At 32.7% G+C, this 121,896-nt stretch overlaps 3 protein-coding genes and 1 long non-coding RNA gene across 12 annotated transcripts in view; 1 reads left to right on the top strand and 3 right to left on the bottom strand.

Annotated features, from left to right (window-relative positions):
* Window positions 1-758: 758 nt before the first annotated feature.
* On the bottom strand, window positions 759-49,466 carry na (sodium leak channel non-selective protein na). The gene is made up of 57 exons (XM_080146983.1): window positions 49,355-49,466; window positions 48,800-48,898; window positions 45,984-46,047; window positions 45,488-45,534; window positions 44,758-44,817; window positions 44,118-44,189; window positions 43,622-43,687; window positions 42,757-42,824; window positions 41,995-42,047; window positions 41,090-41,181; window positions 40,353-40,461; window positions 40,010-40,158; window positions 39,289-39,381; window positions 38,853-38,932; window positions 36,495-36,562; window positions 35,988-36,072; window positions 35,358-35,393; window positions 35,146-35,217; window positions 34,217-34,321; window positions 33,543-33,613; window positions 32,724-32,810; window positions 31,978-32,040; window positions 31,510-31,596; window positions 30,308-30,397; window positions 29,577-29,629; window positions 29,043-29,138; window positions 28,666-28,759; window positions 27,769-27,814; window positions 26,764-26,814; window positions 26,182-26,225; window positions 25,642-25,687; window positions 25,211-25,340; window positions 24,458-24,619; window positions 23,878-23,998; window positions 14,176-14,297; window positions 13,617-13,676; window positions 13,004-13,132; window positions 12,541-12,703; window positions 12,043-12,186; window positions 11,366-11,532; window positions 10,119-10,228; window positions 9,664-9,797; window positions 9,050-9,148; window positions 8,367-8,441; window positions 7,945-8,053; window positions 7,546-7,650; window positions 6,754-6,892; window positions 5,899-5,979; window positions 5,507-5,548; window positions 5,175-5,282; window positions 4,649-4,732; window positions 4,157-4,222; window positions 3,499-3,540; window positions 2,885-2,960; window positions 2,337-2,437; window positions 1,700-1,814; window positions 759-916 (listed from the first exon to the last, which is right to left on the bottom strand). Exons 1-57 carry the CDS (start codon window positions 49,462-49,464, stop codon window positions 854-856), a joined length of 5,103 nt encoding a protein of 1,700 aa, XP_080003109.1. The 5' UTR covers window positions 49,465-49,466; the 3' UTR covers window positions 759-853.
* Window positions 49,467-54,422: 4,956 nt separating this feature from the next.
* On the bottom strand, window positions 54,423-61,834 carry LOC145306668 (uncharacterized). Of its 4 annotated transcripts, none has more exons than XM_080148966.1 (9): window positions 61,755-61,834; window positions 57,373-57,433; window positions 57,015-57,056; window positions 56,742-56,850; window positions 56,554-56,597; window positions 56,241-56,327; window positions 55,831-55,932; window positions 55,146-55,328; window positions 54,423-54,891 (listed from the first exon to the last, which is right to left on the bottom strand). In XM_080148966.1, the coding sequence occupies exons 2-9, from the start codon at window positions 57,413-57,415 to the stop codon at window positions 54,668-54,670; spliced, it is 834 nt and encodes a 277-aa protein (XP_080005092.1). In that variant the 5' UTR covers window positions 57,416-57,433; window positions 61,755-61,834; the 3' UTR covers window positions 54,423-54,667. The 4 variants fall into 4 exon arrangements, with proteins under 4 accessions (XP_080005092.1, XP_080005091.1, XP_080005094.1 ...); XM_080148965.1 differs by having other exon boundaries at window positions 55,831-55,935; window positions 56,244-56,327; XM_080148968.1 differs by lacking the exon at window positions 61,755-61,834 and adding an exon at window positions 58,239-58,357 and having other exon boundaries at window positions 55,831-55,935; window positions 56,244-56,327.
* Window positions 61,835-67,747: 5,913 nt separating this feature from the next.
* On the top strand, window positions 67,748-77,252 carry LOC145306123 (uncharacterized). The gene is made up of 3 exons (XR_013874896.1): window positions 67,748-67,801; window positions 74,252-74,366; window positions 76,618-77,252. It is a non-coding gene; the product is annotated as an uncharacterized LOC145306123 (long non-coding RNA).
* Window positions 77,253-94,525: 17,273 nt separating this feature from the next.
* Window positions 94,526-121,896, bottom strand: part of LOC145306254 (calcium/calmodulin-dependent protein kinase kinase 1) — a 93,244-nt gene continuing 65,873 nt past the window's right edge. For 2 of the 6 annotated variants that reach the window (XM_080148320.1, XM_080148323.1), the window contains 20 exons: window positions 120,879-121,123; window positions 120,391-120,485; window positions 119,600-119,689; window positions 119,012-119,130; window positions 118,328-118,419; window positions 112,159-112,246; window positions 111,706-111,791; window positions 111,200-111,305; window positions 109,926-110,025; window positions 106,875-106,985; window positions 106,389-106,456; window positions 105,416-105,553; window positions 102,228-102,344; window positions 101,690-101,788; window positions 101,381-101,452; window positions 99,958-100,026; window positions 97,110-97,222; window positions 96,797-96,878; window positions 95,513-95,571; window positions 94,526-94,883 (listed from right to left, as the gene is read on the bottom strand). In XM_080148320.1, the coding sequence (XP_080004446.1) occupies window positions 94,871-94,883; window positions 95,513-95,571; window positions 96,797-96,878; window positions 97,110-97,222; window positions 99,958-100,026; window positions 101,381-101,452; window positions 101,690-101,788; window positions 102,228-102,344; window positions 105,416-105,553; window positions 106,389-106,456; window positions 106,875-106,985; window positions 109,926-110,025; window positions 111,200-111,305; window positions 111,706-111,791; window positions 112,159-112,246; window positions 118,328-118,419; window positions 119,012-119,130; window positions 119,600-119,689; window positions 120,391-120,485; window positions 120,879-121,123 (1,962 nt within the window). In that variant the 3' untranslated portion in view covers window positions 94,526-94,870. The remainder of the gene's footprint in view (window positions 94,884-95,512; window positions 95,572-96,796; window positions 96,879-97,109; window positions 97,223-99,957; window positions 100,027-101,380; window positions 101,453-101,689; window positions 101,789-102,227; window positions 102,345-105,415; window positions 105,554-106,388; window positions 106,457-106,874; window positions 106,986-109,925; window positions 110,026-111,199; window positions 111,306-111,705; window positions 111,792-112,158; window positions 112,247-118,327; window positions 118,420-119,011; window positions 119,131-119,599; window positions 119,690-120,390; window positions 120,486-120,878; window positions 121,124-121,896) is intronic. The other 4 variants (XM_080148324.1, XM_080148325.1, XM_080148321.1 and 1 more) reach the window with 3 other exon arrangements.

The following is a 121,896-nucleotide window of genomic DNA, read 5'->3' as shown; positions in this document are numbered from 1 at the left end:
TAAATAAGTGTTAATATATGTTTAAATAAAAAACATAAAACCTAGCTTCAAGGCTGGCCTAAGAAATTGTTTAGGATTTAGCCTCACGATATTTTAATACTGATAAACTAATTATAATACTGATACACTAATTAATCAATATTTCATAAATAAAACATTAAGTAAAGTTTTGCAAATTTTAGTAGGTAATAAATATTTTTAAAATTCTTTAATTAAAACACTTAAATATATGAATAATAATAATTTTATCACAATCTAAAATAAATTTAACTTTAGTTTTTTAAAACTTCCAAAATTTAGATTAGTTTAGTTATTCATGGGATCATATTATAGACAGCTTTTAACAGATATTGAAAAGAAAAATTATATGATTCAAACCAGTTTTGTTACCTCTGAGGGGACGAAGGTCCGGGCTCAAAAAAACTTATTTTGACCTAATATTTCAATTTTAATATTCGCGGAAAGCTGTTTAAGATAGGATCCTATTAAAAAACTATTCTAGAAATAATTGTTCTTTTTTGGCCTTTTGGAGGGATCTTGAGGGATAAGACAATAGACGATACATTGATATAAATCCCCAATGATGATTAACAAAATTACCACTTCTGTAGATTAAATTATGGATATGAAAGTTTGGAGACTATTTGTTTGAAATTGACCAATCAAAATCCAATAAAATTACTCAAATTTTTTGAGCCAAGGAATGAGATAATGTGGTAATATATAAAACTTTTGATGCCAGTGTAATTTATTGTCCAATGTCCCCTCCCTCCCTTGCTTTTTGGCAACATTTGAATAAATTCTAGTTAAATAACAAGATTAATGTAAGTTTAATTTTAAAAATTCAACAAAATTAATCTTCGTCCAATTCATCATCTGAGCTCTTGGCCAATTGTTTCAACCACCAGTCATGAACCTAGATAAAATATGTTTTAAAAAATCTTTGGGTTCCTTCCTATTTATTCATCTATCTATCCATCCATTTAACTTTCTATATTTATACATACACCTATCTATCCATCCATCCATCCATGATTGTATCTATCCATCCATGCATTTATCTATCTATCTATCTAACTATACCTCCTGTCTAGTGTCATGTGACCGCCAAGCTTGTAGTCCTGTCTATCTATCTATCTATATGTATACCTCCTGTCTAGTGCCATGTGACCGCCAAGCTGGTAGTCCTGTCTATCTATCTTTCTATAATCTATATGTATACCTCCTGTCTAGTGCCATGTGACCGCCAAGCTGGTAGTCCTGTCTATCTATCTATCTATCTATAATCTATGTATATGTATACCTCCTGTCTAGAACCATGTGACCGCCAAGCTGGTAGTCCTGTCTATCAATCTAACTATATGTATACCTCCTGTCTAGTGCCATGTGACCGCCAAGCTGGTAGTCCTGTCTATCAATCTAACTATATGTATACCTCCTGTCTAGTGCCATGTGACCGCCAAGCTGGTAGTCCTGTCTATCAATCTAACTATATGTATACCTCCTGTCTAGAACCATGTGACCGCCAAGCTGGTAGTCCTGTCTATCAATCTAACTATATGTATACCTCCTGTCTAGTGCCATGTGACCGCCAAGCTGGTAGTCCTGTCTATCAATCTAACTATATGTATACCTCCTGTCTAGAACCATGTGACCGCCAAGCTGGTAGTTCTGTCTATCAATCTAACTATATGTATACCTCCTGTCTAGTGCCATGTGACCGCCAAGCAGGTAGTCCTGTCGCCCCCTCGCACACACTGCTCCTTGCGGTGCCCCCCAAATTCATGGACTCTTCTCCCCGACTTTTTCGTTGCCTAGAACAAAAAAATATTTTTTAGTGATCAGGATGTAAATGATTCCTAAAAACCAACCTTTTTATTTATATAATCACGCAAACTTGCAAAGGACTAAGGCACTAGCAAATAACAGGAGGTGAGGTACCCTGCAGGGTTAGGAACACAAAGTATAAAGAATACCTGGAACCGACCCTACCCCAATCCTCAGATGAGGTACCCTGCGGGGTTAGGAACACAAAGTATAAAGAATACCTGGAACCGACCCTACCCCAATCCTTAGATAAGGTACCCTGCGGGGTTAGGAACACAAAGTATAAAGAATACCTGGGACCGACCCTACCCCAATCCTCTGAGGAGGTACCCTGCGGGGTTAGGAACACAAAGTATAAAGAATACCTGGGACCGACCCTACCCCAATCCTCTGAGGAGGTACCCTGCGGGGTTAGGAACACAAAGTATAAAGAATACCTGGGACCGACCCTACCCCAATCCTCTGAGGAGGTACCCTGCGGGGTTAGGAACACAAAGTATAAAGAATACCTGGGACCGACCCTACCCCAATCCTCTGAGGAGGTACCCTGCGGGGTTAGGAACCTTCTGGTTGTGCTGTTCATGCTGTCTGTACGGGTTACTGGCGGATCCTAAAAAATAATTTAAATTCCTAATTCATTAACAAAATTTAAATATATTTAAGATCAGAAAGGTCTTTGTGCTCGCTAACACTTTGAGAAATCTTGTATAATAGTTATTTCTAGTATTCATTCGAAACCGATTAATATCCGCTGGATTAGAACTGGTTCATACGAAAAGATTATGACTAGCATCGTATTATATCCACTTTTCTACGAATATAGAAATGTATTGTACAATCATATAATTGTACATTTTATTTCTGCAGAAAGTTGTTAGCCCCGAGGGGCCGAAGACCTGGGCTTACAAAACTTAATTTTATAATTTTTATTTTTGTGGAAAATTGTCTGTATTACGATGCTATGTATGTTTTTTTCAGTGGGGCTATGAACCGGTTCTAATCCAACGGAAATTAATCCGTTTCGAAGCAATACTGGACAAAGTATCTAATGAATTACCTGGTCATGTCTGTCAATTGACTGCTCCGACTGAAGTTGTGCTGACTCAACAATTATATCATCTTCCTTTACCTCACTAAAATTTATATTGTTTCAATTTATTCCCCTTTTTTAAAGAATAATTTCAGAGATTGACGATAAACTGCTAGTTTGTACCAACCAATCCAGATTTAATCCTTTTCTGTTCAAACATCCAACAATATAACAAGCAATACCCAGCAGACAACCAGCTCTTTTATAGCACGACCTTTGTCTGGAAGTCACAAATGTTCATGGTAATAAGTTGCGCCTGCTTTTCGCCAAGGCATTCCCTTTACTCAAACTAGTAATGTCGCGCATCTGAAAAAGCATAGGAACTATTTTTAACATCTCCCCGTTGACAAGCGGATGCGCTGTGTGTTAAGCCACATTCCCAGGTAATTTATTGAAAAGAAGCAGCTTATAGTACCTAATAAAATTGACGTCATACAATAATATGACCAATAATAGGCCATATACATTTTAACATTGGTCAATTACAATGTATACTGGCCTATCATTGGTCATTTGTATCGTATGGCGTCATTCTTTATTAGCCACTAAAAGCTGCTTCAGTTGAAAAAGTAGTCAATTACCTGACAGGTTTCAAACTAGCCATCATCGGTTCATTCATAGCCCTAGAAAAACAATTTTTTATTATACCATAAAAAATACATATACAAAGTAAATAATCACGAAACCTTTTGGTATAAAATACATTTTGGTCTTTTGTAGCATGACTGACGGACCAAGTAAATTATATACTGGATGCTCATTAGTATAGGAAATCTTCACAGAAATTCAGCCGTCTATCTTCTATAGCAGCAGAGAAATTCACGTTTCACCATTACTATTTACAAATAGATAGACTGACTGACAGACATATCAAATTACAGAGTAGCCTGGCAACAAAAAATCACAAATATTTATAAAAAATACTTATTCCAGTATTGCTTCGATACCGATTGATATCAGCTGGATTAGAACTGGTTCTGAGCCATACTTAAAAATCATGTATCGAATCATATTATAGACAGCTATCAACGAATAGTAAAATAAAAAAATAAAATTAATTCAAGTTTTGTTGGCTCCAACTAAAATGTTATTTTATTATTCGTAGAAAATTGTCTACATTACGATTTGATACATGATACATCAAATGGCAGTATAAATCTTTTAAAAATGTGAATGAATTTTTGTTTAACTTTCTGAACTAAGAAACCTTTTTTTAAAAATTCATTTATATAAGCTTACTTTAGGCTGTTAATTAATGTTTGTTCTTTTTCTCTCATTCTTTTTAAGCAACCATCAAGCCATCTCCTAAAAAAACAAATATTTAAAAATAATCTTTTCTACAATTGCCTAGTTTCGGGGCGGGATTCATCTTCGATCAACAGTGATCATCTAGATAAGCTAGAGCATCATCCGCTTGCTATAGGATGCGATGCTCTAAGACCCACGTATATTAGGTTAAGTAACATCCGACGGACAATCAACTCTTTGATTGCATGATATTTGTCTGGAAGTCCTATTTGTGATTTATTGAATATTCCTATTATAAATTATAAACAAAATTGCCCCTTCTATAGATTGAAATTATTCGTAAAACAGAAATGTTTCGGTCAACTAATCAAAATTCAATAATAAAAGTATCCAATGTTTTTAAACCAATGAATAAAACTTTGGGTACCAGAGAATTTTTCAGTCAAATGTCCCCTCCCTTCGTGATAAAACATTAAGATTAACCTTATAGTTAGTTTAGCCACTTCTTCCTCTATTATATATTCAAGCTCTTCTCTAGCTAATAATTCCTCTAGCTGTAGTGCTTTTCTAGATAGATAGAAAGATAATAGAAAGGTAGATAAAAAGAAAGATAGAAAGATAGGTAAGTAGTTTTTTTACTATGTTATCAAGCTCTTCTCTAGCTAATAATTCCTCTAACTGTAGTGCTTTTCTAGATAGATAGAAAGTAGATATATAATAAGATATCAATAGATCTGTATGTAAGACTACATGCTAAGAACATCATTATATCCATTATGAAGATAGATAGACAGATAGATAATAAGATATAAAGATACCTAATATCAATAGATTTGTAAGACAGCATGCTGAGAACATCAGGAAATGTGACATTTATACATTAAGAAGATAGGCATGTAGAGAGATAATAAGATATAAAGATACCAAATATTAATAGATCTGTAAGACAGCATACTGAGAATGTGACATCTTATCCATTATAAAGATAGATAATAAGATATAAAGATACCTAATATCAATAGATCTGTAAGATAGCATACTGAGAACATCATGGAATGTAACATCTTCCCCATTATGAAGTCTTTCCAATTCATAGCACATATGCTTGAACAACAATCTAAACATAAATTTAATATTGTTTTTTTTTATGAAAACTTTAACTTGACAAATGAATAAGATGACTATCCTTTAAAGAATAACTCTTAAGAATATGTAAAAATTATCTTCTGATAACGGAAAAACTACCCCATATCCCCTATTTTCAATATATTTCAAAGGGGGGGGGGGGGTAACCTTGCTCGCTAGGCACTCTGAGGGACAGAGTCAAAATTTTAGACTAACCTGTCTTTTTGGGTGTCAACCTCTAGTCTGCCCTTTAACAACCTAGAAACAAAAAAAAATTTTAATATAGTAAGACAATATAAATAACGCGAAAGCATTTTGAAAATTATTTCTAATAATAAATCAAATAATTGTTTATTTATTGTTTGTTTGTATAATATTATTAATCATCAGTGTAATAATAAGACAATAGCCGATAATTTGATTACATCTCTAATGATCTCTTCTATGGATCAAAATAAATGAAAACTCAATTTAATAAACCAAACAATCAAAATTCAGTATAAGCCAACGAATGAGAACACGTTAATGTAAAACATTGGGGTCTAGTGTGTAATACAGAGCCCATTATCCCCCCTCTCTCTGAATAATTAGTGATTTAGTAACTATACCTTAGTATAAACTTGACTCTTCTGACAGGTATTGTACCTCGTTGGTTAACATCCACCAGGTTCCAGGTTGTCTGGAAGTTTCTAGAATTATAACACATGTAATGTGATTTATTAATATAAATGATAAGACTATGGAAGAAAATTTTTGTATATCCCAATCTCCAAATTTTCCTTATGTATATTAAATTATTGGTTGAAAAGTCTGAACACTTATAGTGTTTGGAACCAACCAATCAAAATTAATGTAGGTATTTAAAGTTTTTGAGCCAAAAATCCTTATAATAAAGTAACAGGATGTTTGTCTGCCTCTTTGTCCGTACCGAACATTTTTTACTGAATGTTTTCTATTAAAGCAAAAAATTTTGGCGATGTTATAAATCAGCCTTTTAAAAGTAGTAAGACTTTTTTTGTTTATAGCAAAGGATCTCGCAAACTGTTGAACCAATAAGGTTGTCCTTTACAGTGAAGCTTCTTATAAGTCCAGGGAAGTTTTCAACTATTTTGGGGGTTGGTTATCTCCATCCTCCCAATAAATATTTACTCTCCCCCTTAGCAAAATATTTTGTACTCTTTTTATTAAAAAAACTTAAGAGCCCCAGGTGGCTTCAAGTAGCCGCTAGTAAAATTATATTCGGATTATGTTATGAAAACGAAGTAGCGGGTTTTGTAGTATTTTCTCAGTAGCCTTTCTCCTATTTCTACTCTTGCCGGCCCAATTTCCTAAACCTGCGGGGCAATCATTAACATTTACCTAACCTAATATATACCTAAAATAATTTAATAAAATCAAAAGCTACTGTGAAAATACGACGAAACCCGCTACTTCGTTTTCTTTCCATGATCCTAATGTTTTACCTAATATCTGCATATGACAGCAAAGCATCTTCTTCATTCGAATAGAACAGGCTAAAATTTTCCATAATAATGGCCACCAGTAAATTCAAAACAATATATGTTATGATCACGTAGAAGGAACAGAAAAAGAACAGTGCACCTATGAAAAAAAAATATTATTTCATTAAATGTCCGCTAGGTGGTAGCAGACAAGTTATTTCAGTACAATATTTGATATAATTAGGTAGAAGGAACAAAAAGAAATAAGCATATACAAATATATAGTTCATTAAATGTCCGCTGGATGGTAGCAGATAAGCAAATCCATAACAATATATGTAATGTTCACGTAGAAAGAACAGAAAAAGAACAAAGCACCTGAAAAAATATTAGTTTATAAAACTTCTGCTAGAGTTATAACTTAATTGATGATTCTAACAAGCCCAAATGGACGTTAAATTACGAATGGTCTGACCCTAACCTAACATGAACGTTTTCTTAAAATCTGAAAAAATACTTCTTTATGTTAGTTTAAAAAGCAGTTTATAGATTGGGTTAATTTAGGGATAAAAAGAGTTAATACATTGGAGATAAATTGATTATTATAAAATATTTCTTCAGTAGATTTAAAGTATTGGTTGAAAACTTTGGACACTGCAATATCAACCAACCAACCAAGTGTTGAAGAGGTAACAAAAGTTATTGAACCAACTAATGAGAGAGCTTGTTTTATCATACAATTTTTGGTACTTGTGTAATTTCTAGTCCGTTGTTACTTTCTGCTTTGATTTATTAAAATATATAGTTGTTAACCTGTAAAGTTTCCACAGTTAGTCTGCCAGAAATTATGCTTGTCAGAGTAGGTACAGGCTGGGGGTTTCTGCATACAGTCATGAAGAATACGGTTCCAGTCCTCGCCTAGATAGGTATACATTATCTATATATCTATGTACAGGCCGGAGGTTTCTGCATACAGTCATGAAGGATACGGTTCAAGTCCTCGCCTAGATGGGTATACATTATCTATGTTTATCTACCTTTTTGTCTGTACTTTTATCTGTAAGTATTGTATATTTTTGTCTGTTATATAACCAACAATTTGATTCACTTTCCATTTATTTATCAATTAATCTATTTGTCTGTTTGTCACCCTTTCTGTTTGTCTTTTGTATTTCTGTTCATCTAACAATCAATCTAACTATCTATCTATACCTGTAACTATTCTGAAGAGCATGATAATTCCTTTACTGGCAGTACCAAAATTTGCCTGTCTGTTTATAGCCTCGCCATACTTTAGATTTCCAAACATAATTACTCCTGTGCAATTAAATAGTTACTTAACTAAAGGTTGAAATTTTTATGAAAATGAGAATGGTGGCATGGGCAATAACCCCCTCAGAATTAAAAAAAAACTTACCTTCCCACTGTTTTTCTCCTTAAATAAAAAAAATAAAGATTCGATGTTTAAAATATCTAAAGTAAAATATGAAATGTCTGTATGTAAGTCCGCTTAGTTTGAAAATGGAAGGTTTTAGGCCATAGAGTTAGTGGGTGCAACACTCATCCTATAGCTTAAATAAAAAATAAAAAAGCTAGGTACAAAGCCACTATATCAAAACTATTTAATTTCCTGTTAGAGCATAGCAAGTAATCAAGGTGAACATTCCCATGATAATGAAGAAACTCTTATACACTGATACACCAACAGTCTAAATTCAAATAAACCATTAGGATAAAAAACAACAAATTTTAATACAGTAAAAGTATAGAAGATATTGAGTTAATGAGAAGGCAAAGGTGAATCATTTTAACTATGATAATTTCAACCATATCATTTTATAATTTTTTATCTAAATTTATTTTTTCTTTTACTACAAATCCCTAAGAAACCAGGGGGATCTAAAGGGATAATACAAAGGCCGATAATTGATGTCCATCCCCAATCATGAAATAATTAAATTACCCCTTCTGTAGATTAGAAATGGTGGTTGAAACGTTTGGACATTCGACATAATAAACCAATCAATCAAAATTCAACAAAAGTTTCTAAGGTTGTTAAGCCAACGAAGAAGAAAACGTTATTATAAAGTTATGGGGAATTGTGTAATAAACAGTCCAATATTCCCTTCCTCCCTTCTAAGAAACAACTTCTAAAGTCATATTTTTTTCAATTTTGAAATGAGGTATTTTGATTCAATTTTCTACTTAAATAACAAAAAAAAACATGACTTAATCTAATATAATTTGATTAAATTAGGACTAAAATGTTGTACATACTTGAATTTGAATTAAAGTAAAGCTTTTCCACTAAAATTACCTTAATCAGCATGGAGAGTGTAGCATGTTTAGTTGTGATAGTAGCAAATCTCAAGATGATTGAAGAATATCCAAAGATAATAATTGTTTCACTACTGGCCTGAAAGTAAAACAAAACAATTATACAAATATTGGAGAACATATTTTTAAAAAACCCTGATAAAACCAGACCTTATGTACATAATGTAGAGCATTTGATAGTGTTTCACTTAAAACTACAGTGTTTAATTATTTAATAAATCAACTCTTCTGATATTACTAGAGCATTTGATGGTAATCTATAATACAAAGTTACCTTTAAAGTAGGAATTAGTACACTCTATATGACACCCAACAGAGTTCAAGTATTTCTTTTAAATTTTGATTTTATGATACAACAAGAGCATTTGATAGTGTTACCCTTCAATGTATAATATAAAACAATTCAAATGACTATCAACAGATTAAAGTTGAATTAACTTTTTAAAATTTTGATTTTATGATATGACTCGAACATTTGATAGTGTTTACTCTCAAAGTATGACACGGACAAGGCTTACAATTGACATACAATTTTTTAAATTTTATCTTAAATTATGATTTAATGATATGACTAGAGCATTTGACACTGTTTACCTTTAAAGTATGATGCAAAACAATCCAAATGACGCCCAACAGAGTAACTGTCAGGTCCAACTTGTTCCTAGAAGAAAGTAGATAACCACTGGGACTGAAGGCAATCATCTTCATGATGACCTCAACTACGAAAATACTGAAGAAAGGATTGTATCATTTGACAGATTGTTTATCATTAGAATTTTTATTGTTGAAAATGTTAAACTTTTGAGTGAATCTAGGTAGGCATGAGGGAGAAATTAGATTAATTGTGTTGACATACAATTTCAATAGATTGTCAACTTAATGGTGTTTGCTAAAAGTGGACATGGCTGACATATTGTTGACATCAAAATATCAAAATAACATTAAGACCCCAGTTTTTCAATATGCTAAATTTTAGATTAAAATTGGAGGTGAAAGAATTGTACAATTACATTTAAACAAAAGTTTAGATCAATTTTGAAATGAAATATCCCTGTTGAGAGCAGAAGCCACTGTTGTAATGTAGCTGTTCCATTTTATTTCCTCTTGCCAGTTCACGCACAGTAGTAAGGAATTCACTACTACTACTATTACTATGAACCTAAAAAATAATATATATAATATAAAAGCAGTCATAAATAGTAAATCTAAAATTCTCTTTGTCTGTTCGTCAGTCCATCTGCCTATCATGCATTAAGGAAAATTTAATTTTCTCAGCTACTATTTAAGATAGATTCTGAAAATTTTAGGGGATGATTCCGAGAATTAATAAGAATCCATTATATAATTTTGCTTGGTCCGTTTCTCTGCCGGACATCATGCTTCAAAAGACAAAGAAACTTTGTTCTATAAAGGTTTCATTATTTGTTATCTGATTCTATGATTGATTGTATATTATCTGAACATCTGATCTACAACTCAAATATTGTTTTTCTACTTGTGTTAGTAGTATTCCTCAGGGAGTAAGGGAGGGGAAAATGGGCAATTAATTCAATATAAGAGTTATCAAAGAAAGGGCATGAAATCCAGTTTAATCCAATAAATTTGTAGGAAATTATAAAGGGATTGTTAATTGAATAATAGATTTCCATAGCGTCATGTAAAGTGAAATCACAACTTGTTTTTGATGAAATATATTGAGGTTTTTTGGTGTGATTTTTATATTAAAAGATTATTGGACCCGGCCAGCTGCTAGCAAGAATATGACTGCCCCTTTTATTCTGTTTATTTCCCTTGCCCGTTGCCCCCACCTCCCTTCTCCTTTCTCCCAGTCTGCTACATTCCAAACTAACACAACGAGTGTTTATTTCCCTTCCCCCCACTTCCCTTATCCCTTCTCCCCGTCTGCAATATTCAAAACATACATAACGAGTAGCAGCATTCTATGCGCAAGTCCCCAAACTCAGTCAGAAATTGCTAAATTCTTGCACATTCCCTTTAAGCCAGTCCCCAAAGTCTGAGACTCCTAAAAATTGAATATTCGATCCATTGTCCCCTCCCTTACTCCCTGAGTATTCCTAGTTAAATAAGATACGTTTCTCCATGGTGGAAACATACAGACGAAAAGATCAAATATTAAGATTTTACCTTTTGAATAAAGTAGTATATAAAATTATGTGTAATATCAAAGATGAAAACTTGAAAAATGTTATTTTTTTGGATTGAGGAGGAAAAATTTGAAATATTGAAACAAATATAAAGTAAAATGCATCGTTGCTAACAACTAAAAAAAACTTGCCTTTTGAAGAGAGTAGTCTGTGTAACATCATAGATACAAGCTTGAAAAATGTTATTTTCAGGTTTTGGTGGAACATGTAGGGGTTGGGCAATTTTCAACCTTTTCTTCAAATCAGACCAACGCATCTGGTCCACTGTAAGAAGAGCTGTACCTTTGTTTTCTCTGTAGATTAGTTTTGAATCATTTTTAGAACACAAAGTATATGTTTTTTTTATGAACGGATAGAGAATATATGGATAAGTGTTTCTCCCAGCTGGCTAATATAACTATTGAGAGCAGGATTAGGGGATCCCATTTCTTATATGGTGCCTTACACCAACAATAAAACTGTCCTTACTATGTGCTATGACGGTACAATCAGTAATATCTTTAGCATTGCTACTCACAAGAGCTGTGATTATGAAAACTAATTCCATTTGAAATTGGTAAAAATTAGGATATTTATGTGGCGTAATGTTGGCGAAAATGTTTTTAGAATCCTAGTCCCTGGCAACCAATAAAATAAGTTCCCATTCCTATAATTAGCTATAATATCATAAATTAACCCCAATGACAGCCGCTCGATATTTTGTAATTGTTGAAAATTACATTTTTTGTGTAATAAAAGTGGTCGCTATTATAGGTTTAAAAATTAAAAGTTATCGCAAATATAGGTATTAAATGATTCCATTCCTGTAATTAGCAATGACAACGCCTACAAACAGAGTGAGACCAATCATAGATCCCAGAAATACGTACAGATGTATGTAAATAGCGTAGCCAGCTCCCATCTTAGCCACTATCACGTCACGTAGGTCTACCCACCCTTTGTAGGATAATACCTAAACAGAATTAGGTATAAAGAAATTAATACATAAGGTACATCCATCTTTAGATTAACAAATAGATTAACACATCCATATATAAAGCAACACAATGTTTGTCAGTATGTAACAAAGGATCTCGCTTATCGCTGAACCGATATGGTTCTTTTTTTTTAGTGAAGCTTCTTTTATGTCCAGGGAAGGTTTACAATTATTATGGAGGAGGATACTAACATCCTCTCAAGAGAATTTGCCCCAAGGAATCACCCTCTAAAAAAACTAGAGGCATCTGATTATTAAACAGAGAGTAATATATAAATTGATTTAAATGTATAATTTCTTTTCAGAGAAGCTTAATCTAAGTCTACTCACCTCAAAAAGGGCCAACATGGCTGCTCCGATATTATCAAAATTAAATCTTCTGGGGTTCCTCCACACCCTGGGGGCTAGGAGGGAGGGGTGTGACTCCCCCTCCCTCAGTGGCAGGTGCATCTTTGTCACAAATAGTTTGGCGTGATACACCCCGTGACATTCTATGTAAGACATACTTTTTTTTAAAGGAAAGCATTTCTGCAATTAGGGTCGATCCGTACGTCAATCTGTACATTACGGATAGCTTTTATAGTTAATTTGTGCATGTTAGACTTGTCCTATCGTTTTCAAACTTGGCATGATGATTTCTGTAACAGTTAAGTATAATTTAGAGACCGAAGCAACTCTGTAAATGGTAAAAAAAGAATAAATATTTATGTATCCCTTTTCACGATAAGCCTAACCAATTTTCAGCGTGTTAAAAAAGTATACAAAAGGTTTGTTAATAAAGTACATTGTTCCTGATCTATTCTTGATTGTAACATCGTTACAGGAAGCAAACTCCTTTCCAAATAGATGGACTCCATAGTTGGCGAATATAAACATCAGAACTATAAGAAGCACTGACACAAGAAATATTTCTTTAAATCCTGTTTAATATAAAATATATTCTAGTTTTTTTCTGTAATTTTGGTAGGTCCGTTCGTTCGTTAATGATAGCTCTTATTGTAAATTTAGGCATGTTATGAGAATGTCCGACGTCCATTTAAACATTTTTAATAGCATTTTTTAATGTAAAATGATTATTTTATACTATTCATCTGTTTCTTTGGAACAATGATTCCTAAGACAACAAAGAACAATGTTATTATCGAAGCATCTCTATAATTAAGTTATAATCTCCTTAAACATTTTCATTTTTGCAACAAATTAACTTACAATTTTGTTTAGATAATGTTCCATACAACGTTTTAAAAAATTATACCATTCCTCAGATTAAAATTATCAGTGAAAAAGTTTGGGCACTGAATGTTTGTACCAACCAATCAAGATTTATTAGAAGTGCCAAAAAATGAAAATACATTTTTATAAAACTTTGGGTACCAGCAGCAATTTTTCTAGAATATAATTTTCCTTTGCAAAGTTCAGAAACAACTTTTCTCATATGGGGCACAAGAATGAAGATTCGCAATGGTCTGAAATAGAAGTTTTATAAGTTTAAAAAAAAAATATTGGGAAAGTATTATAAAAATTGTGTACTAGTTAACGATACGCAATTAATAAACATGGTAGATAGATAATAAAAAAATATATTTTGGTTTAAAAACAGAATCATACATAATTTTAGTATTGCTTCAACAATACTGAGTAAAAAATTACGTTTTACCCAAATACCGACGAACCAAATAGCGAAAAAATAAATCAGCACTTAAGGAGTCGAATGCCAGGGCCTACAAAACTGGTATTGATTTTATTATTTTTATTTCTTTATTGATAGAAAAATACAATGCGATACATGATTTTTCACTTTGGCTATTGATTTGTTCCAGAACAATACTAGACTAGTTATTTATCGCATCGTATTATGGACAGCTGAAATTGTGGGAAATTATTTGTAATGCGATACTATGTATGATTTTTTCTTTATAAAGGACATACAAACAGACGGACAGACAAAGTGAGTAGAAAATATACCTGAAACATCTGAGGATCATGAACATCTGTGCCAGAGAAGCAGGTTTAACCTCATCTGGCATCCACAGCAACCACACAAAGTTTACAATGAATATAAACAGATCCATAATCCCACTTAGATCCTGAAAGAAAAAGAAAAGCGGCTCAAAAGTGGTCAAAAAGCGGTCAGGCTGTCAATATTGATAAATGATTAAACATGCTCAATAGTTAAGAGAATCTTCACTAAAAATTTCAGAACTATATCTTTTATATCCGTCGAGAAATAGCAACCAAACAAAGTTTTCATTGAATATAAACAGATCCATTATCCCACTTAGATCCTAAAAAAAAGAAAAACGGCTGGAAAATGGTCAAAAAAGGGTCAAGCTCCCAATGTTGATAAATGCTTAAACATGCTCAATATTTAAGAGAATCTTCACTAAAAATTTCAGAACTATATCTTCTATAGTTTCCAAGAAAAAGCAACTAAACAAAGTTTACATTGAATATAAACAGACCCATTATCCCACTTAGATCCTTAAAAAAAAGAAAAACGGCTGGAAAGTAGTCGAAAAGCGGTCAGGCTGCCAATGTTGATAAATGCTTAAACATGCTTAATAGTTAAGAGAATCTTCACTAAAAATTTCAGAACTATGTATTATATAGCCGTCGGGAAATAACAACCAAAGTTTACAATGAATATAAACAGATCCTAAAAGAAAAAGAAAAGCGGCTCAAAAGTGGTCAAAAAGTGGTCAGGCTCTCAATGTTAAATGCTTAGACATACCCCAGAGTTAAGAGAATCCTCACTAAAAATTTCAGAACTATTTATTTTATAGCCGTCGAGAAATAGCAACCAAACAAATTTTACAATGAATATAAACATATACATTATCCCACTTAGATCCTAAAAAAAGAAAAACGGCTGGAAAGTGGTCAAAAAGCAGTCAGACTGCCAATGTTGATAAATGCTTATGTGGTATCCGCCTAGGGTAAATGGCAGACACCAGAGTTCGAATAAAGACTACGGCAGTGTGAACAGACGTGGACACCTTACTATAGAGAAGCTACGCTTCTCTAGCATTCACTAGACAAGAATCAACATCTATTTCAGTTGTCACTTTATTGAAGGTTTAAAGGATACTAAAGCTATATACAACAAACAATAACTACATGGATAGGAATAAATGATCATAACATAAAAGCATTATAATGCATATACAATAGTCAGTTTGGGCAATCATGATTCCCCATCCCTGGAAAGGGTGGGGGGAATTAAGAATACAGTTAACCATAATATAAATACATATGGATTAGGAATAAAGATAGTTAAAGATAAATCATACAGTAAAACATAGATAATTGCAATGGTTAGGTAGATGGCTATCCCTGTCTGGGGCAGGCAGGATAGCCCATGGAGCAGCACAATAGGTAGATAAGCATAGAGGGGTTGAGTGGTAGGTCTGGGTACTAAAGAGGGAAGGTTTGATGATTACTTGTGACAACAACAGTCTGTGTGGGGGTGATTCTATCAGGTGAGGGCAGGTTTAGATCCTTTATCCTCAGGGTTGAGGTGGTGCTGATAACTTGGTGGTTGAAGGGGAAGGTTCCGTTGCTTAAGATGGGAGAGGGAGGGGTAACACCCCTCCCTCCATTTGCAGGACAACTGAGAGATGAAATCAGTACCGTTATCTGACATATTTTCAGGTGGCTTTATAATTGTAGAATAACAGGATTTAGCTAGGTGCGTAGCATCACTATAATGTCTTGGTTTCTGCATGGTCCAGAGCTGCCGCATACCACAACTCTCCCCTCGGAAGGCTGGAGGGGTTGTCTGCACCGCCAGACTTCCGACAGTGGTTGCGGCCTTCAGTTTGTTGTCCTTGTGGAATGGGTCCGCCAGGATACCAGTTGCTGGACGGTGGTGGACTCCAGCCCTCCCCAGGTCTAACGGAATCGGCTATATCTGCTGGAGTAGCTGGTAATGTTGGATATTCTGGCCGTTGGATGTGTACCTCTGAGGCCACCCTGGCAACCTCCAGGGGTGGCACAGCACATGAGGGGGCTTGGACCAACAGCCGCCTGGTATACACCTCTTCAGGCTTCTCCACTGGGCTGGTGGTCTCCATCGTGTTGGTCACCTTGCTGCTGGCAGGCTGGCTACTGGATGCAGGCGCAGTTTCTTCGCCCTCGGGGCTGGTCAGGTTCATTCGGCTTCCAGGGTCTCTGTCAACGCGGGCAGGTGGTGGTTGCCATACTGTAGGAGCGTTGCCTCCTTCAGGCTCATTCTGGACATTGGCAGGGTGGTGCATGGCAGTCCGACCTGCGGGGTAGGGAAAGGTAACAGTCCATCCTTTATGCCGGAGGCTGTCTTGGATCTGCAAGGGTGGCTCCGCTCTAGTTGGCTGGGAGACAGGCCCATCCATGGACACTGCTGCTGGTGGACTGGAGGCACAAGGCTCCGGATTTCCTCCCCTAGCCTGAAGGGGTCCAGGCACATTGTCTCCATCTTGGGTAGATATAATTGTTGGGGATCCTCTACTTCTATGGTTAGGCTCGGCACTTGGCGCATCTAGTTGTGTTACTCCCCAGGCAGCGGTCAAAGCTTCTTCAGTTTGGCTGGTAATGGCTGATACCCTGGCTCCTGGGGCAGATGCATGGGGCGCAGGCAAGTTTGGCCCAGCCCAAACTTCCTGGTACACCAGTGCAATACAATTACCCTGGCTTGGTTGAGGGAGGTAGACAGCTGGATGCAGTTGAGGGTGAGGGACAGCTGGACTCTCCCTGCTGGCTGGGGGCTCTGGCTGGCTGGGGGTGACGGGTGTCACCCCTTCCTCTGGGGCTGCGGGCTCATTCCGGGGTCCAGGTATCTCGGTGGCGGCGACGGTTGTCGCCCCAGGCACCAGTGTGGGGGCGCTGGATAGCACCCCCCAGTCTTCACAGGGGTCCAGGTCTCTCGGTGGCGGCGACGGTTGTCGCCCCAGGCACCAGCGTGGGGCGCTGGATAGCTACCCCCAGTCTTCACAGGTGGCGGCGACGGTTGTCGCCCCAGACATCAGCTTGGTGGTGCAGGGAAGCACCTCTCGTTCCTTCCAGGTGGCGACGCCAATTGGCGTCCCATACATCGACACAGACTCCTGGGTAGCCGCGGCCCCAGCGGCGGCAGCTAGTTGGGGTGACGGCTGGGCATCTCCCTCCAGGTGGACCTGGGTGGCAGACTGGTTGCATGCAGGTTGTTGGGCGGCCTGGTGTTTCTTCATTGCCCGGTCCCAACCGGTTCTACACTTGGCGGCTGTGTGGCCGTTGAAGCGGCAGCGCCCCTTCGTCCAGCTGGGTCCCATCAGGCCGGCTTCCCCAGGGTGTATCAACCTGCCAGGTCTCTCCTCCTCCAGTTGGGGCACCAGCTGACAAACAGGGTCTCCCCTACTAGGGGTCAGGCGGTGCTGGGCTGCTTGTGGTGGCTCCTTGGTTACATTCAGCCTCCTCTCCATACAAACAGGTTCCTTCCATCCAACAGCGGCTCTCCTCCCCTGGGTGGCGAGGCCAGCCTCGGCCTTAGCTTCTGCAGGTGCTTCTCCACATGAGGGATCCTGCCTCTGGGTATGCCAGGTGGTTGGTAGCAAAGGCCGTTGATGGTGCCAGTCGGAAAGGGGGCTATGATCTCTGGGGGGTACCTGTGGCCAGTGTGTGGATAGGTACCCACAGGTGGACCAGCAAGGCCCAGAAGATGCCATACTGATGGTAGCCTGAACTGTATTCCGGACTGTCAGCAGACTGTTGGTAGCCACCTGAGTTGGGCCAGAGTTGCCAGCTGGTATTGCGTCCCTGCCAGGCTCCGTCAGCTGCTGGTGGGGAGCCCCTGCGGTGGTTCTGGTTTTGGCAAGGGGTGGCCTTCTTATTGACTTCCCTAGTTGGAGCTCTGCATCCTGGTGGGCCTCCATCTTCAGCAGCATGGGGGAACTTGGCTGGGACATGTGCAGTGGTTCAACAGAGTAGCGGCATCTGGTCTTGGAGTGTGGGGTAACAGCCTCACTGCTGCTGGTCAACCCTGCTCCCTCCGTGCTGGGTAAAGTCTTCCACTGCAGCAGGTCACCAGTCCCCATCCTTAGGCCGGTCCCCAGTCGTTCCATGCCTGGGGGCTCCCAGGGAGGCTTGGGTGGCGGCTCCCCCACCCCCAGGTACGCGTCGGGCATCTGGGTGAAGAGCCTATTCCCCTGGGACAGCTCCCCATCCTCCAGATTGGTGAGGCCAGTGCCAGGGAGGACCTTTCCACCCCAGAAACAGGTGGTACTGGCCCTAGGGCTGGGCCCCTTTGAAGTCTCAGTTCTGGTAGTAGTGTCCATCTTGGGGCTGGCCACTAAGTCTCTGAAGCTTGTCACCTTCTCATTAGGCTCAGTTGCATCGTTCAACACCCCCAGGAGGACACCTACAGGTTCAGCAATCCCCAGTCCAGTATTGCTATTTCTCGTGCGTTGAGCACCAACTGAACAGGAGCGGTGCAGCGGACATTCAGTCACCCTTCCAGACAAGGGCATCTCAGGGACCAGGGGTCTGTGACCTGGCATGTGTTTGATGTTCACTGTACTCAACACAGTAGGCCAGAGTAATAACAGAAGCAGTATCGTGTATGGAGAAGCAGAGAGTGGTGGGGTACAGATGTTGGTGGTTCTGGTCCAAATGAAGACTTCTGTCCACCACAGTGTCAGCAGCAGGCCTAGGCACACAGTTAATGCCCAATCATGAATGTCTTCTATTTCCGCACGTCGGGCTAGGGGCTGCCAAGTTCTTATCTTGTAGATGTAGGAGCAGAGTAGAGTAGCCGCGCCGCAAGGAGGTTCGAGCCGGCTCACCCCTAATATAAATACTATAGCTGTGTAATTAGGGTGGTAATCCACGTAGCCGTAGGCTCGGTCCTCCTGGCTCCAGAGTTTCTGTGGCTGGCGCGTCCCCATGATAAGTAGCAGGGGGTTGGTCTGTTGGTGCCAGCGTCTTGTTTAACTGTTGAGCTTGAGTTGTTCTCCTTTCCAGTATAGCTCTTGATTTCTGTGATAACCAGCGGATCTTAGCTTAAAGGTAAAAGGAATATGTTAGGTATCCACAGATGTCTCTAGGAGCGTATCCGCTGGTAGATATATGGATAGGTAGGCTAACTATATATATATATATATATGGCTACACTCCCATATATATATATACGTGTATAAGAATATCCCCAGAGCTAGCTAGCTTTCCTCCTTGCTCCAAAAAAAATCACGCTTCCTCTGTATAAAGTTCACAACTATGAGGTCGATGGTCCAGGTACACACCACCACTGCCCAGTGTGGGGCATCAAGTCAGGCTATGTCCACAGGGTGGGCGTACTTTCGTTCAGTTACCATATCAGTTTCCAGTGTTGTATGGTGGGGTTAGTATTCACTTACTTGCACCCATGATACAAAAAAAAACAACACTATTTGTCACTTGGGTATTTATATATATGCATATATTTGTTTCACTAACCACTCAGTTTTGAAGTAGAGTTGGCAGGGCTAGGAAGATGTTGAGGGTCTGAGCGGGTTTAAGGAACTGGTTTAATTTTCCTTATCACACTGTAGATAGGGAGGGAGGAACTTGCAAGTTTTTCTCCTAAAAAAAATATCTCTGTTGTATGCTATAGAGTGGCCCCTCTCCTGTGTGTGTGTGTGTGTGTGTGTGCGTGAAATCTCCTTTCCGTGCAGCGCGCTTACGCACTGTCAATCCGCGCACGCAGGTAAAACGCGCACTTATCCCTCAACTTGCTCTCTCGTTGGTCCGCTCTGTCTGTTGAATTTTATGATATTCCGCACTCCGTTGCGCTACCCGTAAATAGCGCTCTGTGATCCCGGTCACTAGCTCCACACCATGGGCGGACTTAGTCAAGTGTGGGTAGGAGGGGGGAAGCGCGTGAGGGGACGGGGTAAATCCGTCCGTTCCCCCTGTGAGGAAGGGGGGAATGCCGTGGGTTTGAGGCAACTGTGTAATGAGGTAATGTTGCCCTCTCTCCTTAATCCTAGGTTTATTTTTATATCACCTTGATTGTATTCTCTTCAATGGAGAGTGAGCCCCTCCCTTTCCTCTGAAATAAGGGGTGTATTGTTGTTGTGCTGTAAGCTTGAGGTAATTAGATTGGGTGTCAGGGCATTTGGTTATATTACATCTAGCTTCTATTTTTGTCCTTATCACAATTACATAACAGATTTGTTTACCAACCCTGTTCTATTTTTAGTTGTTATCACAATACACAGTAAATCCAAGCCTGTTCTATTTTTAGTTTTATCACAACACAACAAATTGTTTGCCAATCTTTGCTCATAAATCTATTGTTTAACCATCACACCAGGGTGGTAATCCCTGCAAATGTGATATAATATCTGTTTTTCTAGATGGGTGGCTGCGTTGTAGCCTCTCAGGATACTTGGAGTTGACGTAGTTTTCTCTGCTTTGGTGCACTACACTCGTATGTTGGCTCGCAGCTCGCAGCTATGTGGCGTGTTTCAGCCTATCGGCGGCAGGGAATGTCCCGTCCTGCTAGCGCCGCTTGCAGCTATGTGGCGTGTTTCAGCCTATCGGCGGCAGGGAATGTCCCGTCCTGCTAGCGCCGCTTATCCAAATCCAGCTGATGGCGGCAGGGAATGTCCCGTCCTGCTACCGCCACTGGTTCGGATCCTGCTATCTCTTGCAGTAAAATTGGCCTATTTTCAGCCGTTTACACTTATCTGGCTTGTTTCAGCCGGTCCGCAGGCCTGTTTCAGCCTTTTGAGCGCTCAATTCTCCGTTAGATGTCGGCGCTTCTCGCGGTTCTTCGTCAAGTTTCACTTCCACAACTGCCGGATGCAGAGTTAGACTTGCTGTCCAGGGTGGGTAATTCAGGTTGCTTGTGTCAGTTTTGCCAGTTTCACTGCTGGGAGTACCTTAGCCTCAGCTGCGCGTCTGCTCTACACTTGTGGTTCGCCGTAATCTCACACAGCTGTCACCAAAAGTTGTGGTATCCGCCTAGGGTAAATGGCAGACACCAGAGTTCGAATAAAGACTACGGCAGTGTGAACAGACGTGGACACCTTACTATAGAGAAGCTACGCTTCTCTAGCATTCACTAGACAAGAATCAACATCTATTTCAGTTGTCACTTTATTGAAGGTTTAAAGGATACTAAAGCTATATACAACAAACAATAACTACATGGATAGGAATAAATGATCATAACATAAAAGCATTATAATGCATATACAATAGTCAGTTTGGGCAATCATGATTCCCCATCCCTGGAAAGGGTGGGGGGAATTAAGAATACAGTTAACCATAATATAAATACATATGGATTAGGAATAAAGATAGTTAAAGATAAATCATACAGTAAAACATAGATAATTGCAATGGTTAGGTAGATGGCTATCCCTGTCTGGGGCAGGCAGGATAGCCCATGGAGCAGCACAATAGGTAGATAAGCATAGAGGGGTTGAGTGGTAGGTCTGGGTACTAAAGAGGGAAGGTTTGATGATTACTTGTGACAACAACAGTCTGTGTGGGGGTGATTCTATCAGGTGAGGGCAGGTTTAGATCCTTTATCCTCAGGGTTGAGGTGGTGCTGATAACTTGGTGGTTGAAGGGGAAGGTTCCGTTGCTTAAGATGGGAGAGGGAGGGGTAACACCCCTCCCTCCATTTGCAGGACAACTGAGAGATGAAATCAGTACCGTTATCTGACATATTTTCAGGTGGCTTTATAATTGTAGAATAACAGGATTTAGCTAGGTGCGTAGCATCACTATAATGTCTTGGTTTCTGCATGGTCCAGAGCTGCCGCATACCACACTTAAACATGATCAATAGCTAAGAGAATCTTCACTAAAAATTTCAGAACGATATCTTTTAAATCCGTCGAGAAATAGCAACCAAACAAAGTTTACAATGAATATAAACAGATCCATTACCCCACTTAGATCCTAAAAGAAAAAGAAAAGCGGCTCAAAAGTGGTCAAAAAGCGGTCAGGCTCCTAGTGTTGATAAATGTTTAAACATGCTCAATATTTAAGAGAATCTTTACTAAAAATTTCAGAACTATATCTTTTATAGCCGTCAAGAAATAGCAACCAAACAAAGTTTACAATAAATATAAACAGATCCATTATCCCACTTAGATCCTAAAAAAAGAAAAACGGCTGGAAAGTAGTCAAAAAGCAGTCAGGTTCCCAATATTGATAAATGCTTAAACATGCTTAATATTTAAGAGAATCTCCACTAAAAATTTCAGAACTATTTATTTTATAGCCGTTGAGAAATAGCAACCAAACAAAGTTTACAATGAATATAAATAGATCCATTATCCCACTTAGATCCTAAAATAAAAAGAAAAGCGGTTGGAAAGTGGTCAAAAAGCGGTCAGGCTCTCAATGTTGATAATGTTTAAACATGCTCAATAGTTCAGAGAATCTTCACTAAAAATTTCAGAACTATATTTTCTATGGTTGCCAAGAAAAAGCAACCAAACAAAGTTCAGCGTTAATATAAACAGATCCATAATCCCACTCAGATCCTAAAAGAAATAGAAAAGCGACTCAAAAGTGGTCAAAAATCGGCCAGGCTGTCAATATTGATAAATGCTTAAACGTGCTCAATAGTTCAGAGAATCTTCACTAAAAATTTTAGAACTAAATCATTTATAGCCGTCGAGAAATAGCAACCAAACAAAGTTTACATTGAATATAAACAGATCCATTATCCCACTTAGATCCTAAAAAAAAAGAAAAACGGCTGAAAAATGGTCAAAAAAGGGTCAAGCTCCCAATGTTGATAAATGCTTAAACATGCTCAATATTTAAGAGAATCTTCACTAAAAATTTCAGAACTATATCTTTTATAGCCGTCAAGAAATAGCAACCAAACAAAGTTTACAATAAATATAAACAGATCCATTACTCCACTTATATCCTAAAAGAAAAAGAAAAGCGACTGGAGAGTAGTCAAAAAGCGGTCAGGCTGGCAATGTTGATAAGTTTTTAAACATGCACAATACTTAAGAGAATCTTCACTAAAAATTTCAGAACATTATCTGTTATAGCTGTCCTGAAATAGCAACCAGACAAAGTTTAGATTGGATATAAATAGATCCATTATCCCCCACTTAGATACTAAATGAAACAAGGATTAAAACATCCATCCATAGGTATATAGCAATTGTTCAGTTGTCATAATAAAAGAAATAAGGATTAACGAAAAAAAATCCTGAATTATGTCTAATGTATATTTCTTTTATAGCATGACCGACAAAGCGACTGAAAAGTGGCCAAAAGTAGAGAAGAGAGAGAGAGAGAGAACCATTTCATAATTACAATGTAAAGTAAGTCAATTATATATATTACTAGCAGCTTCGTCCCTAGCCTCTAAGGGCTTCGCCTTATGAGGTAAGGGGAAGCCAACCCTCATACACTGCTACAGGCTACCCTCCTCCTGCACTGCTACAGGCTACATACTGCTACAGCCTACCTTAAAAAAATGGGCTTGGTGATTTTTTAGGGGGGTTGGGAGGGGCCCCCTCCAAGAAAATAGCCTAAAACCACCACAGGACCATTTGGTATATTCCATGAAGATTAGAATCCGATCGGTTCAGTGGTTACCATAATCTTAAGGGACGTACGGACAGACAGACATCATTTTACTTTGTAATGAGATATGCAATATCCGCGAATTCTATATCCATTTTTATATACCTTTAGCATCGCATTTGGTGTAAAAATAAGCCCCTCTGCAAATATCTTGACGGTCAACTCGACGGCCATTGACGTCACAAACACATAATCTGCTATTTGCAGCTCACTATTGTTCATCACCCTAAACATATCTTTTTTGAAATTTAAACTAAAGTTAGTTGTAAAGTTATTGACTTAATTCAGAATACATTTATACAATAAAGTGGAAAAAATATCTGTCTGTCTGTTTTTCGGCCTTATTTTTGTCTGTCTCTTTGTCATTCTGTCTTGTCAATCTACCTAACAATCAGTCTGTCAATCTGTCTTTTCATCTGTCTGTTAATCTGTATTTAATCTGTCTTTTTATCTGTTTGTTTGTCTTTTTGTTTGTTTGTCTGTCTGTCTTTCTGTCTGTCTGTCTTACTGTTTGTCTTTCTGTCTAATTTTTTTGTCCATTTGTTTGTCCATCTATTTTTCTATAATCTTGCTTTCTTTCTCATCATTAAAGAGAAGTCTTAAGTCCTAACAGGAAATAAGGCCTAACAGTATCTAGCTATCAATCTATATATCTACCTATCTATCTATTTATCTATAAACCTACCTGTAATGGGGAGTTTCAAATAGTTGAGAAACAGTAGTCAGCGTCGTAACAATGATCATAATCCAGTCCAAATAAGAGACCAGGCCCAATAGTTTGTGAATTGTCTTGAATCTCACTTTGCGCTCTTTGCCGGTGTGCGCGTTACGCAGCTGCGCGTCATACCTTAAAACAAAGACACCTATTTATATCTATGAATTTGGCAGAGACGTGCATAGAAATATCATATATCCAATAAAACTTACACCCACTCTTGATTTTTGTTCAAGGGGGGCGTTAAAATCGTTTTAGTCGTAAATTAATCACTATGAAAATAACATATTGATATAGAAAATGTACACTGGAGCGAAAATAAAGATAAATAATACATTTTTGTTGGCCAAGACCATCAGCGCTCAAACTTTTCCACCAATCTACAAAAGGGGTAATTTTTTTCACATAAATGTTGGTATTTATAAATCTAAGGGCTATTGTATATCCTGAAGGCCTCTAATAAATCCAAACACAAAATACATTTCCAGTATGGCTTCGAACCCGATTAATATTTGCTGGATTAGAACAAGTTTTTAGCCAATATGAAAAATCATGTATGGCATCATTATACAGCATTTTAAAGTTAGTGTGTTTTTCAACCTAATACCAAATACAGAAAACTTTTCATGAGTCTTACAAAACTGACTTGAATCTTATATTTGTTCATTTTAATATTGGCGGAAAGCTGTCTATTGTAGGATGTGATAAAAAACTAAAACAAACCTGGCATTCATGATACTTCTGCACATGCGTCTGAACTTGCTCTCACGTGGCACTACGAACAGAGGCCGGTCAAAGAATGGATGGTTCTCCCGAAGGTCGTCCTCCTTGCGGTTTCGCCTCATTTCCGCCTACTCGTAATTTAGTATTTTTTCATGATCCAAAAGGTCATAAAAGACCTAATAAGCATATAGAGAGGGGATACTGGACTGTGAATTACTCTGGTACTCAAAGTTTTATAAACCATTTATATTAATCGTATGATAAAAAAAACTAATTCAAACTAGAAGTGTCCAAACTTTTCTACTTTGAAAAGTTTGAAAACAACAAAACAAAATTCGCAAAAAGTATCGAAACTATTTGATTCAACAAATAAGATAACGTCGGTATAAAACTGGGTATTTATGTCCTGATACTTAAAATATACTTTTCCTGTTGGTGTTTTGCTTGGATCAACTTTATATCAAGATTCTGAGTTCTGTTTTATTTTTTATAGTTATACAATAGATATAATATATCTAGATAAGCCATCTGACACCATTTTTCGTCCTAAATAACCTAAAGACATACTGTCTAAATCTGCCAATAGGAAAATACTAAAGGTACATTCAAGACATCACATTGCATTGGTTGAAACATTTTACAGATCTTGGTAAGTAAGGACAACACAATAGCCCTTAACCACCCCAAAGCTTATATAAAAAGCTTTAAACCATATTAAGAGCTTTGTAAAACTTCCCTAAATAGAAAACTTAATGAATGTAGTAGTTTCAGAAATCTTAGGCTTCGGATAGAGTAATTATAAGTAAAATCTTCTTCAAAATCAAATTTACGGTCTTCTTTCCCCCTTTATTCACCATCTGATGTATCTCTGTGCACGTTTCATGTTTTTAAATGGACACACGTTTTAGTAACGATTATAGAGATGCTATTAATGACGCCCAAGCTTTTAAGTTTTTTTGTATAACTTTCCTTGTTTGACTCTGTATAGCAGACGCAGTGCTTGTGTTATTATTTCCTACAAACAAAATCATTTATTAATGATTATCAGTTATGGAGTGAACATTGAACTGTAATTTTCACTGGTGCCCAAAGTTTTATAAGTACTTTATCTTTTTAGTTGGTTTAAAGACTTTAGACACTTTTAAATTTTAATGTATTTAAAATTTTTGGGTCCTAACTAGGAATGTCCAAACTTTTCAACAAATAATTTTGATATACTGAATATTTATTAATGATTATCAGTTATGGAGGGAACATTGAAATGTAAATTTCACTGGTACCCAAAGTTTTATCAAGAACTGTGAATTTTTATTGTATTTAAAAATTTTTGGTCCAAACTAGGAATGACCAAACATTTCAACCAATAATTTTGATATACTGAAGATATCATTTTGTCTATCATCAGGATCTTTACAGGATCTGTGTCTGTCTAGAAAAAAAAATTAAAAAGTGGAGGTCGACTACCCCCCCCCCCTCCCCCCAATCCTACAAGTTCCCTAGAGGTCTCTTGAAGAATGATAAAGCAGGATAGATAAAAAGATAGTTTTTTTTACCTGTAACAATGTGGCCATTTTCTTTGACATTTTCATTTACACGGAAGGTTCCTAAAAGGATAATCTATAATATAAAGCAGAACGATGTTTGTTTGTTTGTTTTTCAGTTTGTATGTAGCAAAAGATCTCGCTAACCGCTGAACCGATCTGAACCTAACCCCCCAAAAAAGGAAAAATACCCCCCCCCAAAAAAAAAATTTGAAAAAAATTTCTGTAAAATCTAAAACACGAAAAATTTAATTCACCAACATATTACAAAAAAATCATTGGATATTACAATCATTATATTCTAAGATGCACGGAATTTTAGGATAGTCACAAAAAAATAGCATGTACCCATCGTATGACTTTTATTAGTAAATAAAAAATGCCCAAAACCATCCTGGGACCTGTGTGCAGCTTTCCTGAAATTGAGGCATGCATCGTTTGAATAGTTCGTGAGATCTTAACAGACAAACATTATTGTTTACTACTTGAATATGATGCTAGAGGTTACGCCCCCAAAAGCCTACATCCCATCTTATTGTGGGATGGGGAAGTCGAAACGGCTCCCGTCCCATATTAAATTTTGGTTTTAATTAAAAAATTTGGAGGGAGTATTTATTTCCAAGAGCGATATATCTTGGGAGGGTGGAGATAACATCCTTTAAAATAGTTATAAACCTTCCCTGGACCTAAAAGAAGATGTACTGTCGTTGGTTCGCGAGATTCTTCGCTACAGACACAAAAGCTTACTACTTTACATAATGTGATATAGCTAGATCATAAGAGATACTGAAATACTGAGACAGCGTTAAGTGGAACCAAAAAAATGACGTCATACAATAAAGTTGACCAATGAGAGGCCAATGTTAAAATTTATACTGGCCTATTATTTCCTGATTATTTCATATTTTATCTATGACTTCATTTTCTGGTGCACTTTGCTCTCTCTCTGAAATACTAGAAAGAGTGAATACTATAGGTATTCAGTTTTCAAGCAGATGCGTAAAAACAAGGACATACCTAATCTTTTGTTGAACAGCTGCGAGCCACCGCGACAAGATCTCTGTATCGAATAAAAACAATAATTTAAATAATTGAATATTTAGATTTTTAGCCATATGTGGTTAGTTGAAAGAAAAAGAAAAATACGGACAGACAGACAACAGACAGACAAACATACATACAACAAAAAGACAACAGACAGAAAATAACAAGACGACAGAAAGACAAACAGAAAGACAAACGGAAGGACAAAAAGAGAGATAAACAGACAGACAAACAGACAGACAAACAAACAGACAAACAGACAGACAAACAGACAGACAAACAGACAGACAAACAGACACACAAACAGACACACAAACAGACACACAAACAGACAGAGAAACAGTCATACAAACAAACAGACAAAGAGACAAACAGAAAAACAGACAGACAAACAGACAAACAAACAGCTAGACAAACAGACAGACAGACAAACAAACAGACAAACATACAGACAAAAATAGAAAGACAAACAGACAGATAAGCATACAGACAAGCAGACATACAAACAGACATACAAACAGAAAGACAAACAGACAAAAAACAGACAAAAAACAGACAGACAAACAGACAAAAAACAGACAGAAAAACAGACAAAAAACAGACAGACAAACAGGCAGACAAAAAACAGACAGACAAACAGACAGACAAATAGAAAGACACACAGACAGACAAACAGACAGATAAACAGACAGAGAAACAGACATACAAACAAACAGACAAAGAGACAAACAGAAAAACAGACAGACAAATAGAAAGACAAACAGACAGACAAATAGATAGACAAAAAGACAGACAAAGTTACTTAAACACAGACATATAAACAAACAGACAAACAGAAGATTTTTTTCATTAAAAATATTTTTTTTCCTGAACAGATTGGATGATATATTCAACAGTCTTCTGTTTGACCAACATTGTATTTTTCAACATCGGGTCCACGGGGTTTATTAGGTTCATTGGGCAACTAAGATTAGGTTAGGTTATGATGTTGATCTTAATATTAAAGTAAAAGAATAGAGGGGGCATTAGCTATATGTAACTCTTCCCTCAATGAAAGGACCCTGTCCAGATTTTTTATTGGGTCTTTGAAATCAGCATATAGCATCGGAAATATAAACACAGCCGAGTTCCTACAGAAGAATTAAAAACAATTTGCTAGCATCGAAACATAGTCTCTGGGCAGGTAGTTGTCTGGATTATCAAATATGTTTCTCATATTTTCCATAAAGATCAACAGAACAGCCTGCCTTTTAGTTTGTCTGATAAACTGATCGGCCTCAGAGGGTTGAATAACAATGGGTCCCTCCTCCTTCTCTCCCCTCTCATCTGTCTGTGAGATGAATCTGCCGCCATTTTGTTTTTTTATTCACAATCAATCAATCAAACATTTGTAAGAACAATATTTCGCGCGTTTTCAATGAAAAATAATCATTTTAGGCGCATAGTACCAAAAATGACTTAAAACAATTATGTGAATAAAAATAAAACATCCCTTGAGAGAAAACTTTCTCTGATTTTTGGAACAACATAATCAGTTGGGGTTCTTAAATTTATATTAAAGCATATTTAAGTTTAATAAGAATACCTAGACAATGTCCGTTAGTTTGTTTGTAAGAAGCGAAATGGAGGTACGTGAATTTCTCGGCTGCTATTCAAGGTAATCTAATTAAGATTTTTTTTTATGGCGATTCTGCAAATATTTTGCCCGTGATTTTATTCAAACAGTTTTAAATTACGTCAATTATATCATTTTAGAATAATTTGAAATGCTTTAATTCCTGTTTAGTTTTGCCATCAAGGGTCTCTGTGGAAATTTCTCAAAAATTCTCAACCTTTCCAAATTCATTTTATAATTTTGTCTTTTTAGGGGTTAAAGACATTGGTAAAAAAGATAAAAATAGCTAAATTTTATAGTAAAAATATTGTTTGTTGACAGTTTTAAAAGAATAAAATGTAAAAAGAAATAAAAAATGTCTTACTCACCATGGATAAGACAATGGGCGATGAATTAATGATACAAACCCAATGATAATAAACAAAATTACCCCTCCTGTAGATATAAATGATAGATTGAAAGACACTGCTAACAAATCAAGATTCAATAAAAGTACCCAATGTTCTTAAGTGAACAAATGAGAGATCTTGTGTTTAAACCTTTAGGGTATAGTCCCTTTCGTGGCAACGCACCTTAAGGGGCGATTATTCGTATTTTTAACAGTATCTTTTCTTCTATTTCTAGCGCCTGCGGGTAGCTCAACCCCGGCAGGGTAAATTGCCTAACCCTGTGGGGCAATCACCTAACCCAATATAACCTAACCTAACCCTATAAAAAGCCATTTTAAAAATACGACGAATCGCCCCTTAAGAGCGTTGCCAAGAAAGGGACTATTCCCAAACTTTGTGTGCAACAAGTATAATTAACAGTTCAAAGTCACCTCTCTCCCTGCATATTTACTCATTTATCTGCCATTGTCCTATCCCTTGACAAACAAAATTATAAAAAAATATTCCTATGAGGTAAATCTTCTTTGATATCCGAGGAATCTTCACGAAGTTTTAGCTGCTTGATTTTCTTAGCATCCTCATCCAATTCCAAATTATCCTATAAGATAAATTAGTATGGCTATTTTTTGTCTGAAGCTAAAGATCTCGGAAATTAATTGTCCAAAGGGTCTGAGATGGGTTCTTAAAAGATAATGCCGCGTTTTTTTTTTTGACATTTTTTACGCTATGAATAACAAGCGCGGCATTCGCGAAATCTAAACAGAGTATACAACTATTTATTTAATTATTTCGCTTTTTTTTGGTACAGCCTCTATAAAAGAAAAAACAAATTATCTTAAATCCATTTTTGCTGCATATTAATTAATATATCTTTTTAGAGCTATATTAGACATTATACAAATGGCTAAAATAATAATTTTAAAATTTTGAATTCTTAAGTTGTATACTCTGTTTAGATTTCGCGAATGCCGCGCTTGTTATTCATAGCGTAAAAATGTCGAAAAAACGCGGCATTATCTTTTAAGAACCCATCTCTGAGCTTTTTATGGAAGCTTTATAAATGTGTATTTTAGTTAACATTACTAACTCACACTCCCCTATAGACTAGGGGCGATGCAACTTGTCATATTATAAAAGAATACATTACAAAATCATTATTAAGAAAATTTTTATTGCATTTTAAGTTTGGTTTTGAATTCGTTGTCTTCAAGTGAGTAAAAAATAATGTGAAACGCAAAATTTTGGATAACTTCAATTCAACTTAAATTGGACCACGGACTGGCTTTATGAAAATGTAACTCTACATTGAACGGATAGACGAACATTCCATGATTTTAAAGTAGTTTTGCTGCTAATAATATACCATGGGTGATAACATCCATTTGTAGCGGAGTAAAATAAATCGTAAATTAATAACGGACAATCATAAAATAACTATTTAGTGGTCAAAGAGAGGAAGAAGAAATAGAATTATAAAAAATCATGAAACATTTATAAAAAGGGTTATTTTGACTTTTGTTGTCTGACGATGAACTGACAGACGAAGTAAGTTATACACTTGATGCTCTTTGGAAAATCAGCAACCTATCTCAAATAACAGCCAAAAATGTCATTACCCATATACAGTTATGGACTGAAGGACGAACGGACAGGAAAAAAGTAAATTATAGTATGGCTGTGCTACTAAAAATATCTTAAAAATATTCTTACCAAAATAACAGCAACAAAAAAGCTCATAACAATGAGTGTCACAAATAGATGATACAGGATGAAGTATACGGCTACAAATGGAGTAACCTAGATAGATAAATAGATAGATGAATAGATAATTAGATGGATAGATTAATGTACACATAGATAGATAAATTAACAAATAGATAATACAGGATAAAGTACACTGCTACGAACGGCGTGACTTGGTTAGATAAATAGATGATAAGATGAATAGTTAGATTGATAGGCTTAAAGATGGATTGATTAATTCAAAAAGATATGGTAAAGAATGAAGTAGATATATAGAAGATTAATAGATCTATATAGATGGATTGATTAATTTATAAAAAAGATGTTAGTGGATGAAATACACCGTGTACTAGCTGAGATGAATAGCAGCTGAGAAAATAGCGCTACGGACTAACAGACAGACGAACGGACAGACAGCGATAGATCTATACTAACCTGATGATGAGTTAATCTCATAGTTTTCTGCATTACTTCGGGCCATGCTTCCTGGGTTAAAACCTGCAAATAAAAAATTATGAGTCTATTTTTCTATTTGTCTGTCTCTTTGTTTGTCTGTCTGTTTGTGTTTCTGTTTGTCTTTTTGTTTGTCTGTACGTTTTTCTGTCTGTCTGTCTGTCTATTTGTATGTCTGTTTGTCTGTCTCTTTGTCTGTGTGTATGTCTGTTTGTTTGTCTGTGTGTATGTCTGTCTGTCTGTTTGTCTGTTTGTTTGTCTGTCAGTTTGTCTGTCTGTTTGTCTGTCTGTTTGTCTGTCTGTTTGTCTGTCTGTCTGTTCGTCTATTTGTATGTCTGTTTGTCTGTCTGTTTGTCTTTCTGTTTGTCTGTCTATTTGTCTGTGTGTGTGTGCCTGTTTGTTTGTATGTCTGTTTGCCAATCTGTTTGTCTGTCTCTTTGTTTGTGTGTATGTCTGTTTGTTTGTCTGTCTGTTTGTCAATCTGTTTGTCTGTCTGTCTATCTGTTTGTCTGTCTGTTTGTTCGTCTATTTGTAAATATGTCTGTTTGTCTGTCTCTTAGTCTGTGTGTATGTCTGTCTCTTTGTCTTTTTGTTTGTCTGTCTCTTTGTCAATCTGTTTGTCTGTCTGTTTGTCTATTTGTATGTCTGTTTGTCTGTCTGTTTGTCTGTCTGTTTATCTGTCTGTTTATCTCTCTGTTTGAATGTAACTCTGTCTGTTTATACAATACCTGGAACATTGACATCAAAGCAAAGGGGAAGGTTGAGAAGTTTTCCAAGTAAGTTACCCCATCATCTTCTTTCAAATTACAGAATAACTAAACATATAGATAGATTATTAGATGGATGGATAGTCATATGTGTACATAGAGAGGTAACTAGGTGACCACAATCAAGTAGATAGACAAATAATTATAATTAGATATAGCTAGATACACAGACAGACATGTGGATAAATGGATAGTCATAAAGACAGATAGATAGATGGATATACATACAGACAAATGAATAGAAATAAAGACAGATGGATAGATACAAACAGATAAATAGATGGATAGAGATATAGACAGATGTATAGACATACAGACAGATGGATAGATACAAACAAATGAATAGATGGATAGAGATATAGACAGATGGATAGACATACAGACAGATGGATAGATACAAACAGATGAATAGATGGATAGAGATATAGACAGATGGATAGACATACAGACAGATGAATAGAAATAAAGACAGATGGATAGATGGATAGACAGACAGACAGATTGATAGATAGATAACTTACCTGCATTGAAATACTAGAAGTTATAAGAAGTAAATACAGAGTAAACACAATGAAGTAGATAGATAAACATGAAAATACATGGATGGATAGATTAATAGACAGACAGACAGATTGATAGATAGATAACTTACCTGCATTGAAATACTAGAGGTTAATTAAAGTTAATACAGAAACACAATCAAGTAGATAGATAAACATGAAAATACATGGATGGATAGATTAATAGACAGACAGACAGATTGATAGATAGATAACTTACCTGCATTGAAATACTAGAAGTTATAAGAAGTAAATAGAGTGTAAACACAATCAAGCTTCCCAATTTCTTTCCTAAATACAGTTTAAATATTTTTTAGAGATTATACAAACTGTTAAGACTTAAGTCCGTCCGTGAAAAATATGTATATTCTTTATTTGTAAAAAAAATATTTAAAATTATTATCATTTTATGGAATACTAGTGGCTTCGCCCCAAGATACCAGTAGATAAGTTTTATTTTCGAAACTTGCCTAGAGAAAAACAGACACTTTACTACAGGGTCATTCAAGAGAAACGATAAAAAAAATAATTATGCATATAAAATAAATGATTATGAAAATGCTTTATATATTTGGAAAACCTATTGTGGGGCCTTTATGTTTCAAATATTTAAACATGATTATTTCAACAAATTATGCCCTAAAAACCGGTCATTTTCAAAAGCCTTTTTTAAAAAGATTTTTTTAAATTTTAATTGCGCGGCTTGTGTCAATAGTAGAAAAATGCTAAGCATACCGTTAGAATCAGCATAAGCTCTAGTTTTTGAAAATATAATACTGGTTTTGTGCTATTTGTGGTTTAGGAGCTACGTTGAAAAATATGAGAAAAAGATTGAAAAGTTTTAAGTAATTGGACAAACTAACATCCTACAAATTAGTCCCATAGATTAAATACCTGGACCAAAAATCTTGTATACAAAATCCTCTAACATTGGTGAGGCCTTTACTAGTCGCAGGATTCTCAATACTTGGAAGATAGAGAGGGGGGTCAGGAAACATCCTAGAATAGATAGATAGCAAATTAAATAGAAAGATATATAGGTAGATAGATAAAATCATAGAAAAAGATAAAAAGAAATAAAAAGATATAGATAAGTATTCAGAATATTAGGATGTCTGGTTTGTTTTTACACTAGTTTACTCCCCACAGATGCTAGAGATAGATGGACATTTTTTCTACATATAGATAATTAGATGGACTGATAGAAGTATAGATAGATACCTGGCATAACATGTATAGTTGTCATAACTGCCAACATTAACTCAAATATGACAATTTACAAATATAGATAAATAGACAGACATACAGATAGATAGACATGTAGAATTAGATACATACGGATGTATAGATGGACAGATAGATTAGATAGATACCTGGCATAATATGTATAGTAGTCATAACTTCCAATATTAACTCAAATATGACAATTTACAAGTATAGATAAATAGACAGACATACAGATAGATAGACATGTAGAATTAGATACATACGGATGTATAGATAGACAGATAGATAGATACCTGGCATAACATGTATAGTTGTCATAACTGCCAACATAAACTCAAATATGACAATTTACAAATATAGATAAATAGACAGACATACAGATAGATAGACATGTAGAATTAGATACATACGGATGTATAGATGGACAGATAGATTAGATAGATACCTGGCATAACATGTATAGTAGTCATAACTGCCAACATTAACCCAAATATGACAATTTACAAGTATAGATAAATAGACAGACATACAGATAGATAGACATGTAGAATTAGATACATACGGATATATAGATGGACAGATAGATAGATAGATACCTGGCATAACATGTATAGTAGTCATAACTGCCAACATTAACTCAAACTTATGCATTGTTCTTGAGATATATCCTAAAACAATTGAGATATTTGATTTTTTTTTTAAATTGGCCAATAAACAAAGTTTCTGCAAATTCTATTGTCAATTTAGGTTTAATTATTATAGGTTAATATTTCGATAGATTTATTAATGAAAATAATAAATTTTTTACCTTCAAAGCTTAAGCAGAATATCTTGAAAAGCACCTGCAGATTTTATTCATTTATTTATCATGTTGCTAGTGTTAATCAACTAGTAATAAAACTAAAATTATGTATGAGAGAGAAAGAAAAAAGATTTGAGTTGTTGAATCAATGAGAAAATTTTCTCGATTTTTTTTGTGGCGAAGATACTCTATACTTGGAAATGTTTCTCTGATTGTCTACGGCTAAGTTTAAGGAAACGTCATATTCTCTGCTTCTAAATATTCAATATTGACATCAGATTATCTAGTGAAGATTCCCTATATAAATAAGCATTTATTATCTAATTTACTTGGTCCGTCAGTCTATAGGTCATGCTACATGTGACATGTATTTGCATTTAACATAAAGTTTACATTACTCATCATATTATCTCTTTTTATGATCACTGATATTTGGCTATATAACTCACTTTGTACGCTTATCTTTCTATGATTTCTTTGTGCTTTGCTACTTATGGATTGTGTAATCCTTGAGTAACACCCAAAACTACATGCTTTTTTGACTCAAACAAATTAAAGTAAAATTATTTTTCTTCAAGGAAAAAATGCCTGTTTTTTGAAGAAAGTTGTCAAGGTTATGTATAAATGAATATTCCTCAAGGTTGTAGAAAATAACAAATCCAATTTCAAGTTTGTAGTGAAGCTGGATAAAGTCCTCGCGAGGCCGGTCATCTCGTGTATGCTATAATACAGATAAGACAGATAAATGGATAGATAGATAAGACAGATAAATGGATAGATAGATAGACAGATAAATGGATAGATAAATAAGACAGATAAATGGATAGATAGATAATACAGATAAATGGATAGATAGATAAGACAGACAAATGGATACATAGATAAGACAGATAAATGGATAGATAGATAGATTGATGGATAGACCAGATTTTCACGTTCTCTAATAAAGTGAAACTTACAGAGGGCAAATATAACGTTTTTTCCCTTCTACCATCTTTACCCCATCCTCTCCCCTCCTACTGGATAAACGAACTGACCAATACTCGAGTTCAATGTTTGCAAGCTTAATTGACAATAATTTTTTCCTGTCATAATATCCATGTGTAATTTACATCCATTTATGCAAATAAGAAGATCTTTTACCTTGAAGCTTATTGTAGCTGTAACGATGGCGTTGAGAACAGTTATGGTCATAACAAGCACATGATACACTAAAAATAGAATAGTTATTTATCGCATCGTATTATAAACGGCTCCGCGGATATAGAAAGTACAATTATGAGATTAAAACTAGTTTTTTTAGCCCCGAGGTGCCGAAGGCACCGGCTAAAAAACTGGTTTTAATCTTATGATTGTACATTTCTATATTCGTAGAAAGCTGGATATAATACGATGCTAGACATAGATTTTTCGTATGAATGAGAACCGGATCCTATCCACCGGATTTGAATTAATACGAGAATAGTTATTTCTCGCATCGTATTATAAACGGCTTTCCGTGGATATAGAAAGTACAATTATGAGATTAAAACTAGTTTTTTTAGCCCCGAGGTGCCGCAGGCACCGGCTAAAAAACTGGTTTTAATCTTATGATTGTACATTTCTATATTCGTAGAAAGCTGGATATAATACAATGCTAGACATAGATTTTTCGTATGAATGAGAACCGGTTCCTATCCACCGGATTCGAATGAATACGAGAAAAGTTATTCTAGAGGTGTTTTTGTCGGTCTGTCTGTCTGTCGGTAATGTTCCCCAATAAAAAGCACAGGATGCACTAAAAATAAAAAAAAAGTTACTCAAGAGGTGTTTTTGTTGGTCTGTCTGTCTATCGGTAATGTTCTCTAATAACAAGCACATGATGCACTCAAAATATAAATAAGTTACTCTATAGGTGTTTGTGTCGGTCTGTCTGTTTGTCGGTAATGTTCACCAATAACAAGCACATGATACACTAAAAATAGACAAGTTATTCTAGGGGTGTTTTTGTCTGTATGCCTGTACTTCAGTCTGTCTGTCTGTGGGTAATGTTCTCTAATAGCAAGAACATGATATACTAAAAATATAAAGAAATTATTCTATGATGTGTTTTTGTCTGTCTGTCCTCCAGTCTGTCTGTCTGTCGGTAAGGTTCAATAATAACAAACACATGATACACTTTAAATAGAAATGTTACTCTAGAGGTGTTTGTGTCTGTCTGTCTATCCTTCTTTTTTTCTGTAGCTTTATCCTAAGAAATTAAACTATTTCTAGCTGACTTATATAGAAGAATGAAAATAAACCTGCCCTTTAGTACCAAATTATGTAGACGTGAACACAGTAAAAGTGTCGGACTGATTATGACGTAAAAAAAAATTTTACCATTGGTCAACAATGGCCTCTCATTAGCTAATTTTTTTTACGTCATAATCAGTCCGACACTTTTACTGTGTTCGTAGACGTTCTAACCAATAAAATGGCAGGATTTCTCCTATACTGTGTTCCCATTGGTCCAATTAACAGAGTAGGGATCTATATCTATCATATTCTTAACAAAGTTTGTAGGTAAAATGGATATAGAATATGTGGATATTATGACAGGGAAATTTTTATCCTCAATATCTTCCTTCATGGTCAGGGGTGGGGAAGGAAAAAGAGGAGGGGTGGGGACTGGATCGTTTTTTAGCCAGCTGGGAGAATCATTGAAGAATCTTTCACAATATCCACTTATTCTATATCCATTGGAGGTATTTTTTACCTGGAGATCTTAGGATGGTATGACAAAAATATATACCTGGAGATCTTAGGATGGCATGACAAAAATATATACCTGTAGATCTTAGGATGATATGACCAAAAATATATACCTGGAGATCTTAGGATGGTGTGACAAAATATATACCTGGAGATCTTAGGATGGCATGACAAAAATATATACCTGGAGATCTTAGGATGGTATGACAAAATATACCTGGAGATCTTAGGATGGTATGACAAAATATTCCTGGAGATCTTAGGATGGTATGACAAAATATATACCTGGAGATCTTAGGATGGCATGACAAAAATATATACCTGGAGATCTTAGGATGGTATGACAAAAATATATACCTGGAGATCTTAGGATGGTGTGACAAAATATATACCTGGAGATCTTAGGATGGTATGACAAAAATATATACCTGGAGATCTTAGGATGGTATGACAAAATATACCTGGAGATCTTAGGATGGTATGACAAATATATACCTGGAGATCTTAGGATCGTATGACAAAAATATATACCTGGAGATCTTAGGATGGTATGACAAATATATACCTGGAGATCTTAGGATGGTATGACAAATATATACCTGGAGATCTTAGGATGGTATGACAAAATATACCTGGAGATCTTAGGATGGTATGACAAAATATACCTAAAGATCTTAGGATGGTATGACAAATATATACCTGGAGATCTTAGGATCGTATGACAAAAATATATACCTGGAGATCTTAGGATAGTATGACAAAATATACCTGGAGATCTTAGGATGGTATGACAAAAAGACGGAGCAATTCCTTTTAATGTGTACTTATCAACTGTCACTAGAAACCATCTAAAAATAGAAAATTTAATATATAAATAGAATTAAGATAGATAAATGGATAGATCTTTATATAAAAGTGATGTCTGTCTGTGTATCTGTAACTTAAGTTCTCGCTGTATTGAAATGGTTATCTTTTACATAGTAGCTTCTTATAGGCTCATGGAATATGTATAATTGATTTAGGGGGAGGGTAACTCGAAACTCCCTAGATAAAAATATCCCTCACCCCAATTATTCTTTTTTCTTTAAAACTAAAACATGAAGTTATTAGACGACCATTATCCCCACCCCCTTAAATTTAAAAGTGCATCTACAGGCGTCTAGGGGGCCAAGCCGCTAGTTATAACTAAACTGTGATAACTTACCTGTGTTTATTTTTAATATCTTCTTGTAGAACTTGCTGCGCTCCGCTACCACCAATATGTTCTCGTTCTCCCCACATTTGTTGAAACTGTACTCTGATAGATAGATAGTTAGATATATAGACAGATAGATAGACATACATATAATAGATAGATATATTATATGCTTATAGCTCCGCTACCACCAATATGTTCTCGTTCTCCCCACATTTGTTGAAACTGTACTCTGATAGATAGATAGTTAGATATATAGACAGATAGATAGACATACATATAATAGATAGATATATTATATGCTTATAGCTCCGCTACCACCAATATGTTCTCGTTCTCCCCACATTTGTTGAAACTGTACTCTGATAGATAGATAGTTAGATATATAGACAGATAGATAGACATACATATAATAGATAGATATATTATATGCTTATAGCTCCGCTACCACCAATATGTTCTCGTTCTCCCCACATTTGTTGAAACTGTACTCTGATAGATAGATAATTAGATAGATAGATATATAGACATACATATGATAGATAGATATATTTTTTTTTTTAGCTTAGTTGCCCTCTCTGTAATAGGAATCATTACACAAAAATAAAGACGTCTATCTAATAGCATCCAAGAAATCCACATTTTCCTTTCAGCGTAACAGACGGATATATAGTTCAATTCATAGATTCATAGTTCTCCAAATAAAATAGGATAGACAAAGATTTCGTACCTGATCTCATTGAACATCTCAGTGATGACGGCAATGAAGACATTCTTCACCATCCACGCCAGGAAGAAGATCATCGTGATGAAGTACACGGAGGACTTGAGCGGGTCGATGGAGTCTGTGGCGCGGTACATGATGTACACCCACCCTTCCTATATATGTACATGTTGTGTTGACATGAGAGTAAAGCACTAAAGGGATAAAGGGGTGTATATTGTATAGGGATTGTCTGTTTGATTGGATACAACTATCTGGGAGGTGAATTAATTGTTTTGGTAAAAGCTCTACATAGGTATTGTTATTAATATAAATAGAAAGATAGATAATTAGATAGATAATAACCAACCTGGGAAGCAGCCTGGTACACAGTGAATACACTTAGGGGCAGATGTCCAAATCCAGTGAATCCAATATCATACATACTTCTGTTCGATAGGTTCATACACTTGAATCCCCTAAAAGAGAAAGGTATATTTTATTACAAAAAAGTAAAACAGTGTAAAACACATTCTTTCTCCCAAAGTTTATGAATTGAAGTAAAAGCTTAGAGGGGACACGAGCTATAAGTAACTCAACCCACAAGACGAGGACGATATCCCGATTAAGATTTTGTATTTTATCTATAAAATCAGCTAATAGCGTTTGAAATATAATCACAGCCGAGTCCCTAGAAAAGAGCAAAAGAGCAATTTGCTTACATGTGGTTGTCTTGATTATACATCTATGCTTATAACTTTAGTTTTAGATCTTGATTGAATAAAAAAATAGCGAATACATTTGATGTACCAAAAGAGGTATTTTGAGGTTATATACTTTTACAGATGTGAAGACAGACCTACTCTAATAATAGAGTAGCTACGCTCCTATAGAATATTACCTAGGATGCTGTCTAAAATGGTGCAAAAAATGGGTACAAATTTCAAATTGATTTGACGGGGCTGTTTATTTACGTCACAAGTGAGGGGAAAGAAAAGGGAAGGAGGAAAGAAACCCCCTAGAAAAGAGATGAGGGTATGACGTCACACGCCAAAACAATTTGAAATTTGTCCCCATTTTTTGCACCATTTTAGACAGCATCATTACCTAGGACACTCATATCCATATTTGTCATCTTTGTCCTCCTTACAGTAAGTGTCAGGTATGGTTAGGTCATTGATAGTTACATCTTCTGCATTCTAAAATAATGAACAGCTTATAGTTTCAAATAAAAAATTACGTCCCCTGGTACTATAAAACTGGAGCTACCTCAGAGTAATAAAGGGCATTAGTCAAAGCAAATTCTTATGTACAGATGTTTCTATCCTTTGGGAAAGATTGAGAAAATAGTAATAGTGTAAGCAATTTGGTTGTATCAAAAATTATGTTCCACTTTGGACATACATTTAAGTGTCAGGTATAGTTAGGTCATTGATGGTAGCATTGATGCTCGCAGCTGGTAAAAATATTGATCAGGGTATCTTTACGCCAACCCCTCCCATCCTACTGGATAAACAAACTGATAATAAATAAGGTCTATATTAGCATGCTAAATTGATGACAAATTTTCCCCTTTCAATATATTCACAAATATTCTATATCCATATCTAAAATATAGATAATTGTCTCAAATATGGAGGGAGGGCCTAGATGAATAATCCATTAATAGGACCAATAGTAGCATAGGGAAGGAAATTTAAAACGCTTTTAGTTAGAATGTGCACAAATTTGAATTAATTTCATCCATATTAAGATATTAAATATTTTTTCGGTATTATTTTTTAAAAATCTTTTTCTTGGGAGGGTAGCGTCACCCTCTCGCAAAATATTCATAAACCTTCCCGGGATCTATGAGAAGCTACATTGTAAAGGAGAATCATATCGGTCAAGCAGTTAGCAAGATCCTTTGGTACACACAGACAAATAGACATACTCTTCTTTTTATATAAGGATTGTTAATAATGAAAATAACAGAATTATTGTCTCATCTATATGCATATTTTAAATTATACCTGTACACATTCTCTAACACAGTGGCTGTGTAAATCACCGAAAAGCTGCACTCCTTAAATAGAAAGTAAATAAATCAGTCAGCTTTAAGATTATCATTTAACCTAAATTTTAAACTTATTAATATTTCAGTCTGTTTTTTTACCACCCCTCTGCCAAATATAGGGTAAAAAACGGCAATTTTACCCATAGGCGTCCAAAGGGGGGGGGGTAATGGGGCGATTACCCCCCCCCCCATTTAAAATTTACCCCCAACCATTTAGGAGGGGGTATTTACCCCCCCCAAACAATTTTGGGGGGGTAAATACCCCCCCCCAAAATAGAAAATCTCTAACAAAAACATTTTTGCGCGCATATTTAATACTAAATTTTTGATAAAATTTCAATTACCCCCCCCCAAAAATTTTTACCCCTGCCAACAGATTTCAGGGGGGGTAATTACCCCCCCCAAGCAAATTTTACCCCCGGGGTAAAAATTTTGGGGGGGGTAAAAAAAAATTGCGGCGCGCTTCGCGCGCCATTTTACCCCCCCCAAAACCGAATTACCCCCCCTTAAACAAATTTTACCCCCCCCAAAATAAAAAGCTTGGACGCCCCTGATTTTACCCACTCCCAAAAGTTAAAATTACCCCACAATATTGAAATTTGTGAATTTCCTCCTCCCCCCCCCCCAAAAAAAATAAAAAGCTTAAGAGATTTAAAATATTTTCAAAAATTTGTGTAAATGAATTGTGGTAAAATAAGACAATATGTATAAAAATTACCTAAAAATCCGTAAAAAGACATGAAGAAGAGGAAGAAAAGAGTTACATTATAGACTTGTTGACCAGACCTAAAAATAAAAAAAATGATTTGGAATTAATAAAATTCAAGTGTAGGGAGATATCAGCTGAAGAAAATTATTAAACTATACTTTTCCACAGCTAGAAAATGTTTTTGGTTGTTGTTACCGACAAATAAAAAAAAATGATTATGCGATTGTTCGTTTTTTTTAACTGGTTGAACAAAATATATTTTCTTATGGTGTAATTTTCCTTATAATAGATGAATTTCTCAAAATTTATAGAATTTTAAAAGACTTAAAGGGAATTTTTTTTTTTTTTTATCTATAATACAAAGTAGAACGATGTCTGTCTGTTTGTTTGTTTTTACCAAAGGATCTCGCTAACCGCTAAACCGATCGGGTTCCTCTTTACAGGGTAGCTTCTCATAGATCCCGGGAAGGTTTACAACTGGTTTCTTGGGGGGTGAGAAACCCCAAACCCACTAAAAAAATTAAAAATACCCCCCCCCTCACAAAAAATTTATTTTTGAACTAAAATTAGAATAGTGGGTTCGACTAACCCCCACCCCTCCCCCCAAAAAAATCAAACCTCTTGGGGCAAAGCCCCTAGAGGCTAGGGGCGAAGCCGCTAGTATTATTTAATTTATGAACAACCATGATTTTTCACCAACCCACATCCTTTATTTCTTCACTTCTTATCCACTTTCCTATAGTTTTATCTCAAAATAATTTTTACAACAAATTTACTCCCTTTAGAATATTAAAGTTTTTTGGTAATTTAAGATAAGATTTTGTGTCAGTGTGACTTTAAAACAGCATTTGATAGAATCATTCTCAATCTTTACCTTTTGAAGATTTGATTTAATCTTGCTGTTGGCATTTTGAATTGACTGAAGCTTGCTCGAACAAATCTTAAAATAATAATACATATGATTAAGTTTCATATTGCTGCTATATGTTTGTAGATTAAGACCGCTAGAACGTCTATCTGTTTGTCTTTATATATATTATAACTGTGTCTGTGTGTATTTCTGTTTAAATATTTATTTCAGTAAGTATATTACTATCTTATTATCCAAAGTTTTCAACAAATAATCAAAATCTGTAAAAGGGTAATTTTGTTTATCATCTTTGAGATTATAAATAAAATTATCAACCATTGTCTAATCCCTTTGTCTATCTGTTTGTTTTTCTGTTTTAAAGTTCTGTAAGTAGGTATATGTCTATCTAACTATCAAAAGTTTTCAACCAATGAATAAAATTTGTAAATAGTTATTTATGTTTGAGGATTTATATCTAATTATCATCCATTGTCTTATCCCTTAAGATCCGTGATAATACCTTATCATAATGAGAGGACGTGGAGCTCTAAGCATTGAAAATGATGGATGGTGATAGCCTCCAAACTGCAAACTAAAATTAGAATATTTTTTTAAAGGGAAATTATGCTAACACTACTGAAAAAATATATTTTTTAAAGGATTGAATCTATAATATGCAAATTAATCTCAAAAAATGGGTACTTCCGCATCTACTGTTTTATTTTGCCAGGGTTGGACGTAGTAACGACGAAAATATACATAATTGTTTACAATTAAAATTTAACCAAACCCTGTGCAAGGACGTTCAAGCTTTTTTTGAGTGAGGTAAAATGAGGAGTTTCAAAGGTTTGAGAAGGGTAATCTAATATATTTTCAAAAGTTGAAAGGGGTAAAATAAGGGGTTTAAAAGATTTGAGGGGAGGGTAATCTAGGGTATTTTCAAAATTTTTAGGTGGGGAAGGGTAAATGAGGTGTTTCAAAGATTTAATGGAAGGGTAATCTGATGTAATTTTTAAAGTTTTGATAGGGGTAACGGGAGGGGAGGTTAATCTAATGTATTTTTATATTTTTGATAGGAGTAAAATAAGGGGTTTCAACGTTTGAGGGGGTTCCTCCCATCCCCCCTCCAAGGACGCCCTTTATCCCTGATATAGCTGTACCTGTGATAGAAAAGAGAGATGGCTATGAAGATCAGCATCACAATATCAAACTGACACCATCTGCAAAATAAAAATGCAATTTGTCAAGATTCTATATTTCGTCAAGAAAGGATTTAATATCTATTTTATAAATGTCGTCTTTTCCAACTTTTTTTCGCAGAGGCTCCACATTGTTTTATATTAAAGTAACATGATGTGTGTTTGCTTCTTGTGGAGTAACTCTAGATCCAAAGAAGGTTTATAACTATTTTAGGAGAAAGACCCTTCACCCAAAAAAGAGAAAAAAAATTCACATACTTTTTCCATAAAAACTAACATCTAAAGTAACGGATCGACATTCCGTCCCTTCACTCAAGTCCCTTTAAATGATTTAGGGGCGTATCCGCTAGTATTGATATGGCAAGAAAAAAAATTGTCATAGTTTTATCAGAATAAAAAGCACGTTGTATAATTGTTTTTCTTCGAAAGTTTCAAAAATGTATTTTTTTTTTATATACACTAGCGGAAGGAATATGAAAAGACAGAAATATATCTTAAAACAAAACCCAGAATAAGTAATAAAAAATAAAATATCCTAAAACCATCTTAGTACATAAAAAAGCTTTACTTTTGGTTCAGCGGCATGTGAGAGCATTCTCTATAGACAACAAAGCTTTAAATAATAACTTTATATAATAGCATAATACATTTTAACCCAGTGCAGTGGTGCTCTTTTATATAAAGTAGTTACCTATCTCTGCAAACACCTCCTTCCACTAAGACACCTCTTCTTGATATCTTAAAATTTAAATTGTTATCAATTATAAAATTATAATTGTTATGAACTTTGAAAAGAGTTATTTTTTATCTCTTTCTTTATCTATCTATCTATCAGGCTGTCTGTCTGTCAATCTGTCTGTCTGTCTCTCTCTGTCTCACTTAAGCTCGCGCGTTTTTTTTTATCTCATTCTCTTTCTTTTCATTTAAGGAATTGAACATGTTCACCTTCTACACATCTTCACATAGTTTCATTAAGATTTGTTTATTAATTGTGGTGCTAGATCGATTCCTAGATTTTCAAGTTTTCGTTATTTTACAGGTTTCGTGATTATCAAGTTTAAGTTTTATGAAACTGCTCTATAGATATTGTTTTTTTATCCATTCATATTTTTTGAGCTTCGCTACTTATGGATGTTGTTTCTTGTTAGCTATTTAATAACTAGGATGTATGTCAGTGCTTTGCTTACCTTTACAATAAGCTCCAGTGAAAATACAATCAGACAAATCCAATCCATTATGTAGGTTAACATTCTATAGAAAAATAATAAATGTTAATGTTGAGAAAAAATATAATTTATGTAATTTTTTAGGTTCAATCCAGGAATAAGGTATTACCAACAAGCGAAATAAATCTATTGCTGGAGCTTGGGGGGCAGATGTAGGGCCAGGTCTTCAATTTTACTATGTGTTGCCCCCCAACGACAGCTGAAAACACGCACAGGTTTCGTAATTTTTTTCCTAATCAATTTCGATGTTAGTATAAGCTGAGATCAATCAAAAGGAACATTTGAAAAAAATTACAAATTGAAAAAATACAAGCATTCAAAAAGCTAGCAGCACCAGTATTATCTAATTAGAATATTATACTTACTTTAAACTTGGTTAGTATTCCAAATACCTAACAGTATTAATAAAACAGATATTAGAGATATGTTAATAGAAGATAAAACTTCGCAAAATAAAGTTAAAACTATCCAATATTAACATACTTATTACATGATGCAGATATCAGAGATTGGTTAATAATAGAAGATAACTACACAATTTAAAATTACTTAATATTAAACAGTATTAATGATACAGATATTAGAGATACGTTAATAGAAGATAAAACTTCGCAAAATACTTAAAACTATCCAATATTAACATACTTATTACATGATGCAGATATTAGAAATTGGTTACTAAGAGAAAAATACAAAATATTAACTTGGATAGTATTCAAACGACTTAACAGTATTGCATGATACAGATATCAAAGATAGGTTAATAGCAGAAAAATACACAATTTTAACTTACTTTAAGCTTGGATGGTATTCAAAATACTAAACAGTATTACAAGAAACAGATTTTAGAGATAAGTTAATGGAAGAATAATCTTCAAAAATACTTAAAACTATCCAATATTAACATACTTATTACATGATACAGATATTAGAGATGGGTTACTAAGAGAAAAGTACACAATATTAACTTGAATAGTATTCAAAATACTGAACAGTATTAAATGATGCAGATATTAGAGATAGGTTAATGGAAGAAAAATTAAAGTACATTATATAAACTTACTTAAACTTGAATAGTATTCAAAAGACTGAACAGTATTACATGATGTAGATATTAATCTTTTAAAAATACTTAAAACTGCACAATATAAAATTACTTTAAGCTTGAATATTATTAAAACTATTAAACAGTATTAATGATACAGATATTAGAGATATGTTAATAGAAGATAAGACTTCGTAAAATAAAGTTAAAACTATCCAATATTAACATACTTATTACATGACACATGACACATATATTAGAGAAGAACACTACACAATTTTAACTTACTTTAAGCTTGGATAGTATTCAAAATACTGAACAGTATTACAAGATACAGATATCAAGATAGGTTAATAGCAGAAAAATACACAGTTTTAACTTACTCTAAGCTCGGATAGTATTCAAAAGATTGAGCAGTATTACATAATACAGATATTAGAGATAGGTTAATAAAAGATTAATCTTCTAAAAATACTTAAAACTACACAATGTCAACTTACTTTAAGCTTGAATAGTATTCAAAAGATTGAACAGTATTGCATGATACAGATATTAGAGATAGGTAAATAGAAGAAAACTACACAATTTTAACTTACTTTAAGCTCGGATAGTATTCAAAAGTCTGAACAGTATTACAAGATATAGATATTGGAGATAGGTTAATTGAAGATTAATCTTTTTAAAATACTTAAAACTGCACAATACAAAATTACTTTAAGCTTAAATAGTATTAAAACTATTAAACAGTATTAATGATACAGATATTAGAGATAGGTTACTAGAAGAACACTACACAATTTTAACTTACTTTAAGCTTAAATAGTATTCAAAAGATTGAGCAGTATTACATGATGTAGATATTGGAGATAAGTTAATAAAAGATTTTTCTTTTAAAAATAGTTAAAACTGCACAATATAAAATTACTTTAAGCTTGAATAGTATTTAAAATACCTAACAGTATTACAATATTTAGATATCAGAGATAGGTTGATGGAAGAAAACTACACAATTTTAACTTACTTTAAGCTTGGATAGTATTCAAATGATTGAACAGTATTGCATGATACAGATATTAGAGATAGGTTAATAGAAGAAAACTACACAAAATAAACTTACTTTAAGCTCGGATAGTATTCAAAAGACTGAACAGTATTACATGATACAGATATTAGAGATAGGTTAATAGAAAAAACTACACAATTTTAACTTACTTAAGCTTGAATAGTATTCAAAAGACTGAGCAGTATTACATGATGTAGATATTGGAGATAAGTTAATAAAAGATTTTTCTTTTTAAAATAGTTTAAACTGCACAATATAAAATTACTTTAAGCTTGAATAGTATTCAAAATACTGAACTGTATTACATGATACAGATATTAGAGATAGGTAAATAGAAGAAAACTACACAAAATAAACTTACTTTAAGCTCGGATAGTATTCAAAAGACTGAACAGTATTACATGATACAGATATTAGAGATAGGTTAATAGAAAAAACTACACAATTTTAACTTACTTAAGCTTGAATAGTATTCAAAAGACTGAGCAGTATTACATGATGTAGATATTGGAGATAAGTTAATAAAAGATTTTTCTTTTTAAAATAGTTTAAACTGCACAATATAAAATTACTTTAAGCTTGAATAGTATTCAAAATACTGAACAGTATTACATGATACAGATATTAGAGAGAAGGTTACTAGAAGAAAACTACACAATTTTAACTTACTTTAAGCTTGGATAGTATTCAAAAGATTGAACAGTATTGCATGATACAGATACCAATGATAACAGAGTGATAATATGTAAAAATCTCTTCCCCCATTTCCTAAAAATAAAAATAACCATTAATACCATTAATAATCTAAATGAAAAAATGTCATATTTAATGATTTTTGACAATGCATGTCAAAGATTAGTTTAGAAGGTGTCAGGTTCGAGTTTGGAAAATAACTAGATACAGTAGGAATTGTACCCACTGCTGATATGGGTGAACCAAAATCAATAGGTAAAGTAGGTGGAATGCCTTTGCCAATACACAGACGCAACTCAGTCAAGTGTTAGATTAACTGATAAAAAAAGGGTTAGGGCGGTATATTTTCAAAAGGTTGGTGCCCTATGACCCAAGAAAATAGTTTAAAACCACCATATCACAGGACCAATATAATATATATGTTTCCTAAAAAGTAGAGCTAAATCAACGGTATAGCGGTAACCGAGACCTTGAGCTTTAGATAGACGAACAGACAGACAAGCATCGCTCTACTTTGCATAATAGACATACTTGTTAATCCAATCCGTCTCGCTGCTGCGCTCCTTGACCATGTCGTCGTTGAAGTCGGCGGCGAGGAGGCTGTGGTCCCCGCCAACCAGACTCATCTTACGACCTAACATTTTCACCTGAACAACGACGTTTATTATGATGGAATTTTAGAGACACAGCAAAGCAGTCACTTGTCATGTAGCGCAGCTACAGCGGTTTTCATGAAAGCGCCCAGTCGGGCACAAAAAATCCTCCCCTTATTTTGAATTAAATCAAAATAGTTTCGTGATGTTTGGCAGTTTTTGTATTTTACTTTAGGTTAGGTTATGTAATTTAGGGTACTATATCTATATCTAACTAGCTATATCTGAACATCTTCTCTTTATCAAATAGTATTTTATTTGAATTTGAATATATAAAACTATCTCTCCTATTATAAAGTAGTAAGTTTTGTTTGTTTGTCTCATAAGACTCACTTCACTACCCCGAAGAAATTACGTTTTTCACTTATGTTTCGAGATGGTTTTATGCTATTTTACTGCCTCTTTTTCCTATTTTCTCGGGGCGAAATTAAATTGCAGAGAAAAACAGTTGGTTCTGTCTCAATCAGGATAATTTTTGTTCAAATTAATGTTCAAAGATGTGAGGCAAAATAGTTTTTCTCTAAATAGATAAAACAAAATACAAACATTACTGTATCAAAATTATAAAAAGTTCACTGTTTGAAATGTGTTTTTTTATTATTATAAACAGTATATTTTTTAATTTTCACTTTAAGATATATAAACTTAATATTGGTCTAAATTCTATAAAATTCTATATCTATATCTATATCTATATATATCTCCAAACGACTTAGGTATCCTTAATTCCAAGGCTACCTTAGAAACTTTTAAGGAATTTCGCCTATAAATAATATTATTTATTATTACAGTATAACAAACTGTTGCTATCAAAGCGACCTCTTTTCTGTATGTGTACACAAACAATCATATGTATACTTTTTCTCTCTCTTCTTTATCTAATTTACGCTCACGGATTTTTTCTCACAATAATGTAAACAAAAGCTAGCTTTTATATCATACTTTTATTTTATTATTATTTGCGTTATTTTTATTACTTATTCAATTTTAGAGGTTTAAATATTTGTTTATTCCTTAAAAGCTAGCTTTAACCAAAAAATTTTATGACTGTAAAAAAGTGATAAAATCCCTGTTTTTGGCCGAGGACGTTATTAGGACGAGGCTCTCTCTCTCTCTATCAAGTCCTCTCGGAGAGATGTGATCACGCTTCGCGGATTTTCCACATGGGTCAAAATTATTCAAATAAATAATGGTTTTTACTATTTTAAAATTGTACGTACGTCAAAAGCCAATAAATTACTATAGGTTTTGAAATTTAATACATATAAAAAAAACGTAAAGTTGTGCTGCGAGGTGTGGATAATGGCATAGAAGTGTAATAATATATTCATAATTATCCTGCAAAATCAAACCAAGTATTGGTTGCAGTGTAGCTTCTCTGTAATTTTGAGATACAGGCCGATAAGTCTGTCTGTCTAAAAACGTATGTTAAAGAATTACATAGTTTATAATAATATATTTTTAGAATATTATATTCTACTTAAATCTTTAAAGGCAGACGGACTAACTGAGTTATATTGTAGATTTTGATAAATTCAAATAATCTCTAATACAAAGTAGAATGATGTCTGTCCGTCCGTATATCTGTCTGTCCTTCTGTCTGTCTGTCAAGATCTCGGTAACCACTGAACCGATTGGATTCAGGGAATATACTTACTGGTCCTGTGGTGGTTTTAGGATATTTTCTTGGGGGTTGGGGGTGTCCCAAAAAACAAAAAATCCCCCAACCTATTTTTTTAGGTAGGCTGTAGCAGTAGGTAGCCTATAGCAACTATTATTTTTTAACAAATACTATATTGGAGGGTTGACTTCCCCTTACCTCATAGGGCGTTGTCGCTAGTAACTTAACAAAAACTTTTATTAAAAAATTTTGTAATAAATTGTCAATTTTATCTATTGCCAAAAATATTTTTTTCGTATAAACCTTAATGCACAGTTATAAAGGGTGTGCAAAAAAAATGCGGACCTTTTTTAAAATTTAGATTGCGCGGCTTGTGTTATTAGTAGAAAAACGTTATGTATACCATTAGAACCGTTATGAAGTCTATTGTTTGGAAATCTAAAAACGATTCATGTGCTATGTATAGTTTAGGAGCTATGTGGTAAAATGTCCCAACTGGCTTAAAACTTGACTTGCGAGTAAATCATTAAAGATTAAATTAAAGGGTATGCAAATAAAAATACGTACATTTTTAAAATTCTAATTGCTCAGCTTGTGTTAATAGTAGAAAAACGTTATGCATACCATTAGAACCGCTATGAAGTCTATTTTATGGAAATATAAAAACAATTCCTGTGCTACCCATAATTTATGAGCTATGTGGTAGAATGCCCCAACTGACTTAAAACTTAACTTGCGAGTAAATCATTAAAGATTAAATACTTATATTTCCCAAAAATAGAGCTTATGACGGTTCTAACGTTATACATAACATTTTTCTACTATTCACACAAGTCGAGCAGTTTGAATTTTAAAAAGGTCCGCATTTTTGAACACACTTTTTTTATCCTTGATGATTTACTCTCAAGTCAAGTTTTAAGTCAGTTGGGACATTCTTCTACGTAGCTCCTAAACTATAAGTAGCACAGTAATGGTTCTTATATTTGCATAAAATAGAGTTCATAGCGGTTCTAACGGTATTCATAACGTTGTTCTACTATTAACACAAGCCGCGCAATTAAGATTTTAAAAAGGTACATATTTTTTATATACTTTAATCTTTAATGATTTACTCGCAAGTCAAGTTTTAAGGCAGTTGGGACATTTTACCACATCGTTTCTAAACTTTACATAGCACAGGAATCGTTTTTATATTTCCAAAAAATAGACTTCATAGCGGTTCTAATGGTATGCATAACATTTTTCTACTATTAACACAAGCCGCGCAATTTCAATTTCAAAAAGGTACGCATTTTTTTTTGCTCACCCTTTATATACAGAGTAAAGACGACCTCTTTATCTGCTCCCCAAACATTAATTTACTACCATTATTTGCTACCAAAAGCAGAATATCTTGAGAAGTCTTTGAGAGGAGAGAGTGAAAATTTATTGTCATGAAGAATCTTTTTTTATTAGCGCAAGCTACACTTCAACAAGGGTCGAGTCGGTCTGTCTATTGGTCTGATTAGATTCCCTTAATAAAGGGTATGTTTAACGTAAGCTGTCAGACCAATCTTTGTTTAGTTGACCGCAATATACAGCATGACCCTCAAAAAAGTATTTTTAAGCATCTGCAGCCCTTATTTCTCAATGAATTATAAAAAAAATGCATATGTCCTTGTTCTCCATAGTATTCCACATAAGTAGATATAAAAATATTTTTTTTACCTCCATTAACACCGGAGATTTTTAGAGCTAAAGTTTTGAAAAAGTGACTGAGAAAAAGAATTTTTTTTGTTTATCTTATTTTTTGGATGGTTATATTATGTTTTTCTGGCAACTGAATAATGATACACAAAGAAAAACAAGTTATTTATTAACCCTTATTTGAGAAAAGGATTAATTATGACAGTTGCTCCGCCTACTTTTCTGACATCTCAATAATTTAATAGGGGGTTAATTAAGCTATTTAGACAAAAAAAATCATTATGTTTTAATTTTATTTTCTTTATAACTTTTTTGTTATTAAAGTTAGGATTGTGAAACAAAAACAATTTTCCTGCTATATTCATAAAGATTTATTTGGTTTTTTAATCTTAAACAATTTTGCCTAATAAGTAAGTTTTTCAAAATATCATTAAACTAAAAAGACTCAAAAAATATGTGTAAAAAAATGCTTTTTACTCAAAAACTAAATTTTTTATTTCATTTTTGTATAAAGTTTCTGCTAGTAACAAAAATAAAAGGATTTCTACCTTAATTTTGCTATAAAAGTCGTTTCATGTTAAAAGTTACTTTTTTCTCAGTCACTTTTTCAAAACTTTAGCTCTAAAAATCTCCGGTGTTAATGGAGGTAAAAAAAATATTTTTATATCTACTTATATGGAATACTATGGAGAACAAGGACATATGCATTTTTTTTATAATTCATTGAGAAATAAGGGCTGCAGATGCTTAAAAATACTTTTTTGAGGGTCATGTATATTTTTTACTACAAAAAAACTGCAGAGGTGGATTCTTAAAAAAACTTTTGCCCACTAAAATCAGTTTCCCCCACTAAAATCATTGGGGGAAACTAAAATTTTAGAGGGGATAATTTTGCCTCACTAAAATTTCAGTGGGGCAAATTGATTTTAGTGGGGCAAAAGACTTTTTAAGAAGTCACCTCAGTTGTTTGAAGATATAATTCTTTTTTTGGACACAACTGAAAAATGAAAAATTTTGTATTTTGAAAAGAAAGGCCCTAAATCCAGACAGAACGACGGAAAGATAACTTACTCATGGAGCATAGACCAACGGTGAGTTGCGCTTTCTCTCGCAGGTCATTTTGTTCAGTTATGGCTAAACTTCTGTCGAGACAAGAATGTGTATTTCAATTTATAATTATTAATAAATGCTGCATAATCATTCTCTTTCTTTTGTAGTGAAGCTACACTATAATTCACTTTGTCACGCTGTGAGGGAAAAATTATTTTCTTGACTGCTATTGAGGAATGTGAATGTTTAAATGACATATGCGCATGAAGTCTATACAATATTTTGTCTGTTTGTTTGTCAGTCATACTTTGAAAGGTTTTGTGATATTTTTTGAGTTTTTGCATTTTCTCTTTTTTTTCTCTGTTATTCCAACCAAACATCTGTTTTATAACTTACTTTGTCTGTTTGTACATTCTATATTTTTCCTCTTTGCTACTTATCAATGATGTCATTTTTGTTTTAACTCTCAATGTTTGAACATATTTTTTTTTACGTATGATTACAAACAGCTTAGCTACACTTACACTACATAGGTTATCATCCTTGATAAATCAATTGAACAATCTTCATTTAAAAATACAAAAACAGATTTAAATGCATGATAATATATTTCAAAAATAGCTATTTTTGGGACAAAGATAAAATAATCATTAAAAGCATAGTATATTATAATCAATGGCATTACACAGTATGTTTAAATAGGCCTATATAAAACATACTATGTAAGCATGGTAACATTTCAGTTAGTAATCAAAACTAGTATTTAATCCACTATTCAAATAAAAAGCATTAACTTTGAATTGAATCAATAAGATGTTGGCAACTCTATCAAATCTAAACTGCGCAGTATCTGATTGAACAGTAGGGAACATCAGGTAGCTGGTACACGTAGAAGCTTCCACAGTTGGTCACTTTTCCAGGTTTGTTTCGCTGACAGTTGCCATAGCACACATTTAGATCCTGAGAGACTCCAATAGTTGTAGGAAGATCAAATGGAGAGAATGCGCCAATATTGGTTCCACATCTACCAGTGCTAGGGACACTCTTAGCCAGTTTTCCTGAAATCATATTTAAATTATTAGATAAACAAAATAATATTTAAAGTTAATGAATGCTTTGTTTATAGAAGCATTTAATTGTAAATCAGAATTGCTTTGTTCAAAGATATTGAATAAAAATTTAAAAAAAAGATGATTGATGAAAGTAATATATATGACGTAAGAATAGCAAGAAATTGCATTATGTAAAAAAATAATATTTTTGGGAAATAAGAGGAATTATGAACATTGGTGGAGATGTCTTGTGAGCATACCTGATTCTCTGCCAAATCTGTACCACTTCAAATCTCCTTTCCAGTCAGTACTCCTAGATGCCCAACTAGGTACTGTGTCTTGGTCACAATAGTATGGCCCACCAGTCTTTGATGTCAATCTTTTAGGAGCATCAAGAACAGCATAACCATTGGTACCATCACCTTCTAGACATTCAGCAGCACCTATATTTGTTGAAATTAGATCATGACAAATTTACAATGTTATTGTTTGACAATGCAGTCAACTCTCTAATTTCACAAATAAATAGAATCTTAATTAAATGGTCTAAAAGAAATCATAATTTATTAATTACCAAAAATACATATATGTCCACAAAAATCTGAGTATTTGAGAAATTGAGTTTTTCTCATTCTTTATAAACCTTTTAATTCCATTTCTACTAATGTGCGTACCGAAACTGTGCTAAAAGCCAATAGGAGCTATCTGCATTTAAATATATGTTGTTGAAGTAATGACCTTGTATTTTGAAGTTAATTAAATGATATTTAAAAAATAAAGTAATTAGGAAAACCAGGTTTTTAAGGCATAATTTGTCTTTAGAACCATTAAATAATTCATTATGATATTAAACTCCCCACGTCAGTGTGTTAAACTAGCCAATAGTTTTAAATTGATGAAAAAAACAAATTGTACATTTAATTAATGCAATAACTTCTAACTTACCACATACAACAACATTACTAGGTCCAACAGGGTCGCATGTGCCTGGAGCTGTCAATAAATTTGGAGCAGCAACATCACTACATTGATACAAAGAAGTTTCAGCTCCTATAAAAATAGTTTGAAAAAAGTAATTTAAAACTTTATCTCTTAAAATTTCATAAGAATTCAAGAATTAATAATCTAGGTATAGGCCATTTGAATGGATAAGATTTGAAAATTGTAATGCATAAGGATTGCCATGAAAACCGAAAAAAAACAGACTTTGCAGCACTTTTCAGTTCTCTCCATTAGACTTGTTATTTCATTGATGTGAAACAAACTAGCTGTAAACAGTTGTCAAAATTCTCTTCCTGTGAGATCAATTTCATCTAAACAAGGTTTACTAGATACTATCTAACTTCTATATGAACTACCTGTACAGCCATATTTCTGAAATAGAGGAAAGTATGTTTCTGCTACAGTCACTGGAGCATCAGCAGAATCTTTTTTAAGTTGACCTTAAAAAAATACATTAAATCATCACCTTTCCAAATGTTTCATAGAAATAAAGACAGACTTACAGATGGACTTAGCAGTAATAAAAACTAATATAGTATTTATGTAAATCTAAAAAGAGACTGGAGCATTTCTACTGCTTCAAAGTTGGTGTTAAACTGTGTACCAATGAAGTTAAACGTACAATATATAGCTTTTTAAAAATCATTAGGGTTTAATTTAACTTACCACCAGAGTATCCAAGCATTTTGCATGCTACTTTAGCATCATCACTACAAATAAAATATGATAAGCCATATATTTTTTTCTGCATTAAAGTAGAATTTGCTTTTTTTAAACATTACATCAGGCAGGCGGCTCTTTATAGCCTTTTCAGATAAATATGTTTCAGAAATTACTATGTAAAATCTTATTACTCTGTCATTGTGCAGACTCCTTTTAATTGAAAATCAGGATCGGTTGACTTTGTATCTCTCAACACAACTAAGCCTTCATTATCTGCAGTTCCACCATAAAGTGACACAGCTAAAATATAAATGATACATCATGTTATAAAAATTGTATGTACTATTTATGTATTTGAATAGATAGATTTATTGTATTATATTACAAACTTTTTCAACTGGAAAGTAATTAAATCCCATTTGGAGCCATACTTTGAATTTTAATTATAATATTAAAATTGTAACCTTGAAATTTGTCAATTGTCACATGATCAACAGCATAAGCTCCTAAATAAAAATTTTAATTTCAAAATTTGGCAAAAAGAAAATCGAGAACAATGTCTTTCTCTTAAGATTTTGTTAATACAAGAATTGGGGGGGCAGAGTGTTTTCAGAGAATGTTCTTATTGGTTCTGGACTTGGTGCTAATAAATCCTCTTGTTGAAATTTTGCATCCACTGAAGCCTAAACCACTAGTGTTAAAGATTTGGGTATAAGCTAATAATTACTAATAATGGTAATCTATGTTCTTTGTTGATTCCAAAATAAATCATGAAAAAACTAAGCTGTTATTTACATAGATTAATGAACATAATAAAATTACCTAAAAGTGTCGCAATGAAGAAGAACAACTCCTTTGATCCCATTCTAGATTTTATTTATACCTGTAAAGATATCAATACTATAGACCCAATTCCTATGAAATTTTTAAAGTTCTCTTGGAATTAGGAATCTTTAAGTCTTACATTTTCCTCTGTAATGTTCAGTTGAGAAAACCTGAATTCCTTGGCTAGCTTAAAAATTATATAGGATTTGGCCAATTGTTAAATTAGGATAAATATATTATTGAAAAAACATCCCTTGTATGTTCTAAAATAATATTTATATAGGTAGACAAAATTTTCAGTCAAGTCAAAGTTTTAAATTTTAAAATGTGTAAATATTCCTAGTTCCACCACTGACAAAAGTAGTATGGCAAATAATCAGAATTTTTTTCTCTATTTATGGAGAGAATTGCACATATGGGTTAAAAAGACAGTCCTTACTTTGAAAAAAAAATAATTTCTATTCATTATGTAAAATATTTCAAATATGATTTTAAGAATATTTTATTACTTTTTAACTAAAATTAAATTAGAAATTTTATGTTTAATAAAAGAACTTTGATTTTGCATTAAATGGATTGATGCTGGTCAGAATGTAATATTTCTGCAGTATCCTTATATCAAATTTAATTGATATTGCATTAATCTTTATAAATGAAATATTATGGAAAATCCTTTATCCTACAATTTAAAAACTTACACTGCACTGTCCTTCTTATGTAAAAAAATACCTACACAGTGTAAAAGTCTAGTCAAATAATTCAGTGACAATAAAATGAAACATTTTTTTTGCATAAATAGTAAAATGTAGGACTAACATAATAGTATTTCCAAGCTTAAAGTTATTAAAACTGTTTTTTTCCACCTTTGGTGTTTTTACTCATGAAAATGTGTTCTTTGATGAGCCTTTTCCTTGTATTAATACATATGTCTAAATATCTAGAGTTTAAAAATTAAGTATTATGCCTGCCTTCCTTAAGCACTTAAACCTGAAAAATGGACAAAAAATATGAACAGAATGTTATGACTTTAATATCTTTGTGGAAGACATGATTCTTGGCCTTAAAGGTTTTGTTTAAACCTAAATAATTATCTTTTGGAGGCAGGTTCTTTAGAGATATATCATATAACAGTCATTTCAAAAGGTAGAAGTAAGACTTAGTTTTCATTAGAGTCTGTCATAATTTTCAATTTGAAATATGTAAGTAAATTCCTATCTAATATGATATTTTACTTTTTGTAACCTTTTATTAATCTGACACAAAACTTTTAAGGTCACTAGTCAAGATCTGCTAGGTTTTACATTTGAAAATGTGCATTTAATTGTTCCGATTTAGGATTAAAATTATTAATATAAAATCATTAATTTCATGGAAAAATTTAGATGAAAAAAAAAAAAATAGAGAAAATTTATTATCAAGGATAAATCTTGTCATTTTTGAAGTTGGCTATTAATATTCTGTCACAATATGATATCTAAAAACAAATAAATTGAAAATTTTTGCAACAGGTGAAACTTTGACAAATCTAAATTAATAATATCAAAATCATAAATTAAACCACACATTTAAATGAAAAAAACATTGAAAATATTTTATTTTTTTTCTTGCAATCCTACATTTTAATAATTTTTCACAAGGTTTTGATTCAATTATTTCATATTTATTATCAGTTAATTTTATAGATTTATTCTCTTCCAGGTTTAGGGAAAACAACCAGGGAGTAAGGGAGGGGACAATGGCCAATTAATTCAATTTAAGAGGGTTCGCTGAACAGCAACGAAAACCAGATTTTTCAAGAAAATTTTACCAAAATTGTAAGGGGATCATGGTAACCTAATTTAGAACAAAATTAGTTCTAAGAAAAAAATCATTTACTTAAAAATTAAATTATCAACACATCACAATGTAGTAAACATTCTGTAATTAATCACTAGAAAAATCTTGTTTAAACCACCCTCAACCCTTCTAATATATTTATAACTGACCCCAAAATTCAAGCAGTTCTTAAATTATTTAATACATAAATATCACAGTAGAGTTTCTATACATGAAAAGACATTTTCTTGGGAAAAAATATGTGTTAACACCAGCGATAAATAACAAACTTTTCTGTCTGCATATTCAAAACTAGCTCAGATAGTTAGCGGGGCATTGATGCGCAAGTCCCCAAAATCAGTAAGAATCTGCTGTATTCGTGCACATTCCCTTTAAGCCAGTCCCCAAAGTCTGAGACTACTTAAAAATTGAATATTCGATCCATTGTCCCCTCCCTTACTCCCTGGAAAACAACAGAAAAAAATTCCTGGAAAATTGCCCATAACTAACAAAATGGCATAAAACCTATTTCTGCTATGGTACAAAAATTGAGGTTGTCAATTATTGAGAGCTTAGAGAATTTTGTGAATAGATGGTCCTCTTTGAAAATTTTATACTAATTCTGTTTAAAATAATTTTCGAAATCAATGAAAGCTATAATATTTCAAACAATAATTAAATGGCTTTAAAATTGCTTATGAACTTTTAAAGATAATCTAAAATATTTTTTCTTTAAATACCGTTACAAACGTAATCTCTTAATCTTTTAAAGTTTAAGGTTATAAAAACTAGAAGATGAACAGAAATTATAAAATCACGAAACATTTTATAATAAAACAACAAAAAGAAACATTCCCATAGATTACTGCACACATTATTAAAGCCTCTAGTCAGTCTGTTAGACGGACATGCTGAAGGATGGACGAACGAATCCTAGCTTTAAAGTAGCTTGCGCCACTGACAATAGTACATTTCATAACGCATTAAAACAATACAATTAAAATGTCTCTTCATTTAAAATGATTGATTTTCATTGAAATTTAGTATTCAATCAATGAAATAATAAATGAAATGAAGATAATCTATATAGTTAATTAGTTGTCCTTCTGTACATGTGTAACGGATAGCTGTAAGATTTGTCCTATCGTTTTAAAACACTTGGGATGATATTTCTTTAACAGTTAAGTACATTATTTTCAGGGATAAGGGATGGGAAACGTAAGAAAATATTATTCCAGGCCTATTTTCCAACTAGGCCTAAAAAACTAGTTTCGGGATGACGCAGTAGTTAGATTTGAAAACTATGAACAATGATGAAATAGCTATTATATGAATGCAAAGAAAAAAAGTATAGAATAGAATTCAGGTAGTTGATTTCACCAATCATAAAATATAATAAAAACTTTCCAAAGAACCAATATGTTAGTGGCTTTAAGTAGAATCCCGTTATTACTTCGCCAAACCCCCCCCCCCCATTTAAAAAAAAAAGTTTTTTTTGAGATGGTTAAATCTGATTTATTTTCAAACATTTTAAGGGGGGATCTACTTCACCCCAAAATTTGTATTTAGAAATAAACACCGCTTTAGCCCCCCAGCTTTAATAAATAAATTAAGTAGATTTAAATAAGTACATGGGTAACATTCTATCAACTAATTGTTCCATAGCATACATATAAATTAAGAATTTTTAAAAAAATTTATTTTTCTTTAAATATTAACAGAAAAGTTCAATTAAGTGTGCAATAATTTTTACCAAAATTAATGAAATTTTTTTTTTAACAAAACACAGTACACTTTTATTTACATATTGAACTAGTTTTGTATTTGTAATCATTTAGGTGGGTTATCAATTCCACATGAAATGTAACTTTTAAATTGTCTAAAGACAATGAGTTTTTCACATTGTTCTAAAGTATAAAATGTTGAATCCTACTCAGTCTTCAAAAAACGATCTCTCAATTTATGTTTTGCTATATGGACATTTATTAATGTGTAGATTTAATAATAAGTTGATGTGATTGAACGTCATATATATTGTTGTCCTTCTGATAGCAGAAACTTTCCATTGTTGTCTTTCTAATAGCAGAAATTTATGTTTGCTTGAATTAATTTAGCCAATAATGAACTGGGGGACGCGTTTGTTATTAATAATTGGTTAATGCTAAAAGCAAGTTTCAGGCTATTGGATATTAGCCTACAGCCAATAATGAACTGGCGAAAATGAGTTGATTTTATAGGCAAAAAAGAAAAGTTGCCCCATCACTTTAAAAAGGAGGCTGAGACCTAATTTTCGGTCAGGTTTCCCATCCCTTATCCCTGATTATTTTTGAAGTCTAAAAAAACAAAATTTTACATTTGTTGCAAATTTTCGTAAATACAGAATACATTAAAAGGATTTGCTTATAGAAATGCCTCACTTATAATATTATACCGTGTTATCGCAAGAATCATTATTAAAAATCAGATGGATGTGTGGATTTTCTTGAAAGACTGTCTAAATTGACGGACAGGCGAACGAAATACCTTTTTTTATAGAAAAGCTTCATTTAAAAAAAAATTAATACCTGTGTGTATGGTGTATAATGAGTATTACTGAATGAAGTAAATTTGCAATGTGAACTACCTATGCGCAATTCTGCATATTTATACCCGTTCATAGCCATGTCACTGCATAATTTTTGCATGTCCTACATAATTGTGCTGCTACTCTTTAATTTTAGGGTCTTTTTGTCAGTTCAACTGTCTTTTGAAAATAATCACTGCCCAACAAATGTTATTTTCTTGGCTGCCATTTACGATAGTGGTCTGATTTTTGTATAGATTAAGCTTGTATGAAATTGACACTCTTTGTTGCTTATAGACACTTTTATCATTCGTTGTTTTATGATTTTTTTTGTATAGAATATCTAAGAATATGAAATTATACTGGTATTTTATTTATCGACCATTGTCTTATCCCTTAGAATCTATTTCAGAAAAAAAGAGGATGATATAAACTATACTTAAAATATATGTTAAAAAAAAAATAAATATTCGAAGGATAAAAAGTAAGGGAAGTTAATTAAATTTATTTCAAAAGCGTGTACAGATATAACAAGGATGACAACATCCATAAAAACGAAGCTCGGAAAAAGTAAGACAAACGAACATTACACTTGTAGAATGTCAGAACTGATTGAGCAGAATTAAATGTATAAGCAACATATTTTTAATGGACATTCGGGTAGTAATTACAAAGTTGATTAGTTTTATAAATCGGATGTGATTATAACAGGAATCACCATACCGACTTTGAAATCGTTAGGACAAAAGCACAAAAATAAATAAAAGCAAAAATATAATTTTTAAGCGGATATGATTTTTATACATAACGATGCGATAACGACATTTATGACTACATACTTATATAAATACAATAAAGTCTCTAAATTTTGTCAGGATTATAACAGCATCCTGATTATTGAGGCTATACTTTATAGAAGAACTAGTTGCTTCGACCCTAGCATCTAGAGGAGGGCGAAAGAGGTCAAGAAAAAAGCATAAAATCATCAACAACATAGACGTTTATAATGCTACCCTGACAAGCAGTTTCCGAGAACTTTAGAGTCAGACCAAAAAAACTCACTACTTTATAGGATAACCAGCGGCTACGCCCCGAGAGGCCTCTAGTGGCATTTAAATTTTTCTTATTCTTTTTATTTTAAATATTTAATTTGAGAAATAATTTGTCTTTGTTACGATTAGCTGTTAAATTCATGTCTCTACACAGCGCCACCACGCTAGCGACACTATGCGGCGGGGATTTTTCATTTTTTTCGATTTTATTGTGATTTCTCTTGGGAGGTTGGTGGTACCCTCCCCCAAAAACCTTCCCGAGACCTATGAGAAGCTACCCTTAAAGGAGAACCCGATCAGTTCAGTGGTTAGCGAGATCCTTTGGTACAAACACACAGACACACAAACAGACATCATTTTACTTTAGTATAAGGATTGAGAATTATTTGGTGATAGCTGGGCGACTTTGCACTTAAACCTTTGTTCTTGGTTTGTTATTTTTGAAAAAAAATAATTTTGATTGTATTTAAATTGAAGTGTTTAAACGTTAAAACATAATATTTGTTCAGAAATTGTTTTTTAAATGCTTTTTCTTCATGTAGAGTATGTCCTTATAAAAAGCGGTGGTAGAAAATGGAACATGTAAAATTATTCTTAAGCCTAATATTTTTTTAATAACTGCTGAAATGCCTGAGTTATACTCTTTAGGAAAGTTTTAAATAGTTTTTTTGATGGTTTTGTGCTATTCTTTTTTTAACATTAAAGCCTTGGGGTGGTTTTATGCTAGTGGTTATTTCTTACAGCCTTCTTACCTTTTTGAATAAAAAGCCTCCTAGATGCTAGGGGCGAAGCTGACAATTATATATACGACGACTAAACCTTATAATCTTGAACGGAAGGGAAGGAATATTGGAGCTCAAAATCTTTGATTACTATTATCAATTAATTGGTTAGGTTCGGAGTTATACTGGTACCCAAAGTTTAATAACACTATGTTTCATTTGATTTAAAAATTTAGTTAATATTGTAGCATGAACCGTCCTTGGATCTACATGAAGATTCCATAGAATGGATATCTCAATCAGTTAAGTAGTTATTAACATATTAAGTTTTTTATAAAAAAAATTATTACTTTATCAAATACTAGCGGCTTCGCCCCTAGCCTCTAGAGGCTTTGCCCCGAGAGGTGATAAAACAAAAATTAAGGCGAAATTCGTAAAAGGACCAAGGAAATCTTCTACAAAAAAAGGACCAAAGTAATTTTCTACAAAAAAAGGACCAAGGAAATCTTCTACAAAAAAAGGACCAAGGAAATCTTCAGCAAAAAAAAATGGGGGGGAGAATTTTTTTGGGGGGGTTGGAGGTGTCCCACCTCCCAAGAAAATAGCCTAAAACCACCATAGGACCAGTAGGTATATTCCATGAAGAATAGAATCTGATAGGTTTAGTGGTTACCGAGATTTTAAGGGAGAGACGGACAGACGAAGGACGGACGGACATACATTATCCTACTTTGTATTATAGATATTTTGTTTTATCCCAAAAGATCCATGGGTTGTATTACAATAGCAGTGTCCAAACTTTTCAACTAATTTTATAATCTACAGAAGTGTTAATTTTGTTTATGATCATTGGGGATGTTCATCAATTTATCGCGCATTATCCCCGGTATTTATCTTTGAAAAATACAAACGACGCTTACTCTAGGACCGTTTGTAACCATTTGCAGCAGCCCTTAACTGAAAAATTGCTTTTGGTTGTTTTGAAAATTATTTACTTTTTGTATTATTTGAACAGGGTCACATCTGCTTTAAAATACAGCCTTGATAATTATTTTTAAAACAAGGATGATAACATTCATAAAAGAGAAGCTCTAAAATCAGAAGGAAGGACAAAAGATGCTGTGAGTATTGGTGCAAAAAATATGACGTAACAAAAAAAATTAGCCAATGAGAGGCTACTATAAATTTTACCATTGGTCAATAACGGCCTCTTATTGGCTAATTTTTTTTGTTACGTCATATTTTTTGCTCCAATGCTCACAGCATCAGGACAAAAGAGCAATTAATCTTGTAGAGTGTAAGAACTTAATATGCAGAACATTAATTTTAAGAACTTAATATGCAGAGCATTAATTTCTAAATAAAGTTTTACATATTGTTTCAAAATTGTAGAAATATAGAATACAAAGGACATACGTTTTTATAATTTATTTATAGAGTTTCCTTGCTTATACTACTTTACCTTGATGCCCTAAAAATTATTATTCCAAAAATCAGATAAATGGGATAATCATATCATATGAAAAAATGTTGTCAAAATGTAAAAAAATCCGCTTATTTAAATGGACGTACAGACTTCCTGGTAACAATTATAGAGTTGCTAAATTGTACCTAACTGTTATAGAAATCATCATGCAAGGTTTGAAATCGATAGGATTGTTCTAACATGCCTAAATTAACGAAAAAAGCAAACTGTTACGGACAAACAGACCGACCCCAATTATAGAAAAGCCCTGCTTTTAATAAAACAATGAGCAAAAAGGCCAATAATGGTATAACGACAAATGGACTATGGGGACAAACATACTTTTTGAACAAACGTAATTAAGGATGGAAGGAGACCTGTGCTGTAAATTATACTGGTACCTAAAGTTCTATGAACAAGTTCACTCATAGGTTAAATTAACTATATTTCAAGCAGCTTAGCTATTATTGGTGGTTATCATTCTTGTAGAATCAATGAACATGACCCTAACACTTTTAAATCATCTACATAGAATAATAAAGTCAGTTTTATATATGCATTACAATTTATTTCAAAAATAGCTATTTTTGAGGCAAAAGTTTAAGTATAAGTAGAAGTATGATATATCATTAATTAATAAAATCATTCAGTATGTTGAAATAGGCCTATTATAAAACATACTGTACAAATATGGTAACATTTCAATCCTTTTCAGTCAGAGGTCAAATTTTTTTTTTCATTTTAATGACAGAATCAAATATTGAATAGTAATTAATTCATTAATTAAATGAAAAAAAAAATTTCAAAAGCATCATTCAAGTGGTGGCAACTCTTTCAAATCTTAACTGCACAGTATCTGAGTGAACAGTAGGGAACATCAGGTAGCTGGTACACAAAGAAACTGCCACAGTTTGTCACCTTACCAGATCTGTTTGGGAGGCAGCTGTTGTCCTTGCCATAGCAAAGAGTGATACGCCTAGAGTATCCATAATTTACAGGAAGAGCAGATGGAGAAAATGCGCCAATATTGGTTCCACATCTACCAGTTTCAGGGACACTTGTTGCCAGTTTTTCTTAAATAACATTGAATATAATCAATAGATGATCAATACAACACAATATTTAAACTTAAAGATGATTTTCTATTAATTTAGTTATTTAACATTCAATCTGTTACTATAACTAGCAAAATCTTTTGATGGTATAATATCAAAAAAGCTAGCTTTATCCTAAGAAATGCATCAATCTATTGACACTTCTTAAAGGAAGCCTGCAAGAAATTCAGCGCTCTAACTGCTAAAAGACTGCCACAAGTAGACCCCATACACAAAATTTGAAGCCTCAAGCTTCAATAACAAAAAAGTTATGGACCTTCGAAAACGGCATTTTGTGTTACATGAAATTTTTGAAAGAAATTCAATGCTTCTATGAAAATTTTCTAAAATTAACTACGTGGCCGAGAAGCAAAATTAAAATCCCATCTTTGTCATATTTTTAGGTTGCCAGTAACCATACATATTTTGTTTAGCATTTTAATTAAAATTTTCACTGATAACTGAGAAAAAATTAACTATTTTTTACATCATTTTAATAGAGCCCACCACTTGGTAATTAAAATCCCTACATCCCCGATAGGTGGTGATGTGTAGCTGAAGCTGTAGTTTTTTTGACCAATAAAAATATGTCGACGAATAAAAACAAAAATAAAATTATTTTTTAAAAACTGCAGTGGTTAGTTGTTAATAAAAAGACTTATTTTATATTTAATTTCGTCGGCTTTAATATTATACAAAGAGTATTCTAAAAAAAACACGACAATATTTACAGAACAGCAGACAGGTTTCATATCAATATGGCGTCGTAAACATTACAGATATTTTCAACTTTTTAAAAATTGTGATAAAGTAGTTTTTTTTGAAGTAAAAGATAAATAAGCTAAAAGTAATATTTCTAATCGAGGAGTATACTGTGAAGTTTTTTTGGGTAGGGAAAGATAATGAACTGTAAAAAACGGATAGTTTTATAAACTCATGCATTTATTGATACTTCTGAAATACTTTTAATTTAATGTAAACATAATCAGTGAATAATTATCGTCTATTGTCTTATCCCTTAAGATCCCTGGTTGAATGTTGGCTAAATTATTTTTACTTTTTAATCTCTCGTGTTCGGGAGGACTATCAATCTATCTCATGTGACGTACATACATAATTTATGCCTACATGGGCCGTCCCTATAAAAATATTAGGTCATTCCCTAATACAATTAAAAATAATATAGAGATATTATTGGTTCTTTTATATTACTGTTTTATTGTGATTAATTGGCCATACATTGGAATTTTAATTTGTTTCATTTAAAAATCGGCCAATATGTTGTTCAAAATTCTTAACATTATTAATATCTTTCTCTAATTTTTAGAAAAGTTTTTTGAAATTTTTAAATTCATTTAGTAGAAATAGAGTATTCCTCTAATTTTGTTTCATATGATTATTAACTTAAAAGAGAAAAAAAGAAGAGGGGGGTGGGGGAGTGATACTGTTCAGTTATTTACCATTTGTGTACATAAAGTTACTCTAATAAAAAGGAACTGGTTGTATTCATTACGATAAAAGCTTAATAAAGAAAATTTGTTACTTTAAAGAAGGAAAATTTATATAGTTTTGGAGAATCGTTAAGAGACATTTAATCATTATACATGTTTTAAATTAACATGATATATTTTAATGCTTCACTACTAATATTAAAATATTTCAGATTACAGAATGAAAACAATGAATGCTTTTTTCTTCAGCGAATGTATTTAGAGGTAACAAAGCTACTTTGTAGTTTATGTTTCTCAATTCGTCTGTGTGTGAAAGTGAAAAATGTGAATATCAGCTCCTTTTTAAGATAGACGTGAACATGTGTGAATATATGTGTGAGTTTTCAGTTCATAATTAAGGGGGGGGGAAGTTTGTACAGTTATAGGAAATGAAATTCAGTATAAAATTTTGGGAGGGACGTATGGGCTTGTTTTTATAGTTATCAACCTAATTCTTTTTGCAAAATCTCTTTTATGACTAGATGTACACGGAAAACTTTGAAAATTTCATTTTGGGACTTTCCTTCTAGGGGCTTGTGGAGCAAAAGACCCCCCCAAAACACTAAAAATATGAGTTCTGACCTTATTTTTAAAGTTATCGACCTGATTTTTTCTTTATAATACTTTTTTAACATATCCGAATCAACGAACCATTACAGATTTCATTTTGGGACTTTCCTTCTAGGGGCTTGTGGAGCAAGAGACCCCCCAAAACTAAAAATACGTGTTCTGAACTTATTTTTAAAGATATTAACCTGATTTTTTTTAAAGAAAACTTTTTTTTTAAATAACCGAACTAAGCAACCATTACACATTTCATTTTGGGACTTTCCTTCTAGGGGCTTGTGGAGCAAAAGCACCCCCTAAAACACAGAAAATAGGAGCTCTGAGCTTATTTTTGAAGTTATCAACCTGATTTTTTGAATGAAAACTTTTAGTTTTAAAAAATAACTGAACTAAATAACTATTACAGATTTCATTTTGGGACTTTCCTTCTAGAGGCTTTTGGAGCAAAGGACCCCAAAAACACTAAAAATATGAGTTCTGAGCTTATTTTTAAAGATATCAACCTGATTTTTTATATAAAAATACTATTTTAACATAACCGAATCTACGAACCATTACAGATTTCATTTTGGGACTTTCCTTCCAGGGGCTTGTGGAGCAAGAGACCCCCAAAAACACAAAAATATGAGTTCTGGGCTTATTTTTACAGATGTCAACCTGATTTTTTATATAAAAATACTATTTTAACATAACCGAATCTACAAACCATTACAGATTTCATTTTGGGACTTTCCTTCTAGGGGCTTGTGGAGCAAAAGACCCCAAAAACACTAAAAATATGAGTTCTGGGCTTATATTTAAAGATATCAACCTGATTTTTTTTATATAAAAAACTATTTTAACATAACCAAATTAAGAAAACATTACAGATTTCATTTTGGGACATTCCTTCTAGGGGCTAGTGGAGCAAAGATCCCAAAAACACTAAAAATATGAGTTCTGAGCTTATTTTTGAAGATATCAACCTGATTTTTTAAATAATACTTTTTTAACATAACCGAACTAAGAAACCATTAAGGATTTCATTTTGGGACTTTCCTTCTAGGGGCTTGTGGAGCAAAAGACCCCCAAAAACATTAAAAATATGAGTTCTGAGCTTATTTTTAAAGCTATCAACCTGATTTTTTAAAAATAATACTTTTTAACATAACCGAATTAAGAAAACATTACAGATTTCCTTTTTGGACTTTCCTTCTAGGGGCTAGTGGAGCAAAAGTTCCCCAAATCACTAAATTTATGAGTTCTGAGCTTATGTTTAAAAATATCAATCTGATTTTTTTAATAATACTTTTTAAACATAACCGAATTTTTTCACATAAATGAACTAGGTAATCATTACAGATTTTGATTTTCTTCTAGGGTCCAATGAAAATGCGCTTGAATCAATTCACAGTCATATTATCATTTTCAAATATTATGTATTATTCTGAAAAAAAAATTACATTAAGAGGACTAGATTAAGGTTTCATAATACTTGGTATAGAAATACTGTACAAAGACTAAAAATGATGATGTATCCTAACAAATTTAAAAAAAAACGGAAAAAAGTCAAAAACTATCTACATAATTGTAAAAATTTAAGTATTCAGTGTAAAAAAAGAAAACTATTAGTTATTGATTGGTTTTTCAATTGCAACAAAAACAGCATGTTTTTCAACAAAGAACTTTTCTACTTCATAAACTTGATGACTATCATCATTACAAAAGTATTTATCATCAAATTTATTCACACATACATTATGACCAACATTTTGAGGGCCATGAATGCTTGAGAAAATATGATTTACTTCTTTACCTAGTCATTGAGTTATTAACATAAATCTCCCCCCAAAATATTATATTAGATTTATTTCACTTATTGGCTATACCTTCCTGGCATACATTCTTCTTTCAAAGAAAATTAAAATAAGGTACTGATAAAGTATCTGCTATTCAATGCAAATTTAGGCACAGGTGCAAAGATGTTTTGAACTTGCAAATTACTTTAAAGAGCAACATCTTAAATGTTAGCAAATGATATTTCCTCAAGTTTGATATGTGTAAAATAAATGATAAAGGATTATATTTAGAAAAATCAATAGAAACCTCTGACTTGACATTTGTATCATAGTTTAGCCTAACAATTTCAATAAATTGTATTCTGCCATCAACTTCAATTCTCTTACAATCCAATGCTCTTCTTTCACATCTTGAACATGTATCCGCAACAGACATACTAAAAAATTGTAACTAGGTATTAATAGATATTATCTAAAAAACATAAAATAATTCTAATTGAAAACAAAATTATAGCAAAAATAAAATCACCTGAGAACCTCATCAAGCTTCTGTTTTAAACACACTCTTTCATTATTTGCATGGTCAGCGACATAAATTTGAGGAATTGTCACATTTGGTATAGCTAGTGACCTAAACTTTAACTCTCTCATACCACAGGAGCATTTGTTCTCAACAGGAAATTCAGACATTTGGTCAAATCTAAAATGACAAGAAAGTGTTGAGGACAAGTTACATTACTTTAAATTCATTTATTTTACCTATCCTTGAAAATGTAAATATAATATTTATCAGGTTACCTGATATAGGGACGGAATCTTCTTAAAAATTCTCCTATGAACTCAGCTGGATCCTTAAAAGTGATTTTTTATAACCAAACTAACAAATTGTAAGTTCGTGACTAATGTTATACATATTTTCTTAGATGCCTAAACAGTTATTTTTCTTTTAAAATGCCTGAAAACAAGTAGTACTACATATGATAAAATCACATAAAAAATTAAATAGGAGGAGAAAATTAATTGAAAAACTGGTTCAAACAATACAGTTATAAGATAGAAAACTTACATGCATTTGATTAGCTGGAAATTTAGTTGTTTCATACTTATTCCATGTTTTCATGAAAACTGAGAGTGAAAATGGTTCACTGCTGGGCATGCATGCTAATATTCTCCTAATATTGCAAAAAAATTGTATTAGTTTACCTAAATATCATATACTTAATTAATGACAAGACATAAGATAGTTATCACTTATTTCTTTACTTAAACCTTAACATTTAAAAAATTGTGAGGGGGGATACAACCTAGATGACAGTAGAATCATACATGTATTCTAAAATTGGCTGAAAAAATTAAAATTTTGACTTTATTTTTATTAATTTGAATGCTTTGTTAAGTCATTAAACATTTTCTCTGCACCTGGAAAGTCTAGGCCCCACCCCTTGATCCTTTAGGGATACAAAGATTTTACCTGGCAAGTGTGAGTGGAAGTGGACTCCCATGTTCTTCTTCCAAAAAACTTCCATTCATATTGATACGATGAAATAGGAAGAATACTGCATTTAAAAAGCAATTAAATCGAGGATTCAGCAGTCCACATTGCAAATTACTCTCATCTTGTACAAGAACTAAAAAAGGTATATGTATTTTTCTTATTTACAGAAATATTATTATAAATAGAATCCTGTGATTTAATGTGTGCATTAATCCTGAACATAATCCTATCAATCCAATTATATGTCTGAACAATTTATTATTCAGTATCCTATCCCTGTTAATTGTATTAATAAAAAAGGTAAGCAGCCACCTTCAAAAGTGTGTTAAAAACTTGTATGAGATTTAAGTAAAACCTTTACCTGGCTCAGAATGTACTTCAGGTAATGCCATTTCTGGATACCTTCTTGTCACTCTAACTAAATATCTTTCAACATTAGATGTTCCACGCCCAAAATGGCCACTTGCATAAGATGAAACAGATTCTGGTGGTTCAGAAATTTGATGGGGAACATTAGCAGCTGGATTTGATGGTTCAGGTAACAGTGGTTGTATTGGCAGATTAGCTCCAAGATCAATACTTGTTTGGACAGGTGTTGCTGACTCAACAACTTCATTGGAAATTGGATTATCTGCAGGTTCAACCTCATTCATCTCATCAGAGTCACTGTTGTCAAGTGTGTTATTTAAGTGAATAAACCGAGTCTGCCTGTAATATGCATCATGGGGTCTCTTTTCTACACTGGTTCGCTGATTTCTCACTGGAATTGGAACAGATTTGGCATGTTTCATTGCTTCATCCGGATGGAGAAATGGAAAACTATTTTTTATATTAACCAATCTCACCCCCTTTGAGATAGTGGATTCCATCATATAATTTGCTCCACACCACATGATTAGAAATGCAATATGGCAGCAGCTACCAATGCTACCATTGGTTGATGGGCATTTAAAGCAGTACATAGCCCCTATCTTTTTAAACACATCTGTGCAATGAAGAGGGTTGGCAGAATCATCATCAAGCACATAAACCATAGGTGTTTTGTAAGCATTCCTATCTGAATCCGAACGATGTGCTGGAGCACACATAATTTTGAAACAATATCCTGGACCTGGCCAAGGAGGTAATATTCCATCAGATTCTAGTTCCAAATACTTTGGCGTTGGCTCATCTAGCCTCAAAATTTGAAGTTTTGGATTCTCTAAAGGTTTTTTGATCAGTGTCAAATAATCATCAAAGTCTTCTGGTTCTTCATTAGCTCTAACCTCCATCAGGCGGAGATGTGAATGGACAGATTGTGCTTTCTTGGCTCCATGAATGCTTGTTACCTCCCATAACTATACAACAACACTTTATTTTCAAAAAAAAACATTATCAAGAAGCTTATAACACAAATTCATTTATCAAAATTTGCCTAGAAAAGAAAATTTCATACCAAAATATACTTTAAAAAGTGAAAAGTAAATAAATAATCACAGAATGAAAACTACACAGTAAAATTAGATATTATTCATAAGATTATAGATGTTTTTTTTCAATTTAGACAAATAAAGTGCCTGGTCAAATTTATTTGGTGGTAGTTGGGGAAAATTGTAGTTTCTTCCAGCATCTTCTGTCTCAATCTGAGTCCAATTATAGGTTGATATTTCTAAAAAAAAATTTTAAATTTTTGAAGAAAAAATATGCCAATAGTAAAATTTTAAGTTGTGTTATTAGTAGTGAAGCTACTCTATAGATCCAAATGTCTGTCTGTCTGTAAGTAATGAATTGGGGGAAACATGATTTTCTCAGCTCCTATTCAAGATAGACAGCTGAAATTTTTAGGAAAGATTCCTATTACACATGACCATCTAATCTATACATTGTTTCGTCCATCTGTCTGTTATTTGGGGTGCTAGATTGATTCCTAGATATTTAAGTTTTCATGATTTTCTCAATTTTTCAAGATAGAGGACTGAAACTATCCGGAATTAATTGATCTTACATTCTACAAATGTTCACCAAGTTTTACTAAGATTTGTTTATTAATTATGGTGCTATATTGATTCCTAGATTTTTATGACACTGCTCTACAGTAAATTTTGTCCTGATATCCATTCATATTTTTTTAGCTTTGCTACTTATGGATGTTGTCATCCTTGTTTGTCATACTCTTAAATATCACCTTCAGCAATATGCAAGAGAAAGTTTTCTTTGTCAAAGTTCTTCAAAATTTGCTCCCCTTTCCATACTTTCATCTCTTCACTGAGATACTTAACTGGAAACTCTCCATGCTCCTAAGAAAAGAAAATTTAGAAAAGGTCATGTTAGTTTCAACGTTTTCATAGATTATGATTAATTTGGATTGGTCTTAAAAGCAAACAAAAGAATAATTATATTTTACCATGTGCCTTTTGTGTTAAAGTAAAACATATATGTGTGAAGGTATAAGGTACAATTTGAATGATGATTCCTGTAGTAGTTAGGTACGATTTAGAAAGCGTAGCAACACTATAATCAATCCAGAATGTCTGTGTGTCCATTTAATTAAAACTAATGTTCTTAGTTTTTTCTATAATTCACTTCCGAGAATCAAACCAGATTTTAAAAGATATATATAATGATGTTAATCTTTGCCTTCAAAAAGGGGGAGTTGAAAGAAAAAACTCAAGACGCTAATTTTAGCCTACCAATTAAGAATCCTAATCCGCTATAAAAACGGATTCCAGATTCGGATTCCAAAATTGGGCGGATTCCGGATCCCGGATTCGGATTGCCAACCCTAATCATTAAGCTTTTTACTTACATGTCACTGATTTCCCCACAATTGGTTTTCAAATTATTGTGTTGTTTTAGTAACAAGAAAAGAGGGTCCAGTATTCGGCCATGGATGTGCGATGTGACTCAATCATCAGGCATAGTTGCCAAATTATCATGCCATGCAGTTGCGTTGGTATTAGCATCTTCCGAGGTAAGTCATTTTTAATAGCACAGCTACCCCTAAAGAGGACTATGCACGAATTAGAACAAGTGATTCCAAGCACCTTCCAGCAATGAGTCTAATTATTTTTCCGTCAATTTACTAGGTTTATGTTTAATATTTGGATTATTGACTAAAAATTAGGTTTCACCACGTTTTTATATAAAAAAAACTTTGTCACTTTGAAATTAAAAACATTTTATGATAAAATCTCATTAAACGTTTTGTTGAGTTCAAACTGTTGTTTCATAAGCTTTGACACATAAGTATTAGGTATTTCGAGAGAAGAAATGTATATTTAAAAAATGGGTTTGTAACTTGTATTATTGTAAACAGTTTAATTAATGTACGTTAGCAATTTACAGCATTTGATGATTTTTGCTGTGTTATTTTATTTTGTCCTTTAAACTCAACAAAGCATTTGATGATATTGAACAAAAAATGCTTAACATTTTTAAAGATCATATAAAACTATGGTCGATAAACCAAATATTAGACATAAACCTAGTATATTCACTAAAAAATACCAAGGATCAATGCTGGAAGCTGTCTAGAATCATTAAATCTCGTTCGTGCATAGTCCTTTTTTGAGTTTGTGGCTGGACATAATAACAGTCTCGACTCATTCTGTTTGACAGACACAGATACACATATTACTGTTCATATATTTTTGAAAGCAAAGCTTTTCTATAATTAGGGTTGGTCGGTCCATCCAGAACGGATAGCTTTTTCGTTAATTTAGGCATGTTAGAATTGTCCTATTGATTTCAAAGTTTGCATGGTGATTTCTGTAGTAGTTAGGTACGATTTAGAAAACGTAGCAACTCTATAATCATAACCAAAATGTCTGTTGATTTTTTTACTTTTTTTAACAACTTCTTTGTGATTTAGTTATCCAATTGCTCTTATTTTTGGGATACTGATTCCTGGGACGACATAGTACAATATTATATTACAAGCGAAGCATTATCAAGTCCTAAAAATGTAAGGATGTCCATAAACATTATCCTGTCTCAAGCAGTTTTTCAACTTTACTTACAATTTAAAGGAGAGGGGGGGGGGGGTGGATGTGCCACTTTTTGAAACAAAAAGTAAAACGCACATGATCTCAGCCCACAAAAGAGTTACAGCTATAAATTCAGCACAGCAGCTGCTTTTGTGGATAACAATATGGAACGACGAAAACCGCCGAAATTTTTTTTTGCCTTTTTTCGCTAAATTAAACAGTTCTCAATCATCTGAGATAAACTTTTTTTTCTCATAAAAATTCTCTTATATATTCGCGTGACACTTGTAATATTTCATACATGTCTACAGTCAATTGGTATAAAAAAATGTAAAGTGTCAAGTGAAAATATGAGGGAAATAAGGAAAAAAAAGTTTATCTCAGATGATTGAAAATTGTCTATTATAGCGAGAAAAGGCAAAAAAATCAGCGGTTCCGCCGCCGTTTCTTCCCAGTTCTATATCAAGCAACTGCTATGCTGAATTTTAAAGCTGTAAATATTTTATGGGCGGAGATCATGCGCGTTATACTTTTGGTTTCAAAAAGTGGCACATCCGCCCCCCCCCCATCTTTTATATTCTGATTATCTGTTTGTCCTACCATTTCAGAGCTTCGCTTTTATGGATAAAGTCATTCTTGTTTTTAATTAAAATGCCAACAGATTTGCTTTATTTGGTAGAAACTAGTAGTATAAATAAGGGGGGAGGCGAATGTGCCTATTTTTGAAACCAAAAGTAAACGTGCATGATCTCAGCCCATAAAAGAGTTATAACTCTATAATTCGGCACAGCAGTTGCTTTTTTGGAGAACAATATGGAATTGTGAAGAAACGGAAGCGGACCCGCCGCAAACTGCCGAATTTTTTTTTGCCTTTTTTCGCCGAATTTATTTTAATTGTCTATTATGACGAGAAAAGGCAAAAGAATTCGGCGGGAGACGGCGGGAGCGGCGGTTTCGCCGCCGTTTCTTCACAGTTCCATATTATTCAAATCAAAAGCAACTGCTGTGCAGAATTTTAGAGCTGTAACTCTTTTATGGGCTGAGATCATGCACGTTTTACTTTTGGTTTCAAAAAGTGGCACATCCGCCTCCCCCCTTTTAATCTACAAAAGGGGTAATTTTGTTTACTATGATTAGAGGAATAAGTCAATTAATCGTCCATTGTCTTATTTCCTTAGATCCAAGATTAATTATGTATCACTATCCAACGATTACTTCAATGAATTAATATTTTAGGTTGTAGTGAAGAAATGGCTGGTTAAAGTGGACCAAGAATGTCGATGATGAGAGACCCAAATCAAACAAGGGCATAAGTTTTAAGCCCAGAAAAAAACCAATCTATTTTATTAAAGTTTTGCTTCGAAACTGATGAAAATCCGGTGGATTAGAACCGGTTCTCACCCATACTGAAAAATCATGTACAGCATCGTATTATCCTATCCAGTTTTCTACGAATATAAAAATGTACAATCATAAGATTAAAAACTAATTTTTTTACATCCGCGGAAAGCTTTTTTAATACGATGCAATACCTTTTTATATACCTACTTATGTTTCTTATATTAACCACAGATAAATATTTAAGCAAAATGATTAATTCAGTGGCGTGCACATACATTCACAAGGGGGGGTTTGAACCAAAAGGGAATGAAGAAATGGTAAGGCAGGTTTTCCTGATTCTTATTTTAAGGGGGTTGTTGACATCCCTCTTCATCCCCTAATGCACACCACTGGATTAGTTTATCATTAGTATTGTTATCAAAGTTTAATTCAAATCACGCATGTAACTAATTAATTTAAGAAGACTTCCTAAAAAATACTTTCAAAGTATTTTCCACAACTATAACTGTTGAAATACTATAATTTTTTGACGTGATTTTTATTGCATAATTAAGATTTTGTTTAAATGTTTAGTTTCAACTTTTATTACATCATGTATAATATTAATTAAAAACTAAAATATAGTTTAGTACCTACGCATTTTGCAATTTTTGATCATTTATTATAAGCGAAGCTTTTTTATAATTTGAATTGGTCCATCCGTCAGTACATCTTCCGTACATAATGGACAGTTACCTCCTGTAAATTTAAACAGGTTAGAATTGTCCTATTGATTCCAAACTTTGCATGGTGGTTCCTGTAGTAATTAGATACGATTTAGAAAGCGTAGCAACTCTGTAATCATTACTAGAATGTCCGTAAGACCATTTTAAACATGTTAATTTTAACTTTTTTAACAACAAAGGGGGGGGGGGGGTAAAATGTGGTGCCAGCCACGATATACCAGCAATTTTATTTTGGGTGCTACTTCCTTAGTTTCAGAGATGATGGGGTAAAATCTTTTTGGTTGTGTCAATCATTTGAGACCATGTTAAATTTTTTTTAATTTCCCCTTACAAATTCTCGTTTATTAAAGTATATCTTAAATTCAGTGCTTCTTCTGTGCTTTTTAAGATATTGAAACAAAATCTTTTTAGGTCGGTCAGTTTAATATTTTTGAATAAAAAACCGCGATGGTACCACCGCTCCCGCCGTTTTCTGCCGCCTAAAAAAAAAGTTGTAGGTATTGCATTTCTCACAGAACTAGGCAATTTGGAATCATTTCAGACCATGTTATTTTTTATTTTATTTTTCCTCTTACAAGCAACCCTGCGGGGACTTTCAAATTCTTTTTAATCAAGGTATATCTTAAATTCAGTGCTTTTCCTATGCTTTTAAGGATATTGAATCGGTAACGCCGCCGTTTTTAGAAAGATATCAAAACTTGCGGTAATTAGTGATACAACTAAAAAGATTTTACCCAATTATCTATAAAACTAAGGGAGTTGCACCCAAAATAAAATTGCTGGTATGTCATGGCATAAGTCACCACATTTTACCCCCCCCCCCCCTTTTTCTATGTGATAAAATTATCCAATTGATCTGATTTTGGAATACTGATTCCTTGGACAACAAAGTACAATGTTATAATTGAACCATCTCTATAATAAATTACTAAAAAAGTAAGTACCTATGTCCTTAAATTATATCCTGTATCAAAGCAGTTTATTAACAAATTTACATACAATTTTTTTAGACTTATACATTTATATTCTGATTTTCAGTTCTGACACTAGACAAGTGTTAATGTGCGTTTGTCCTACCGTTTCAGTGCTTTGCTTTTATGGTTGTTGTCATCCATAAGAATGGCGCTACTCTTTTAACTAATGTTTTCGGATATGCATATGATATTTAACTTGGACAATTTAATATTTTTTCAATGAATATAGCTCTTAGTTCTGTCTTACAAAAAGCTCTGATCAAATATACATTAATTTAAAGTAGTAAGATTATTTGTCTGATGCTCAAGGTATCGGAAGACTTTTTGTCTTAATTTGATGTACTTGTCAGTGAAGCTTCAAAAAGGTTTTGGGATGGCTTTAGTCTATTTTCCCAACCTAACCCATCATCCCTAAAGGCTATGTGCGTTTCTGCTGGTAACCAAATACTTCAAAAAGGTTTTGTTGCCTTTTCTGAGGAGTTTTAGATAATAAATAGCCAGTTGGTCTAGAATACTCAGCTTCATAATTGGTAGCTGAATGTTAAAAGGGGTAGTTGCACAAAGTGCATTTAAACTTGAATTTAGTGAATTTTTTTTTATGTTCAATAGTTTAAACTACATCTATAGAACATAAATTTGAAAGAATTTAAATTTTCTACCAGGTAGATTTAAAAATATCAACTTAGACTTGAAAATTATATTTTTGGTATATATTCAACATAAACATCTGCCCTGTTACCCCAAAAACAGCATGATGATAATTATTTTGTTGGGGGGGGAGGAATTCTGGCACATTTGCATAAACCTGGTATATAGGCTTTATCTTTGGACTGAGATGATAGGTTATTGAAGATAAAATCATTCTTATATGATGAATTTTCCAAAGTTTTAAGATTTTTTGGATAGGCCTCCAGGTTCCGGAGCTCCAGGCCTCCAGGTGGCCTCTGTACAGGTAAAACTGAAAAAAAAAGAGATCAACTTATGAAACAAAATATGCATGTTTTTTCTTCAAATATGTGAATAAAATTCAAAAAGATGCATATTTTGTGTTATAAGTTGACCTCTAACTCTTTAAAAAAAAATTTTTTTTGTTTTTACCTGTCCAAAAACCACCTGGAGGTCTGGAGCTCCGGGACCTGGAGGCCTATCCAAAAAATCTTAAAACTTAGGAAAATTCATCATATAAGAATGATTTTATCTTTAATAACCTATCCTCTCAGTCCAAAGATAAAGCCTATATACCAGGTTTACGCAAATGTGTCAGAACTCCTCCCCCCTTGATTGCTATTTATTGTAATAAAAATAATATTTTACATAATATTCTTAGGTACTTTTGTCAGAAATCAGTTTTCTGAAATGCACATCATGCAACTATCTCTTTAATTGTAGTCGTAGCACCTTACTTGACTTTTTTGTGCAGTATCCAGTATAGCAAGCTACTATCAGATTGTTAATGAGAAGCGAGGTTACTCTTAAATTAAAAATGTCAGAAAGGGCAGCTTAACAGACATGCAAAGGGGGGAGGCGGATGTGCCACTTTTTGAAACCAAAACTAAAAGACAACAAAGGAACTCGACTAAAAAAAGAGTTACAGGTCTGAGATTTTGCATGGGAGTTGCTTTATAGGGGTACAATATGGAACTGTGAAGAAATGGCGGTGCAACCGCCGAAAACCGCCGTTTCCCGCCGAATTTTTTTTTGCAATTTCTCGGCGGTTTTCGGCGGTTGCACCGACGTTTCTTCACTGTTCCATATTGTAACCCTGTAAAGCAACTGCCATGCAAAATCTTAGACCTGTAACTCTTTTTTTAGTTGAGTTCCTTTGACTTTTAGTTTTGGTTTCAAAAAGTGGCACATCCGCCTCCCCCCTTTAAACACATCCATGCAATAGTTAGTTTTTCTAAAAAAAAAGGGAATTACCGAGGAAGTAATCATCTTTTACTAACATTCTTATGACGGATTTCATGATTTTTTTGGTAGAGTAGTAACTTGTGATATCAGGTAAGCGTCAAGTGCAAATATAAGATGAACTTTAAGTTTGTCTTAAATAATTATAAAATTTTGTCTAAATTGGTCGACAAAACGCAAAAAAATGTCAAAAGAAAACCCTGCTAAAAGCAGTCCGACCATCATGAATGTTTTATAGTTAATTATGCTCCAAAATAATTGCAAGGTTGACCCTTAACTGTTCACTATCTGTAAGGTTTCTTTGCTTGGTTACACCTCACAATTTTATATCCTTCTTCAGGAATTTTCCCCTCTATAGGACATAAACAACCCGGCATTTTAACAGGCGGAAATAAAGTTAGGTATTAACAAGGATCACAACATCCATAAGTAGCGAAGCACAAACAAATCATGAATAAGAAATTGGTAAAGAAGATTCTAAAAACATTTGTTGAAATCAATCATAGATATTTGATGAAAAATTATGAAACCTCCCTTAAGTAATTTATATTTTGTATCATGACTGACAGACTGACTGTTAAAAGTAAATTACTTTTGGGATGCTCTGAATAACGTGGTATGATTATAAAAAAATTAAACACTAGACTCGAAACACCGGGAAATGCCTAATATTTAAAAATAACCAAAAACCTTCTAAAAGTTTCGACTACAAACATAAAAACCCCTTAGAACGGCCGGAAATGTATTCTTGACAACCTTATCTAAAAAAATTTGAAAATCAGATCACAAACACCACACTTAGAAATGGGGGGGGGGGGGCAAAGGGAATTGTAAAAAAATAAAAATAGCCGAAAACCAGGCCGACCGCCATTGGTTTTTTATGGTTTATTATGCTCATTGATAATGGGAATGTTGACAACCTACTAATTATAGAGAAGCTTCGCTACTAAAAAGTAACGTGAAAGGGGTCTATGCACGAATGAGATCAAGTGATTATCGGAAAATTCCGGAAACAGTGATGTAAGCATCTTTAATTTCAATTCAATCAAGGTTTGAGTAATATCATTTCCTTAAAGTTAAGCTTTTTGGTCCATCAAATAATTTAAGTACCCAGTTTAAATGTATACCAGTCTAGTAAAAATATCCTATTATACATCATTTATCATGCTAAAAAAAAATAATTATCCCTGTTGCTAAGTTAATGATTAATATTAAAAGAGTGCATTGTAAGCATTTCAACTCGTTACCCAAATATTTAAAAAAGACTTCCCTTGACCAGTCCAGTGGTTAGAGGTCCTTCGCTATACACAGACAAGACATCCTGGTACTTTTATATAAGGGACATATGAAAGGGGAATGAATGAAGTAGACCCTCCACTTTGATTTTAGTTTGAAATCAAAATTAAAATTTTTTTATTGGTATCTTTTTTCAATTGGCTATCTCCTGGGAGTTGCATTATACACAAAAATAGTTATTAACATTTTCGGGACCTATAAGAAGCTAATTGCAAAAAAGAACTACTCAATTCAGCAGTTAGCAAAATTCTTAGGTACACACAGACAAACATTGCTTTACTTTTATTTAATGATGGCACAAGTAAAAATATATTTAATAAGTTTTTAACTTTATTTTATTAGCTTTCGGGAAAAATGAAAAATACATTTTCATAATGGCAATACATATATTGATACAATATTAAACAAGGATGACAACATCCATAAGTAGCGAAGCACAAAAAATCGTCGATGGGAATACGTACAGGTAGATTTAAAAGGTTTTTACTAAAATCAAGAATAGATTTATTGGATAAAATAAACATGAAACCTTGTTTTATTTTGCATGATGACGATAGTCAAAGTGAATTATATTAAAGATGCTCATAACAATGGGACAAATTATTTTGATACAGATATCCCACAAAAGTTTGAAAATTGCATCAAAATAAACAAAGATATGGGGAAATATGTAAAACATATAAAAATAGCCAAAAACCTGATAAAAGGCAGTCTGGCCGTCATGGTTGTTGTATTAAAACGACTAAAAATTTAATTTGTAAATCCTTAACTTTAAAAATTTGGAAAATCGGACCATATACACTGAAGATATGGAAAAAAGTGTTAAATATATAAAAATAGCCTAAAACCTGCTAAAAAGGCAGTCTGGCCGTCATGGTTATTTTGTTTAAAAGACGGGAAATTTAATTTTGATATCTATAACGGAAAAATTTTGAAAATCGGACTGTAAACACTGAAGATATGGAGAAAAATGTGAAAAATATAAAAAAAAAAACAGCCTAAAACCTGCTAAAAAGGCAGTCTGGCCGTCATGGTTGTTTTCTTTAAAAGACGGGAAATTTAATTTTGATATCTATAACTGAAAAAATTTTGAAAATCGGACCATAAACACTGAAGATATGGAGAAAAATGTGAAAAATATAAAAATAGCCTAAAACCTGCTGAAAAGGCAGTCTGGCCTTCATGGTTGTTCCTTTAAACGACGGGAAATTTAATTTCGATATCTGTAACTGAAAAAATTTTAAAAATCGGACCATAAACACTGAAGATATGGAGAAAAATGTGAAAAATATAAAAATAGCCTAAAACCTGCTAAAAATCGGTCCGAACGCCAATGATGTTTTATAGTAAATTGTGCTCCTTAATGATGGGAATGTTGTCAAAAAATTTCAGCATTATATCTTTTATAGGAGCTGAGTAAATCCCATTTCCCCCATAGCGTTACGGACGGACGGACTGACTGACGGACGGACTGACTGACGGACGGACAAAGTGAATTATAGAGTAGCTTCGCTACTAAAAACAGAGGCATCATTAAAATCTAACTAACCAGGACACTTTAAGATTAATTTATGTGTTAACAAATTATGATCATTTTAATTAGTTTTCAGTCAAAATAATAAAATAAACAAACAAGTTTTCTTAAAAAAAACATCAACAAGATTTATAAACAGATTTAACTTACTCATTTATTATCTTTTATTTATCATTTCTTAATTACAGCAAAATGTCACAGTATTGCAGAAACATTCATTGAACAAAAATATCGCTTATCAGCTTATTATCACTTCAGATTATTTATCACTTCAAACGTATTCAAATAATTTGTTTTATGTTTTTAGCACTGTCCAAGAGATAAAGTTGTCTGCAATCTGCATTCGAAAATTAATCTGAAAATAAAAATAATTTTTAATTTTTCGTAAATTAAGAATATAAATCAAATAACAATTACGTCCAACCAGCAGTACTGATTGGGACGGTAGGAAGTGCTATAATAAAGAAAGAGTGACAGCTAAAATCTAGCAGAATAAAGTAACAGAATGTTTGTCTGTCTTTCTGTTTGTACCAAAGGATCTCGCTAACTGCTAAACCTATATGGTTCTCCTTTCAGGGTAGCTTCTCATAGATCCTGGGAAGGTTTATAACTATATTGGGGTAGGGTAACACTACCCTACCAAGAGAAATCGCTCCAAGAAAAAATTCCCCCCACCAAAAAAAATAAAGGGTAAAGTCCCTTTCGTGGTAAAGCCCCTTAAGGGGCGATTCTTCGTATTTTCACAGTAGCTTTATCCTATTTCTAGCCACTGCGGGCCAATTGCCTAACCCTGCAGGGCAAACATCTAACCCAATATAACCTAATCTAACCATAAATAACCAATTAAAAGCCATTTTAAAAATACAACAAATCGCCCCTTAAGGGGTGTTGCCACGAGTGACTATACCCATATAGGGAATGCCTTGGCCCAAAACAGTAGCACTCATTCCCGTGAACTGTTAGGACTTCCAGGTTGAGCAATAAAAGGTGTGAGGTGAGAATTTGATTAAATAAGAGACAACACCCGGCCTCCAACCCATCTCCTCCCCCCCCCCCCCAAAGAAAAATGAAGTAATAAGAACATCTTTTTTGATTATAACTTTATTCAATTACCTTATATGATAATGTGTATGCTGTTAACTAATACTGATGGCTGAGTTACTGATTTTATAAATCAAATAAAATTTATGTCATTATTCCTGAAACAAAAATAGTTGTAATTCATTGTGATACGACTAAATATTATGAATCCTTATACTAAAGTAACAGGATGTCTCTTTGTGTGTTTGTTTGTACCAAAGGATCTCGCTAACCGCTGAACCGATTGGGTTCTCCTTAACAGGGTAGCTTCTCATAGCTTCCGGGAAGGTTTATAACTATTATGGGGGAGGGTACCACCACCCTCCCAGGAGAAATAAAAAAAATCTAAATTGTTTTTACGTTTCTCGATTTAACAAAGAGATTCCAACGCAACATAAACGTCAACCTAACATAGACATATTTTAAATATAAATAAAAACATTTAAAGTGCCACTAGAGGACTCTATGGGCTTAGTCGCTAGTAAATGTATATAGAGGTTCCACTATGTTTTTATTTTTTTTGGGGGGGGGGTCTTGGGCAAGGATAAAAATGGAATGCATTTTTCTGTTTTATCAGGCAATAACCTAAAATTAAAGTAATTGTAAACTTTTACAACTTTTGAATATTAAAAATCTTATGTAATAAAATTATCCAACACTCGAGAATGCCACAATAAGTAGATAGCAAACACACAAAAAAACATTTTTGTTGTAACCAATTAACAACTGAATGAATTTTTAAAAATTTTTTTAGCTTTTTGTGATTTTTAGGGGCAACAATTTACGGCAAAAATACCATGTCAATTATTTTAGAATTATAGATTTACTTTGCTTACAAAAAAATTTAATTAATTCCCGACAACCAATTGAAGAAAGTAGCAGCTGACTAATGTTTACATTTGGTTGCAGAAATCGTCCGCCAGAGTTTCATGTCAACTAATTTTGGTCATTTTCTTTCAACTACTTTCCTCCCCCGAATTCGATATTTATTTTAGCTGTTTATCTTCTAAATAAATATTTTGGAGAAAAAATTTCTTTAAGTAGAAAAACATTTTAAATTTATTTTAGATGTTTTAGGCCAGATATGCAAAGATTCATGACAATTAATCAAGTATTTTTAGAGGAAAATTTATCAAGGGATAAAATAGCTAAAGATAGAGTCCTTAAAAGTTGGGATTTCGGGCTTTAGTAAAAACCTCTCTATATTTAATGCAACGTACAAAGAAACTTAATTTTTTTGAGAGATTTTGAAAAGAAAGAAGGGTGTTTTTATTGTAAAAATCAAATCAGTTACAGGCAACCTAAAATTATGACAAAGATGAGATTTTAATTTTGATTCTAGGCTTTGCATTTTAATTTTGAAAATTTTCGTATGAGCATTGGGATTCTTTCAAAATATTCATGTACTATAAAATGTCATTTTAAAATGTCTATAACTTTTTTATTATTGAAGCTGGAGGCTTCAAATTTTGGGTGTTGGGTCTACTTGTGGCAGTCTTTCAGCAGTTAGAGCGGGGTATTTCTTGCAGGCTTCCTTTAAGTAATAATTTGGCTGGTTTGTTCCTCTACTGTTTTCTTATAGTTTAATTTATTGGTTATGTATACAGTCTTCTACATAAATTGCTTAATTAATCAGAAAAATATATTTGCACATAAATATTAAATGAAATAAATAAACAGAATTGTTCATAAAGCTAATATTTTGGACTTTAGAAAAGCAAGAAAATTTTATAGAAATGGATTATTAAGACTGGATGGGAAATTTTATGAACATACCAGATCCTGTACCAAATCTGTACCATTTTAAATCTCCTTGCCAGTCTGAGCTCTTAGTTGTCCAACTTGGGGCAGTTGTAATATCACAATAGTATTTTCCAGTCTTTGATGTCCATCTATTAGTGGCATCAAGAACAGCATAACCATTAGTACCATCACCAGCTAGACATTCAGCAGGACCTATATAAATTTCAATTCAATTTTATACATAACTCATTTCTAAACTGACCAAGCTATATTTGCTTGATTCACTTCACTACAAGAGAGGTGAAAAAGTTTATTCAATGAGAGCAAAGTGGAGAAAAGGCGTAAAAGCAGGCTACAGTGAAAACACAGGAAGATGAGGGCTAGGTCCAAGTAAACTCCCAGGGGGTTCCAACATGCTGCCTATCTCAACATTAACTCAACACAATCATGAGGATTTACATGAACTATGATGCTTTCTCGTCAATGATGATTTCATTTTATATGTTTATTATGAACCAATGTAATTAATTGATTTATTGTTATTTTAGCATTTAATATCCTTTTATTCTTATATTATCCAAACTTGGCTCATTTACTCATTTTTATCATTTATTTCTTTTTGTGAAATAACTGATGTATAAAGCAAGACTTTAAAGAGTTTCATAAAATCAAGGACAAAGGAAGTTCTTTCTGGTCAACAATTCTAGGAAAATCACGAAACCTACTCTGGAAACCTTCTAGGGTACAGAGCTAAAAAGAAGGTGCAACATACTTGTATTTTGTAGTATTGTTCAATTCAAAAAGTATAAATCATAAGCTATCACCAAACCTCAACCGTCTGTTTACAGAATCAAAACAAAGGCTTCTTACTAAACAATTTAGAATTAGGGAGATTTAAAAAATATTTTATAATAATTCCTGAAATTAAAATCTTTACATTTTTTTCTTATTCATGATATTTGTAACTGTTTACAAACAAAAACAAAATATTTTAACAAATTTTTAATCAAAAGCACTTTGATTAACCCCTCGAGGCAGGTTAAAGCAAAAGTTTCAAAATGATTTAATAACTAAAAAATATCTCACTATATGAATCTATAAAAAATGAAATTGGACAAATTCTACACTAACGAATTGGATCTTTACAGAAAAATTGAAAATAATTAGAAAATAATCTAACTTATGCCTAAAGCTTAAAATTAAATTCATTGTTCATTACTTATTAAACAAGGATGACACCATCTATGAGAACAAAGCTCTGAAACGGTAGGACAAATGGACTTTAACACTTGTAAAATGTGAGAACTGAATAATCAGAATATAAATGTATAAGAGTCGAAGCAAAATTGTAAGTAAAAACTGCTTGATACAGGATAATGTTTATGGACATACTCACATTTCTAGTACATGATTATAGAGTTGCTTTGCTTATAATAATGTACTTTGTTGTCACAGAATTCACATAAAAATTTGTCCATGTTTAAAATGGACATACGGACATTCTGGTAACGATTATGGAAGTGCTCCGCTTTCTAAATCATACCTACTACAGGAATCACCTGCAAAGTTTTAAAATGATTGGACAATTCTAACATGCCTATGGACTGACCAATCCTAATTAGAAAAGCTTCTCTTTGAAAAAAAAATAACCCTAAAATATAAAATACTAAATTCAATTTGAAGATCGACTTAATCTAAAATAAGCATAAAAAAGCATATATTGGGGCTTTACCACACAGTTGCCTATTAAGCACTGTTCCCCTCCTTTTTAATTTTTTTTTGTTACCTTTGCTATACCAAAAGGAGAATTTCCCCTTTGATCGTTTTCAATTTGTTTTACATTAATGGTAGGGAAATGGTGGGGCTCTGTGCTCTACAAGGCACTTTGGGGGAAATTACCCATATTTTAAATGATTAAAATAGTTTGTAAGTTGTAATATTTAGAGAAGATTAGTAGTTTTTAGGTTTAATTATTGCAGTACTTAATAAATCATGATTTCAGGGAAGCTTTTTTATTTTACTTCCCTAATTCGCCACTTTCCTCCAACGTGTTTAGCCATTAGATACAAGAAGTTGCCAAGAAAGTCAAAATTAAACTACAACAAATATCATAAAATGTATGATTGTGAAAATACATAGCTACGAATTTCAGGATTTTATTGCTAGGTGTCGTAAAAACCTTTTTTGAATTTAAATTTGTATATGAGATAAATATTTAAACAATCTTAAATATTTTTCAAAGTATTACAGCTATCCACTCTTTAGGATTTTTAATAGATTTATTCACTATTTAACATATAATTTACGAGTAGTTTATGTTTTAGATAAAATACCTAAAAGTTGTAAAAAAAGTTTAAGTCTGCTCATACATCTTTAAACTAAATGTGCAGACAAACTCTGGCAATCCTTACAGCATGGCTTTTAGTAAACAGAGCAAAAAGTATTAAAATAATGCTTGAGTTTCTTATCAAATTCTATGAAAAGTTGCTTTATCTCATCATCAAGTTTAAACTGGAAATCTAAGAAATCAGCTCTAACGCATTGTTTGCCAGAATAGCCTTCCCTTGTCCCTGCATAAAATAAACTTTCATACCTTGTCATTATAAGATACTACATTTAATGGAAAACTTACCACACACAACAAAATTGGCTGAAATAAAATAAAATAATAAAATAGATTATACATATAATAATTATATTCTCAACTTTTAAAGACCTTCCTAAATGTTTCAAAGTTCCATCAACAAACATATTTTAACTCAAGTAAGGTTTTCGAAAGTTTTAATTACTTATAGCCCAATAATCTTTATGAGACATAATACCTAACGGGAAAAGATCAAACATTTAGGTACTTTCAAATTTTATTGATTATTTTAAGTAAAAAATACTAGCATTACCATTTTCAACAGGGTTGCAAGTTCCAGGAGCTGCCAGTAAAACTTTATTAGCAACATTTGGACATTCATACAAAGAGGTTTCAGTTCCTAAAGTAAATTGAACATACTCCTTTGAATTGAAAATCAGGTCCAGATGCAGCATTTGTATCTCTCAATAAAACCATCCCATCATTTCTTGCAGTTCCACCATAAAGTGTCACAGCTGGAATATTGTACATGATTTACTCTATTTTTGTTTTACATTAGAAAAAGTATTAAAAATAAGTATAAGGTATGAAAAACGTTTTCCAAACAAAAGAACGGATCTAGTACAGTTCCTGGTACATTGTTATTAGGGTCAATTATATCTAAAATAAGTATTTTTCTTGCACTTTTTTTCACTGCAAGATAATTGTCCATTAATGAGTAATGGTCATTCCTGATATATGTAGGCGTTCTTTTCTTGGTTTAAGAATTGTGCAAACATAATATATAAGTTAAGCCTTATGGTCGTAGTAGCTTTACTTTTTACCAGGAACTTTTTATTGTGAACTGCACTAGATCCAAAAGATTAGTAAAAAGTTTTATTGTTAACCTTGAAATTTATCAACAGTTACATGATCAACAGCAACAGCTCCTAAATAAAGTTTTATAAATCCATAAATTTAAAATAATGAAAAGTAGAATTATGGTTCTACTAGACCAATAAGTTCTATTCTATTACCTAAATGTATTAATCATCATTTCAGGACAAAGAAAACATAATTGAAGAACTTAAATAGCAATGAATTTCAACTAAGGAAAAAAATTTTTAAATGAAAAATAACTTCATTTACTTCAAGTTGCATTATTCAACCTTCCTGACATTTTACAACTTATTTCTCAAGCCAATAATAGTACAAAAATAGTATGTACAATATATATCCAAAAAGTAAAGTTCTGTTTCAACACAGAGGAAAAATATTTCTTTGCACATCCCTTAAATATAACATTTAAATACTCTTACACAGCCTTGACTAATGAAGAAAATAATATACCTAAAAATGTTGCAATGAACATGAACAAGACCTTTGATTCCATTGCAGATTTTTCTCTCTACAGATCAAAATTATCAGGCCAAATCCTATAAAAAAATTAGGCTAGTCTAGGAGTTAGGGTTTCCTAACTCTTACATATTTCTTTGGGTGTTTGTAAGTTTACGGTAACTGGACACCTTATTCCTAGTTTAGCCTAGAAATTTATAAATAAGGATAAAAAATATATATGTATTCTATCCACTAAAATAAAATTTACCTAATTGGCAAAAAAATAAATAATTCTTACCTTAATTCTGAAACTTTTGACAGACACTGATACATTTGACAATTTTCAGTCCAGTTTTATCATGATGTACAAGTGTTTAGAAATTATTTAAAATTTTGCAGAAAAGTATTTAATAAAAAATCACGAAACATTTCTTAATTGCCAAGAATAAACTCATCTGCAAATTTCTAGGTGTTTTGTCCCACTTAGGGGCTGTAAAGGGGAAGGAAAAAAAATACCCTTCAATTTTGATTTAAGAAAAATAAAAATTCCTTCCCTATAAGGACATTAATAACTTCCCAGGGATGGGGATAAATCATCTTATTCCACATTTTTAACATATTCATGCTTTATTCTTGTTCTGGTTATTCTAGGACCATTTTTGTTGAAGGTAAATTTGGCCTGCCATTGATAGTGACAAATTGTCAATGTCAACTAAAAGGTATATTGAAAACTAATTATATTCTGGTTGATAGGAAAAAATCTAGGAAGCTATATCAAATTTAACAATTATTATATTTTTGTTAGGTTTTTTACAGTCATCATTGTTTTCAAATAATGGTGCTATGGTAGTAATATTAATTCTAATTAACTTTGCTTTTGAATTAGTAAGCTATATTTGCCTGAAGCTTAAGATGTCGGAAAATGCTGGTCCAAATAGGCTGTACTTTTCAGGGAAGCTTTATAAACGTTTTGGGTTGATTTGTGCAACATTCTCTAAATACCCCATCCACCCTTAGAGGGCTGGAACGAAGCAACTAATATAACCATGTACCTTACATCTTAAAGGCAGGATTCTTCTTTGATCTTTAAGTGACCATCTAAAGAATCCAGAGCATCATCTGCTCGTAATTGGATGCGATACTCTAACACCCAAGAATATTAGGTTAAGAAACATCCAACAGAAAACCAGCCCTTACATAATTATAATGAAGCAAGCAAAAACTGGTTTGCACTGGATGATTACTTTAGATACCAAATTTTTAGATAATTCATAATATTTCTTTTTAAAAAAATTACCCTTGCCCAAATTCTGGATAAATCGGGTATTCAAATTGTTAACCCTTAACGGTCGGGGGGGGGGGCGTTGAACGCCCCCCCATCCGGTTTTTTCTATCTCATTTTCTGTGTGTGAAAGATGAAGAGCCCAAACTGCTTGACTTTTTAAGTATGGGTATGACACATAACTGAGAGTTGGAATTTTTTGAATATCTCCATCCTGGCGGGCACAGGATGCCAGCAAACCTGGCAGGGTCATCCAGGTAAAGAGCAAAAATATTTTTTTGACTAAAACAAAGCATTTTATCATACCAAAATACTAAAAAATCCTCTATTAGTACATCCTTATATGAAATACAGGTGTTCAAGTCACTTTCAGGTTCCAGGTATGATCCTGCAGGTCCTGATCCTCCAGGTCTCCAGAAATCTTTAAAAGGCTCCTGTGGCCGCAATTTTTGACTTAGAGACTTCAAATTTTAAACTTAAGCTTTTCTTACATGTCTACATAACGTATTAAAATTTTATGAAGATCCGCCGCCGTTTTCCCGCCGACCGCCGACTGCGACGGCTGGCAGCTGCCAAGTACAGCTGCGGCCGCTGAAATTTATATTTTGATATTTCTAATGTAAAATTTACATAAAGATAAACATTTTCTGGAAAAAAATTTTTCTTCTAGCTTCAAAAATAAGAAAATTACAGCCGTTTGAAATTTTTAAGTAAAAAAGGACCTAAAAACAAAGGTTGTTAAATAAAAGGGTGAAGGAAGCGAAAATTGACTTAGACTTATAAAAGGTCGGAAATTCATTATCAAACAGGGGACTTGCACAAAAAAAATTAGCCCTCTAGCTCTAATAGGAACTGAGATAATAAGGGGGGGCGTTGAACGCCCCCCCCCCGACTGATTAAGGTGCGGCAAGGGGCCCGACTGTAAAGGGTTAAGCTAAAACTTACTTTCTTTTATTCTTTTTCCAATGAAAAAAGGGACATTGAAAATAATGCCGACTTTGGGATTGTGTATAAATGTAAATAAATAATTATAGAAAAGCTTCGCTTTTAACAATCTTTGGTACAAATTTTGGTACATACGAAATAAGGCATAATAAATCACAATACCTTTTATTTATATAATTTGCAGCATTACTAACAGACCGTCGAACCAAGTTAATCACACTAACCGAAAAAATCACATATCCTCAAAAGCAATATACAGAGAAGGTCGGAAATTCAATGTGAATTATAGTGTAGCTTCACTACTAAAAATATAAGTGTACTAAAAAGAAAAAAGAAAAGATATCAGTTAAATATACTTTATTAGATGAAGTAGAAAAAGTGATACAGATACATTTAATAATAGCCAAGATATTCCAAGAAAAAAACAATAAAATTACCAAAAAATGTCCATTTTAATTCAAAAGTTATATAAATAAGAGTTAGGGTATGTCAAAAAGTCTTTCAAATTGCAATAGGGATGTTAAAAGTCTACATTTGATAATAAAAATAGTTTAAAGCAAAGATAAAACTACATTTTTAGGGAGGGGTCGGGGTTAGGTGAGGGGGGAAAAGACATTTATATATTAAATATTTAAATGTTTAAAAAGGGAACATAAAGAATTATTGAAACCATTACATAAAACAATTCATTTAGAACCAAAAAAATAGTCAGAAACATTGAAAAAATTTTAAGAACATAAATTTGAGCGCAATATTAATAAATTTGTAAAATTTTAGTGGTATCTTTTTTAATTGTAGTTTTTTTAGATGTTAAAATTCAAAAAAAGTCTTTTTAAAAACTTTTTATGCAATAAAAAATGAAAATATACCACTATTTAAAATTGCATATATATCTTATTGTTATATTATATTTGTTTAATAAACAGATAAGACAGATAGATTTGTGCAGAGTAGTAAAAAAAGTTGTTTTAAGCGAGGCATTCAAGAGAAAAATCTATTAAAATCAAAATGTCTTATTTTGTAGATTAAAAAAAAGGATAGAAAGGTAATGGAAAAAATGAAAAGTAGGAATAATAAGGAGAAAAAGACAAAAAGAAGGGTTAACGGAAAGACAAATGGAAAGGAAAAGGGAAAAGAAATTTGAAATTGTAAGAAGAAAAAAATAAGTTTAAACTGAAAGGAAAAAGTAAAAAATAGATATGAAAAAAAAACATTTTTAACCCAACAGATTTTTTAATTTGAATGCAATAAACAACACGGTGCTTGCTTACATGTGAAGACCGGAGCACCGAAAACCCCCCCCCCCGCTTAGTTTTGACAAAAATCAAAAATAAGGGGGGGGTAGTTTTTAACCCCCCCCTTAATTTTGAAGAAAATCAAAAATAAGGGGGGGGTAGTTTTTTCACTGTACAACACGCCAGAAAGTTGAGCGAGGTAAATCAAGTAAATTCAGTATACCAGAGGGGAAACCTTATTACAGGGATATTCATGTTTTGGGGCATAATTTCCTTATTTATTGACTTTGGCCAGTAAAAGGTTTTAATTTTGCGCAAAATTAAAACCTTTTACTGGCCAAAGTCAATAAATAAGGAAATTATGCCCCAAAACATGAATATCCCTGTAATAAGGTTTCCCCTCTGGTATACTGGATTTTCTTGATTTACCTCACTCAACTTTCTGGCGTGTTGTACAGTGAAAAAACTACCCCCCCCCTTATTTTTTATTTTCTTCAAAATTAAGGGGGGGGGGGTTAAGTCTTTGCCTTGCTGAGCACTTTGCCTCCTTGCCGTTTTCCAGACATTAAAAAACTACCCCCCCCTTATTTTTTATTTTTGTCAAAACTAAGCGGGGGGGGGGGGTTTTCGGTGCTCCAGTCTACTACATGTAAGCAAGTACCAACAACACTTTTTGTGCTTGCGGTTATAAGATCAAAAATTTAATTTTTATAATCACAGAGAAAGAGAGATATATAATATATAGATAATAATTATTATAATATAAGAAATATATCATATAATAATATATAATATATACACAGTTTTTTTTACATAGTTACAAGTCAGAGATACAGTGATGGAAAAATGGGAATTAATCTTATAAATTTTAAGATGAATATAGTTCCCTATATTGCTGTAATAAGAATAGGGAGTAAGATTATATTATCTTCCATTGCCCACTCCCTGTATCTCTTTTTAAAAAGAGTAAAATTAGCACAAAAAGCTTTTACTTTATAAATATAGAACACTTGACAATATAATGTCCACAGTTTAATTGTTTTTATTTCATTTTTATAATAAATATAAGTTTTAAAACATACATTATTATTTAATTATGAAAGTTGCTGGTAATTTGTACTTAGACATCAGCAAAATAACAACTCTATTGAAATATTTTTTTTTTATTATATAAAAATAGTTTTTAAAATTTTCTTTAGTCGCAGTTAAAGAGTGGAGAAACTTTTAGTAAGCAAAGACGATATTCATTGATTAATTGATTGATTGCCCTGCGCATGGCAAGAGAAGAAAGTTGAGTACGCGGCATTTTAAAATTTATGTTTCATCAGCTTGAAAAATTTACCATTTTATGTCAAAATTAATGAACTTCGACTCAAAATGCGGGAAATAATCAGCTGGTGCAGTGTTTTTTCTTTGTTACACAATCACAAATGTTTTTTTAGGCCTCCTTTAAAAAGGTTTGTTTTGTCGTTGATTTTGAGTGGGTGACGAGTTTGAGACAAGTTGTATCCGGTTCAACTACTTCTCAGCAGCTCCGTCTAAATAAGATATTAAATTAAGTAAATTAGTCTCTGTTTTGATGTCTATCTATCCATCTTTATGAATATCCTTTAGTCTGCCTATCTGTACGTCTCACAGTCGGTTTGCCTGTCTTTCTTTTTTTCAATAGACCAGTCTCTTTTAAAAAAGGTGAGGATTATTAATCTTATCAGCCAATTTATCTATCTACCTGTCTTTTACTCTATCTACCTATCTACTTGTCTTTCACTCTATCTACCTATCTACCTGTCTTTCACTTTATCTATCTATCAATCTATCTACCTATCTTTCACTCTGTCTAACTGTATTTCTGTAGTTCTGGATATTTATTCTCTCTATCTAGCATTCTATTTTTTGTCAATCAGTCTCTATATCTATCTATCAAGGACGTCCAAGCTTTTTATTTTTAAGGGGTTAAATTGAGGAGTTTCAAAGGTATGGGCGGGGGAAATCTAATGTAATTATAAAATTTTGAGGTGGTAAAATGAGAGGATGCTAAGTTGGAGGGGATAAAAACCCATTTACCCCCTGAAGTATGCTATCTATCTATCTAGACTATGTGTATACCTGTCTCCTCCGACTCTGTCTCTGGAAGTATGGTATCTATCTATCTAGACTATGTGTATACCTGTCTCCTCCGACTCTGTCTCTGAGAGGGAAGGCAGTCTGTTCCCGCGACTTCTTCGACTAAAAAAATAACAATAATTATATTTAAGTTACAGGATGTCTCTCTGTCTGTGTGTCTATAACAATGAAGCTTATTACAGGTCCAGATAAGATTTATAACTATTTTTGGGGAGGATACCACCACCCTCCCAAATGAAATCGTACCTGGGAAAATTTAATTTTTAAAATTAAAATGTAAAGTGGAGAGTTGACTTCCACCCCCCCCCCCCTTACTATAAGTACCCCGAAAGGATTCTTAGAGCGTAGCCGCTGGCAATTTTATCAAAGTAAAATCTAACCTGCTTTACTTTGATTTTATTTGAATTTATAATATTTGGTCAGTAGGTTGAATTGGTCATTAATGCACATTAAATGAAAATTCATTATTCAATGAAAAATATGAAGTAACAAGAAATAATATATTACATGATATAGATAAAGCTAACTAATTATAAAACATGCACAAAAGGAACACAGACATATAATAAAAAGTTAAAAGAATATTAGTTATTTATCGCATCATATTGTAGTTTGTCATAACTTACTATATATAACTAAAACTACAAAACAGGATGTAATTGTTATAAAAAAACAAGTAAAGTAGTGTCCATTTTCATGACATTAATAACAAGCATACAAAGTTTTAATTATAAGTAAATCATTTGACAAATTTTGTAAATTGATAACTTCATTTTTGATGAATAATAAGCAATTTATGATTTTTGAGTCAGTTTTGCTGAGCGTCTTATCTAAGACAAATGAATGAAAGTACAGAAAAAACCTTATTATAGTATAGCTGCGCTTCTAAGAAATATTTATTAGCTTAATTGAAAAAGTTTTCTTTTGTGACATCAAGAAAATATTTCAATTAAATACTATTTTAATTTCATAACCTCTTTACTGAAAAAGGTTCAAATATGACATCAATATTATGACTATATCAATATGATGACTATGAAAATGACAATCAACACAATACACCTTTACATCCAATTATCTAAGAAACTTAAATACCTTAAAAAGGGTTTAATTATTGCTTGTTAACAAGGCTAAGGTTATAAATAAGAATGGAGAGAATAGAGGTGAGTTTAGAGTGTTAGAATATATTTATTTATAAACTTTAACTATGGTTTTCCAACCCCTTAATAAGAAAACTGTCATACATATTTGTTCTCATCAAGAAAAAAATCAATATCTACTACATATACAATTTAATATTAGTTTTAAATTTTCCCGCTATGCTTACCAACAAAAGATGTCTGATTTTTATCTTTCTTGGCTTATCCGAAAGAAAAGAAGATCCTTTAATACTTTTCTTAACTCTAATACTGAAAAAGCAAAAATAACATATAAAGTAAAAATAAAAACATGCAAAAAAGAGTAAAAAATCATGCATATCAACATAAATTAACAAAATTTTGTGCAACACATGCTATAAACAAATAAAATATAAGAATTGCCAGGAAAAAAAACATAATATGTAACGTCTAAAACAAAAATCTGGCAACCATGCAAAACCAGTTTTCTAAAGTGTACAAACGCACAAGCAGCTGATTTACCTATCATTGCAGAAATCATACGCACTGGGCGCAGAGTTTGACCGCCCATTTCTCTGGAACTTCTCCTTGAGGCTGGAGAAAGGGTTGCTGAAGGAATGCTGTTTCAGCATTGCCTGAAAATCATAAAATCTCGCTAGGATAGTTTATCATGCAAAGTTTCTCTATGCTTTATTGTTAGCATTAATCACATTTCCTTCAAATACTATCATATGAAGTAGTTATGTTTTTTTGTCTAAAGCTTATGATCTCAACAACTTCTGAACTGATTGGGTTCACTATTTAAGGTTTGCTCCATGTGATTGTATTATGCTATTATTTTAGATTTAGATTTAAGTCTTTGGGGGGTTTAAACTTATTTTTCTAGCCCTGATCTTCTTTTACAAAAAATTAGCTCCTAGATGCTAGCGAGGTAATCGCTAGTTTCATTATAAAGTAACAGTCCATAGATTTAATTTCTTTATTGATAACAATTACAGATTGCCTAAAGCAATAAAAAACTTCCAGTATGACTTGAAAACCGATTATTTAGTCATACTAAAAGTTTATGTATAGCATCAAATTATATACAATTTTTCACAAATATTAAAATAGAAATAATGAAATTAATTCCAGTTTTGTTAGACCGGGCTTTGGCCCCTTGGGATTAACAAAACTTGTTTTACTCTTTTAATTTTTAATTTAATATCCGCGGAACTATTAAAAATTTTCAAGCAAAAGATCTTATTTGCTTAACAAAGGGTAATAAATAACAGTTTCATGATAAAACATCATTTAAATTCTGCATAATATTCATTTAATCCAAAGTTGTAAACTAGACTTGATCCATATTTCATAAGCAATAAAGTTAAGAACTTAAAGAGTTGTAACTATCTCAAAATTTTCTAACTTTCAAGTGGGAAAATTTTTAAAATATTTTAGCACTATTTTTTGAATTTCATAAAGATTTTTTTAAAAAGGGAATCTTTTCTACATAGTATTTATGTTCGTTTGCCAATACGGAAAGCTTTTATCACTAATTCTGTCATGTTAGAATTGTTCCTTCAATTTCAAACTTTGCATGTTAATACCAGTAATATTTAGAAAGCGTAACAATTTTATAGCAGAAATCCTTTAAATTTAAACCTTATATTTTTTGGGCCTTATAAAAAAACTTTATGTGATATTATTATACTATTCCCTTCTTCTTGGCACATGAATAAATCGAAATAAAAAACTCTTAAGGAAAAAAGTAATTATATGAAATATAATTTACTTTTATACTACCAATGATTATCAAATTCCTTTCCTAAGAAGTTTACCCCAGATAGGGACATTTGATAAAGAGAAAAACTATTTTGCAACAAAATAAATACAGTTGGATTATAGTTATTTATTTATGTATTTTAATATGCGCGGATTAGATGCTACTTAATCAAAGCTGCAAAATTGCATAGTGGCTTATTCAAAATGCGCAGGTTCTTAAACAATATCTTTGTGAAGAACCTAGTAATAGTGTCTAACTTTTTATCTTTGTAACGTAACAAAAATCCATCTCTTTTTTAGGGGTTTCCTTTCCCACTTCCCCTCTCATCCTTCGATTTTTGTTACGTCACAAGGATAAAAAGTTAGACACTATTACTAGGTTCTTTGTGAATACTATTGATTTTAAAAAAATGGAAAAGTGAAATTTTTTTTCATGAAAGTTCAACCCTGAGATTAAACAAAATGCCAATATATTACGTAAATAAATTGTCTTTTATTTTTCTTTTACTTTATATTTCAGTAAATTAAAAAAAAATATATACAACATAATAGAAAATTTTAATGTTAAAAAAGAAAATTCAAGATGTTTTATTTTTATTAAATTATAGTTTGTAGTGGATATATGTTCTACATTTTTCTATTTTTCTCTCTTTTCCGCTCTTTATTTTTCTTTCTCTCTACAAAACTTTCTCTTCTTTCTCTCTATCTAACTCTCTCTCTTTCTCCAAATGACCAACTATTTAAATAATTATCCCTTTCTTAATCTACATTTCTCTCTCTCTCCATTTATATCTATCTCTTAGTCACTCTTACATGCTGTAATTGTCACCAATAAAGAAAATAATTATCAAACTGTTAATATTTACTTAAAGACACTTCGGAGGAAAATATTTTCTGTAAAAATGTTAAAAACAGAAATACAGATATTATATTGCTTTTTAGATTAACTAGCAGATACGCCCCTAGAATCCTCTAGGGGCATTTAAGGTAGGAGGGGGAAAAGTCGACCTTATCCCATTTTAAATTTGAGTTTCAAAAGAGTTCAAAAATTTTTTTTGGGTGGGAGGGGGCGAAGACACCCTCCCCAAAAATAGTTTAAAACCTTCCCAGGACCTATAAGAAGCTTCACTGTAAAGTAGAACAATATCGGTTCAGCGGTTAGCGAGATCCTTCGGGACAGATAAAATAAGCTTACTACTTTATATAATAGGATAGATACCATAACCAAATCATGCATCTTTTATCTTCACCAAAATCCAGGTATCTTAAGGGACAAGACTATAGATGATAAATTGATATACATCTCCAAAGATGCACATTTTTTTCCATTATACCCTACCTCCTAGAGCAAAATCCGAATTTATTGAAACAAAACGCGCAAACACCTTCACCATAAAAGTTAATATGTTTCATGCTACATTTATATTTATAGTTCAATAGAAGATAAAAAAATCCCCCTTGGAGTTAAAAAATGTTTCTTGACTTTGGAATTAGATTAATTTATCTTTTATTGACCTATACCTATATTTATAAATTTTCACGAGGTTCTAGCCCTGCGGGGCGCTTCCATAACCTAACATATTGAATGATCAAATAATTGCCATACCTTGACCAGGATGAGGGTATCAAGCTTGGGGATGTGGCGGACGCTATTCTCTACCTCGCTCTCAGTTACCTAGATTAGTAGATATATAAATAGATAGTTATGTAGATATATAGAAAAGAAGATAGATGGATAGATAAGTTGATTTTAAGATCACAAAAGAAAATATTTTACATGTAAATATATGGAAAGTTAATTAGATATGTAGATAGAATTACCGATAGATAGATAGAGAGATGAACTAATAGAGATTGGATAGATAGACAGATGGATAGATAGATAGATTATAGATAGCACAAGTGTATATATACCTATATAGTAATATTTTAATTAATTTGTCAAACGCTATGCTACAGTCAAAGTGCACAAAATTATGAATAAAATCATGAAACCTATAACAGAAGGATAATTTTTTTCGAAACATATGCCTTTTGAAATCGCATGAAACTAACACTCTACTACATAAAAGGAAGATTGCAAAATCATTTCTTTTACTTTTAGCCTAAAATTATTAAACTTGTAACAATAAAACATCAATACTTTAAATATAAAGCTTTTTAGAGACCACTGTTTTAGAGGTTATTGGTACAAGTATAATTTATCTTTTTTAATAAGTGGAATAGGTAGCAACAATTAAAGACGTATATTTTTTGCATTATTTGACTTATAACCTTCAAAATTGATAAGATTCGTAGAGAATATCTAATGAATATCTTATTTACAAAATTGTACTGAAAAGTACATTTTTAAGTAAATACCAAAACATTTATATTGATATTTTAATGTCATAGTTGTTAGATTTTTGTTTATATGCAGTAAAAGCCAAAATATGTACATATAATATAATAGACAGATATAATAAATAGATTTTACAAAGACGAAGCCCAATCTGTCCCACTTTTGAGCAAGACGATTCCTATATGACGTCATATAAAGAGAAAAGAAAAAGGGAAGGGGGGGAATAAAATCTCTTCAAAAGAGATGGGAGAAAAGGGAATCGTCTTGCTCAAAAGTGGGACAGATTAGGCTTTGTCTTTTACAAAAATAATCTAAAATAGTAATAAATAAGAATGCTAAAAAGATAGAAAGTATTTTTTCTATAAAGATAGAAAGTAAGATTGAGAGAAAGACCTCTGATTACCTCAATAAGCTGACAATTATCCTCTTCGTTGGGCATAGGATAGAGAGATAGATAAAAAGATAGATAGTAATATAGATAGAAAGACATCTAATTATCTCAGTAAGCTGACAATTATCCTCTTCGTTGGGCATAGGATAGATAGATAGATAAAAAGATAGATAGTAATATAGATAGAAAGACATCTAATTATCTCAGTAAGCTGACAATTATCCTCATCGTTGGGCATAGGATAGATAGATAGATAAAAAGATAGATATTAATATAGATAGAAAGACATCTAATTACCTCAATAAGCTGACAATTATCCTCTTCTTTGGGCATAGGATACACTCCATACCCAGTTACCCACGGATGCTCCTTAAATAGAATAATTTTAGCCTGGGCACACCTACACCCCCTTTACTTTTTTGAGGGAGGGTATCCCAACCCCCCAAAGAGATATTGCCCCTGCAAAAATAACCCTTAAAATTGTCTTTCTTTTTTTCTTGAAAAATTAAAATTTAAAATGTAACATCGCCCCTAGAGAATCCTTTAGGGGCGTTTTTCGCTGTTGGAAGAATAATCAATCCTCCCCCAAAATTGCAATATCCTCACCTTTATCTCAGCAAGCGTGATTCTGTCTTTGGGATTTTTTATCAACATTTGTTCGATCAGATTTTTAAGCTCGCTCGAGACATCCACTTCGTCAGATAGCTAGAAAGATAAATAATTAGTGTATTGGTAGATCATTGTTAAATTTTAAGCTTACTTGGGACATTTACTTCTTGGGAAAGATAGATAGAGAGATGGAGGTTATTTACTTTCATAGCATAGCTAGATAAAAAGATTGGCAATTACTTGATTGACGATTGGTAGATTTAGTGATCGAACAATGGTTAATGTTTCTTCCAATTATGGTTAAAAAAATGACAACTTATGTACATTAATTGGAGGAAAAGTTTATACTCTTCCTTATAGGACAATGGAAGGTTTTAACCTCCCCCCCCCCCCCAAAAAAAAAGTATCATTAAAAAAATCCTTTTAAAACTAAAATTTGAAAAAGGTGATCGACTACCCTCTATTCCCTTAATCATATACCCCTAGAAGCCGCTAGAGGCGTAACCGCAAGCAAACAATAGGATCAATAGCTAACCTGTACATCTTGAGTTCTAATTTTGTTATATAAGGCAAGGATGTTTTCATCATAGAAGGGAACTTTTCCATACACCAGCGCATACAGGGTCACTCCAAGTGACCATATGTCAGCAGACTAAATAGTTAGATAGTTTGATAGATAGATAGATATTTTTATAGAAGGGTAGATAGATAGATATATTTCCATACACCAGAGCATACAGGGTCACTCCAAGTGACCATATGTCAGCAGACTAAATAGATATATAGTTAGTTAGATATATATATATTTCCATACACCAGAACATACAGGGTCACTCCAAGTGACCATATGTCAGCAGACTAAATAGATATATATATATTTCCATACACCAGAGCATACAGGGTCACTCCAAGTAACCATATGTCAGCAGACTAAATAGATATATAGTTAGTTAGATATATATATATTTCCATACACCAGAGCATACAGGGTCACTCCAAGTGACCATATGTCAGCAGACTAAATAGATATATAGTTAGTTAGATATATATATATTTCCATACACCAGAGCATACAGGGTCACTCCAAGTGACCATATGTCAGCAGACTAAATAGATATATAGTTAGTTAGATATATATATACTAGCGGCTTCGCCCCTAGCCTCTAGGGGCTTCGCCCTATATAGTTTTGGGAAGTCAACCCTCCTTAATAGAAATATTCAAAAAAATATTCTTTGTTTAATTACTCTGTGGTAAAATTAAACCCAGGTTGTGCGTTTTATGCACAAAAATTTTAATTTGTACAAATTAAACCCAGGTTGTTTGCCGTATACACAAAAATTTCAATTCGTAAAAATTAGACCTAGGTTGTTCGCATACACAAAAATTAAAATAAAAAAAAAGATATTTAAATTTTTTTTCTAGGGGGGGGGATTCATGGGGGCTTCGCCCCACGTTGCAGTGGGGTTCCCCCAACCCAATTACTGGTTTTTGTTTTAAAAAAATAAAAAAATAAAAATTTTGGAAGTGGGGATTTTTTTTATTTTTGGGGGGGTTGGGGTGTCCCACCCCTCAAGAAAATAGCTTAAAACCACCAGAGGACCAGTAGGTATATTGCCAGAAGGGTAGAGCCCAATTTGATCAGCAGTTACTGAGATTTTACAAAAAATGTAAAAAAAAAAATTTGGGGGGTTGGATTTTTTTTAAATTTGGGGGGGTTGGGGGTGTCCCACCCCCCAAGAAAATAGCCTAAAACCACCACAGGACCAGTAGGTATATTCCCTGAAGAGTAGAATCCGATCGGTTCAGTGGTTACCGAGATCTTAAGGGACAGACAGACAGACGGACAGACAGACGGTCAGACGGACAGACGGACAGACATCAAGCTACTTTGTATTATAGATTTCCATACACCAGAGCATACAGGGTCACTCCAAGTAACCATATGTCAGCAGACTAAATAGATATATAGTTAGTTAGATATATATATATTTCCATACACCAGAGCATACAGGGTCACTCCAAGTAACCATATGTCAGCAGACTAAATAGATAGATAGTTAGGTAGATATATATATATATTTCCATACACCAGAGCATACAGGGTTACTCCAAGTAACCATATGTCAGCAGACTAAATAGATATATATATATATTTCCATACACCAGAGCATACAGGGTCACTCCAAGTGACCATATGTCAGCAGACTAAATAGATATATAGTTAGTTAGATATATATATATTTCCATACACCAGAGCATACAGGGTCACTCCAAGTAACCATATGTCAGCAGACTAAATAGATATATAGTTAGTTAGATATATATATATTTCCATACACCAGAGCATACAGGGTCACTCCAAGTGACCATATGTCAGCAGACTAAATAGATAGATAGTTAGGTAGATATATATATATATTTCCATACACCAGAGCATACAGGGTTACTCCAAGTGACCATATGTCAGCAGACTAAATAGATATATAGTTAGTTAAATATATATATATTTCCATACACCAGAGCATACAGGGTCACTCCAAGTGACCATATGTCAGCAGACTAAATAGATATATATATATTTCCATACACCAGAGCATACAGGGTCACTCCAAGTAACCATATGTCAGCAGACTAAATAGATAGATAGTTAGGTAGATATATATATATTTCCATACACCAGAGCATACAGGGTTACTCAAAGTGACCATATGTCAGCAGACTAAATAGATATATAGTTAGTTAGATAGATAGATAGATATATTTCCATAAACCAGCGCATACAGGGTCACTCCAAGTGACCATATGTCAGCAGACTAAATAGATAGATAGTTAGATAGATAGAAAGTTAGATAGGTAGATGGAGATAGTTTGATAAATATATATATATATCTATAATACAAAGTAGAATGATGTCTGTCCGTCCGTCCGTCTGAAGCTTAAGATCTCGGTAACCACTGAACCGATTGGATTCTACTCTTCAGGGTATATACCTAATGGTCTTGTGGTGGTTTTAAGCTATTTTCTTGAGGGGTGGGATACCCCCAACCCCCCCAAAAAAGAAAATTCCCCCCCACCCAAAAAAAAAAATTTCATATTTTTTTTCTAATTTTAATGTTTTTTTTGTTTTTATATATTTTCATATCTTTTTATATATTTTTATAAATTTTTATATTTTTTTTATACTTTTTTATATTTTCAATTATTTTTCTTCTTTTTAAATTTCTTTTCTTCTTTTAAACTTTGTTTTATCAAATTCAAAAAGATTGTGAAAACTTCCTTCTCCTGTAGGGGCGAAGCCCCAAAAAGGCTAATGGCAAAGAAATTTTAAAAAACAATAAAAAAAGAAAAATTCAAAGGTTTTAAATAATATAAATAAATATAAAAAGCTATAAAGAGTTATAAAATGTTATAAAGAGTTATAAAATGATAAAAAGAGTTATAAAATGTTATAAAATAAAGAAAATATCTAAAAAAATGTAAACAAAATTTTTAAAATTCTCCCCTAAACCTTCAGAAAAAAGCCCCTAGAGGCTAAGGGCGAAGCTGCTAGTATACATATATAGTTAGAAAGATAGATAGAAGGATGAACAGTTAGATAGCTATTTAGATAGTATATTTTGAAATTAATTGAGGGTAGTTTTCCGTTTATTTGTTAAGTACTCTAATTCTTCTTAGGTTATATTAGGGCATCGCTGGTTTAGGAAAAACATAAAAAAACCTACCCTGCCGGAATAAGGCGGCTCGCCGGGCTGTTGATTGAGGCATTCCGGTGCTGTAAAGGCCGGCGTACCAACTGTGCTTGTCAGGAAGGCATCGTTCCCGTCAAATTCGTTGCTCACTCCCAAATCAGCGATTTTAACCTAAAATTTAAAAAATGTTATATATATGCTTATTAATATTTATATTATGTTTGCATATAAGTTGGTTTGTCTCACTGTATGTCTGTCTGTCTGTCTGTTTGTTTGACTTGATATCTCTATGATCTTTCTAACTATCTCTATATCTACCTCTCCAGAATCAGCTCTAAGAAGATTGCTTTGCTTTATATCTCTATGATCTATCTAACTATCTCTATATCTACCTCTCCAGAATCAGCTCTAAGAAGATTGCTTTACTTGACATCTCTCTGATCTATCTAACTATCTCTATATCTACCTCTCCAGAATCAGCTCTAAGAAGATTGCTTTACTTGACATCTCTCTGATCTATCTAACTATCTCTATATCTACCTCTCCAGAATCAGCTCTAAGAAGATTGCTTTACTTGACATCTCTCTGATCTATCTAACTATCTCTATATCTACCTCTCCAGAATCAGCTCTAAGAAGATTGCTATGCTTGATATCTATATGATCTATCTATCTATCTCTATATATACCTCTCCAGAATCAGCTCTAAGAAGATTGCTAGGCTTGATATCTCTCTGATCTATCTAACTATCTCTATATCTACCTCTCCAGAATCAGCTCTAAGAAGATTGCTTTACTTGATATCTCTATGATCTATCTAACTATCTCTATATATACCTCTCCAGAATCAGCTCTAAGAAGATTGCTAGACTTGATATCTCTATGATCTATCTAACTATCTCTATACATATATACCTCTCCAGAATCAGCCCTAAGAAGATTGCTATGCTTGATATCTCTATGATCTATCTATTTATCTGTCTACATTTCTATCTATCTATATCTACCTCTCCAGAATCAGCTCTAAGAAGATTGCTAGGCTTGATGTCTCTATGAATAATCTTCTGATAGTGCACTGAAATTTTATATAAATATTGAATTGAAACAATCTAAGTATATATTATTAAAGTCGACAAAGCCCATATTGTCCTGTTGTGACGTCATAAATTTCGGAATAGGAGAAGGGAAGGGGGGAAGAAAATATTTCAAAGGAGATGGGAGAAATGGGGTTCTCCTTTCCCTTTCCCTTTCCCGAAATTTATGACGTCACAACAGGACAATATGGGCTTTGTTTTAAAGTCTATTTTTTTTTATAGAAATTACTAATGTTTAAAATATGTTCAGTTATGAAATCTTAGTGACAATTTACAAAGCTTAATTTTTGAAATAATAAATTGAATCATAATTCTTAAATGTAATGAAATATTTATTCTTTTTTCAAAAGGCTAAGTTATAAGGCTACAGAATGACAGAATATAAATAATAACACTTACGATATTCTAGACCCAGTAGAACATGTCTGAAAGCAGACCAGGCTTTATCCTCACTCAGACAATCAGCACTTGGCACTTGTAGCACTTCACCTCGTTCCAGTAGCTCAAATACTAAATAGATAGATAGATATATAAACAGACAATCAGCACTTGGCACTTGTAGCACTTCGCCACGTTCTAGTAGCTCAAATACTGAATAGATAGATAAATAGTAGATAGACAATCAGCACTTGGCACTTGTAGCACTTCACCTAGTTCCAGTAGCTCAAATACAAAATAGATAGATAGATAATAGAAAATAGATAAATTAAAAGCAATCAGCACTAGGCACTTCATTTAGCTGAAATGCTATATAGATTGATGGATAGATAGATATATAGTTAGGCACTAGAATTCCATTACTTAACGTAAAATAAGCTTAAATTCTAATTTAAATATAGACTTTGGCTACGTCCCTTTAGGCATCTTGGGTCCCTTGTGGGTTAAGTTAACTCTCCAATTTAAATCTTAATTTTTAAAACTCCTCATGGGAGGGTAGAAATAACATCCTTTATATTAGTTATACGCCTTTCTTGGGTATCTAATGAGCTTCACTGTAAAGAATAATAATTTCGATCTAGCAGACAGACGGAAAGACATCCTGTTACTTTTACAAAGGAATAGATACAATTTGGAGTGAGCTTAAAAATTTGAATGCTAAAAATAGAAATATTAATGTACTAAAAATATACATTGCATTACTTTTAATGCATAAATTAGGAATAGGAACACAGCACCCTAAGAAACAAAAGTTTTGCCAACAATTTTTACTCCAATAAAACTAAAATTCAAAACTAATAGCTTGGCGGTAAGTTTGAGTTTCAAAAAAGAGTTTTTAAAGATGGGGCGGAAGACTGTTTTCCCCTAAGCTACATAACTTTTGGGGTCCCCCCCCTCCCCCGTGAAAAATAGCATAAAAACTACCCAACCACTTAGCTTCACTATAAAATTGTAAATTGGTTTATTAGATATTACTATGCTTATTTGATAAATTTAGTATTTGTTTAGAACAATATATGTAAAGAAAACTTGATTTTGACTAGCGGTAAAATAGTTTTTCTTATTGTAAAATAGGGTTGGGCCGGATACTTTTTTGGCCGGATACCGGATATCCGGCTGATTTCAAATGCCGGATATCCGGTAACCGGCCGGATATCCGGACAACGCCGGAAATCCGGAAAATATCCGGTTATCCGGCCGGATAACCGGCCAAATTACCAAGTATTAAAGTAGTAAAAAAAAATTCTTCATAAATCTTATATAAATTTACATAAAGTTAAACTTATTTAGAAAAAATGTTCTTCTAGCTTCAATAATAAGAAAATTATAGCCATTTAAGATTTTAAAAAAGCAGAAATTTTTGGTGTAAAGTATAAAAAATTATAGAGCCGGATATCCGGTATCAGGCCGGATATTGAAAATGGCCGGATATCCGGCCGGATATCCGGCCACACCGGATATCCGGCCCATTATTGTGAAATATCCTTCACACTCCGTGAACTTCCAGGGACAAAAGGAATAAGAAAATAGATGATTAATTGATTTACATCCTTTGTGATACTCTAACATCAATAAATATCCCTTTTGAAGGTTCAAAAGTTTAGACATTGTTAGTCTGAACCAACTAATTAAGATTTAATAACCGTACCTACTTAAATTTTATAGTCTTATAATTGTTAAAAAAAAGGCCAATGAACCTTCCCTACCTCCCTGGATAACTTCCATTACAACTTTATCAACTTTTTCATGTATTATTTTTTGTTTGTTTGTTGTCATACAATACTTTTGGCTTCGCTCCTAACGTCTCGGGATTGTTTAACCCTCAAAATTTAATTTTTGTTCCTTATGTTAAAAAAAATGTTGTTGGGGGGGGGGGGGGTACTGATTTATATTTTTGGTGGATTAAAGGATGTTTTACACCCCCTACCACTTTTTTTTTGTCAAAAATAAATATTTTGTTGGGATGGAAATATTTTTATGAGAGGGTGTCCAAAAAGCCTATAACTTTTCCTGGACCAAAGTAATACTTTCTTCAAAATTGTGGAACGATAGGTCCGGACATTTACGAGATCTTAGTGGAAATATAAAGAGACATCCTGCTTTAGTATATATCAATAGATTAAAAGCTTTTCTAAAAATATTCTTGTTATTGTGTTTCATACATCCCAAGAAATAATAACCAAAAAGTTAAATCTAAGTTTGAGAATATGTTTTTTTTTTCTTCATGTTAACTAAATGACAGATTTGACATAAATGTTAATACTTGATCTACACCTAGACAACTTTTGATAAGGAAAATATGGGAAAATCTTACATAACATGTTTTCTTCCTAGGGTACTTTTTACATAAGTAATTTTATATATAGAAATCTATTTACATTTTTTTATAACCTCCATCATACTATTTGTTCATAAAGGTTAACATCAATTTACTATTTTTAAAAAATCAATTAATCAATCATTCCAAAAAATCTACCAATCAATTTCATAAACAATATCTTAATTAATAAAACAATCAATGAATCAATCAACAAACCAAACATCTTTTCAAAAAGCCAATTAGACGATTTATTGATTTAACAATCAATCAATATTAACTAATCAACCAATCAACAAGTCTACTAATCAATCAATTATCAATAAATCTTTGGATCAATCAATAATCTTTTCAAGAAGCCTATAAACTGATTTATTGATCAAAGTTTTAATCAAACGGACATGTATATTCTACATGATTACATCCATTGATTTGTAGATCAATCGATAGTTAGATTCATTAATACGTTAATTGGTCGATAGAATAATTATCGAGAAAGGGGTAAAAATGGAGGTGGATAGGGGGTATTTTTATTTTAGCCAACTACAAGTTTCACTTTATTAGAGTATAAATAATCTGGTGTAAGATCCAGGTAATAATAAATCCATTCATAAAACAAAATCAAAGGGCGTAATTAAATGCGCGACCACTCAAAAAAAAGGAGACGTCCTTAGGTCTATTATAATCTTACTCACCCATATATAGTTGATCGTCCTCCGGATCGTCAAGAACCTCGACAAGCTTCACAACATTGGGGTGGTCTAGTTTCTTCATTATAGCGATCTCGCGGTACACCTACAAAAAGATACATGTTGTTGTTGTTATAGCCCTGATTCTCTGAAGTTAGGACTCAGACACACTGAGGCTGGAAGTGAGAATCCTTTGGCCAATCTTAGATTGGTAAGCTTCGCGCACAGCTGATTGTATTCTATGTTACATTACAAGCTGACCCGCAATTCTCGTGGAAGCTACACAATTATTACATCACCCTGGCCTAGAGTTTTGGCAGGTGTTCCATATTAAGCCACCCTAATTAATGGCACTCTCATACGCGGAGCATGGACGAGGGAAAGCATGATTTAAGTTGCTTGATTGGTAGAATCCTAACTTCCTACAAATCTCCCTCCTTACAACCTAAGGGGATCTCAGGGAAGGTTGCGTGATCATAATCTGACAAATTGCGACAGCATTTGTCAACCAAGTGCAAAGTCTTTGTGGGGACTTGAACTCGGTTTTTTTCCAACCACAGCGTAGTGCGCTAACCACTACGCTATGGGACACCCTATACAAAAAGATACATCATGTGTCGCCTCGGGTTCTAGAACTCTCTTTAAAACATAATCTGCATCTTATATTTGCGGTTTTAAGCATCCATTCGCCCTATATTTACCCTTTGATAACGCGACCTTTGTCTTAGAAGTCCTATCTGTGCATGGTAATGACTTGCGCCTTTTTTGGGTCAAGGCTCCTCCCTACTCTAACCATATATAGCGCGCACCTGTCTTTAGTTATGACGCAGTATTAGGCTGAGATTCGAACCTATCACCTTGCCGACGACGAGCAGATGCGCTACGTTCGCGGGTTACAAAGAGATACATACAGGCATATACAGATACAGAGTAAATAAAGGTTAAAAGGAAAACGGGGAGAAAAGAAAGAGATAAACAAAGAGAGAGAAAGATAAAAAGACAGGTAATGAGACAGAGCGAAAAATAAAAATACTCGAATAGATTTCTTTTTATTTTTGCTTTAGAACAAATTAAAACTTTCAATGTGAAAATTTATAGGTTAGATTGTAAATATTATTAGGAAATAAATATTATTTCCACTAATATTTGAAGGTAATTAAAAGATAAATTTCCCTGAAGCTGTTGACCCAATGAATAAGAAATCATTACCATAAAACTTTTGGGACTAGTGTTATAACTAGTCCAATGTCACCTCCCTCCCTCCCTACCTGATACCTTACCTTGTCAAGTGGGTTTTCAGCTGTTTTGATTTTTGTGCCACCACTGCCTTTCCTGCAAGGAGCTGCCCGTCCGAATATACCAGCCTTCTTCTTTAATTTCTTCTTACTATAATAGATATATAGTAAGTAGAAATTGATGTAGATAGATAGATATTTAAACAGATAATTGATGGAGAGATTTATAGATAGATAGATGGATAGATGTATTGATGAATGGATAATTGATAGATAAATTAATAGAAAGATATTTTTATAGATAAAATTATAAATGAATATTTGACAAGTTGATAAATAGATATATTCATGAATGGATAGATAAATAAATGGATAAACATATTAATGAATGGATAAATATATTGATGAATGGATAGGTGATAGATAAATTGATAAATGTAAAAATGGATAGATATTTTGTTGAATAGGTATAAAGATAAATTAATAAAAGGATAGATTGATAAATATATTGGTTAATGGATAGATAGATAAATGTATAAATAAATATTTACCTTAAAATTTTCATAGCATAGTGTGTATCATCTTCCTCATTATATGCCAGCTTTACAATTCCATAGCTGCCTTGTCCCACAACGCCCTATAAATATTGAAATTAGTTCAAAGTATTGCCACTAGAGTGTGTTTCACCTATTAATTTAGTTTAAATCATTGCCACTAGAGTGTATTGCAGTATTCCATAGCTGCCTTATCCAACAATTTCTTTAAAAACATTGAAATTAGTTCAAATTATTGCCACTAGAGTGTTTTTCAATATTTCATAGCTGCATTGTCCAGAAACGCCCTATAAACATTGAAATTAGTTCAAATTATTGCCACTAGAGTGTTTTTCAATATTTCATAGCTGCCTTGTCAAAGCCAATAAAATTAGTTAAAAATATTGCCACTAGAGTGTGTTTAACCTATAAAGTTAGTTCAAAGTATTGCCACCATTTAATTGTGATTACCTGTAATTTGTATTGATTGAGCTGTACATAATCTCCATTGTGCTCTGTGCTCACAGTTCTAGTTTCTTTCAGGGGCTTACGCTTCACTCTGAAATAATAAAACAATTTAGTACAAAATTATACCACCAGATGCCCCAATTTTTTTAATATTGTGTAATACAGAATCTTAAGCTTCAAAGTTGAAAACATAATAATTCATTTTAGATTTAATTTTCATTAGTTTTAATTTTAATAATCATTTAGAATTCTAGTTGTTATTTTTGTTCTAAAATAGATTTATTTATTGTAAAAATCAACTCTAGTTAAAGATTATTTTATATAAAAACTTTTTTTAAATAGTAATATAGAGAATTTATTTTTCCTTGTATGTAGTATTTTTAAGTGCATTTGTCAAAAGGATAGCAACAGAAATAAAGCTCTAATTTTGTGGGTAGATTCAAGATTGCATACATGATATACTCATTTTTTATATGTGTGTGGTTGAACATTTTCTATATTATCTAAATTTTATCAAATGCCTTGATAAAACTTACTTTTCAATTTAATTATTAAATTTTTTTCTTAAAGTATATAAATCAGTATCTAATTTTGACATTAGAATATTTAGAAATACTAAACATAGTTTTTTTCTTGCATTAAAGCGCTTTGGTCTTTCAGTGTTTATTTTTTTCATTAAGATATATCATTTAGAAGGATATTACCTAGTGACTTGTTTTATGTCATTATAATATTCAGAAAGTGTTATAAACTCTGTTTTAAATACTATGTAAGACATTGCTTTTCCTATAAAGATATATTATTAGTTTTGAAAAAGATTAGTTTTTTTTATTCATTTGCAATGACTTCTTTTGGTTAGCAATAATAGAATACTAATATTAAATTTTTATGAATATCTTATCTTTGAGTATTTTTCTGATGCTTTAAGGGTTTTAAAAGAGAAGACAGGTCAATTCTGCCCAATGTTCATATATGTCAGAACTGCATTTTTCCTTCATTGCACTACCTAACAACTTTCTGAATGGTCTTTATAACAAAGATCAAGGGTAAGGTATAAAATATCTGGAGAAAATTTGTTCCGTCTTCAATATTTCATCAGGTGGTCTATGAGAATTTAGTAATTTTCCATATTGACCAAAATGTTTATTGGCATGCTAAAATTGCTAGCAAAGAATGAACTGCCATATTTTTTGTGTATTTTGAAATAGTGAAAAAAGCCTATATCTCTCTTATTGGATAGATACAGAATTTTTTTTGCAGATTATCCCATTCAAGCAACGGGCACCTTGGTTGTCAGCAATTTTTATGTTTTAATCAGTTTTCATCAATAAGGGACTTTTTTGCAGTTATTTATCGTTATCCCTGAAATTATTTCTTTTTCTTTTGCGTATTTGTTCATATAAACTTTCATTTATATATAGTACAAACTAGTGTTATCTATGTACTTTAACTTTATGAACAAATAACAGTTACATTTGTTTATTTGATCCATATGATTGAAAACACTTTAAATACTAGAGCAGCAACTCAATAACTAAAATATGAGCTTGAAGCTTTATATCATACCTAGACAGCTTTCACAAAAACAACTTTAAAACTTGTTTCACTGCATACATATCTGATCACACTAATAAAGGCCACTCATTGTATTAAACCCATTTTTTAATAGGGCCAAACTGTTTTGAATGTATAGGAATGATGTCACTTTATCTGGCATTATGATTATTTGGTCAGAAAAGGTAACACCACTTCTATTAGTTAACTTAACTATTAGACCTGACAGTGCATTATCATGGATAGCAATGTGAGGAAATTTACAATAACAGTTCTAAAGTAAGTACATCTTGCAAACAAATTGAAATTATTATTTTTTCATCAAACATTACTTTCCTTATTAATTGCAAAAATTTTATTATAATTTTTACCAATATGGGTTTGGTTTTCTTTTGATTGCAAATTGGTTCTTAATTGCTAGTCATTTTTGGGTTGGTTTGACCACATTAAAGGCCCTGGCTTTTGATTCTTGACTAATGTGAATTTTGCTCAGCTACTAAAATTTTTATATGTATGTGTATAATTTTTTATTTTGTGGTCATGTCCTTTTAATTTTGCATTTCTAAGTATTTTGCAAAGTGCAAAAAAAGGTTTTAAGAGGAAACTAGGACAGTTTAAAATTTCAATTACATATTGAGCAAAGAAAGTCTTTAGGTCCTTTTCATGTTTGTTTGTTTGAATGTGTGTTTTTGGACATTCTTTGTAAATTTGTTCATAAATCTATCATAGTTGTAAACAGACATCCTTTGAGGATTTATTAAATTTCCATTAACGTATACCTCAATCCTTGCACTAAAGGTCAGTTTTTTTTGTTAAAAGTAAATTATAAGCCAAAAGTTTGAATTACAGTGCATCTGGATTATGTTTTCTCAGATGGATAACTGTATTGGACTTTATATCTTTGATATCATAGTTTTGTATAAGTATATGAATTCTAGATCTTATAAATTGTTGATTTTAGCATGGTTGTGGAGCATCAGCATTGTAATAACTATGCTTGGGAATACCTTTATTTCTTTTTTTTTTGTAAAGCATACTAAGCTGATTGATAACCACAAAAAAAGGATAAATTCAAAACACATTACATAACTATTGGATATAAAACCTGACTGCATGTAGGTTACTTATCATAATTTTATGTAACAGGTCTCATTTAGGTAGATGATAGATCCTAGTTAAAAAATCTTACCCTTTTAGAACAATCACTATCAGCAACAAATCAAAGAAATCAGATATAAATAGTTCCTAACACAAAATAACATTATATTAGGGTGAATATTAGAATTGAATATAGACTGAATTTACATCTAGGATGAATAGTTAATGCAGAACAAGATTGATAGATAGATAATCCTCTCTTGCAAAGTGTGAACTTTGAACTATTTGCACCATTCACAATTTGGTCTGCAATTGGAAGAAACCTGACTATTATGAGCTAATGGTTTGAGAATATTTAATTTCAAACAAAAAATGTAATCCAACTGTAAGCATTAGAGAATGAGATGGGATCTTTAAATATTTAGTTTTACTTGTGTCATTTCTTACTGAAATGCATCAATCTAGCCCATTGTGATATTTGGTATGCAACAGAGAAGGTGTAAGAGAAAGGAAGGAGTTAATAAGAGAAGATAGAGGAAAGAAAGCGTACAAATACTTCATTCTGTTTTATACTTTCTCGTTCTCATCCACTTTCATGCCTAAAAGTTTTTGCTAACAGTAATTTTTAAAAGCGAAGCTTTTCTATAATTAGGGTCGGTCCGTCCGTCCGTCCGTCCGTAACGGATAGCTTTTTTCGTTAATTTAGGCATGTTAGAATTGTTCTATTGATTTCAAATTTTGCATGGTGATTCCTTTAGTAGTTAGGTACGATTTAGAAAGCGTAGCAACTTTATAATCATTACCAAAATTTCCGTACGTCCATTTTAAACATGTTGATTTTTTTACTTTTTTAACAACAAATTTTTATGTGATCTAATCACCCGATTGATCTGATTTTTGGTATATTGATTCCTGGGACAACAAAGTATAATGTTATAAGCGAAGCAACTCTATTATCAAGTCCTAAATATGTAAGTATGTCCCTAAACATTATCCTGTATAAAGCAGTTTTTCAACAAATTAACTTACAATTTTGCTTCCACTCTTATACATCTATATTCTGATTATTCAGTTCTGACACTATATAAGTGTTCATGTCCGTTTGTCCTACCGTTTCAGTGCTTCGCTTTTATGGATGTTGTCATCCTTGTTTATGAAAGATCCATTAGTAGAATTATTTATATACTTGACTCTTATGATACTTACACTATATTAGTGTGCATATCAAATTATTCTACTCATAATATAATAATACTTTCATTGGTGCTGCCTTTATTCTGAGTAACAATTATTTCATTTTATTGTTAAAAAACCCTAATTCAAAACTTTACACTGTGCAATATTACTTGTATTAAAACATTTTCTACTTCCTTTTTGTAATTTATTTATTGTCTCTTTTTTTAAAATGAATACTTTATGCTGTGCAGTATTTATTGTATTGTAATGTTTATGTGCAATATTCATTGTATTGTAATGTTGAAACACCTCCTTTCTATACTTTCTGTTGTGCAATATGTATTGTGCAAAACTTGTGTGTTGCTCAAGTCTACCAGGAAAATCCAGGTATTTGTGCAAAATTGTAAACATATACTCTGAACTTTTTGGAACAATATTAGTGAATATGGTCTCTAGTCTTTAGAAAATTTGTTACTCTCTTCGCCTTTAACATTTTTTAAGAATTTCACATGCCAATGATGTTTTTTTTTTTTGATAAAGGGTTATAATATCATTCATGATTTCCACCAAAAGTATAAAAAATATTTATAATTTAGTTTTAAGAACTGGCCAAACAGTTTTGTGTTTTAAGTAAAGGACTTAGCAGGTTTATCACTGCACATTTTTAATGCAAATAAGTTGTCTTGTAAAAGGCTACAGGGAAAATAAAGGAATTAATGCAAAAATTTGCAATATTTTATAATCATATTTTGAAAGACAACGATTATTTATTATGTCTGTCTATAAAACTGTAATTGGCAGGGTTTTTACAACTCTGAATTAAAGAATCATTCTATTTTAAAATTTGTAACTAGAATTTTTAGACGGACGGACAGACGGACGGACATTTGGAATTATAGAGTAGCTTCGCTACTAAAAATATTAAATTAGCTTCAATCACATTTTGGCTGTTTCTAGGCAATGTTTAACAACTTTAAACTATTGTGGTTGGTTTGTCAGTTATCCCTACCAGGAAAACGAATGCTAATTTCCAGAACTGTGGCCCTTCTATGGCCGGGTGTCCGAGATAAATCAGGCAGGGAGGGGACATGGGACTGTAAATTACACTGGTACCAAAAGTTTTATAATCATGTGATCTTCTTTGTTGGCTCAAAAACTTTAAGAATTTTGATTGAATTTTGATTGAATTTTGATTGGTTTGTTTCAAACTAGTAATGAACAAACTTTTCAACTATTTTTGTTTTATCATTATTTGTGATGTATATCAATTTGTCGTCTTTGTCATATCCCTTAACATCCCTGGAGAAATTTGAATAGCATTTAAAGGTTACAAGGATAAGTCAATAAAAGATAATCCAATCAGAAATCCAATCCTAGGTAGCTGGATATGGAAATTATGTTTTTGTGATTAATTTAAGAAAAAAGTGTAAATAAGCTTTCTAATAAATTAATTACTAAAGAAATAACTTTTAGCAATGTAGAAAGGCGCCTAGCACTCTTTCTTTACATTTTTGAATTTATGTATAATATTGAAATGGTCCAATGGATTTTAAACTCTTATCAAAGGTAAGTTTGTCTTTTTAATCATGATATTTCAGAAGGTAAACTGTAAGGGATATTTGTTTTTTTGTTGAGAGCTTTAATTTCTTGATTGGAAACTTTTAAACTAATATGTAGAAAAAAGAGGAGATTTTTTTTAACTCAGTAAATTTAGAATTTTAAATAAATGTAATGTATATATTTTAGATGTAATTCTAAAAGTAAAATTTTCAAAGTAGTAAGAACATTTCAAGCTTCATAAACTTTAAATTTTAGAGGATTTACTTTACAGAATTCTTTCAAAACTACTGAAACTTTTTTCTAGATATTCTCTATTAATTATTGCTGTAAATATATCAACACTAGGGTCATTCTATCATTAACATGTCTGGTTAGGTTTTTAAATGAATTTTAGAATATATTTTGAACTTTAAGGCTTTAAAAGTTACATTATAAGGAAAATAGCAAAATAGTTGACAAATAACAATAGAAAATATTTATTTACTATTTTTATGTTTGCTGTTTTGCCTTAAATCCAACATTTTTTGGTTTATTTCTGTTTATTCATACATAAATGTAAGTTTCACATGAACATTTATGTTTGCAAAATCTAAATATTTTATAAAATATGAGTATATAAAATGAGACAAAAAACAGATGGAGATCTAGATGGACATATGGATAGATACATACCTAGGCGATGATTAGGGGTTATATGTATAGATAGATAGATATAACCCAATAGATAGATATACATATGTACAGATGGATAGACATATACACAGGAAGATAGATAGATACATACCTAGGGGATGAACAGGGGGAAGAGTAGGGAGAATAGGGTAGGTTGGGGTAGATAGGTCTGGCTCCATTATCCCCAGCAGTCTGGCGTTGCTCCTAAAATTTGGTATCATTTTAGTTAGGGAAAACTAATTTATTAGATTGACAAAATACAAAAGGATACAAGGGTCGGTCTTAGGTTGGTTTCATGCTATTTTTCATCACTAGAAGCTAGGAGCGAAAAAACAAGTATATTATAAAATTGTAAGTTGTTTGGATCTATGTTAGCTAAGAACTCACAAACGGCTTGGCCAATCGTTATTAATTTCAATGTAAATTTCATATTGATCAAGTGTAGATTTTTGGCTATTTTTGAACGGGTTTCATAATCCCCTTCTCTAAAAATCAAAAATAAACTCTTCCTTTAAAAAAACATGTAGGGGCGAAGTCACTAGTAGATTAATAAGAAAATGAAGCTATATTTTTTGCTTATGGAATGATTCTAAAAAATATAATATTGCTTTATTGATATTTCATATATGTCTTTCTGTAAAATTTTGTACTATTAAATCTTTTAACTGTTTAAATTCTGTTTATTTTATATATTTATATATAATTCGTCTGTCTATCTATCTCTATATCTGTATGTCTATCTGTCTATCTATCTTTTTATCTATCTTTCTATCAATCTATCTATCTATCTCTGTACCTCCTCAGCAATGCTGTGACTCTGAATAAGTTTCCTGAGCTGACTGGAGCATTTAGCTGGGACAGGTAGAGCACCAGTTGTGTTCACCAGTTGACCGCTGCCGGCAGCTGCACCAGCTCCTACATCAACAAGAGAGTTAATTATCAAGGATCTTAAGGGATAAGACAATGGTAGGTAAATTGAAAGACATCCCCAATAATGATAAACAAAGTTACCCTGTCTTTAAATTATTGGTTGAAAGTTTGGACACTATTAGTTTGGAACCAAACCATCAACATTCAGTACTAGTACCCAAAGTTTTCAGCCAAGGAATAAGGTTGTGGTAAAACTTTATTTATTTACAATCTAATATCCCCTCCCTCCATGGTTAATTATAGCTTTGAAGGTCTGTCCTTCAATTATACAATTGAGTTTAAGGGACTTCTATGAGTAGAAACGTTGTTGAATTTGTCGGATTAGCATCTCATATTTCCTGTATAGATTCTCTTTACTTATACAATCTTTTTTTGCATGCAGACAAGAAATTTCTTGTGAATATTCCCCAAGTAATAGAGCATCTATTCCATAAGTCACTTTGTCCGTCCTTACCTTTAGTTGGTCCTCCAGGTACAAGTTGTGGAGTGTTGGTGGGAGTCGTGCTAGTCTGAAATGGGGCTAACGGAGGAACTCGGGGAGGGCCTGAACATTTGATACATTTCAAATTTAGAAAATTTTAAATAATAGAGATAAAATGATGAAAACTCTTGCTGTAGGTTATTCCTGGACTTTAGATTACTTTTATACCTAAAGTTTTGAAACAAATTTTCTTATTAGTTGGCTTATAAACTTTAAGTACTTTATGAATTTTTAAGTTTAATTTGTTTATAATATCGCCTTAATGTCCATTGTCGTATTCCATGAAATATCCAAGTTAAAAGAAGCATGCCAGGAAATATAAAAAAAAAGAAAAATGTACAGCCATACAAACCCAATATAACATCTGATTTTTTTTCTAGTACTCTACAAAAAAATGAAAATCGATCTAATGAAAAATAGCCAAGCTACGCAAAAATTCATACATGAAGACATACATATATACATCCTACTACTTTTGAAGCTATAACCTTAAAACATTTTTTTTGTTATTGGTACATTTTTCTTAAACTTTCTGTATGAATGGGCGTGGGGGGTGGACTGGGTAAATCTAACCGCCCACATAAAAATACTCAGGCTGTAAAGGTAATCTTAATAGATCTAGAATTATTAGAATATAATAAAGGGCGTTATCTTCTTGTTTTTTTCCTAATTTGAAATGTTTTAGAATTTTTGATTAATTTTTATATTGGTTAATATTTGGTTAATTTTTTCGTTAATTATAAATTTTTTTAAAAACTTGATACCTGAGTTGAGCCTTGGTGGAGGAATAGGTGGTGGTGGGTTTCTACCCGCTCCAAGAGGGCTGCCACATCTGACTCCTCCGCTAAAAGGTTGAGGGCTAAAAAATGTAAGAAATAGTTAACATTTTTAAACAACATTTTAATCTTACCAAGCTGTACTACACGATATTGTATTAATTAAAGAGATTAAATAAATAAATCAAGTAAACTTGATTTAAATTCTTCATTCTGAATTTTAACTATATGTAGTAAACTGGTAACTGTAATATGACTGACGTACATAAATTCGCAAAAAAAGACCCTTTTTACGCGAGTTTTCTCTAGCCATGCGCTTCCTATTACTTAGTCTTTACTACTTAGTACTTACATTCTAAGCAACATAGTTCTATTATAAAAAACAATTATACATTTATTATATAAAGAAGAAAGGTTTTTTTTATCTGTAGATTAATATTCCAATTAAGTTCTCCCTTAAAAAATATAATAATTACCTGGAAATCCTAGAATCTCTGTCAGTGTCCCCGCCACTGCCGCTCTGCCCATCACAGAAGGAGGAGGAGGAGGAAAGAGGAGGTGGAGTGGGCGAGGGGGAGGTGCAGAGGGGGGAGGGCACACGGTGCTGGAAGTGCGCGGGTGGCGGCAGGTTGCCGATAGTGGGGGAGGAGAGGGGGGTGGGACCATTCTGGGGGATGTGTCGACCGCCAGCTGATGGTGGAGAGTCAACACAGTTCTGTACCTTGACAAAATATCAATATTAACATTAATAGAATATCCAGCAATGCACATGTAAATCCCCAATGTTGAAAAACAAAATTACTCTGTCTTCTTCTATAGTTATGACACTACTTGCAGGATCCAACCAATCAACCATTTTCATAAAAGTTTCCAAAGTTTCCTAGCAAACGAATGAGATAGCATGTATAAAAGCTTTGGTTACCATTTTAATTTACAGTCCAACGTTCTTTCCCCCTTAGAATAACAATGTATGGTAGATATTGATTTCCAGTATTAACACTAACAGCTTGTGCTACCAGGCCATTTTTGTGAGATGGGAGTTTATTGAAAACCAAAAAGCTTTTCTTTTGGTATTAACGGTGGAGAAAATTATCCTCGTTTTTTATTTAAAGAAATAACAGAGATGAAATATTGAGAAGCAAAAATTATTGCTGGCTCAAACAATTTGAAATTTTTCAGAAATAGAGATATGGATTGGATACCGAAGAAAATCTATTCTGCCATTAAAAATTCTTCAAAGATTCTACAAAGTCAAGACTGATAATAAAGGCAAATTTATTAGGATTTCAATAAAATATACAATTTCTATAAAACTAAACCTTGCCGGGCTAAAACCATGCAGAGCTAACATATACCCAACCTAACCTAACCTGGCTAAACACAAAGTTGATTACTTTTACAGTAAGAGAGTTGAACGATTAACTATATGATTGATTAGAAATATTAGATAGAAATATTTTAAAAAAATTTTCCTTAAAGCTTAACCTATATCTG

Source organism: Acartia tonsa, chromosome 14 (genome assembly GCF_053477335.1).
Source record: "Acartia tonsa isolate MP-2025a chromosome 14, ASM5347733v1, whole genome shotgun sequence".
In the NCBI taxonomy this organism is placed as follows: domain Eukaryota; kingdom Metazoa; phylum Arthropoda; class Copepoda; order Calanoida; family Acartiidae; genus Acartia; species Acartia tonsa.
This window is presented reverse-complemented; position numbering and strand designations above follow the sequence as displayed.

Bases quoted from the DNA above. Each gene is read 5' to 3' on its own strand.
- LOC145306668 (XM_080148966.1), bottom strand. From the start codon at position 57,415: ATGGGATCAAAGGAGTTGTTCTTCTTCATTGCGACACTTTTAG. The intron at 56,598-56,741 runs GTAATAAGATTT...TTTTATTTGTAG, and splicing joins GGAGTCTGCACAATGACAGA to TGATGATGCTAAAGTAGCAT. The intron at 55,329-55,830 runs GTAAGTTAGAAG...CAACAAATATAG, and splicing joins TAGTAATGTTGTTGTATGTG to GTGCTGCTGAATGTCTAGAA.
- na (XM_080146983.1), bottom strand. From the start codon at position 49,464: ATGTTAGGTCGTAAGATGAGTCTGGTTGGCGGGGACCACAGCCTCCTC. The intron at 46,048-48,799 runs GTAAGTTAAAAT...ATTTTTCTATAG, and splicing joins GAATACTATCCAAGCTTAAA to AATGTTAACCTACATAATGG. The intron at 28,760-29,042 runs GCAGGCTGTTCT...ACCTAATCTTAG, and splicing joins TTTATCAGACAAACTAAAAG to TTGCCCAATGAACCTAATAA.